Source organism: Artemia sp. Qi Xiang Cuo, chromosome 3 (genome assembly GCF_049724085.1).
Source record: "Artemia sp. Qi Xiang Cuo chromosome 3, ASM4972408v1, whole genome shotgun sequence".
Lineage (NCBI taxonomy): Eukaryota > Metazoa > Arthropoda > Branchiopoda > Anostraca > Artemiidae > Artemia > Artemia sp. Qi Xiang Cuo.
In genome coordinates this window covers 81,585,990-81,713,957 of record NC_142796.1, presented here as the reverse complement: position 1 = coordinate 81,713,957, position 127,968 = coordinate 81,585,990, and the positions used below count along the sequence as shown (strand labels likewise).

General features: G+C 35.4%; 4 protein-coding genes across 5 annotated transcripts; 2 read left to right on the top strand and 2 right to left on the bottom strand.

Moving 5' to 3' along the window:
• Positions 1-7,806: 7,806 nt before the first annotated feature.
• On the bottom strand, positions 7,807-31,946 carry SF2 (splicing factor 2). Of its 2 annotated transcripts, XM_089086646.1 has the most exons (4): positions 31,491-31,946; positions 22,797-22,969; positions 16,905-17,137; positions 7,807-13,571 (listed from the first exon to the last, which is right to left on the bottom strand). In XM_089086646.1, exons 1-3 carry the CDS (start codon positions 31,894-31,896, stop codon positions 16,946-16,948), a joined length of 771 nt encoding a protein of 256 aa, XP_088942772.1. In that variant the 5' UTR covers positions 31,897-31,946; the 3' UTR covers positions 7,807-13,571; positions 16,905-16,945. The 2 variants fall into 2 exon arrangements, with proteins under 2 accessions (XP_088942772.1, XP_088942771.1); XM_089086645.1 differs by having other exon boundaries at positions 7,807-17,137.
• Positions 31,947-35,895: 3,949 nt separating this feature from the next.
• Positions 35,896-62,369, top strand: LOC148954619 (dynein light chain 1, cytoplasmic). Its single transcript, XM_089087174.1, has 3 exons — positions 35,896-36,001; positions 59,313-59,421; positions 61,972-62,369. Exons 2-3 carry the CDS (start codon positions 59,314-59,316, stop codon positions 62,131-62,133), a joined length of 270 nt encoding a protein of 89 aa, XP_088943300.1. The 5' UTR covers positions 35,896-36,001; position 59,313; the 3' UTR covers positions 62,134-62,369.
• A 26,293-nt stretch (positions 62,370-88,662) lies between these two features.
• Positions 88,663-89,418, top strand: LOC148954618 (uncharacterized). The gene has a single exon (XM_089086433.1). The coding sequence runs from the start codon at positions 88,663-88,665 to the stop codon at positions 89,416-89,418; it is 756 nt and encodes a 251-aa protein (XP_088942559.1).
• Positions 89,419-93,252: 3,834 nt separating this feature from the next.
• On the bottom strand, positions 93,253-108,753 carry LOC148954617 (large ribosomal subunit protein uL18m-like). Its single transcript, XM_089087173.1, has 4 exons — positions 108,671-108,753; positions 99,032-99,200; positions 96,406-96,637; positions 93,253-93,435 (listed from the first exon to the last, which is right to left on the bottom strand). Exons 1-4 carry the CDS (start codon positions 108,708-108,710, stop codon positions 93,304-93,306), a joined length of 573 nt encoding a protein of 190 aa, XP_088943299.1. The 5' UTR covers positions 108,711-108,753; the 3' UTR covers positions 93,253-93,303.
• Between the last annotated feature and the right edge of the window lie 19,215 nt (positions 108,754-127,968).

Sequence of the window (127,968 nt, the reverse complement as noted above, 5' to 3'; positions counted from 1 at the left end):
ATTCAGCATATCAGAGAACCATATTATAGAAGTTTCAAGCTTCTATCTGCAAAAATGTGGAATTTTGTAGTTTTTGCCAGAAGAAAGATCACGAATGCGTGTTTATTTGTTTTTTTCCCCAGGGGTGATCGTATCGACCCAGAGGTCCTAGAATATCGCAGGAGGGCAAATTCGAACGGAAAGTAAAAACTGAAATTAGTACCCTTCTTAAGTGACAAAAAAATAGAGGGCAACTAGGCCCCCTCCCACGCTAATTTTTTCCCCTAAGTCACCCGATCAATATTTTGAGATAGCCATTTTGTTCCGCATAGTCGAAAAATACAATATCAGTGTCTGTGAGGATGAATTAATCCCCCAAAGTCCCCTGGGGAAGGTCTGCAAGTTATGAACTTTGCCCAATGTTTACATATAGTATTGGTTGTTGGGAACTATACAGAAGTTTTCAGGGGGGATTTTTTCTAGTCGTTGGGGGGGGGGGGGTGGATCGGGAGTTACGTGAGAGAATATTTCCATAGAGGAAGTTTTCATGGGGGAAGGAACATTCCTATGAAGGGGACACCGGATTTCCCAGCATTATTTAAAAAAACGTTAAGAAATTAAATAAAAAAAACAAGTTTTTTTAACTGAAAGTAAGGAGCGACATTAAAACGAACGGAACTTATTCCGTATTTGAAAGGGGCTGTCACCTCCTCAACGCCTCGCTCTTTACGCTAAGTTTGACTCTGTCTCACTACTTTATTTTTTAAAACAATAAAAACTTTAGCATAAAGAGCGAGGCGCTGAGAAGGGGACAGCCCCTTTCATATACGGAATAATTTCTGTTCGTTTTAAGTTTTAATGTCGCTTCTTACTTTCAGTTAAAAAAAAACTTGTTTTTTTTATTTAATAACTTATTAAACACTGACATGTAAGCAGGAATGAACGAATTGGTGAAACGGTTTGTTCTTAGAGTTGGCAATTGCAGTCTCACTTTATTAGCTGACCTTGTGTTTATTTTATTCCTCATAACTGGTGGTAGAATCTCTATCTTTTTCACTGCTAAGAAGAAATTGGCCAAATTTGCAGATCAAACCCAAACGACGTTCGTGAGTGCACAGTGCCTTTTTTCAGTATTCTTTCTGTTTCAAAGTTTAACACTTTTTGTTCTGTCAATTATCAGTGATATATTAATATGAATACTCGAAGTTCTCCAGGGGCTACATTTAGGCCCTAGGGATCATTGATCAGTCCCTGAAGTTGTGTTTTATTTGTGTGTTTATGTTCAATAAAGTCAAGTTATATATCAACTATGTGATTGTTGGACGGTTCCGATTACAAAAGCAATCTCTTGTCTTAGCTAAAGTTCATCAAATTTAATTTGGTTTATCTCTGCTTAAAAGCTCCTAATTTCAGACATCCTTTAAATAGCGTGAGCCCATTCGGTCAGCCATATATTCAGGACCGCATAAAAGGTGATTGGGCCGGCATTACCGTTAAAATGAACAAAAAGGATCGCAGTTCAAAGGAAATCGCTTTAGTGTGGCCAACCCGCGGCCCGCCGTAAACCTTTTGCGGCCCGCGAGATTCATCACACTTTTATATTTTGCGCCCTCATGATGCGCACACATCTTGGAACATCACAGATTCGATGCTTCATTCTTAACAATATTGTTTATCGATGTATTTAGCCCAAGTATTATATTATGTTGTATAGCCCAAGTATTATCGATGCATCCTGTTATGCAAGTAGCGTTATAAAAACACTGAATTACACTCGATCACATGTACATGCACATCGACAATTTAAGGATTTTCTGAAAGAAAATTAGATCCTGTGTACTTCAGCAGGGTTGCCAACTTGCACACTTTTCGTGTGAAATACACTCGTTTTTTTCCTCAGAGGAGATGCAGAAGAGTGAAAATCACTCTTTTTTTATGTTAGTTTTTATTTGCTTTAAACGTCAGTAGTTGGCAACTTTGTCAGATATGCATCTAAATCACGGAACAGGCTTACCAACTTGCACACTTTTCGCGTGATATACACTCTTTTTTTTATCTCAGAGAGGATTGGGTGCATTTTTTACTTGCACTCTTTATGAGCAAAAATCACTCTTTTTTGGCGTTCATTTGCACTCTATTTAGACGTCGGCTGTTGACAACCCTGTACTTTAGTCGAGCAGATGGTTAAGTCGTGGAAGTGTTTACGGGGATTTTATCAGTTACAAGAAGAGATTGCTTGGTTTGTAAATGACAAACAAAGGTCCTTGCAAAAAATAAGAAATTATGAATGGTTATTGGATTTATGCTTTTTAGTGAGTATTTTCAACAAAGTCCATGCACTAGATATATCATTGCAAGTAAAAGATAACCTTATAGTCGATACATTTAATGACATGAGAAAATTTCAGAAGAAATTGTTGTTAATTGAATCACTATAGAAAATGAATAATGCTCACAACTTTCCATTGTTGAAAGAATTTAAGAAATCAAAATGTAATAATTATATCAAATATGCGAAAGAAATAAGAAAACTTGCAGATGCTTTTAAAGCCGATTCAATAATTAAGAGCTGGAAAAAATACACCAAAATTTTTGAAATATGTTCATCTCCTTTTCATGTTGAAATTGAGTCTGTACCAGAATATCTCCAAATGGATCTGATTGACATACAGTGCAATAGAATTAAGACGCATGTTTGAAAATACAGAATCAAAATTTTTTTTTTTTTAACATTTACGTCACAAAAGAAAAATTATCCAATTACAGAAATTTGGCACAAAAAGTAGTCAGCACTTTTGGTTCAACTCACACCTGCGAGTAATTTTTTTTTTTCTAAAATGAAATCGACCAAACACAAAAGACGCAACAAAACATAATGAAAGCTAACCTTCAACACCAATTACGATGTGCAAATACCCAAATTGAGATCGACTTGCAAAAGTTAAGTAAAAAGTGGAGAGACAAATATCGCACTAGTGAAATAAATATTTGTCTATGATTTTATTTTATTCATTATTTTGAGCATCATATATTTTTTACAATGCTCATTTAGTATCATTATTATTATTATATTATCTATGTTTATATGTAAAAATAATAGTGTACACAATCAATGAAAATTCATTATTTTTCAATTTATAACTAAAAAAAAAATATCTAAAAAAAGGTCTAAATATAATTTGGGTATATATAATTTTATATGCGGCCCGTGGAGTGCATTTCCAAAGTGGTCCACAAGATAATTTGGGTTGGCCACCCCTGCTTTAGACATTAATGGATAGATCATCCAAATAATTAAAAATATATTTATTTCAAACTTTTCGCTTAGGGTTGCCAACCCTAGTGATTTATCATTAGTGACTATCCACCCCTAGTTACTCTTTCTTTAATTGACATAATTGTCTCACTACTTTCCGTTATTTTTGTCTCAAGGATTTATAACCCATGGGAAACCAGAAAGAGATCGTTGAAATACAGACCTTTCTTCCTATGTTAGTAAAAGCATCGTGTTCAGAAGATTATACCATTTTATTAAATGTAATAAGATTCTTTCATAAGTCGTAGTAAGAAATAGTATTTGAACGTGTTTTGTTTGGTTGAATTTGGATAATCGATAGTTAGTTTGGAGTGCTGGACTATATTTTTTTTTGTTTATTTTTAAATGTTTTTCGAGGCGAAAAATTGATGAGCAAAATCGTCCTATAATAAAAAGGGTATATTTTACATGACCATTATAAAATCAAGACATGCCACCTATGCAGAAATTGGGGGGGGGGGGGTCTCATGGCAAATTTGGAGATATTTCCATTACTGGGCTGCAAATTAGGTGAGCATGCCATTTGATACTTTTTATGCTCTTTCTGAATATAATAGTAATTTTACTCGGAAATTAAATTTTAAGCCCTTTATGGACATTTTTCTCTTGATCTTTGGCTATAGGAAAGGTTAAAATATTGGTTAAAAATTTACTAAATGATTATAATTCCATTTTGTTTAAGTTAAACAATCCACAGGCATTGATCAAATAGGGTAAAATATTCTTAACTTCCAGTAAGCGTTGCTTCTGGAGAACAATAATTTTCTAGGCTAGAACTCATAAAAAACTACTTGAGATCGACAATGAGCCAAGATAGATTAAATAATTTAGGAATTATGTCTATTGAAAAGGAAGAGGCAAGGAAATAGACTTTCAAGCAATTTTAGAAGAATTTTCAGAACAAAAACTGAGACAAATGTAAATTTATGTTTATCATAATCGGTTGTCTAAAATTATATTCAATAAAAGTTTTGTGCCATCACTTTTACCCAAGCCGCTCTAAAGTAGGTATAACACCATTTGTGGTTGTAACCTAATATTGTGAATTCATTCATCATCTTGCATACCAAGATGCATTTTTTTTCTCTAACAATTGATATTATTCCAAATATTTGTTTTGCTAATTACAAAAGTGAGTAGATGCAGTAATTTCCTTTAAAATTGCTTCCAGCGCTTTTACAGCTCTCTATGATGTTCCAGTAACAAGCTAACAGCAGAGGGAAAAACGAAAAAAAAAGAGTAAACGTAAGTACTTCCCATTCAAAAAAGAAGCAATTTTGCTTGCTCAAGCCAGGGGACTGTAACTTTTATGCATTGGGTTTATGGCCAAGGCGATTCCTATAGTGTATTTTTTATTTGGATCCGATTGGGTTTTAAAATAATTAATTTTGGGTTACTGTCGGTTACTATTTTAATGCCTCTCTTCACTATCATTTGAAACAACTTCTATTTCTTAGCAAGTCCCAGTAAAAACTGAACCACGTTGTCATCACTTTAATTCAAACCACTCTTTAAAGTAATAGGGGATTTTGGCCTTAGTGTTTCCATTGGTATGTTTATTGTTTTGAGTCGGTGCCATTTATGAGGGGTTAAAGGCTATTATCCAAAATTGCCCCAAATTTACTTTCAAGATAGCGTTTTACTATTAAAACTGATAGAAATAATAGACCCTTTTCTAGCTAGGCATTTTTTTTCCAATTTTTGTAGGCCTTGGCCCAGGAGCTTACGGTATAAGTTTCAAGAAGCTTAGACAAAAGGTTTTTAAACCGTTCTTTGGAAGGAGCCAATCTTTTTCTTTCTTTTTATGCTTTGGGATCGTTTCAACCTAAGGACTTCTAAACATAAAAGTTTTGAGCAAATAAAAAAAGAGAAAAGATTACGACATTTTTGGGTCCCATCTTTCATTTTTTGGAGGGAGGACCATACCACAATATCCATCTCAGAAAGGGGATGAGGAACCCTAATACTTGGGAACAAATACTCATCTAAAAAATGTTGGTTACCTCTGTCAACGTTGATATACTAAACGAAAAAATTATATCTAAATTTTATGTTATGCATAAGCAGATGAAAAACTTCCTCACAACAACTTTTAAGTGATGGATTGGCAAAACTTTTCGCCCCTTATTCATACGAACTCTTTTTGGAATTCAAACGAATGGCACACCTATCCTCTTCTGACAAATTAATTCTCAAATGGCTTTCAAACGCCTTTGTAGCTTCCCTTTCAGACCGCTAGAGTAGAATACAGTGATTTTACATCGAAGTAGGAGGAAGGGGTTAATTTTTTCGCACCATTTACAAGAAATAAATCCCCATTGAACGCATATTCATGAAATTTTGAGCTTCCTGGCTCCTCCCAAAGGCAGGTGTGTGCGTAGAGGGTGACACTGATCTTCTCCAAATTCTTCCCTATCCTACATACGATTTTACTGTCTACTGAAGCCTTAAATCCTCTCCTACCCACTGAAAAAATATTCCACGAGAGCCTGTCTTCAGCTTAGGAAATTACCAGTCAATGCCTCCTCTTCTAAATATGCGACAAAAAAAAAAAAAAAAAAACTTTCGTTGTCACCTCGTGAGGTCTGCGTCAGGCTATTTTGAACTCTTTTGATGCAACGTAATTTGGCTTTTCAGGAAATTTTAGAACAAGGCATGAAGATCTTTTTATGTTCAAAAAAGATTTTATGTTCAACGTAATTTGGCTTTTCAGGAAATTTTAGAACAAGGCATGAAGATCTTTTTATGTTCAGCTGCGTCTTACGAAGATATCAGTGGTTTTGTCGCCGTCAGCACATTTCTTCTTCAAGAGTTGGTCTAAATTTACTCATACCTTCATTCAATAGGAGAAGCAGCACAGGTGAAAATGTCGGACATGACTTTCAGGCGTATCAGCAGATATGCACACAACAGTCGCTAACGTTTTAATGTTAAAATTCCTTGTAGATAATTTTCTCTTAAAAGATTCTCTGATGACATTTTAGGTCTTTCATGATACTAATCAATGCCTCGTTTGTGCATTTATGTCTTAGAATTTGCCTTTAGATACGGGTTCCAATAATTCTAGTTCAGGTCTGTGCAACAATACTTGATCAGCAGGTAATAACCCATTATAAATTGTTCTAGTTGGAATCCTGGAAAATCCTCGAACATCGTACATTACATTATTTTTAGATACGCTTACACTGTACCTTATAAAGACGATATAGAAACTCTTAAAACAGTTAAAAGAAAAATAAAATAAATAAAAATTAGGCGTTAAATCCTAAATTTTTCTCGTCTTTTTTTATTATATAAAACAGTAAATTTTATTCTAGAACACCCGGACTTGATCTTGAAAAATTGCTACGACATACATTAGGTGGATCGATGCAGGACTTTCATTAAATGCAAACACCATAAGTTACGGTTTTTCGGAATACTATTTTTATGTTCTGATTATCCGAAAACTGAGTTAATTAAGATACACCCCTTTTTTTGAAATAGGCCATTTTTTTTTATTAAATTAGCTCCAATGTTGCAAATACACTCAATTTGGCTGAAATAATCTAATTTAATGAAAAGGTGTCTTGAAGATTAGTCTTTGTCAGGATGTGGGGATCTAGGAATCTTGCCCCTGAAATGGCGTTTTCAGAATTGATTTCAGTCATATAAGCTGCAATAGTCAAGAATATATTCCAACTAAATGTTACTCGGATCTACAACATAAAAAAAGAGTTGGGGTGACTTACAAGAGTGGAAATTATTGCTAGTTTCGTCAAAAAAAAAAAAAAAAAAAAAATCACAAATGCCATCAATCATTGGCGTTTCTTGGCAGCTTTTCAGTGTAATAATAAGGTAAAAAAAAAGTTTAATTGGCAAAATTGATGAAGTGAAAAGTATCAAATCTTACGTTTTAAAAGAAAAGAACACGATTTCGAAGCTTGAAAAATGTCGAGCAACGTCAAACCTTAGATAGCGTTGGTTTTTTTTTTTTGTTTTTTTGTTTTTTTTATAGACGCGAGCGCCAGGTTATATCCTTTTATGATGCCAGTACTTTTTGTATTGGACATATGCTCGTTAGAAATTAACGCATAATAAGGCACATATGAATTTGAGAAGCGTTTTGTTTTGAGGTAGACGGTTTTAATCTATCTCTGTATCTTCCGTTAGTAGTATTAATACTGTCGTCAATTAGGGGGGGGGGGAAAGAATGTGCCCTCTCCTGGAATTTAGACGATACCTTGTTTTGGTTAATTTAATTGGAAAATACCTTTTTTAGTACTGTCATTTGAAAAATGATAAATTCCCGCCCTCCTTAATTTTCGTGAATTGACGCCACTGAGTAGCAATGATTAATTTTCAGCAACCAAAAATAAATGCAATCGGTAGACTACCAAAACCACCGCTTGAGAGTACAACGTTTGATAGTACTCTTTACTCGGTGGTAAATGGCCAAATCCAAAATTTGCGACTTACATGGTTCTTACAGTAAACTTATACGTTTTAGTCTAAAGAAAAAAAAAACAGAATGTCGTTGTTCATTTTATTTACACATATAAAAAACACATTTTTTAAGCACTTAATTGACTATTAAGTTAATGCACACGTTCGTCCTTTTCTTCGTTTTTCTTACCCCTTTTTGATAGTTTTTTTCGCTTAATTTCTGTTTCAGCACGTCTCTAACTTTTTTTTTTATTGGGGTTAGCAAGTGTTTTTATTACTGAGATCAAAGCTAGAAAACAGTACATTCTCAACTTTTTTATTTTCTACCCTCCTAAAGTTCTGCAGGTGCGTCAATAAGTAGTTCCTTTCACAAAAACTTTGCCAGGGATGGAAAGTTTATTTACAATTTCTTACCTTCTTAAGGTTATAAAACCTTTACAAAACCAACGTATTCGAAGTTCCTTATTAGTTTGACAATTATTTAAAAATAAAAAATAGAAAAAAGTTCCAAATATTTCAGAAAAATTGGATTTAAAGCCATATTTTATAACGAAGCACAACTCCAACATTGGTCAAAATGAATATTGCAAGGTAAAATTGAAAAAAAAAAATTATATTAGGTGAATGTGTTGCTTTTACAAATGTCACCAATCAAAAACCTGAAACGATAAATACGGCATTGCAAGTTAGAAAATGCACGCTGGTTATTCATAATTGGCCTGAACTAGGTGATCAATTTGTTTGAGAGGGTTCAAAACTAGTGGGGTCCTAACCGCCTCAACTTAAACCGGAGTAATAGATTTCACCAAAGTTCATTCAGACCCTACCCCCATTAGTAGACTGAAACTTTCTAATTGTGATGACCAAAGATTTTATGTGGAATTAAAATATGGAAAATCGTAACCTGAGAGTAAAATTGCCCAATTGCTCGGAAGCTTATTTCGAAAAAAAAAACGTGATTGAAAATTTTTACACTTTCTATTTTGACATTGTCAAGAATCTTAAAGAATAAAAACAGCTAACCTATATTACCACACGAATACAGCACTGCATCCTTACTACTAACATAGAATGTAAGAGTTGTCTCTTAAAATGCCAAAAAATCGTAGCACAATTTTCCTGTTAAATTCACTCACGTAAGTGGAATGGAATAAATTTCCAGAGCAAAAAGATCATTTTTAATGTACTTTTTAATTCAACTTCGACGACACGGTTTCCAATTAACTTAAGATGTATTTAGGATATGAAAAGTAAAAAAAACGGAAGAACGTTATTCTAAGAGGGCAAGACTTACATCAAGTTTTTGGCTGATTATTTCGTTTATTCATATCAATTGTTTATTGATAAGCATCAGAGGGCTCTACCAAGTCCCCACATAGTCCATTAGAACGAACGAAAAAGTCATGTTAGATGGCAAGACTATCTGGGGAATTTTGGTTTTAGCCAAAGGACAATTTCATTCTCACGTCTCACAATGTTAAAATATAAATTACAATCACTTTTGAGTACCAGACCTAAGGCGGTACATGAGGTGAGTAAAGCAGCTTTGGTGTTTGTACCAACAATAATCACTAAAACTACCGTAGGTCAAACTATTTTTTTTGATGTTTCCAAAGGGGTTCTTTTTCGTTGTAACCCCCCTACCTGAACATGGAAATGAAATTTACCAATTTTGGCAAATAACCTTCTGAAAAATACCCTTGAAGTTAATTATAAATATTTGTGACTTCCATAAATAGCCAATCATAATTTTTAACATTAACTATCCATTTCAATTTATACGCCGGTATAATTTAATTTAAAATTCGATTCTTTAAAAGTTAGACCTAAGCCATATTATTATCGTACTTGTCGAAGAAAGAGTTCAGATTTATGAATGTGTTCTCCATTGATTTTAGCGTCATAATCACATCAGATGAAAGTTGAAATAATGTTAACATAGTTTAAAAGTCTATATCAAACATTGATTTGTCCTTGAGCATTGTCTACTGATACTATGCTCGTATTCAATATGCTTATTGAAATTAATTCTAGTAGTTTTTTTTTGGCGTTCAATTGGCAATTACAATTACTGAGTTGCGCTCAATAGCGGTTAATAAAACCTATTAAATTATTTGGTTTTGTGCATCAGAGCTCATAGAGCCGCAGTTCGTTCTTTTCTAGATAGAAAATTCTTTGACTGTTTCTTACAATTTTCACGTAACTCGTATAAAATTAATTTTTTTGTCTGTTGTTAATTTGCTGATTCTTGTCATCACTTGCTTACAAAAGTCAGCAGAAGGCGGGTATAATGGGGTATGCCAGGGTTTGAGATAGGACAAACTTCAATGAACCTAGGGGAATGGGGACGCTATTTCTGCGGTAATTTAGCGTGTAGCCACTTTAAAGTTAAAATCACCAAAGTATTTTCCAAATGACTAGGACAGCTCTTTGGATGAGAAACGACAGATTACCAAAAAATCCTCCTTTCCGGTCAACCATTAAGAAAAAGAAGGTTATCTCCAAAAGGATGGGAGAAGACCGTAAAGAAAGATTAAAGGAGATTGAAACTTCTTGGGAGGGTGTAAAGTTTTTTTTTGGATAGATTGGTATGAAGGATGGGCGTGCGTAGCTGTGTTCGCCACAGGTGGCTCAGTATTACAGCGAGTTCTTAATAGTAGCAGCAGAAATCCAGCTCACAGCGGATTTATTAGTACAATTTTTTTAAAGAAATTTGTAGTCTAGTTAATTGAAGGTCTTAGCTGATTCTTGACATCATTTGCTGGCTGACTTGACAGTCAGTAGAAAGACGGTATTTTTTTTTCTCAAACTCAGCCTAGGTATTAATTAATCTTTATAACATGGGAGACAGACTAAATAAGTTTCAAATAAAAAGATATTCGTTGATCCTAGAAAAGCGAGAAACAGGTTCTTATTCTTATCTGAGCCACGGCCAATTGGAGTCATGTATATTTAGTTTTTTATCAATATTCCCACAATCATTATTCAGAGAAAAAAAAAAGATCGAGAATAGAGTTTCATTTTAAATTTGTAATTCTTTAAATTGTTTTTTTTTTATTTTTCTTCTGTGGCTTTCCACGTTGCTTCGTTTTATCCAAGTTGTTTCGTCCACGTTTCTTGGCACATTCCCCTAATTTCTCTGATAGTAATGAAGAAATGAGGCGGTTGTCCTCCCGAAATATTAACTTTGTTCATCCAGTTTTTTCGCTGCCCTCGAAAAAAAGATATACTCATTCCCGATCTTTTTCTTCAAATGTTTTGTTACGGCAGGCCAATGCGGTTTAAGAAATTACCTTTGTTATTTAGTCAATATCCGACTGACGAATGTTTTTTAAATGATAGAAGTGCGTTAACATAAGTTCAAAATACTCTACCGTTCTATCTAAAGTTGATACTTTAGGTAAGACGTTCTCTGGTCTCTTTCAACCAAACCTTGAAGTTTCTATAGATAACTTTGGCCCTTTCTCTGGCCTTTTGAACCAGGCATGAAAGTTTCTATAGATACCTTTGGCCCGAACCAAACATTGAAGTTTCTATAGAAACCTTTGGGTTGTTTTTGCCCTGTAGTGCTTTCAATCTGATTCGCGAATACCTGAATTAAGTACCTTTTTCTAACCTCCAAGATTACACTTCCAACAAAGATGGAAACTGAGAGTTATAAAGAAGTAAGTTAGCATGCAACAATATTTTGAAGTGGTAACTTAAAAAAAAAAAAATTTTTTTTCTTCTAGTACTGATGAAAAGATTAAGTCCACACTCTATAAGCAAATTTAAGGGCATAAGGACTTCAGATTAAGGACTTGAAGAAAAAATAGTCACATAGCTTTTCTACAGCCTAGTTTGTGGCATTCTCTAAAATTTTTAAAACGCGCCTTTTCTTATAACTATTTTGAGATTCCATACGAGCCACTCAGAAGCCAAATTATTAAGGTCAAATTTGTTCAACAAAAAATTAGTTTTAAAACACCATTCATCTTAAAGTAAAAGTTTCTTTAAAAATCTTGTAAATATTAGGCCTTTCAGTGTGTCCTTTGTCTCTGGAAAAAAGGTGATAATTTTTCCTGTGGGCATATTCGTTGCCCACTGCGTGAATTTTAGAGAATCCCCCCTAACTGTTACCCCCCCTCTCCTGGAAAAATTATACTTATTCTAGTAACTATTTTGAGATTCCATACGAGCCGACCAGAAGCCAAATTAATAAGGTCAACTAATCAACAAACGGATTTTTGAGCGTTTTGTGGCTCATTTCGTATGCTTTATCATTATTGTTGGAATGTTTGTCATATTCCCCACGTCACAATCGTAATTGTGACGTTATGTAATATTTTAACAGACCTGCAAAGAAACAGTTTTTTTCTTCTACAGACTGAAATCAATTTATTTGAACTTAGATCCTCAGTCATCCTAAGAATGTCTTTATTAATAATTGTGCAGCTGCGCCGATTTCAAAGTCAAAGACAAAATACTTCAGACAAAGAAGCAAATCAAAAATTTTAGGACAATTTGTTTGATTTGAGATATTTTCAAAATCACCTAGAATCATTCAAATTTCATTTAATGTGTTTATGTACTACTTAATCAAAAACGACCATGTTCTGCCATTTATTTTTAGTCAGTTAGCTTTATTTGAGTTTGTGACTTTAACCTTCTTCGAGGGTTTAATTTTAGTTCCTTTTGCTACCAATTTTTTGCGGCTGGTTGCCAAATGTGACATCAAACTTTTTCCATTGAAGAAAAAAAAAGCTCTTTCCCGATTTCAAAAAATGCATTTTGAAACTCACTAAATGACCGTAAATTCTCGTACACAAACAACCACCAGCTGAATTTACTAAAGACAGAGGGGTTCTCCAAATACAAATGTAAAAAATGGTTCTGGTGAATCCATAGCTACTTTTAGCTCGAGTTTCAAAGATTTTTAAAAACAATACAGATACATAAAAAAGTGTTTCTCAGTATCTAGGAGGAAAGGGAGGAGGGGCCGCGAAAACAAATTGGCAAATATCTAATGGCAATGGCCATAAAAAATGGTAAATGGCTAACGGTAAAATTTACTTACTAAAGCAGCGTTTAAACGTTTTACAGCCAAGCATGCAAGAACTTATAGTCAAGCATCCAGTTCTACAGTCTACAACTTCAAATTTAAATATCAAGATCCTTTTTTTCGCTATATTTACTATTTGCGCTTAAGAATGGCGTTCAAATGGTTTCTAGCTGAACCCCCGTGTCTCAGCAAGTACATGGTCAGATACACACATATGACTACTTAACCAACTCCGATTCTAATGGGTTTTTCTACATGATTCTAATGGGTTTTTCTACACGTTCTAATTTGTTTGAAGCCAAAATCCACCTTAAAAAATATACAATGCATAATTATTTCAAATTAATATGTGAAAATTGCAATAGAATAGTTTAATCTTGTAACGAAAATCAAGTATTTTATGAAAATGAGATGATCTACTTAATTTTTGTTTAATTTGAAAGAATATTGGATTTTGCTTAGGCATTATGTACTACCTTTTTTCCCTAAGACAATGGCCAAAACGAAAATTCGTTCAATAGCCAACTAAAATAGAGCCAATTATCAAAAGTCCTCACGCCCTTAAGACATTTGCTTTAAAAACGAGACTCTATCTCTTACACCCAAACAATCTTACGTTTATCCTTAAATCCTAAAATCCAGAATCCATCCTTGATAAGATCCTATAAATCCAGTAAAGAAATATCCTTTGATTTCCTTCATCATAACACAATCCCTCCTCTTTTTATCCAAATCCCTTCCAAAATGAAATCCAAATCCTATTCAATCCATTTCCTCCTTTAATCCATTTTTAATCCAAAGGTATCCACTCTATAAAATACAAGTACATTAGTCAAAAAATACAAATACAGCAACCATAATGACAAACACTTGAAAAATGGGCATATTCCTAAGGTGGGAAATCTTTTACAAGTCTGAATTATGACTTTTTTTTGACAAAACTCATCATTTTATCATAACTCGTCAAATTCATTCAATGAGCTTCACAAACAGCGACTTGTCATATAGTTACTTACAAGTAAGTAACTACCAGTTACTTACTTGCATTATTCATTTATAGAATAGAATATACTATAATCATGGCATAGAGTATAATTACAGAAGTATTGAATATAATATAATTACAAGTATAGTTACCTACAGGTGCACACTGGTCTAGTCTAGGGAGGAGACAAAAATACACAAGGTAATTTTTAGGCTTTAGAATTCTCCTTAGCGGATGGGGAATCATTTGGTTTAATTTAAGAAGATTCCCACTCCCCATCTGTGTGTAGCTTTACTTATATTGAGGTGTATACCCACGTTTCATAATTATGTGCGCCCAAATTTGATACTGGAGACTGAACTAAATGTACTCGGTATTAATATTCTAATACCTAATAGAAACAAACTTGACTTCTTCAATTTAAAATTCAAAAAGGGTCAAACACTGGTGGGCTACTTTTTCATTAAGATCAGATTACCCACCTTAGGACCAACAGAATAGCATCACTAAAATAATCATTGCAAAATAAGTAGACCGTAGAAATTTTGCTGGTGTACTGCAATCTAGAACATTGAACTAAGTTTTTTTTTTTTACGACAAAATATGAGGACCAAGCAGTGTTAACAAAAATACCAGAACTGAAAACATAAGTATACACCACTAGCCCTGTGATGATAGGGATGTCAAAAGATAGAAAAGGGGACAGAGTCATAGCATCTTATGTGCGCAAAGGGTGCTTTTGCATGGGAATCGCAAGTCACAAGCACAGATACCCTGCAAATTAGTGTACGCTAAGCCCAGGTAGGTAACCTGACATCAGTTAATAAACTGCCTTCTAACGGGAGCCACAGTGCAATAAAAACGAGAGTGGTTGGGCGATGATCTAACTTTTGAAAAAAAAGCTCCTTTTGGTTGCTAGTGCTAAAGCTAACTCTTGAAAATGCCGCATCAGAATCACTCACTTTTCTTATAGAGACGATACAGTATCCTTCTCACGATGTAGCAGCTGACCTAATCAGTCGATTAACTTGATGAGAAAATGGTGCTGACAATTGCAAGACAGATTAGAAGATGATAACTATTCTATTGCAATTTAAGTTCGTCTTGAGAATTTAAAGCTTTCCTTCTTGGAATAATCCTTATTCAATCCTGTCTTAAAATATTCAATGGAACCTTCACATCCTGACTTTTCTTGTCATGGCTTGGTTGTCAGCCCATACCCAAAACCCTGATTCTGGAAATTAGGTATCTCAATAGGTAATCAGGTGTACTAAATTTGTCTGATTTTTATCAGCTAGTTGAGCTTCTGGTGGCAGCAAATTTTAGAAGCATCGAAATTTCAGCGCTTCTAACCTCCACAGCAGAATTCCCAGCTTGACTAATGAACTTTATTGCTTATCCAAATGATGGCGATACTTTCAAGAATAAAACCTTATGAAAAGAGCTTGAACCATATTTCCAGCCGGTAAAAAAAAGACGCAAAAAAAAAACAGAGATGTCACTAGAGCTCCCATGGACCGCCTTCACTGCAAGAAACCAATAAAAAGAGAGACACGGATAAAACCAAAAAGAAAACCGCACACAAAGAAATCGTAAATGAAACGAACCTAAATAAAAAGAAACAAAACATCCATGAAAAAAAAAAAAAAAAAAAAAAAACAAACAGCGAGTTAAATAAGTTATAGCCTAACTCCAAAACCAACCATGAAAAGCCTAAGATACAAACATTTTTTTTTTGTGAGAAGTTAAATTCTTTAATTTTCAAGTTCATTCTTATCTGTTTTTAAGCTGTTTTTTTTTTCTACGGATGTTTTTTTGTTAGTTTGCTTTTATTTTTAACTGATTTTTTCTCAACGGTTTTCTTTTTAAATTTTCTGCTTCAGACAGTTTTTCATGCCTTTTGTCCTCTCAATTTTTCGGTATTCTTCAGACTTATGCTTGCCCTAAAGATGACTTAGCAAAGGCTTGTCTCTAAATATTGTACGAATCAGAATTTAGCCATATTAAAAATGTCTTGCTGGACAATATCTAGCCAGTGCACTCTGAAAACTTATCACAAGTTGTTGTTGCTACCAGTGATGCCTTTTATCTCTTTCAAAGCTCTTGATTCTCTCTTTCTAAGTTCTAGATTCTCTCTTTCTAGGTCTCTCTAGTATCTTAATTCTCTCTTTCTATATTTTTCCGAAGTTGTTTTAGACACCTTGAACTTAATGATTTGGGATATTCATTTTAAGCTAGTTAATCTTTGGTGTTTCAATAGCTTTGCCAAACTGCCTGGCTTGTATTGAATTTGCTAATATTCTCTAATTATAATATTATTTTTCTCAACATAGGGGCAACTAGAAAACATGTTTGGAAGACAGAGGGCGGGGAAGCCAATGGATGGTACCAACTGTCAAATCATCTTTACAGACTAATGTTTCTATAAATGCCCCTATAAACATCCCCCAACGCCCCATAACGAAGTTCTAGCTTACATTCAAGCACCCACACAACGGTATTCTTGAAAGTGGCGATTTATTAAATGGTGAAAAAGTTCAAGTCACCTGAATATTATTAAAAAAAAATTCCAAGAAGGCAATGCCCAGAGACAGCCCCCAGGTCTTTGGTTTTGCACAATATGATGAATATTTAGGGGGGAAGAGCCATTAAAGTTCATAATTTGAACCTTTGCTTATTAAACAGGGAGTTCTAAAATCATGTCCCACAAGATGAATATTGACAAACCTCAGCATTTCAAAAACCATGAATTTTGTGGGAAATTATCCATGATAGTGTTCATTAGGCTCTCCTGGACAATTAAAAACACTGTCTATGAGACCTGATCCCACTATCACGGGTATCACGGGTGCAGGGGGGGAGGAGCTTCCATAGACTCGATAGGTGATTCTTAAAAGAAAAATTACAAGGAAAGTTAAGCATATTTTGTCTTAATCTATCTGCCAAATTACCCAGCTAAATTTTAAAAACCTAAAAGATTCCTAAACATTTAACTATGTCAAGATTCATGACTTTATGGACACTCTACATGATAATTCAGTCTGAGTTTTTGGAAGTATTAAGAGAAAGAATAAAAATAAATCAACCATAATAAATGACAATACATATGATTTGTGTACATAATTAACTGGTAAGCTACTAAAAACACAAATTCGAACCTTTGGATATTTTAAGCCTTTATTGAGTAGATATTATTTTTTCAAACTCTTACAGCCGATCTTGATCTGGAACGACTAGCAGAGCGTCGGACTGGTGAATATGTTGGTGATCCACGTCCTCTTGCCCTTGGAGAGTATGAACGGGATCTACTTCTAGAGCGATTGTAGCTGCTGCTGGCACCACCACGAGAGTAGTCATCATCTTCTCGGATGCGGACAAATGAAGTTTCACCCTATTCAAGTTGAACGTTTATATTAGGGTAAACCAAGTTAAAACGAGAAAAATTCAAACTTCCAACTCTAAGTAACTTGAATCGAGGGAACTTCTGAGCGAGTTCCAGGAAAATAAAGGTTGATGGTACCAGCGCGATTTTTGAATATTTTTTGCTATCATGGTTTTAACTACAAGCTGTACTGACAGTGTAACATCTAGCAACTTAAAAGAAAAAGCGAAATTGATGTAATTAATGAACAATTTTATAATATGAAGCTAACATTTCTTTGAGAGGTATATGGTTTTAATAAGCAACAATATAACCTTATCAGTAAAATCAAAATTACGCACTACTATGCACCAAATATGTAATCCGTTTCGTAATTTATCGAATTGAAGAATGTTCAGCTTTCGAGCGTAATATTTATGATTAACCCATCGGAATAAAAATATAAGGCATAATTTTTGAAATTAGAAAAGATGGACCATGGAGCAGCAGCTTACTAATTGCTGATCAAAAAGTCAAAGGCACAACCGTTATGTTTCTTCTTTCGCATCGCAGAGCAGAGACATATGAGTTCATAAATAATAATAGTAGGATAAACGTAAGGTAGATAAGATTTATTAATAGAAAAAGACCTATAAAACATAACGTAACTCGTCTCTCTATATAATATTACTCAACAAAAAAGGTGTTCTTCATACCCTTATATATACCAAAGACCAAAAATCAGATTTCAAAGGAAAGCATACAAAAAACAGGGTTTATAACACCTATAATATCTACCCAATACAATGCATTACATATAGCTTTTTGATTATGTGTGTCTGACTGACCCCTTGTCGTAGTTTTAAAATAGTAGTTGCAGTTAGTTATTAATATATTATTTTATGATCTATAGTTTTAATATATTAACCAAAGACAACAAATTTGCTATTATTGTATAGCTGGGATTCATTTCTATCCATTTATCGAATTAAGTTTTAGAACTTGGTGAACACGGTTTTTTAGATTGCAATTCATTGAAAATTGATAATTTGAAATTTTGATCGAAAATGTAATGAAAATCGTTGGTTGAAAAAAAGAAAAAGGGAACACTCAAGATTAGAAAAAATTAAATACAAATAAAATGAAAATAATAATAATAGAAATCATTATATATATAAAAAAAGCCTAAAAATAGCCTTCTCTAAAACCCCTAACATGACCAGATTCACGAAAAATAAAACTTTCAAACAGGATTTTTATTTGCAATGTTACTAGAAAAAAAGTCTGTAGACTATATTTCGGATGAAGACAACCTTCTTTAACGTAGCGGTAAGCTAAATACTACGATTGATTATCAAAGGCTTCACCAAAAATCCTAAATTTTCTTGAATGTGCACTTTTTATCCCAATTAACAAGGTTATTCCTAAATTCTTTGAATTATTGCCCATCCCCCAAGAAAATCCCAGCGTAAGTGCCTGTGGTTAACCTTGTACTTTAACCGTTATAATTACTTCTTCAGAGTGGGAAAATTAGGTTAGATGTCCTGGTACTTGTATGATAAACGCCCTACCGTTAAATTGTACATTAGTTTCTTTCAGCTTAGTGTGAGACAAGACAAATAGAAGTGACAGAATAGATGGAAAATATATAATTTGGACTTTATATTTGCACATTAGGGGGTGGGAGGGAGGTAAAGTAATTAGACAATGTGAACTTAGAAAACAATTCTTACTACATAATATGCAGAATAATCGTACCTAACACATTAGAAATGCAGACCCGCTATACTTTACCCCCCCCCCTAATTTGCAAATATATAGCCTAAATTTGTTTCTTAAGTATTATATTTTTATCTTACTTTGGCACATTTCATTAGGATTGAGCGTGAAAGAAAAATATTAGAAGAACATTGAGTAGGGCGTATATCATACAAGTACTGATGGCCCTTAAGGTACTCAACCTTTGTGTAAAGTTCGAATTTCTAAAAACCTAGTACAAAATCGGGAAACTATTTGTTTTACCCATGAACAAATATACAAGATATAGCTTGTGGTAATTACACTGACCATGAACCATAAAAAAGTGCAAATCGATTAAAAAAGAAAAACAAGGAGCACTCAAAAGTTAGAAAATACATACAAATCAATAAATAAAAAAAAGAGAGAGAGAATTATATAAGGAAAAAAACCTTCTCTTGAAGCTTTTCAGCAAACTTTCCGCAATACAAACGGAATCTGGAAACACATTCTAAAAAAGACTAGTGTCGGGCCTAATCGTTTTTCTTATTTTCTTCAACGAGTATTTTTTCTACAAAACCTACTTTTTTAGTGAATGAGCCATTACTATTTCCACTCCTACACAAACCTTTAATTGTAAACCCTGCGCAATTTTTGTTGTTATTTTTCTGCTTTTACTTTCAACGAAATACAAATATTTTATTATCATTCGAGTACTGAGATTTAGTTCTACCCATTTTCAAAACTGGATCTTAGGAACTTAAAGCACAGCTTTTTTTTAGGCTGGTTGAAAATTGTCACAAAAATTCTTATTTTTAAGCAGGTTTAGATTCTTCTATAAGAATCTAAATAAAGTCGTTTTGGTCGAAATATTTTGTTTAATTTTTGGTATGTTATTTTCTCTCGTATGGTTTTGATATCTCAACGAAATCCAAATATTCTACTATCATTCTAGAGCTGAGATTTAGTTCTACACATCTTTTGAACTAAATCTTAGGAATATAGTGCACAGGTTTTTTAGATTACAAATAAGTTGAGCGTTGGTTGAAAATTGCCAAAAAAAAATCTTATTTTCAAGTAACTTTAGATTCTTCTCATGGACAGTCTAAGAAGCAATATTTATCTTTTAAAACCATGATCACAAGCCCTCCAGGACGAAATTCATATTTTAAACTAAAACAGGACACAAACATCAAAAAGTTTGAACAACAACATGCTTAAAACTTGCTAAATAGACAAAATGAATAATTCTTTCATCATTTTCTTGTGTAAAACTGTGTCATCTTAGTAGGGGAAAACCCCCCACCATAAGGGTTTCCTTCCCCTCCCTATCTCTATTAAAAATACATTTAAGCAAATTCAGCACCTCCCTTCAAACACAAACTCCTCTGAACCTCTTCCCCCTCTAAGGGGAATCGTTTGCTTTATACCACAACACAAATATTAAACAAATGTGGTATAAAGCAATGCATCGACTGGGTACAGCTAGTGAACACCCCGCCCCTCGTCGTTTTGTTGCTACAGTACAGTGGACTATGGACTCTTCTTCGGGACTGAAAGATTTGAATTCAACGCACTCTATGGTAGAGATCGATCTTAATACCGACTAGATCAATTACTCCTCTCGTGATGTCACGAAGTTTATCGACCTAGTCATCATAATAAACCAAACCCAGTAAATGCATTGCTTTACCACAACACATATACAGGCCTCCCGCTAGATTTTTTTTTGAAAAATATGAATTTTTGACCACAAAAACATGAACTATATGAGCTTTTGATTGCAATTTTATGAATCAATTATGAACCTAGATTTACGATATGTGCACCTCAGAAAGTTTCCATGGACTCAAAAAGTGGCAGTTGGTGTCTTCATGACTGGTGCACATATTCTTCTTCTTTTTTTTTTCTTTTTTTTTTTCATGAGTTCAGTTAATTGCTTTTAATTTGTATAAAAGCACAAAATACACCAGTACAAAATAATCCACTCTACTTGTTCCTTTTGGCAAAATATGACGAAATTAAGGACATTCGTTTGTTTACCCTTCTCTGTATCAGGTTAACCTCTCTAGCTGCCTCATCTTCTTCGCGCATCCTCCTGTTCAAAGCTTCGACCATACTTTGTGCGAGACTTATTTCAACAAAGTCTTTGGCATCTATGGCTTTTTTCAGCTTCTCATTAGCTTCTTGGAGAAACATTTCTGCTACTTGTCTCTTCTTCTTTTCAACTGAATTCTTCTCAATAAAATCTTTTCCAGGTGTTCAATGGTCTTCTTATCAGATAACATCCTCTTTTTTCCTCTTCTTCTTCTTTCATATTGAACTCCTCTTCCGGCTGTCAAGATTGCTCAGCTTCCAGGTACAGTTTATACCTCTGGCATGCATTTCGCCCCAAATTCAACAGCTCTCTGTTAATATTCGTCCCCCTTGATTCAGTTACCCCGGCAATTTATAAAAAAAATTATAACTTTACCATACATCCCGAAACTTGGCGATAAGCTTGAAAAAAAAAAAAAAAACATAATCTCTCTGTTTCTTTAAAACTGAACAAAAAGTTGAGCATTTTTTCAACCCACTACAAGATAAAGTCGATCCAGTACTTGGTAGTGTTGTCTGCAGAATTTCTTCTTCTTTTTGAAAATTTTAAATCGGTAGGACCCATCAACAACTCGGTAAGCGTTTGCCTAAACACAACCCTTCAATTGATAAGTCCCTGAGATTAAGAAATAGCAATGACAACTTTGATTCGGCATTGGCTTCGCATATTTTCGTAAATCCGACCCATCTGGTTCTTTTTGGCGAGGCAACCTTAATATCTACTGCAAATGGCCTTCCACAAACTTTTGAAGAGCTAATTGAGATAAAAAAAAATACATGAACCAAAATTTAGCAATAAATAGAGATACTGGAGATATTTCATTAAGCCCAATTTACGACAGTTTAATTTTGAAGGACTCAATCAATATTTTCATCCGGGACAACTTGATAGAACCTATTTGGACATCAAATGATGAACGAATTTGTAAGCTAGCCAGAGCAATAGCAGAACAAAGTATTGTTGCCCAATCATCTTGGTAGTTTTCTTTTTCATTGATTCCAATCGGGTTCTTATTTAGTTTCTGTTCTGTCATTGTCAAGCAAACTTCAAAAGGTTTGATTTCTGTTGGTTTCTTTTTCTTTTCTTTCTTTTTTGTTTAGCACCGAGGACGACTCGGCGGAGGTCCTTGTCGAAATATTTGCTTATTTCTTCTTCTTCATGGTTCGCCACTGGCTGACAAAATCCTCGTTTTATCATCTTTTTTTATTTTATTTTTCATTTTGTTATTTTCTTTCCTTTCTGAGTTTCATTTGTCAAAAACAGAAGAAAAGCTTAAAAGGATTAATAATGAAGATATAGACTTAATATTGTTATGACTGCTTTAACTGATTTGGGAGTGTAGGAACAAAGTTACCTTTTTTTCAAGGTGGGAAGAGTTTCCTTTTCTAGCCTGCTTCAACACAAAAAGTTGCAAATTGAATTTCAGTTAATAATTTCCATGGAAAAAACAACGCACTCTTAAAATACAATGGAAAAAAAAAATGTTGAAAATAAATATAGACAAAAATAAATATTAATAAAGAAGAAGAGAAATGGGGAGGAACACAGAGTACACTTAATGGACAATAAAGCCTAGAAAAATTAGTGTTTCTGCATAGAATGGGACTATTTCAGCCACTAGTCAAGCTTTGATTTAACTTTTAATCAATCAAGTGGAAAGCTTAGTCTGAGATTCAATGTTTAATCACAACATCAGAAGCCTAAATCTTATATATTATGTTTTGTTTAGGGATTTATTCACTTGAAGGCTCCCTTTAATGTTTATATTCACACAATCATTTTACAACCTACTTGAAACACTAATTATCTGGCTTAATTAGCTTCCCAAGAAAAAGAAAAGAAAAAAAGACAGACCTCATGAGAACGAAATCGAGAATCGTCCAGTTTCTTCACTGCATATTTCATATCTTCATAGCGCAAAAATTCACATACACCAGTGCCATCTTTAAACACATCTGCATAGCAAACATCACCCGCTTCTCTCATGTGGTCCTTAAGATCTTGCCAAGAACCAGTTGGGGGTAGGCCTTAAAAATAGATATTAAAAAAAGACACAGTCAGGGCCATATCCAAAAATTTTTGTGGGAGTGGTAGGGGTAAAAAAAAACTTTAAAAACACATTAAAAAATTGCCTATAATAATTTTTGTTACGTTTTTACAGAGTCGGACAAACATTTCAGGGATGGGGGGGGGGGTCAAACCCCCTAAACCACCCTTGGTTACAGTATTGCTTATAGTTGATTACCTTTCTATTCCACAAGTATGTATGTAAGATCCCACAAACAGCTGGTCAAGTAACCAGGACTATAAATAACTAATTCTTCCAATACCCCTAAGAGATCACATTTGTGCAAACATATGCTACCATATAACAATACTTACCCATAGAGGGAAGAATTTCACCACCCAGAAAAAATGAAAAACTTAAGAACTGGCATTATATGTCTTGCTAACTCAGAAAGGAATAATGTACATGCATGGGCGCCCATAGACTGAATTTGGGGGGGGGGCTTACTTGGTCTAATCAGCACTTCCAGTGCTGTATAATTGAAATCTCAAGACGAAATATCATGGGCAGCACAACAGCGCTGCCTAAGTAAAGAGCAATGTGGGCACAATATAAGATTTCTTTTTTAGACCAGGGTACTTCTTACAGAAAGAAATGTCATAGGAACTTCAAAAGAGCTCTTGGAGGGCAGCCAGCTCCCCCCCCCCCCGTCAATCCCCAAACACATCCAATCAAAATTTTGAGATGACCATTTTGTTCAGTGTAGTTTGAACTATCTGTCTTGGCTTTTCTCTGTCTACAATTAGCCATGTCTTGATGCAACCATATGCAACCTACTACAAAATACTTGACAAAATCAATTCAGGTCTGGGATAACTATCTCAGGGATAACTTCAATTCTTCAATTCAAGATCTGGAAATTATGACTTTGAGAATGACACACACCCCCACAATCCTCAGAGCAAAGGTTATAAGTTACGCCCTGTGGTGATATAAGGTTTTTTATAGGAAGGGGGCTCATTCGATTGGTAATCAGAAGTTCTACTGGCCTTTTTAACAGTCAAAAGTGGCTGGAGATCATCCAGTCCCCTCCCCATGCACCAATCATTTCCCCAAACATATTCAACCATAATTTTTGAGATAGCCATTTTGTTCAGTGTAGCTGAAAAGTCCAAAAATTACGTCTTTGAGGGTAACTCCCCCTCCCCCTCCCCCCACATAGCCCTCAGGTCAAGGGTTGTAAGTTACGCCCTGGGGGCATATAAGGTTTTTATAGAAATGGTGGTCATATAAACTTCAAAGAGGGCTCATTGGAATGGTAATCAGAAGTTATAGTGCTCTTTTCAGGAGTCAAAGTGATCAGAAGGCAAATAGCTTCCCCACACACACACACACGTCGTATTTTCCAGAAACGCATCTGATAGAAATTTTAAGATGGCCATTTGTTGTCATAGAAACATCGGAAAGGGCTCAGTCGGTTGGTAATTGAAAGGGCTAGTACCTTCTTTAATAGTCAAAAGTGATTGGAGGGCACTCCCCCCACGCCCATCATTTCCCCAAACACTTTCTGTCAAAATCTCGAGATAGTTATTTTGTTTGATGTAGTTTAAAAGTCCAGAAATTATGTCTTTGACAATGAGAACCCCCTCAAGGTCCTAAGGGTAAAGGTTGTAAGGTATGCCCCGAGGGGATTTAAGGTTCTTATGGAAACGGGGGTTGTATACACTTCGGAGGGGGCTCATTGGATTGGAAATCAAAAGTTGAAGAGTCATTTTTAAGAGTCAAATTTATCGGAGGGCAGCTATACCCCCCACGTCATATTTTCTCCCAATGCATCCGATAGAAAATCTAAGACAGCCATTTGTTCAAAAACCAAAGATCTCATAACACAGCCTTTGGGGCTGACACAACCCCCCAAAGTATGAGGATAAGGGTTTTTATGTTATGCCCAGGGGGAATGTAAGCTTTTTATGAAGAGGTGGTCTTGTGAACTTTGAGAGGAGGCTCATTTGATTGAAAATGCATACTTTTAGTTTCATTTAAGAGTCAAGCGTGATGGAGCAAAAATAGCCCCCCCTCTTCTCCCTGATATCCTCTTTTCCCCCAACACATTTGATCGAAATTGTGAGACAGCCATTTTGTAGCCAATAGTCCAAAGAGAAAATAACAATATCTTCAGTAATCAAATATAAGAAATATTTAGGCAGACGTTGAACTAAATCAAAACGAACTATTAACATGTGAACTTTCAAAAAGGTTACAAAGCAATATCCTGAGAACAATTTATATTATTAAGTTAGATCTTTAAGAGTAAGTTGTGGGGGATTTCAATCAAGCCAGAAAGCACTATGTGTACACTTTTAGTACTACAACTACAGTTACTGTAACTAATGATGCTTAGAGTATTAAGGTGAAACTTCTAGGAAGTGTTTAGGGGGCTTTCCAATTAAACGAAAAAACTGTATACATGCAGGTTTTCAAAAAGGCATATAAGCAATATAGTGTCAGCACCACTCTATAATAGCTAGAAATATCATTGAAACATATAAAGAAGATAATTCGATTCAAAATTGAAAGTTCTAGGGGTCTTTCTAAGAGTAAAAAGAGATTGAGGGATATCAGCCAGTCTCTCAAGCCCATTTATTTCCCCAACACATCTAGTCAACATTTTGTTCAGCATAGTAGAATGGCCCAGCAGCTATGTCTTCAGGAATATTGGGCATGTCAAACCCCCCACAATTATGCCAAACTATGGATTTGTATAGAAAAAAAAAGCCGGAAAGATAAAATATTTTTTTTTTTTCATGAAAATGACTGTCAATAATAAACAAACAGAAATTAATCTAAAAAAACTTTTTCCACCAAACAAGCTTTTCAAAGAAAAGTAAAGAGCTCCATTAAGCCAAAAATGGGCAGAAATGAAGTCAAGTAATCATCCAAGCATAAAACTACCACAAATCACTATCAATAAATAAATGAAACTCAAAATGAGCAGAAATTAGAATATATAGCCGAATAAAACTCGAAACAAGCAAAAATTAGCAATAGTAAGGCTGATAGCCCCCATGCCTTCTCATAATTTCAATATAATTTATGCTTTACTGAAAACAAAATATTTGTTTAAATGTTTTCACTTTTTTTTACTTAAATAATTAAAAAAAAAAAAATTTTCCTCACTTTTTATTTTAAGGAATAAATATCAGTATAGGTAAATTTAACTGAAAATCCACAATCATTTTTTTTTTCAGTAAAACCTAAGTTATGTTCTGGCCTTGAGAAGCCATGGGGGTTATCAGTCCTAGTAAGGTTAATTTTTGCTCATTTGAGTTTGACTTGCCATTTCATTATAATTTCTGTTCATTTTGAGTTTCATTTAATTGTTGATAGCGATTTGTGGTAGTTTTACACTTGGAAGATTATTTGACTTTATTTCTGCCCATTTTTGACTTAATAGAGCTCTTTACTTTTCTTTGAAAACTTATTCTGTGGAAAGTATTTTAAATTAATACAAATATATGACACAGTCATTAGGCCAGGGGGGCAGATGCCCCCCCCCTTATGGGGAGGGGCGTCTATTCCATGTGTACACGAATGTATACCTCTTGATCAGACCTAAAGGCCTAAGTTGTTTTCTACACATACATTATTTTTCATTGACTCTATGATACTTAAATTACTATGAAGCCTACTATGTCAAATGTTTATATAGTAAATTTATTATCACTGAAGCACAAACAACATAAAGGATAAAGTATAAATATTTTTTAAGTTATTTGGAGAGAAAATCCTGCTCCTGGAACTTAATTTTCTGAATTTAGCAAAAAAAATTTAAGTTTCATACAAAAACTGCTGAATACCCAGAAAAAATTGTAATATATCTTAAATCACTATAAAAAATTCCAATTTAGCAAAAAACTGCAAATTTAATACAAAAACTACCAGACACCTAAAACAAATAAACATACTTTAATCACTATGAAAAAAATTATGAAGAAATAATATGAAATGTTCAACAGGCAAAACTTTTTTAACTATTATTAACCTACTAATGAAAGCTTCCAAGAAATTTTACATTGCCTCCCCTATCTTGGAAAACTAAACACCCCTTACACTCTTGCTAACATTGCTGTGGTGATGTATAAATGGATAATATGATCCTAAAATATCACTCCTTGTACCATATTAAACTTATGTTAAAAGGGTCTAGAGGTCCCAGTTTGAAGCTGATTTAAAGAAGAGGTCCCAGCCTGAAGCTGATTTAAAGTAGAGTCCACCTTACTTAATGAAGAACTGGTGTCATTTTCTCAAAATAAAGAATTTCAAATATACAATTGATACAGCCTTATCCTCAAAATCAAGACAAAAAATGAGATGAGGCACAACTCATCATCACTGCCTAGCTTCTAAAAAGTCAATCTTTCTGCTAATACATTGTATTAAATGTGCCACATTCCAGTGCATAAAGGTGCTACTAGCCCTGATAGCATGTCCCTAGAATGAATCTTGGTAGCCAAAATCAGTGTATTTTCTAAAAAACTGGTCTTTAGAAAACACAGAAACCAATAAAATTGTCTTAATCTCTACAACCTAGTAGCTAAACAAGCTTAATCAATTTTGTTTTATTGTGTTCATAGGTGTTTTTAAAGAAAAAAATTCTATCTTAACTATGTTTAAACTTGTCCTGAGTACCATTTATCATTCAAATAACTATATATCTAGATTCATTTGGGAAATATTAGGAAATGTATAATATTTTGTCTCCTATATTTTTTCTTGTTTGCTACCTCATGATATTTTCATAAATATCATGTGATACCCATTACTAGTTATCCAGATTGACTTAAGAAGTATTAGGAAACAGAGGGGGAGGGTTGTACATCCATTATTGAGAACATCATATGCTTAGCTAAACAGCTCATAAAGGCAGCAGAAGCCCTGCAACATTTTTGCTAACTTGATAACAAATTGAATTGGTAAAATCAAAAGAATATAATTAATAAAATAAAAGACAAATGAGAGGAGAAGAAAACATTGACACTGAAATCTTGACTTGCCAAAATCTCATTTTCAGTCAGTAAACACTGTGATTTTACCAATTTGATTTATAAATTAGGCTAAAAAAATTAAATAAATAAAACATTAGGACTAATAGAAACAGATGATGATACTGATGGAATATCTCCAACTATCTTGATAATGTTCTGTAGTCACAGCTGTTCAGCCAGTCATAAACAAATGAAATTAGCTTTATCTTTTCCCCTCATTTCTTGTTGTGCCTTTTACTTTTTCTCTTTTTATTGTTGTTGTTTTTTTGTCTTTTTTTTAATTGATGAAAGCCATGTAAGGCACCCTCACCCTTATGTCTAAATGAGGCAAACTCCTTTTAAGTTTTCCAGTCCCCTAAGGATCTTTATATCATTAATAACAGCTAGTGGGTAGACTATTCTAATTTGTTAAGTATGAAGACATAAAAAGGTATTTATTTTTTTTAAATCTAAGGGGTTGCAATTTTGTTTTTCTGTATTTATCTTAATAAAAAAAAAAGGAAAATTGAAATCTAGAAGAGGGAAGGGGGTAGGGCAAACAATTTAGGAGGACGATTCCCCATTTAACTAGTTGGGCCATTGTGTAAAGTTCGAAATTTTCAGTCACATTTGTATTGGTAACTATATTAATCCAATACTCACCAATTTTTGCAGAGCGCTACTAAAGGAGATCTACTCTCACCATGTCCAGTATTTTAAAGCAAATGAAATTAACCAGAAACGATTTTAAGAAAATCTTGCTTTATTAACCTAAAATTAATAATAGAGGAGTGCAATGGCTTGAAAACAATGGTAAAAAAATACTAAGAGAAAGCAAAATTGGATATTGCCTTTATTAAAGGCATTTGTTGCATGACTTTTTTACAAATAAGATTTAGAGACCATTACTGACATGCTTGAAGCTAGATTAACAAAAATGTATCTTACTTGTTTTGAAGCCAAACTGGTTCCTTTAATCTATTCTTCAAATTTAGAAACAAAACCTTGATATGGCTTAAAATCCCACTGAAATAACAGGAATTGTGTTCTCAAGAATTAAAGCTATGAAAGAGCTTGAAAACTCAAAATGAATGTAAATGTATTTTTTTGCCAGAATTCAAGGTGACCTATCAAGAAAGCTTTCTTCTAAGCCCTATTAAGACATAGAAGAGATTAGACATAGCAAGTTTCCTAGGGTGTACTTTTATTTTATTAGTATGCTTCCTTCTTAAGAGCCCTAGCTATTGGTTAAGAATACCTAGTCTCCACAAGTAAAACACTATAAAATTCCAAAACTTACTTGAGAGAAATTCTTAAATGGTAATTATGTCTTATAATCACCACACTCAAGAAGTGAAGTTAGGTTAATCCTAAGGAAATACATAAATATGGTGAAAATATAATACTAGTGACAAATTATGGAAACTATCACAGAACCATGGAAATCAGGCCACCCAGAATGCATTATATTGAATGGTTTCTAACCTAACCAAAATAGAAACTCTACATAAAAATGTTTAATTAAAATATATCTACATTATCTCTCTCACATTTAGCTGATTACAACCAAGTACATACTGAAATAGAGAAAGAAACTGTTTCTACTCTGACCAAGAACTTGAGTGTGGTGGCTAGAAGACATAAGTACCTCTTAAACACTTAATTGTGTCATTTGTAAGAACCACCAATAAATTTTACTGCCTGACCCCTTAATGGACAAATATATAGTGTAAATTATAGATGTCCAATGAATTTTCTATAGGCCAACTGATTTCTTCATATTAATTCAACAGCAAATAAGCAAGATTAAGGCAACATACAGCAGAAAGAAAAGTCAGCCTATGAAAAATTAAGTATATATTAAATAAAAATTAAGTTAATTTAGGTTATTTTTTTGTCTATTAAAAAAAGAGGGGTTAAATTTTCTTATCAGGTCACTAATGAGATAGCTAAGAAATAGGCATAGCTTTAGAATAAGAATTGCATCCTGAATCCATATATAGCATTCATTTGCATTGGAAATGAACTTTACCTTCACCCCCTAATGTTCAATATACCAAGTTACATATGTGCAATGAAAAAGCAAATTCCCCTAAAGTTTGCCCTCAATAGAGACACAAGAGAAACTTATCTAAGCCCATTTATAATGAGCTTATTAATTCTGATTGTTTTTATATCCTTCTACATAATTATATTTTGCAACCTAATAGGATCTCTGATTATACTGTACCTGGTAAGTGACTGGCCTTTAATAATGCTTTTCATAAAATGAAATTTTTGAAATGTCATTCAGTAGGGCCATTCTTTTGTTCTAAGATCTTACAGTTTCTGCAAAGATTTCTGTTCTGTTGTTCATCTTTGTTCTAAGATCTTACAGCTCACTGATGTTAGCAAAAAGTTTGAAGAATGCCATTTTTCTGCCACATAGAACAAAGATGAGGGAACTTTAATGATGTACTCATCATTTTTCTTACAATGCTGATCAGAGCAGATTGATAAAGGATGTTTGCAAAGAAGTAAGATCTTAGTCCTAAGATTTCACTTTTAAGCATTCTTTGTCAAAAGACATACAACCTTAGCAAAATGATGAGTAAAAGAAGAGCCTTAGTACTGAATTTTTTATTCAGTTACCCTTTCATTGTTGCTCAGAAAGTTTTAATTTAGTTGCAGTGTTTGTTTTGAGGGTTGGCTTTTATTTTGTCCTTTGGACTTTTTCATATCTCCTTCAGAAATAGTCAACCACTAAACCAATAACGACATTTTAGAATATTTCTGTTTTTTAGCAAATCAATTTGTGGTAAAATTCTACCAAATCATATAATTGAGTTAGGAATAAAGTGAATACACCATTCAATGCCTTTTTTTATGCTGATTACAAATATAATAATCATTTCTATCAGAAATGAATTTCAGCCCCCCCCCTATATATACCTAACCCAACCTAACCTAACCCTGAATTGGCATATATAGGGGGGGGGGGGCTGAAATTCATTTCTGATAGAAATGATTATTAGGCCTATATTTGTAATCAGCATAAAAAAAGGCATCAAATGGTGCACTCACTTTAGTCCTAACTCAATAATAAGATTTGGTAGAACTTCACCCAATTTGCAAAGATCTTAGGCCTAGCCTATATCTTTTGACTGAAAACAACAACAAAAACTAAAAACAACTCTTTGTTCATTCTACTCTGATCTTTGCCTAGGCTATAAGGCCATCGAAGATTTCTTATTCTTATTTGGCATTGAACAGCACAACCAAAATGCTTTGGTAGGCCTAGGCTAAGGCAAAAAACAAAAATCTGAATTAAGAATTAATATAATCTGAAATAAATAGGCTAAGACCTTAGTTTAAGATCCTAGCAATTTTATGATTAAAAGGCTAAAATAGGCTACTTAAATAGGCCTATTGAAGTGGTTACTGCCTTTCTACCTATAGGCTATGCCTATCTCATATCTTAACATAGCATGCTAGCTAGAATGAATAAGCCTTCCTTTAAGTATGCTAGGCACTCACCTGTAACTCTGACTCTATATTGAGTCCTCTTAGCAGGAGGGCCTCTTCCTCTTCCACCACCACCACCACCTCTTCCTCTATCTCGAAATCCACCTCCTCTTCCACCCCCAAAACCAAATCCTCCACGGTCACCTCTATCAGAGAAACCACCATCGTTGCCTCTTGGGAATTCTACTCGTAATTTATAGCCATCATAATCATATCCATCCCTTGCATAGACAGCATCTTCTGCATCCCTGGGATCTTCAAATTCAACAAAAGCAAATGGAGGCCCTTTCCTGTTCTTCAAATCTATGAATGTGATCTTCCCAAACTTATAAAAAAGATCTTCAACATCTTTTTCTCTGATATCAGGGGGCAAATTTCCAACATAGATGCGACTTTCGTTGGGATTTCGTCTAGACATGTTTCAGTTTACTTCCTCCTTTATCAAGAACAACAAATATGGTGGTTTTCCTCTTTTCTTAGTTACACTATTGAATAAAATTCCACCAATGAAAACTGACAGAATTCACAGATAAAGAATGCATACTCAAGCGTTAGCAGAAAAATCTAGAAGTGTCATCTATTATTTCTCTTACTTCATGCTTAGTAGATAAATAGATGGTAAAGTTAAAAGCAAATATATCGTCCCCGCGGTCAATAAGCCTATAACATTAATTTTTGGCGTTCATTAGGTGGTTACAATTATTGACTCACTTTCAAAACCCCTTGTTGAAACCTGTTGCAATCAATTTTTACTTACGGTGCTTCAGAGCTATTGGCATAACCTATTAATACTTTTTGTTAGGTTAAGAGGCTCTACAGACTTACCAGATTTCTATTTGATATTTTTCGCAAGATATTCATTTCTATATTTGAAAGGCATTCATAGAGCATAATAACTAAGATAATTCAGTGGGCTATTTTAATCAATATCAATAAGCTGTATTAAAGGTGTGGCGTAACTTAGCCCCACGTTCAACAAGCTTATTGCAATTGATTTTGTAGTTTTTAGCGTTGAATACCCAATCTTAATTATCGCATTGTCTTCCTAAGCACCTGTTGAAACCTGTTGCAATCAATTATTTGCTCATTATGCTTCAGAGCTCAATAATCTACAATTCATTCTTTTATAAATACAAAATTTTGTAACATCTATTTATTGGCATAAACTAACAATGCTTTTTTGTTAGTTTCATGGGTTTGACGGGTTGGCAAGAATTCTTTCTAATTGTTGTTGTATGTAACTCATTTTCATATTCAAAAGGCATTCAGTGAAGCATTATCATTACAATCATTCAGTAGGTTATTTCAAACAATACCAATACTCTTTATCAAACACAGAGCTTAACATAGCCCCGCATTAAATAAACTTATTGTAATTGATTTTGTAGTTTTTAGCGTTCAATAGCAAACTTCAATTATTGAATTACGTTTGAAAGTAACTATTAACACCTATCGCAATCAATTACATGCTTATTGGGCTTCAGAGCTCAATAGGCTACGGGCAATTCCTTCTTTCATAAATCTAAAATTCTTGGAATATTTGTCTATTGGCACAATCTAACAATGCGTTTTGTTAGTTTTGGAGGGTCTTGGATTTGCCAGATCTTTATTTAATTTTTTCGTAAGAAATCCATTTTTATTTTTAAAAGGCATTCAATAGACCATTATAATTACGATTTCTCAGCGAGTTATTTCAATCAATTTCAATAAGCTTTATTGAACGCGTGGTATAACATAGCCACGCGTTAAATATGCATATTGCAATTAATTCGTGGTTGCTAGAATTCAATAGCCAACTTCAATTATTGGGTTTCTTTCAAAAGTGCTTATTGAGTCATATTGCAATCAAGTATTTACTTACTCTGCTTCGGAACCAAATAATCTGCAGCTTGTCCTTCTAAAAATAAATACAAACCTCATAGTTTATCCTTGTTAAGTTTTTTATCCTTGCTAAGTTTTTTGGCATGAGCCACTTGTCGTTAGAGGCGCTGCTGTATCGATGAAAGTGGTGGGAGGCATCAGATCCTGCCTCTTAGTGACACTAATCTTTATACAATGTTTAAATCTTTCTCCAGTGCAACCTTAGGACTCGTTTGACCTAAAATCAGAATTTTTAAAGCCAAACGGACACAAAGTAGTCTTAATATCTATCTAAAACGAAAAGATATTTTAATGGGTTTTAAATTTTATTCCATAGGGTTTAACATTTCACCTCCTTTTAATTTTGACATAATCAGTTTAGTATGTGATGCACATATACATAATTTATTCGAATCCAAATTAACAAAAACAAACGGTACCTCACAGCATAGAAATTGGGAATTCATGTCAACGTTTTTAAGTCAAGATCTTTGTAAAATTCTAGATAGAAGTTAATTGACAAAATATTATTAACTTTTTCTCTATTATAAAGGCTTATGAAACTAAATATTTTCTTTCAAATGAGCTACTTCTCAGATTTTCACGAGAAACCATGTAAAGCCATCCTGCAAGGGGAAAAAAGGGCCGATTACCTGTTACCTCTCAATAAATACGATTGTCGGTCGTGTTTGGCTTTTGGGGTTTTTTTCCAACCCATTTGTCACATTATATACGGCAAAGTCAGCAATCAGTTTTGTTCTAAGTTCCATCCCCATTAGCAGGGATGCTTGATGAGCTAATAATAATCCACCATTCAGAAATAAGCAAACATACTTATGGACTTTGCTTAAATAGGTATGATAGAAAAACCTTAATTAAACTCCTGTATAAGAAAGGTGATAAGAGTGAGTGTGGTAAATATAGAGGTATTAGCCTGGTTTATATAGATAGCAAATTACTTAGTATAATGATATTTTTAGACTGATATATACTGTAAAGTTGTAAGAGTTGAATAGTATGGTTTTAAAAAGGGTAGAGGATGTGTGGACCAAATTTTCACTCATAGGTTAATAATTGCGAAGTACCTAACTTATTACACACCTTAGGTCCTCAGTTTTATAGATTATGAGAAAGTGTTCAATTCTGTTGATAGAAGAGCTTTAAGAAGGGTCTCATCATTTTTGCTATACCAGACAAATACGTTGATTGGTACTATGTATGAAAATTACACTGCTGCGGTTAAAGTAGGAAATGAGGTTAGTTGCTGATTCCGTATTAAATCAGAAGTTAAGCAAGGTTATGTTCTAAACCCATATATATGGATTATTTTGATGGACTTTGCCTTAAGGAGCACAGGTAAGGCGATAGGAGAGCACAGAATCAAAGGAGGTAGAAAATTTTCCAGGACTTGGATTATGCTGATGATTTAAGCATCCAGGAAAAAACTTTGAGCAAATTAATCACCTTTTTGAGGTTTTGTAAGTTCAAGGTGCTAGAAGAAGTTTGAAAATATTTTTAAGAAGAGTAAGTCGCTAAAGCTAGGAATTAGTGAAGATGAAAAGGTGACGTTAGGTAACTAAAAGATCAATCATGTGGATAGATTCACTAACCTTTGTAGCATGATTAGTAAAAACAATGGAAACAGTGAAGATGTTAAAAGTTGAATAGCAAAGGATCAGGGTCTTTTTTCACAGTTGAAAAAAGTTTGAACTTATAGGAAGACAATTCTGCGAACCAAGATTAGTATATTGGAAGCTACAGTGATGAGAACGGTCAAATACGGTTCTGAAGTATGGGCACTCCAAAACACTGAAGAAGATTTGCTAGATATTTTCCAGAGAAATTACCCACGGATTGTTTTGGGCACTCGGCTGACTGAATGTATTTCAAACAGTAGGCTGTACAAAACCTTCTCCCAGCAATGGGAAAATTGCAGGTGATGCAGGACGCCAGAAGGGCGCATTATCGGTAGCAGATATAGCCGGCCCCTGCTAGGGATGGAGAGGAGTGGCTTACCGCCGTCCTGAAATTAGCCAAGAATCCTCTTTTCCTATAAAATATGAAGTGCACATCCACGCCGTTACGAAGAAAGAGGCCCCAAGACGACCTTCACGGACGGATGGGACTTAAATCAAGTAAGTCAAGCTGTACAAAATGAGTGGTTCAATCGTGCTTTCTAGGGTTATAATGAAATAAAGACTGAAATGGCTAGGGAATGTTCTGCGGATAAAGGATGACATATTGTCAACAATTGTCCTTTTCAACCAACTGTCTAGGGTGAAACGGAAAGTAGGTCGTCCGCTTTTGGGACGGGAAGATGTCACAAAGAAAGATTTAAGGGAAATGGAAATTTCTTGGGAGGGCGTAAAGGAAAAGGTTTTGAACAGGTTAGAATGGAGTAGGAGCGTGCGTATCTGTGTTGACCTCAAGCGGTTTGGTGCTGCGGTGAGTCGTTAGTAGTAGTAGTAGTAGTTGTGATAGGCCTACTAAGTGATCTGATTAAGAAAAATTATATAGATGGCGGAAATAAAATATCCAGCGCTGTCACATAATCCATAGTAACTATTCTTCTCTCTTTTATGCTCACTCACCATTGATTAAGCTAGAGTGTAGATTTTTAAAACAAATTTGAATTTTTAGAGGTACTTTTGAAGTTGAACAAAGTAAGAATTCCTTTTCAATGTAAATGCTGTTATAGAAGGCTAGGCCTAATGTTTACAAGCCTGGGGTTGAAATCTGATTGGCTTGGAAAAAAGAAATAGGTCAAGGCTAGGTTATAGCCTACAGCTTAAGCTATAGGCTAATTATATCTCCTAGGTTTGTTAAATATGTGTTGCATCCCCCCTTCTAATGTGGTCAGATATTGAATTAACTGGTTCCTTAATTGCTCTTGTTTCAACCCATGTACCTGTAAATTAGTTAAGCTGTGATGAAACACCCCCCCCCCCATAAAAAAATAACAGGTAGGGTATACAAGAGTAGGCCTATATAACTGAAACCATAGTAGCCAACTATAGTAAGATTGGTAAATATTTACCAAATCATATTATTGAGTTACAACTAAAGTGAATAGCCTATAGGCTACCATTAGATGCCTTTTTTATGTTCTTTATGAATATAATAGGTTAGGCCTAATCATTTTGTTGGAAATGAATTTTAGCCCCCACCCATATATATATACCAGTTCAGGTTATTTTTTTGCCAAATAAGGGGGTGGGGGAAAAGTTTAAACGTACCTCGCATTTACATAATCCAAACAAGTACCCCCCCCCCCCTAATGTGCAAATATATAGGCTACCCTGAATTGGTAGGCTATATATAGGGGTGGGGGCTAAAATTCATTTCTAACGATAATTATTATGTTTGTAGAGCATGAAAAATGGCATCAAGTGGTAGGCTATAGCCTATTCACTTTAGTCATAACTCAATAATATGATTTGGTAAATATTTACTGTAAAATTCTGTTTTAGCTACTTTTGGCTATCTTGGAAAGGGGTTAGGTTAGGAAAATGAAACTTTCAGGGATGGGTCTACAGGCTAAAGTATGGGGAAATTTTTGGCAGCTCATATTAAGCCTATTGAGTTACAAATAAAGTAAACATACCACTTGGTGCCTTTTTTATGCTCTTGCCAAATATAATGATCATTTTTGTCAGAAATGAATTTTACACCCATCCTATAGCCTATATACCAATTCAGGGTATATTTTTGCACATTAGGGGGGGGGGTAAATTTTATTTCTAATATAAATTAAGAGGTAAGTTTAAACTTTAATCTACCCCCCCCTAATGTGCAAATATATACCCTGAATTGGTATAAATAGGGGTAGGGTTAAATTTATTTCCAACATAATTTATTATTATATTTGAAAAGAGCATAAAAAAGGCATCAAGTGGTATGTTTACTTTATTTGTAAGTCATTAATATGAAATGCAAAAAATCTACCAAAAGTATGTTCTGGAAAGGTATTTTGAAGTGCCTTCCTCCACTCCTCTGTCTAGAGGGCCCTGACCTTTGATGACCTTTAAAAATCTGTGTATTTTAAAAGTGAAACTTTGCAAAATAGATCTTCTGTTTAAATAAAGTACAAAATTGTTTTCACCTTCACTTCTTTACTTAATCTGAATAGCCTGTGGAGGCTAAGGTTTTAAAGATTTGCAAATGCATTTCCTAAATTTTGAAAAAAAATTGATATAGCTCAAAGTTCTACTCAAATAAAAGGAATTGGATTTTCAGAACTAAAGCCACAGAAAATAAACTGATAACTGAAAATTAAGGTAAAATGTTGCTTTGTCAAGATTTCAATAGTATAGACCTGTTGTGTAGCCTAGGCAAATTTCTGGGCCCTCTAGAGAGAAAAAGAGTAGTGGTAGGTACTTCAAAATAGCCTACCTTCCTGGGACATACTTTAGCCCATAGACCCATCCCTGAAAGTTTCATTTTCCTAACCTAACCCTTTTCCAAGATAGCCAAATTTAACTAAAGTAGAATTTTACCCCAACTAGTCAGCTAATTAGGTCTTCACATTACATATAGAATTCTAGGTAAATTCATTGTTTTCAACATAATATAGTTAGGGTGAAAGTGAATACATTACTTGATGCCTTTTCCTATGCTCTTTTATAGTTCAATGATCCTTTCTGGAGGAAATTCCTTTTGAGCCCCTGAAAGGTAGAACCATCCACAGGCCAATTAACCAAAAGCCTAAAAAGTATGTTTCTTTAAAAACTGTCTAGTGAGAAAAAAATTCCATTTGCAGCTGATTCTGGAATGGTAATTATCATTTTCCTTTGTCCTAATAGTAATTTGTTGTTTTGAAACAAATTTATAGGAATAAAAAAAAATTCTGAAACCCCTCAAAAATGACATCACAGCAAAGCTGATATCATTTTCCAATGGCTTTCTAGCCTTTTTAGAAATAATTCAGCAAATTTGTTCTCAAAACAACATTTTGTTTCTAAAACTAAGGAAAATAATTAGCATTCCTGAATCAATTACAAATGACATTTTTTTTCTCACTAGCCATTTTTTTTTAGAAAAGAATATTAAATTTTTGGTTACTATAGACTATTTTGAGCCCTTTCAGACCTCAAATGTAATTTACTCCAGAAGGGACTATTGAATTGTAAAAGAGCATAAAAAAGCATTAAGTGATGCATTCACTTTCATCCTAGTTAAATTGTGTTGTGAACTGACTAATTTACCAAATTATATTATTAAGTGACTAGTTTGCTAAAGGTATAAGCTTTAAAATTGGGCCTATTGAGAACAAAACATGTTTAACCCTAGTCATTTGTACAATATAGGTTCAACTAATGCACAACCCTTACCCATTTCAGCTGCAACTGAATATAGAGATCTTGGGCTAATTATTGATAACAAGTTGAAATTCACACCCTATACAGGAATGACTGTTGGTAAAGCATCGCAAAGACTAGGGTTAATAAAACAGACAATCTCCTCCAGAGCTCCACAGACCATGCCGAAGTACAAAGCCCTAGTTTGGCCTGTCATAGAATATGGAATGACTTTTGCCTCCCCTATCAATAAAGATGATGTAGCTGCCCTTGAATCCATTCAACAAAAGGCCACAAAATGTATAGAAGGGTGCAAAGGTCTAGATTACCCAGCAAGATTACAAAACTTGTAAACTTAACTAGTTTATAGAAGATGAAGGGGAGACATGATTATGACTAAGAAATTATAAACCAGCAAAAACCAGAGCACACATATGTACAGCAAACCACTTCTCCAATACAATTGTGTCATTCTGGAATTTTTAAACTGATTAGATGGTAACAGCCTCTACCACCAATGCTTTCAAATCTGTGGTTGATCATGAATGGCTGAAGCAACCATGGAAAACAAAATGGGATGCTGCCAATTGGAATCATTGCTATCATTCACCAGCAACATTACAGGATTTACCTTAGTTGCTGGACAATGTAATTTAAGGTAAGAAAATTGCTGAGTGGAAAATGGTAAGTGGATAGGGAGTGCTCAACAAACCGTGGTGCACCATTTGGGACGCCACAAATGATGACTAACGATCATCACTGAAGCTGGCAGACACAGGATTTGTCCTATCACTAGCAAGTGTGATTTAAGGTAATTTAATGTAATGATTCTTAGTTCATGATATGTAAGAAAATTGTATTTAAAACATTTTGAAGTTGCTTCCACTATACTTTACCCTGCCCCCCACCCCCTAATGTGCAAATATATAGCCAAAATGTTATATTCCAATGTGTTTCTGTTTCTTGATTATTTTTTTTTATACTGATTCAATTTTTGGGTGCACAGGTTGAAACAAGAGTGACACATTCAAAATGCATAAGAAATATATAACTTAGAATATGTATGTGCACATTAAGGGGGCTGGTGGTAAATTATTGTGGAATTGCCTTCAAAATGTGTTAACTATAATTTTTCTGCATATTTTGAAGGGAAAATTGTTTTCTGAATGTGTTTTATTCTCAATAGCCCCAATTCTATGCTTATGCTGTTGGCTAATTAAAGCTCATATATATATATATATATATATATATATATATATATATATATATATATATATATATATATATATATATATATATATATATGTATATATATGTATATATATGTATATATATGTATATATATGTATATATATGTGTATAGTGTGTATATATATATATATATATATATATATATATATATATATATATATATATATATATATATATATATATATATATATATATATATATATATATATATAACATACTGATAATCTGGCCAGTCATTATACTGGCTAATCTAAACACTTTGTAAACATGCTGTCATTAATGTTAGCAACCTAATTGGCTAGAAAAAGAATTTCCATACATAATGTTTAGCAAGGGAATTTTCCTCAAACTATCCTATTTCATATTAGTTTTGTGGTGAATATACTTTTGATTAATATTATAAAATTATTTTGAAAACAAATTTGTAGGGGTTTTTAAAGAGCCTGAATCCCCCTTAAGACAGCATCAAAGCAAATCAAAAAGTACCATTGGAATCACCATTGTTGAAAACCCTAAATAGGAACCTTTCAGCCATGACCATCACATATGAGGGGGAGGAGACCCTCCCCCCCCCAAAAAAATGTTTTTGGTCACATGGTAATCAGTAATTGTAGCACTTTGCACCACAATTTTTCTGATGCAGCTAGAATTCTTTGTTTGGTTCAATAAAGACCACAAAAATACTGACATGTTATCTACAGAAATTTTAAACTTGATCAGTAAACAAAGCAGTTTTTCCAACTCCTGCTGTGATTTTACAGATGGTGCCAAAACTTTCTATTTGGTTAAACAATCAGCATTAAAATAGTGACATGATGTGTAAGAATCTAAATCTTGGTTGGCAAATGCAGCAGTGTTACCAACTTGTGTGGTGATTTTATGTGTTGTATTTGAAAAGGACATTATGTCAATTATATTGACAAAAAATAGTTGGTAAAAATGGCCAGCCAGTCAGTAAAATACCTTGCTCCCCCCCCTAAAAAACCATTTTGGCTAGTAACAACATTGCTCACAGCCCCACCTTGAACAACAAGGTAAATCACAATTTTGTATGGGTAGTACTGAACTCTCTTTGTTGTCTTAATTTGCTTTTTTTTTTTGCTAGAAACATCATAGATTACTTAAGTTCATTTAAAAGCAATTTTTTATACCTAATTGGTTTTTAACAGTTTTCTTAGATTTTCATTATAGTCTAAAAATTATAATGTGTTACCTTTAGGGTCCCATTTAAGGGCTTGAAATGGAATTAGTCTGAAAAGCAATTGTTATATTTAAAAAAAAGTGCATCAAGTGGTGCTTTTCCTTTCTTCTTAGTTAAATGGCATGAAAAAGTATAAATTTATTTGGGGGGGGGGGGTGTAGAGTAAAGTGACTGCTTATAAGAATAATTTAAGTAAGTATTATAGAATTTTTAAAGGTAGGTAGGCTAGTTTTTAGAATTTTACAGTGCTTCCTTCTGAGGAGGGGCAACCAGCCAACCACTGAACTATTACTGTGCATCGTTGGAATTGGTCAACTACTAAAAGTGTTTTATTTCCATTGTTTATAATTAGTAGAAAGTGGAAAAGCTTTAGTTAAGGAGCTTCTTGCTATATTGGATAGTAGTTCAGTGAATGAAACTTAGGAATGAATCTAAGGCCTAAAATGTGTCCTGGGAAGGTGTTATCAAGCTCTAGATGTCCTTTCCTCATTTCAATGGCTTAGAACATGAGTTGGCAACCTGCAGCCCATAAGGATTATTGATTTGGACTGCTAGACCCTTGCTGCAATGCACCTGATACACCATATTACTCACCATCACAATGAACATCTAAATGAAAGAAGGTACCATATAGCATTCTTAAAAAAAACTGTAAGTCTCATCTAGCACAGTTAGTTTTATTTTCAACTATCTAGTCCAGACCAATTTTTTTGGTATGTTACAATTTTTGTTTTTGAGCAAATCTTTCTCAAAGTTTGGGAAACACACCCTGAAAAATACTTTGTCTTTGGATTTTCTTTGTTTATTCTTTTTTAGTTCAGAAAAATTTAGCACTTGAGGTACCAAATGAAAGCCAAATTATCTGGTCATGTTAGGTGGTCATCTTGTAGCAAAACATTCAGAAGAAAAAACAATACTTGATTTTGCTGATGGGTGTCAGCTGGTATATAGTGGGTTGGGAAAATACGGTAAACACCGGGACATTTCCCAGAATGTACCAGATGGAACCCATCTACAAAATTGAGGGTATTTTTTTTTTTTTTTCAAAAGGGTATAAGTACATCCAAGTTGTCAAAGGAGTATAAATACAATATCTAAGGAACAGAATAGGTATTGAGTTTCCACTTTCAGGGAAACTTGTGGGGGAGTAAAACTAAACCAAAAGGTGCAATACATATCCAGATTATCAAAAGGGTGTATGTGCAATATCTCAGAAAAAAAGGGGGTATGTTGGAACTTTCAGACCATATTATTGGGGATGTTGAACAAAATCAAAAGACCATGTCCATCCAAGTTTGTTAAGGGCATATTGCAGCATCTTAGGAACAGATACAGGTATTAAATTGAAGCTTAGGGACCTCTTGAGGGGGATTTATAACTAAATATGGATGTTGAAATGGTCTATGTGGTGGCTAGGGACATTAAGGTGAAACTATCAAGGGATATTGCCAAGTATATTGAACAAAGTCAATATGTACACTATGCATGCAGGTTGTCAAAAGGACATGTAAACAATGTCTGAAAAACAGCTGAAAGCAATAAATTGAACCTTTGAGGGCTGCTACAACTACCACTTATGCAAATAGTACTACTGCTACTGTGACTTTTTCAAACTGTTATTGCTTTTAAGTGTTTGAATTAGTGATAACTTGCAACTGCAGATACTTGTGAATGTGACTAATTGCAATTGCAACTGCTACCCCAATTAATTGTAACTACAACTGCCAGTGCATATGACTTTTACTGCATCAACTACTTTGCTATAGCAAACAACAAGACACTCCCTCAAAACTGGAGTAATTCCAAAAAGACAGGGGTAGACTGGCTGGTGGGTTTTTGAGCTTAAAATACACAACTGTTACTATGCAAGCCTGAACCCACTAGCTTGGGTCATGCAACAAGCTTTAACAGAGTCAACATTGAGCAGTTCTTCTCAAGCCCAAATTCAGTTCTAGAAAAGCTTATTTTTAATGCAAGTGACATTCAACAATTTATGTTCCTCCTTAAGTGTTTAGGGAGAGGGGTCAGATGATATTGTGCAAGGCAACATCATCAGAGAGAGCTGTCCTTGTGACCATGGTTGGGACTGTTTCTGCAAGCATCTAGTATTTATCACCTTAATTAATATTTTCAAGGAAAAATTTTTCAGTGTCACATGCTAACTGGTGCTCCAGCAAACTCAGCAGGTGGAGTCTTACCATCAAATTGGATCAGTCAAGATCTATTTTTGAAATATATTCATCATCTCAAGGATATATTCACATCAGTCATTTTCCAAATTTCAAGAAAGCAGTAGAAGAAGCTGGTATAAATTTTGTTTGATAAAATACTAAAATGAAAAGTGCATTAATACAAGTTAAAACTGAGTTTGAAAACCAGGTTCCTGATTTCACAAAGATGTCATGTAAGATGGATATTTTTGAAATCCCCTTAACAGTGGATATCAGTAATGTACCAAGTGATTTGCAAATCAAAGTGATAGATTTGCAAGTGATACCACATTTAAAAAAGCTTTTAAGGAAAACACCAATTTGGGGGATTCATGTGGTAGTTTGCCTTCTAAAAACTACAAGGAATTAAAAAGGTTTGCTGAGCAATTAATTACTATGTTTGGTTGTACATATATTTGTGAGTAAACTTTTTCAATTCTGATTTATCAAAAACAAACAAACACTGTTCTTGGTTATTGGACATGTATTTAGATGCAATATTTCACATCTCTACTACAAAAATGCCAAATAATGTAAAAAAAAACTTGCAAGTCAAATGCAACAACAAAAATCTCATTGATTGTATTAACTACAGTAAATGTAGTAAAAATATACATAAGCGTTTTATTTTTTAACCTAAAATATATGTATATAAATATTGTAGATGTACTCTACTTATAGTAGCATACCTACAATACTAGACTACAGTGTAATGACCTGTGACCTAAGTGCAGCCTGTATAATATCCCAATATAAACTTTTGGCCCTTTTACTACAAAAGGTTGCCAACCCATGGCTTAAAAGATTGCATAGGATGGATGACGGGTCTGCCTAAATTTTGACAAATGTTTTACCTTAATTTTAGGGTTTCAGTCTCTTTTTTATTTGCTTTAGTTTTTGAGAATGCAAATCACCTTCCCAGGGGATAATTCAGTCTTTCAATTCATTCCTGAGAGTTTTGTTCACATTCCCTAAGTACTTTCCAAGATGGTCAAAAGCCTTCTTCTTCTATTTAAGACCAGGCGGGCTTTTCACTAAAACTATTCAGCGCTTTTTCTTTTGCTTCACTCTGTGGGCTACAGAGCTACTGGCTTGATTGCCTCATATTTATTAGATATATTCAGATATCTTTCAGCAGATCTTTTGACTCTAGGAGTTCAAATATAAGATGATAGATGTCGATTTCTATGCTCTGTGTGCAGGTATAGTTGACTAGGCTCTTGGCTGATAGTGGGATTTTGTGGTGTTTGAAGTATTTTAACAGTTTACAAAGCAAGGTATGTTGTGCAGACGTCAGCATATTACATTCAAATAGGCAATGGTCAATTGTTTCATTATTCATATTACAATGCCTGCAAAGAGGGGACAGGAGAATCGAGCCACTTGAATTAGAAAGCTTATATGAGAATGCAAGGACATTTAGTCCATTTGTTCCAGAACAAATTCTATGATAAATTTTAGAAAGATACTTATTGGGAAAGGGGGAAAGGATAGGATTAATCTTATTAAAATTAATATCTGATAGCCTCCATCGGTAAATATCTCTAATTGGGATTGGTCTCCCACTTGGCTGGTCAATATTTATAGCATTTTTTGCTATTTCATCAACCTGATGATTACCACTTATGCCAGAGTGGCTAGGAATGTACTGAAAGTAAGTTTTTATGCCACTTGAAGCAAGATTATCAATAATACTGAGACAATGATAAGTGTCAATGTCCAACTTATATTGAGGAGCTGAGGCCAGCAACTCAAGGCTTGATAAAGAGTCGGAATAGATGATAATATTTTTCGAATTTTCAATCAAAGGTTGGTTTTGCTTAAGGTGTTCTAATGCCATGATTATGGCATTTAACTCAACAGACATTATAGATAAATTATTAAATAATCTCTCGCCCATTGCAATTTTCAGGTGAGGAAGGAAAACACAACTTGCAACCTTCTCATCCATTTTTGACCCGTCAACAAATATTTGGAAGTGATTTTTATAGGTAATTGTATTAAGTTCTGCAAATTTTTTCTGGACAAAAGCAATGGGGGTTAAATCTTTATTCCATTTTGAAAATTCAGTATTTATTATGGGACATGACCAATTCCATGGAGGGGAGTGGGGGAAAGTAGGTGCAATAGACTTTGCTGGTACAGGGAACTTCTTTTGAATATTGGCATACTCATCTGCAATACCTCTATACATGGCTGGATTTCTTAACCAATTATGTAATGTGTGTGAGCTATTTGATTCAATTTTTGTAAGATGTTTTATCAAGAGAAAGCTACGTCTCTCCCTTATTGTTGTTAATCCACTCTCCATAAGCAGAGACTTGGTGCTTGTGGGTTTCCTAAGACCAAATATGAGACGTATTATATCATTTTGTGTTGTTTCAATTTTTTGCATCTGGGTCTTTGCACATGCACCATAGACAATGAGCCCATAGTCAATATGGGGTCTTATATGTGATTTATAAAACTGGAGTAAGGTTTTCTCCTTACAACCCCAGGGTGTGGAAAGAAGTCTTTTTAGTATATTTGCTTTTCTATAACATTTTTTTATTGTGTTTGAAATGTGGAGGTGGAAATTAAGTTTTTGGTCAAGCATGAGACCTAGGTAATTAATATTATTATCTTCTGGAATAGTTGTTTTATTTAGAGTTAGTTTTGCATTAACATGGTTTCGCTTCCGGTGAAATTGAATTATTTTTGACTTGGTGGGTGCAATGGGTAAATCTGAATGTTGAGAGAATTTTTCAAACTGGAAAAGTGACTTTTGCAGATTTGACTGTGCTATCTGAAAGGTGTTGCCAGATGACCATAGCACCAGATCATCAGCATATTGTAGATTCGTGTGGGGTCGGTTCATGTCCCAGAGATATAGGGCAAAAAGGAGGCAACTGAGGACTGCTCCCTGAGGTAGGCCTTTGGATATTGTCTTTTGGGGTGAAGAGGCTGAACCAACACAAACAATGAAACTTCGCACTTCTATGAAGGATTTAATAAAGGATACTAGCTTAGGAGGTACTACAAGGTTTGTAAGTTTATATAAAAGGATTTGGTGGTTCACATTGTCATAAGCTCCTTCAAAATCTAGGAAAGCTGCCACTAGGATATTATTTTTTGAGAAAGATTCATTTATTGCATTTGTTAGCAAAATGAAAGCATCTGTTGAGGAGTGGTATTTCCTGAATCCAGTTTGAGTGTGTGGGATCATGTTATTTTTCTCAACAAACCAGAGGAGTCTGTGATAAATCCTTTTCTCCATTATTTTCCCCATCACAGGTGTAATCATTATGGGCCTATAAGACACAGGGTTATCTTTTGGTTTATTTTTCTTTAGGATTGGTAGGAGGGACGAACATTTCCATATATTGGGGAACCTAGAAGATGCCCAAGCGTGATTATAACAATTTAGCAGTTCTTGTTTGTATGAAGGTGTGAGATTCTTTATCCATGTAGGGTGTATATTAATAATAATAATAATAATATATTGCGAAAACAGGCTTGCGCCTCTATCTACAAAAATTTAAATAATCAAATGCTTTATCACTATAATGTTTGTCAATTTTGTTCTTAAATGCATTGACTGAATCTGAGTTAACAGTGTCTGAGGGTAGTGCATTCCACTCGGAGACAATACGGTTGCTGAATGCCCATCTCCCAACATCTCTTCTGAAACGTTCTTCAGTTAGCTTAAACTCGTGACCTCTCAGGTTATTATTCTTGAATGTTATTATCTCTTCTGGTGGGATGTTGTCGTAGTATCTGTTGCATATTTTGTACACTTCAATAAGATCTCCTCTCAAAAATCGGTCTGAGAGGCTTGGGAGCGACATTTTTTTCAAACGGTCTTGGTATGATAAGTCTCTAAGTGATGGAACAAATTTAGTAGCCCTCCTTTGGATTTTTTCTATTGCATTGCTGTCTTTTTGAAAAAAATGGTCTGGTTGTTGTATGACCGTGTTCGATCATTGGTCTCACTAACGATTTGAAGAGTATAGAAAACAGTGTTGAGTCAGTAAGAGAGAAATTTCTTCGAATAATTCCCAAGACTTGTGATGACTTAGAGATGATTGACTCGTAGTGCTTGGTGAAAGTCATGTCACTGTCTATTGTCACTCCCAAGTCTAGAGCTTCTTCTTGTATAGGTATCTGTTGTCCTTCAAAGCAGTAGTGCCGAGAAATGTGTTTTGGGCCTAGCCGAATATGATTATTTTTTTCTGTATTCACTTCCATGCTCCATTTTTTTATTCATTCTGCTGTTTTGTTTAAGTGTTGATGTAGTATTTCTGTATCTTCAAAGCTTGTTATTGCGCGAAAGATTTTTGTGTCATCTACATAAAGCAGTATCTCTGAATCCATGTTATTTGGGAGATCATTTATGTAAATATTGAAGAGTAAAGGCCCCAGAACACTACCTTGAACCACTCCACTTGTGACTTTTGTCTCATTGCTGCTAAGATATCCCTCCAGTCTCACTCGCTGAGATCTTCCTTTCAGAAAGTTGAGAACCCACTTTAGAATAGCATCGCCAACACCGATAGACTGTAGTTTTCAAAGAAGTTGACTTTGTGAGACTTTATCAAAAGCTTTTCTGAGATCTAAATATAAAATGTCTATCTGCATCCCACTATCCATATATTTTCTCCAGGTGTTTGTAGCAACAAGTAGCTGGCTTTCTGCTGATCTTTTCTTGAGGAATCCAAACTGTGCGAGTGAAATGAGGCTCCTTTCGAGTAGGTACTGTAATATATTATCGTGAAGTAAAGATTCTAGTATTTTGCATGTGATACAGGTTAAACTGATAGGTCTGTAATTACTTGGATCTGACTTGCTTCCTTTTTTGAAGAGGGGTATCACTGTTGCTTGCTTCCATGCATCAGACAGGTTCCCTGTTTGTAGCAACTTGACAAAAATGTAGTGCAATGGCGCTGCAATTTCTTGTGCCAGCTCTTTGAGCACTCTAGGATGTAGGCCATCTGGACCTTCTGATTTGTAAGGGTTTAGATTTTTCAGTTTTTTGTAGACCATTTGTATTGTCAGTTCTATTTCTTCAAATTTGCCTGCGTCTAGTGGCTGACATTCCACTTGACTTTCATCTTTGTCCCTCTCTGTTGTGAAAACTGTGGAAAACTGCTGAGTTAGTAGGTTGGCTTTAGCTATTGGGTCACTGATTGTTAAATTTGTTGCTGAGTTTCTAAGATCGGGAAATAACCGGTTGTTCTTTTCTTTTTGAGTTAACGAAGTTCCAAAACGCCTTGGGGTTGATCTTTGAGTTTTCAGCTACTTTCCTCTCATTTTCGCTTGCTTCTTGTCTAGTGGCTATCTTGACTTTGTTGGCGATTCTGCGATAATTTCTATGATTACTTTCGGTATCAGTCTGCTTGAGCGTCTCCCAGGCTTGCCGCTTGGTTTTTATTAGGTCAAGGTCTCGTTTTAGAGGCGGTCGTTTTAATATTTTTACTATTTGTAAATAATTATTTGTGTGGTATATTATTAAGGATAAAAACTTTATGTAAATGCCATCTACTAGATATGTGTTATTTAGTATTTCAGTCCAGTTTAAAACTTCTAGCTCCGTTCGCATGGTATTGTAATCACCTTTTGAATACATCCACCTCTCTTTTTTCTCATAGTTTCGCAACTTATAATCACCTCTAAGTAAATTGTAGCGTGGTCCGATTTTCCAACAGGAGGACCTATAGTAAGTTCTTTTATTAGTTCCGTATTACTGCATAGGACTAGGTCCAGTAGCGTTGGCTTGTCGCTTCCTCGGATTCTTGTTGGTTTTTTAATAAGCTGTTCTAGGTAATTATTGTTCACTGTCTTCAGAAATTCCCTCTGTGAGGGTGACCCGCTATGCTCTAGGACGTGTGGCAGGTCCCAATCTATGTTAGGGTAATTGAAATCTCCAATGATGAGAGTTGGTTCTGTTAATCTTTGACATATAGCGTGAATATCTTTAAAGAGTACTTTGTCATTCACGGCTGTGCTATTTGGACTTCTATATATTACAGCCAAATTTAGAGTTGCTTGGTTTGTGTTTGATATCTGAAGCAAAATAATTTCCTGTCCATTTGTTTTTGATGACACTTTCTGGATTGATAAATTGTCTAAGACGTAGCAAATAATTTCCCGACCTTCTTCTTGATCTATGTTCAAGGTGTAGCTTTTGTAGCCGTTGATGGCCAACTCTGGTAAAGTTGGGAGATATCGACAGTGTTTAGGCTTAGCTTCGACCGCTGCTACTATGTCTGGGTTCTTTGCTGCCATTTCTACTTTTAATTCTGATAATTTGTTTGGTAGTGAATCAGCATTTAAATATAATATCTTGAGTGTTTTTACTTTAGTAGCTTTTTTGTTAAGCTTGAAGGATGGTGGCATTTGTTTGGCTTTGGTTATTCTACTTCATATTTGTCGTTGCTCTTCGTTGGAGTCTTTACCTCGCTTCCAATGGCTCTGCATCTCCATTTGACGATCGCACTGGGTGCGGGTATTCCTCTTCTGTTGTCGCTTCATGGCGAGCATTTGTCTCTGCATGGGCGTGAGATATGGGTTTATATATACTTTGGTACGAGTTTCTTCATTTGATGATTTTCTTGGATTTGGAGCTGTCCTCAGGATTGTTTGCCTTTTCATCTCAAGCTCTTGTGATTTTTTTAGCTTAACTAACAAAGTGCGTGGACTACCATCTTCTTTTCGTCTTCCAATCCGGGCAGTTTCTAGTATTTCGCCTTCAGTGATATTTGCCCCGAGCTCGTTTACTTGAGTCAATTTGACAACCTGTGTAATGTCATTGACAGTAGTGGATTCAGGCAGCCCCATGACTACAAAATTCATCTTTTTCTGTTCTCTTAATTCCTTTTCTACTTCTACCTGAATAATTGCATTTATTGTCGGCTGGATGTCATGAGGTGAGGGTTTTTCACTATACTTCGAAGGTGTTGCCTCATGAGGTCTGTGAGGTTGAGCTTCTGTTAGCTCTCGCACTTGAAGCTGTAAAAGTGCTACTTTTCGTTTGGAGCAGGAGAGGCATTCGTATTTAAACAGGAGACACACGCTGTCTTCTCTCTTCATGACCAGCACGAGATCTGCATTTATACCTCGGCAAGCGGCATGTTCCCACTCGTTGCAGAAAAAACAGAGGAAAGAGGTGGTAGTGTCAACATCTTTGTGACAGTAGCTGCATTCTGTGTTGTTATCTGGGAAACTAGTGACCAAAGGAATCTCTTTGGGCTCCGTAGGCTGGCTTACCGAGGGACCTTGACTTTTGGTGGATTCTTCTCTCGGAGTCCCTCTAGTATTTTGTGCTTTTGGCGGAGGAGTTGCTTTATATTGGTCGTTGCTAGAAGATTTGCAACTATAGCATTGCCATTGTCCTTGGAGTTTGTCAGCAGCTTCCTTATTATACGCAAGACCTGCGCAACCAAAGTGGAGCCATTTTAAGCAGTCTCGGCACTGAATTCCTCCTTGAGCTCTTGTTACATTTTTCTTGCACCGTGGGCAGAGTTCTCCCATATCTATGTTATTTATTTTGGCAAAGATTTTGTCAGCAAAACCTTCAGTTCAATTTGGCAACACCGGCGTTTCAAGCTTTAAAGATTTAGCGGTAGATAAGACCTGTGGGAGGTGCAACACACGAATCACCTTGTTCCAGCAGTTTAAGGATAAAAAATCCCGCTAGCACTGTATGGCCTCTTGAATGTTCGTTGTTGCTCACTTCTGCACAGGCTATCTCCGAAAAATGCAGCCCGAATTTTATCGCCGAAAATGGCAAAATATACTGTCTAAATTTGGCAGCTATGCAATATTTGGCAACTGTGTAACTTCACTTATTCAGAAGAAACAGTGATGGCAACAGAGATGGCGCTATACGAAAATAGCAGAATAGATGGCGTGCCAGTCTATATAAGAAAAAGAAGATGGTGCTGTTGAGAATACCCAGAGAGAAATACCTATACTAAGAATTATAGAAGGTCCCTCAAATACTACTCAACTAAAAATCTAGAATTAGAGTGTAGAAATCAGTATGGAAATAACCTTAAAGTAATGCAGAAGCTTTATCCCATTAAGGGCAAAGATGCAAACTCAGCTACAATAACTCTGTATATAACATAGATGGCATCTAGACCATTTTATATTGTCATAGCTACTGCTAGTTTTGGACCTAATATGATGTATTGCATTATTCAATTCCTGGATTGAAAATGGATTAGTTATGTACTCGGATCCTGGGCGTCGTTGGTAACTAGGGTTCATAGGAATTGTGGACAGCTTGCTTTGATTATTTGATGTTAGCTTATTAACAAAAAGAGTTGCAAATAGGTTAGCCTTTTCATTATCATTGTCATAATGGGTATTATTATGTATAAGCTCATACAGGAGTGGGTTGGGAGAAGTCTTTCCCACATATGTGGCTTATGACTTTATGTATAATTGGCTCATTTGTTTCTCTGGAGAGATTATTTGCAAAATTATTCCAGTATTTATATTTAGCATCTATTATAGTCCTTTTTAGATTAGATTCTGCTTGTAATTTTTTTAAATATGTAGTAGGTGTTGGTTTTTTTATGAATTCTGTCCTAGCTGCCTTTTTTATCCTCCATTTATTTAGTCACTCATTTGTCCACCATGTTTTAGTAATTTGTTTAGGGAATGTTTTCTTAGGTATTGTCTTAGGGATAGCATGATTAGCTGTATTTATTAGTAAAGATGTCAATGCTTCAGCATGTGTGTCAACTGTTGTGTTAGAAATGCATGAACTTTGGGTGAAACTTGTAATTTCATCATTTAGCTTATTTTGGAAAATAGACCAATTTGCTTTAGTGTTGATATATTTGGATGTATAAGATAAAGTTTCAGAAGGTTCATTTAGGGAGCGAACTATAGCAAAGTGGTCTGTACATAGACTATCAATTTTATTTATGTAAATTTTGTTCAAAAAATTTAAAGACACAATTTGTAGGTCAATTGTGGAGAAATTGCCACTTTTGGGGTTGAAATAAGTATTCAGGTTTGGAGGGGTAGCAACAACTAATTCATTATTATTTGAAGTCATATGCTCAATAAATTTACCAGCTTTATTTGCTGGTTTATTCCCCCACAAAAGGCTGTGGGCATTGAAATCTCCACAAATAATGATTTTTTTTAACATATTAGAATTATTTATATAATTAAAGAAATCCTTGGCATCTGTAGTTTGGCCAGTAGGGTTATAAAAGATTATTATTTATTTTTTTAAATTATTCATACAAACACTTATACCAATTACATCAACATCATTTTCAAAATCTGGAAAATTGATGCAACAACATTTTATATTATTATTAGCTAATAAAGATACACCACCTCCTTTTCTCTCTGAAGATCTATCCTTTCTCAGGATAGTATATCCCAGAGACTTAATTTGTTGATTTTGGGTTAAATGAGTTTCTTGGAGGCAAGCAATATTAATTGAATTATTATTCATAAATGATGTTAGTTCATTTAGCTTATTTTCTGTGATTGATCTTACATTCCATTGGAGTATTGATAAATGTTGTGTTGTTGATTTATTTTTCATATGAATGTGTATCAATGTTCAGCTTTGTTAAGAGTAAAGCAAGATCTTTTTTTGCTTGAATGAGCATATCATCTGGGATGTAAATTTTTGCCAATTCTGCAATAATTTTTGTATTCTGTAGTTGATGTATGTTCATGGCCTGAACTGCATTACAGTTTAGAATGAATAAGCATATATTTGGGGATTGCATTTTTGGTAGAGCATCCTGTTTGTTGTTTAAGGGATTAATTCCTGGTAGTGTTTCTGGTTTGTTTCTTCTTGGGAGGGAGGGCCAGGCTGGCCTCATCTCACCGGACAAGGAGGCTTGTTGGCTTGGTGATTGCTTCTGATAGGGATTTGAGCTAGGGGGCTTAGAAGATGGTGTTGTATCTGGGGTGCTTGATGCAGTGGGGGCATTTGACTTGGGGGTTTTGGTTGGTTTCATTACAGGCTTTATTTGGTATTGTTGGGCAGCATTTGCTTCCATTGCTGCAAAGGGGTATGGGATTGCCTTCTCTGTTGATATTTGGAGTGTTAGAGCTCTTTTCTTGTATGCAGGGCATAATGATTTATTTGTAGATTCATGTGGGCCTTTGCAATTGATGCATGTAGGCTGAGTGTTGTTGCAAGTTGTCAGCTCTTTAGGATGGAAAGATTTACAATTACTACACTCTTGGAGAATTTCATTGCATTTGTTTGTTGTGTGTCCCAGTTTGAAACACTTCTGACACTGAATAGGCTTAGGTTTGTATTCCTTGTGTGGTTTGATTTGCCCAAATAGGAATAATTTTTCTGGGATATCAATTTTATCCTTCAGTGTGAATAAGAAGGATCTACTAGTTTTTAGGCCATTAGAGTTGGGTTTTCCAAGTTGGGTAACATCCTCAACTGGGATTGTGTTTCCAGCCCTATCTGAAAGGCCTTCTTTTAACTCCTGAGTAGATATCTCTGGGGGAACATTATAAACTACTATTTTTGTTGGTGATTTATTTATTTATTTATTTATTTCCCTCAAAAACGAGGAGTATAAAAGATAATTAAATAAATCTTCAAAAATCCAAATAACACACCATCAAACATATTGTTTTGATTGTTTTGGGTTCCAATTAGATGCAATAATTGGGGTATTCAGAAGGGATTTAAGGTTAATTATTGTATCTGCTGATTTCTGATCTTCTACAGCTATTAGCAGAGATCCATCACGGTTAATGTTAAGAGAGAACATTGATTTTAGCAGTTTAAAAATTGCAACTCTTATTGCAGTGATCATTTTTATTTCAAAGGGAGTAGTGGGAGTAATTTTAAGGTAAATTCCTAAGTTTTTGGAGGGAGGATCTTGGGCAGGGAGAGGAGAAATGCTTTTAATTGGGGAGATTTTTTTCCTTTTTTTAGAGCTTCTAGAGAGCCCCTTAACTAGAATTTTAGAGCCCCTTAACTAGAATTTTACCAAGTTCCTAGCTAAAAAGATGAACTGGTAAAACTAGCTTATATGTTAGGGTTTTTGTCATCTTAGAAATAAGTTGAGCTCACTGAATGAAAATTTCAACCTTTTCAAGTATCTATCTCTATTCCTTCCCCTTCTAATGGTCATCAATCCTTAATGACCTGGGATGAACTTTGTTATTGAAAGGAAAATTCTTAAGAAATAGATTTATGTTACCCTATTTATGTTAATGATGTGAATTATATTATGTTTATGTGAATGACATGGCTTTTGTCAACATTAAATTTAAGAAGCCAAGCCTCAGCTCAGGGTATGACCTTTGCAGGACAAGGCTTCAGGTTGTCAGTGTAGAGTATTAGTTTACTGCTGATAGTGGAAGGAGCATCATTGATGAAGATATTAGAGAGCATAAAATCCAAAGCACTTTCCTGAGGAACTCCACTCAAAACATGTTTAGAGGGAGAAAGAACATGGTTACCAGAGTCATCAAATACCTGATCAAAATGAGATCACAGATAAAGAAAATCAAGAATCCAGAGCAGGGACTTCTCTTCAAGCTTAACTGCATGTAATTTAATTGCAAATTACTTGTAACAAACTTTGTTAAAGGCTTTGGAAAAGTTAAGCAGAATCATGTCATCAGGCAATCCAGTATCAAGCAATTTAGTGAGATGGTCATATGATTCAGGGAGATTGGTATCAACAGATCTTCCAGAACAAAAGCCATGCTCTGAGCTGTGCAAGAGTGTCATGCTAATAGGTCAGTAATTTTCAGCAAGGTTCTTTCTACCTTTCTTAAATATTGGAATACTATGGGCTGTTTCCCCAGCCAGAGGTAGTCTGGAAAGATTTAATGATAGATTGAACAGCAAGGAAAGAGGTTGACACAAGACTGTTCAACATTCATGGAGGGCACAAGGATGAATTCAGTCTGAACCAGCAGATTTTTAATTTTGAGGGATATGAGTTCTTTAGAACTATTGCATTGGTAATCAGAATATGTTTCATATTATGTGATACATCATATATAGGAAGTGGGGAAAGAACGGTATTGGAATTGGAGGAAAAAACAGATGAGAATTGTTGGTTGAAAATTTCAACTTTCAGCTCAGGATCAGCAACTGGTTAAGTATTGTGCAGGATATCATGGACTGTGCATCTGCTGCAACATTTTTGAGAGGCATAATACCAGAAAGATTTAGGATTATCCCTAACATCCTCAGCCAATTTTTCCTCAAACCTTCTCTTCAACTGCTTGATTTGGTTGATTGTCTGATTACAAAAATTTTTTAAGATTCAATAATTTTCTGAGGTTTTCTTTTTTCTGTAACCATTTCAGGCTCAATGATTTTTTTTTTTTTTTTTTTTTAGTTTACTTATTTTGGTTTTTAAAAAAGGTAGACTTTTGGCTTGTTTAGCCCAAAAAATTATGGTGCAAGCCTTTTCAGCATGCAAAATTTCGGTTTTTACATTAGACCAACTCTCTTTAGTATCATCAGTAATAAGCCATTTCCAAGTGACATTGACAAATCTTTTGGTGACTAGTTTATAATTGACATATTTTTGTTGCTAAAATGGTAAATATAACTCCAAAATAATTACAACATGGTCCATATTACCAACAGATCTGGATATTACATTCTTTATGAGAAGATCTGGATTGCTGAGAATAACCAGATAAAGAGTGTTAGAAGCTAGACCCTCTCTGCAATGAGTTGGTTGAGGTATTGTTTGACAGAGAATTACCAAAGAGGGCAGACAGAAAAGGAGATTCCCTAGTGCAAAACCCAGATCCATCAATCCATTGGATTTCAGGAAGATTAAAGTCCCCCAGAAGGACAAGGTCATAATTAGCAGCCAAATTAGATTCAGAGTCCAAAACATGGGGAGCACTGGGGCTTCTATATACAACAGCCACTACATGTGGGGATGTTGGGTTATGTAGTTTTATCCAAAGGGATTCAATTCCCTCAGTATTCAGAGAATTAAGATGAATGAGACTAACCTTTAGTCCATCTCTTACATATAAGCACACTAGTCTGTGGCAAAGTGGGGAATTCAAGTTTGAAAAAAGTTGGTAACCATTGATTTGGATTTCATCTGGTTACATAAGGCTGACAGCATGTTTTTTGGTGCAACTTCTGTAAATGCTGTAACACCCACCTCTGCCAATTTAATATACAAAAGAAAAGTTCTGAAAGTTTATTAGGGAGGCTATCAACATTGGGACTAAGCAAATTCAATTCTTGAGAGGTAGGAATCTGAAAGTATGCAGGACTAGAATAAGCAAGAACCAAAGGACTAAGAAAATTATTGGATACTGTGCTGTGAAACAACAAGGAAGAAACTGTAGGTGAACAATTTATTGCAGATGAAAAACAATTTACAGGGGTAGAAGGAGGCAGAGTCATCAGTGGGACATTAGAGCAGTCAAGGGGATTGCTCCAGCTGGCAATTTTTTTTTTTGTACAGTGGCACCCTTATGAATGATCTAGTCCACAACTCAACTAGACATGGTATTTCAACTCCTCAACTAGAGTGTTTTGTGCTTTGTTTGATCTTCCTTTGGACTTTCACCATAGAAACAGATTGTTCCTTTTGTTTCAAAGGATTAATGTATTGTTTGTTTGTTCAATTCAGTTGATGGCACAGAGAAAATTGCATGTCTTTTTACATTTACTGGGTGGGCACCAATATTAACTCTAAAATGGTGCAGGCTAGTGCACTTATAATATACTGTACTTAATACAATATATAATATACTATATACTATACTATAATTTACTATAATATAATATATATAATATACTTAATATAATATACTGTACTGTACTATAATATACTATAATATACTGTGCTAGTGAATATTATATACTGTAGTTGCCAATAAAATTCATATCTGACTGCTTTACCTCATTATATTCCAAGTATTAGATTTTGATAGGGCTTTTATGTATGTATGTGTATGATTGTAATCCTTAAAAATAAAAACAGTTGCAGGATTTTTTTTTGTATCACAAAACATGGTCATAATAATCATAGTCAGAGATTTTTTATTTTAATTATTTATCAATGGGCTATTTTAAAACTTGCCTGATTATTCAAATATTATAGCAACTATGCACAATTTATTTGAGGTATTTCCAATCAATGGTTCAGATTTAATGTCGATTTTGGGGGGATTTTGAGCAGGTTTTGGTTGTTTTTCTTGGTAACCTAAGCTCTATTCTGGAGACCATAAAAACTATATGGCAACATTGCTTATTTAGAAGTCATAATTTTAAAATTTGTGTTTTGTAATTGTATATATTTTTTGAATTTTAGTAAGCTGTAACTCAAGCTATTGTTTTTAAATATCAAAACTATGTTGTTTTTTTCATCAGCCAGCAATGTAATGTTTTCTTTTGTCATACAAAATGATCATAATAAGTATTGTCAGGATTTTTCCTATACACTTCTCCCAGAAAAATAATCAACTCCTTTAACAAACCCAATGACTCAATTTGAAGTCAACTACTCCCCAAACATTTGAAAATAAAAATGACAATGATTGCTTCACAATACTCTGGAAGTCTGATGTCTCAGCATTATCACAAGAAAACTACAGGTCTGGGGGACTTTGAAGCGCTTAAGATGGATTATCTATCCTTCAACCAGCATGAGATCAGAACAGTAAGGATTTTTGGGACATTTGTCTCAACCTCCAGACATCAGACCTCGGAAAAAAGTGCTTTTTTACATGGTTCATATACTGCTTTTCAGACATAGGAACTACAGTTTCTTAATTTGTACTCCTTCACAACTGTAAAATGACAAGTAAGGTCAGAATCTTTCTATGAACCATCTCTGTAGATCTAACCAACTCTGTCAATTCACAAAAATGTAGGGAGGGGACAATCTTGTTGTGTGTGTGTGTTTTTTATCTTTTCTCTAAAAACACCAAAAAAGAGCATTTTTCAATTAATATATCCCCCATAAAGATACTTTTCAACATATAGCTATAGCAACAAATTTTAATTCTTTATTTTTAAATATTAGAAATCTGCTGGTAAATTAATGTTAAGTATCAAGTTCACTGTTTTATCCCCACCTCTTTAATTACCTTAATTTTCAGCTTGGAGCAACTTAAGGATTTCTCCTTGTGGAGCTCCAGAGTTGATGATTCAAATTGTTTTCACTATCATTTAGTGACCTCCAGTCAAGTTTACACTCCTTCAAGGACCACTCAGCATCCAGCCTTTATTTGAAAATGTCAAAAGATTCAACAATAACTGTGTCTAGAGAGTTTGTTCCAATTGTTGTGGAAAAGAATTGAGTGTAGACTCTGGCTAGGGTAGACTGCTTAATAAGTTTCAGCCAATGGCCTCTGGTTCTCAAATTAGGACCAACAATTGGAAATAATGCTAGGAGAGTGTTAGCCTGCTGAAAAGGAAGCTTGAACTTGGAATATAAAAGGAATATAATATAAAACAGTATACTTTCGAAGTAAGACCTCCACTAAAATATTGAGGGAGTTGAGGATGCCATGCCCTCCTGAGGTTAATCAAAAGACCCCTCCCTCTTGCCAAGAAAATTAGAAAATAGTGGCCTCAAGGTTGAATTTTTGGGGTTTGCTGCTCCTCCTCCTCTCCTGGGAAAATTCTTCAACACCCCTCCCCTGGAAAAGGACTTGAGCTTTGTGGATCCATGCAAGTAAATTTGACTAATCTCTTTGTTTCAAGGCATCAATATGCTAGAAAGCTTCCTTCTCCTTCCAAAATGAAACCCTGGACATAGCTAGGTTATTCTGCTTGAAGAAAAATGCAAGTGCATCACACTCTCATCTGTCCCACTCAAAGGATAAACATGTACAACTGTCTATAAGGCTAGTTATTGGGTATGTAAATGTATTCTTTTTCTGTTGGATCTCTCCAGATGGGTGCTCCTTGAAATCCCTGGGAAACATGACAATCCTTGCTGAGTGCAGCTATGACCTATACCTGTTGGCTGCATAGTCTTTCATTATTTAATAATCAACTTTGGTAACATTTTCTTTGCAGAATGACTGACAGAAAAGCTGTTATCAAGAATGCGGATATGTCTGAAGAAATGCAACAAGATGCAGTTGACTGTGCAACTCAGGCCCTAGAAAAGTACAATATTGAAAAGGTATTGCTGAAATTTATTGATAATAGAATTTTTTGGTTATTTAATTCTTCAGCAGCTTTTTTCAAAAATATGTTATGCTACATATCCCATTTCATAACCAGTCATGGTAGAGATGGTAGAATACTTGAGCAGAAAGGCAAACATAACTAATTTTGCATCTTAAATGAAAAATGATATCCAAGGGTTCCCGAACCTTCTGATTACAAATCTGAGGCTAATGTTGAAATATAGATTTCCAAAATGAAACTTCATTAAGTTCATATTTTGAAAAGGGTGGACATGAACATATCATACCTTGTTGAAATCAGTCTCAGGGATTTTCAATGTAATGGAAGCCCCATAGCAATGTCCCTGATTTTGACCCCCCCCCCAAGCCCCCTCCTGCTGCACTCCAACATTGCGCATGTGGAAGTATTGTACCTCTTGACTTTTGATCATTGAAAAATCATTTAGGTAATTGTCCTAAATCCTCAAATGTTTATTCTTGATAATCCTCAAGATAGCTGTATGGTTGTCCCAATTAAAAACACAGTGATTATATATTTCAGAAAAAAAAAAATTGATTTCTACCCTAACCTTTAGAGCTTGCTGATAAGGGATCTGAGGCTAATTTTGCAATGATGACTTCCAGAATCAAAAGATGTACAAATTATAGGACGTACCACAACCTTTTGAAATTGAAGTAATTCAAAGATTTTTTCCATTTAATTGATTGAAGACCCAGAAGTGGACCTATACCTCCTCCAAATTTTCACATACAGATGTGCTGTGCTTCTCTTGATTCATGATTTTTCAGAGAATATCTAGACAATGGTCCTGGATGATTATGTGATAAATATTAAAGCTCCATTTCTGCCTATTGTTATCAGGGGAACCACAAAAATGTTGTCACCAATTTTCTCCCACAGGGGGACTCATCAAACTTTAGTCGCCCTAGCCAAGTGTATGGCACGCTGGATTTGGAATCCTTTGCCTGAAGGGCAAGTGTTTGATTCCTAGTGTGGCCAGTTATTTGGTTTGCAATGGGGGTTAATGGTGTGACTCTAAGCTCAGCTGGAGTCGACCAAGCTCTAAATGGGTACCTGGAGAAATCTGGGGAAGGTAAGCAGGAAGGGTATGCGAAAGCACAGGATGGCTGGTCCCCATCCCCCCATTGCACTTCCTGGCTGAAGGGCCTTGAGATGGAGATCAGCACCGCCTGTTTGGACTTTAAGGGTCTAGTGCCATATCCTTTACCTTACCTTTTTATTTTACTCATCAAACTGATTTCAGGATCAGGCTATAAAAGGTGATTCCCTGTATGTTTCAGAGATGGTTTTGATCGTCACCTAAGGTCCTATTCAGAGGATCTCTAGCTGTTAAATTTCAGTTGTGGCTGTTTAGAAAAACAAAATAAAAGCGGAGGAAGGATGTATTATGCAAATAGTGTTTGGATTCCACAAAAGCTGGGAATTAAGGGTAGTCAGGTTGCTGATCTGGGCCTGGTTTTACTTCATGTTGAAACCAGCTCTTCAAAGATTTTAAATATGTATGGCTTGAGAGTCCAAAGTGCTGGCCTTGGGCCCAGGTTACTTCAACACCCTTCTTCCAAGCCCCTCCCCCCTTTACTTATATAACCTTATATGTGATGATACATTTGAAGCTACAAACCGTTCCACATATCCTACAGTGAGAAATAGAGATAAATTGTTTTACCTCCACCCCCCCTCTCCTGCAACAAAGACTCGATAGGCTTTGCTGCTAGTAATAAAAAATGCATATAAGTATGGATTTTCAAGAATGATTTTGTGAGTGACTCAGTCTATAAGCATAACACAGAGTGGGATTTCAGTTTCTTATAAAAGAGGCCAATTTATAACTAGAATAGACAGGACAGAGAAAAAATCGACATTTTCAAAAGGGGAGAGATATAAGAGAATTTAGTCCAGGAATAAGACTAGCTCACGAAAAAGAAAATCAAAATCAAAAAATCTTAGGACTCTGAACCTATGCTGCATATTTGATTTTTTGTCCATTATTTAAAAACTAAGAACTACCAACTTTGTTCTGGCTCTGCTGGGTATTATTGCAGTGGAAGTGGTCCTTGTACTAGCTGCTTTTAAACCCTATTAAACTAATATATATATATATATATATATATATATATATATATATATATATATATATATATATATATATGAATGTGTGTGTATATATATGTACAGAATACAAAATAATTTTCATGTTTTATTCCTGCATTGGAAGTACCCCTGCTGCCCAATATACTATATACATGTATAATTCTTTTTTTGGGAAGAGGCTTAAACTTTAAGGAGTGTTTGTTTTTGTTAAATAGTCTGGGAGGCTAAGGGATTGGCCAAGAACAGATTGAGGGTTCAGTAACTCCTTGTAGTTGACATTAAAAAGTACCACGAAACAACACAAAAATTCGTACTTCGATATGTTGATGGGCAAAGGAAAAATAAAAGTCATCAAAATTATAAAAACCAAGTAAAAAATCGATTGTTGTATGTGTTATAGGGTACAACTCCTGATAATGTTTTTTTTCAGGACATTGCAGCATATATCAAGAAGGAATTTGACAAAAAGTACAACCCAACCTGGCACTGTATTGTAGGAAGAAACTTTGGAAGTTATGTGACACATGAGACACGTCATTTTATATACTTTTACTTAGGACAAGTGGCTATTTTGTTGTTTAAAAGCGGTTGATAATGGCAGCTATTTTGTGTTTTTGTTAATTATTCAGTTGGTCATACATGATTTACCTGCTATTTTGGTCACAATTTCGTTAATTTAACTGAGACTTAGAAAATGAGACCTGCTAAGATCTAACCTAGCTGCCATCAATTTTTCTTCTTTTTTTGAAAATACATATTTACAAATAAATGTACCGAATAATATATTTTGTTTTCTGGTTCGTTTCAGAATAAATGTCCACCCATTTAGTTTAATGTGAGATTAGCTTTTTTGCCTGAGAAAAGATACGAGTACATTTTTAAAACGAATATCTATCTATGTGGTTTAGTGTTAAACAGAGTTTGGACTTCAAAACTTGAAAAAAAGCTAGAAGTTTATTTGTGCAATTTATTAGTTGTAGCATAACTGACGTATATTGTCGATGAAAGAAAAGCTAAAAGACTTTTTTTTTCTTTCATCTCTTCATCTGCACAGACAAGATTGTTGTTAGTGTAAAGAGTGAGAATTTATGTAGAGGATACAAAAACTGCTCGAAAACATTCCCATTTCAGTTCAGCATTGAGCATACTTGGACAATTTTATAGCTTAACTAAGGGGGAAGGTATGTTGGGCCAAAACCTCGAATCTTTTGCTATTGTAATGAAATTCTACAATTGCTTCCTTGTACGTACGTAGCTTCTTTTCTAGGGGGGGGGAGGGGCTGAAGTTACATTGGCAGTTCACAAAACCTTATATTGCCAATAAGTTCTATCATACCTATGAAATATTTATTAATAAGTAATCACCAAAAATCGTAAATCATCAATAAGCTTTGGCATTAATCTTCTTGGATTAGAGCTAAATCTTTCCAAGACATTATGGATGATTGCTTCTTGTTTTACTTTTATTCTGTCATTCCAGTTGTTTATTTCCAGCTTTTATCAACTGCTTTTTCAGTCATATCTGGTGTAAATGTTAATTTCTAAGGGGAGGGGGAAAGCTGCCCCCTTCCATTTGCCCTTGCTCACTTCCAAAAATGTTTGTTTACATTTCTTGAAATTACTTTAATGTATGGGAAGTGTATACAAAAGCAAAGTTTATTGTCGTTAAATAAATGTATTGGTTTCTTAAATGCACTGATAGAATTAGTTCTAGTGTAAGAGAGCCTGTAGGTCAAGACCAAGTAACTGAATAGGATTTGCAATCATATGGGCATATCAGGGACTCCTGTACCAAGGCATATCTAGGGTTTGATCTGAAAAGTTAATTGTAATCAAGGTTTCTTCACTTATATCTTCAAATTGTAAGATCTAATAATTAAATTTAACATTTTGAAGTAACCAATGTAAAAAAAAATCTTTATTGCTTGAATATGTAAATTGGAGTTCTGGGACATTATAAATTAAAGTATTTCCATTGAACTGCAATTGCTTTACCATTTTATTATAGCCTTTATCATGCTGACAAAAATCGCCTGCATCTTTAAAGTTTTGATCTTATCGATATTATGCTATAAAAATGTATGTTATGTCTATAAAGAGAATGGGGACTTTTCAGGAATAGAAAAAAATGGATTCATTATTTCGCAGAAATTCAGTCTGCTAGGCAACTCTGATGTGAATTCGGGTACAGATGCATAAAAAAAGTGTTTTTGCTTTGCGCCTCTATTGACTGAGTTAAGTAGTTCACTGTTTTATATTTTGAAAAATTTTCCCCAAATTTACCTACATACTTGGCAATACTGGAAGAAATTTAACAATTAAAGGACCGGACACGTAGATGTTTTCGGCACCGATTTTCCAAATCAGCACCGAATTGTAAAGAAAACGGCAGCGATTCAAGCTTGAGAAATTTTCTAGATTTCGGTGCGGATTTACAAAAATGGCACCGAATTTCATCATGATCATAAAAAAGTTGTTCCCTGCGGTGTTTCAATCCTCAATCTTTTCCTTCTCTTCAGCAGGAAAATCAAAAGAAATAATTTGAGATCAAACAATCACCAATTAATAAACCGCAGTTGACTGTTGGTGTCCATGATATTTAGTTCTGAAAATCTTGCGCAAATCTTTTTGTACCGCTATCGTTTGCCCACTTAGCTGCCTAAACCGATGCCAAAAAAATTACGTGTGTCCAGCCCTCAAAGCCCTTTTTATACACAAAGCCTTATTCCACTTCATTCCTCACTTTTTATGTATTATCAGGGGATAGGGGGAACTTTAGTTTCCTAAAAAGTAATAGATCAACTTTCATGTTTTATTAAAGAATGATTCCTTCTCTGTTGACAGTTGAACTAAGATAACGAATGATGAAACTGTATCAACTTCTTATCATTCATTAACCTAGTTAGTCAGGGAAGGAATCATATCCTAATAGGAATTAGAAAAAACGTCACAAAAAAGTTTTTTGAAGAAAAATAAAGGCCATACTAAGCTTAAGATCAGCAGAAATAAAAACCTATAAAAGTTAATATTTAAAACGACCAGGAATTACTATTAAAGAATAAATGAAACCAAAAACGAACATAAATTAAATAAACATTCATAGTAAACAAACGTACAACGGGTACTAATATAAATGAATAAATAGATCTTGAAACGAGTAAAACTTGAATTGAATTTGCAAATCAAGTTTAACCCTTTCCGGCACGAACTAAAAAAGATGAAAGACTAAAACAACGCGGATATTTCGCCTGTATGTAAACTAGACGTCTCCAGCACAAAAGAAACAAAGATAAAAATAAACTAAAAACAAATAAAATCACCAATATTAACAAAATATAATTGTCGCAACTGATCCACGCGGGGAAAAGAAGCTATTAGAGTTACTTCGATGAGAACACCAAAGCAACTGAGCAAAAAAGTATAAAAATCGAAATGAAGTTAATTATTCTGTTGCGAAATAATCCTCTTGTTAGCTAGTCTTCAAGTAATTCTTTCTAGTCTAGTAGGTAATCTCGTCCCCTGATGATTATGTAAATTCCCTTATTGACTATTGGTTCATTTTTCAATGAAAATAAAACCATCACCAATATTAATAATCATCTAAACCAGAAAGAATTACTTCAGTAATAGCTAACAAGTGGATTATTCAACAGAATAATTAACTTCATTTCCCTGTTCCCTCTGTTCCCTACAGCTTCTAATAGCTAATAGCTAATAGCTTCTAATTCTCTGTTCCCTAATAGCTTCTGTTCCCTACGTGGATCGGTTGCGACAATTGTATTTTATCAATATTGGTGGTGGTTTTATTTGTTTTTAGTTTATTTTTATCTTTGTTTCTTTTGTGCTGGAGACGTCTAGTTTACATACAGGCGAAATATCCGCGTTGTTTTAGTCTTTCATCTTTTCACCCTACTGGCCGCAGTCTCGTTTGTCGTTTTTTCGTTATCTCTCTTTGTTGTTTTTCTGTCATCGCTGGCCAATCCGGCTTAAGATCTTTCGTCTGCTGATCTTAAGTTTAATACAGCATTTACTTTTCTTTGTAAAAACTTCTTTTCCTGAAATTTCTTTTTTTTTTTAATTAATTTTTGTTCCTTGGGATCGCCAAAGTTTCAAGTTTTTCAACATTAAAATTTCATCGAAGTATCAAAGTAAGTATCGAAATGAAGAAAGTATCAAAGTAAACCAAATAACAATCAAATTGGATAACTTACAGTCCTTGTCCCGTAAATCAAAGTTGCCTCGCAAATCAGTAAATCAAAGTAGCAAAAAGCAACTTGCAAAACGTAAGAGCCCTTGCCCCGGCTGCTGGGGGGGGGGGGGGGGCAAGGATTATTTTGAACAAAATGGCTATCTCAAAATTTTGACCTGCTGCATTTGGGGAAAAGGGATGGGGTAATGGACTAGATGCCCTTTGATAACTTATGACTCTTAAAATAAGAACTAGAACTATCAATTTACAATCGAACGAGCCCCCTTCCAAGTTAATAGGACCACCCCTTCCGCAAAAATCTTATATGTTAACAATGTGCGACTTGCATAAGTTACAGCTCTTATACTGGGGCTATGGGGGATTTTTTTTCAGGCTTTGGGTTTTAGTTTTTTTTACTTTTGGAGTATTTTGAAGAAAATGGCTATTTTAAAATTTTGATTGGATACACTTGGGACTGGTTACCCTCCGATCATTTTCGACTCTTAAAAAGGGAACTAGAACGTTGAATTTTTAATTAAGTGAGCCTCCTTAAAATTTTATGCGACCACCCCTTCTATAAAAACTATATATGCCCCGGGCCTTAACTTACAACCCTTTTCCCGGTCTCCGGAGGGCAGTGTCAACCCTGGAGCCATTGTTGTGTGGTCTTCGGAGTATTTTCAACAAAATGGCTATCTCAAAATTTTGATCACATGTATTTAGGGAAAAAGGGCGTGGAGGGAGAGCTAGTAGTCATCCGGTCACACTTGATTCTTGAAAAGCGAACTAGAACTTTCAGTTTCCAATTTAATGAGCCTCCCCCAAAGTTTATCCGACCATCTTCTATAAAAACCTTATTTGCTCCTGAGACATAACTTACAACCCTTGCACTGGGGATCTGGGGGGTGTAAACCCCCGGGGGGTTATAGCAATATGAACATAAAAACCTTATTGCAATAAAAACCTTATTTGCTCTTGTGACATAACTTACAACCCTTGCACTGGGTATCTGGGGGTGTAAACCCTGGGGGTATTGCAATATGAACTTCGGACTATTTTGAACAAAGTAACTGCCCAAAATTTTGATCGGATGCATTTTGGGAAACGAGGGCGTAGAGGAGCTCGTTGCCCTCTGATCGCTTTTGACTCTTAAAAAAAGGAGCTAGAACTTTTAATTTCCAATCTAATGAGCCTCCTCCAAGATTTATACGGCCATCTTGTCATAAAAACCATATATGCCCAAAGCCCATTACTTACAGCCCTTGTCCCCGCATGTAGGAGGTTCTGGAGCCATTGTTATGTGATCTTTGGACTATTTTGAACAAATTGGACATCTCAAAATTTCGATCGGAGACATTTGGAGAGAAGAGGGGGAGGGGGCTGCTTGCCCACCGATCGCTTTTGACTCTTAAAAAGGGAACTAGAACATTTGAATTTCCAATCAAATGAGTCTGCTAAGTCTATAGGCCTACGCCTATCCGTTCCATAAATGTTATATGCCCTAGGACTATGCGAGGCTGTGTCAGCCTTGGAGGCATTGATATACGATTTTTGGATAATTTTGAGAAAAATGGCTATCTCAAAATTTCGATCGGATACATTTGGAGAAAAGAGGGCGTGTGTGTGGGGGGGCTGCTTGCCTTCTGATCGCTTTTGACTCTTAAAAAGAGAGCTAGAACTTCCAATTTTAATCAAATGAGCGTCCTCCAAAGTTAATACGACAACCCCTTCCATAAAAACTTTATATGTCCCTCCTCCCCCCGAGCGTGACTCATAACCTGTGCCCCTGGTCTCTGGAGGTGACCCAGGGGCATTGCTATATGATTTTTTGACAATTTTGAACAAAATAGCTGTCTCAAAATTCCAATCAGATGCATTTGGGAAAAAGAGGGAGTGGGTGGGGGGGGGCTGATGGCCCTCTGGCTGGTCACTTTTGACTCTTAAAAAGGGAACTAGAATTTTCAATTTCCAAATTAGCCTTTACGGTCACCCTTTCCATAAAAACCTTATGCCCCTGGGGTATAACTCACAACCCTTGTCCCCGGGCTCTGGAGGGTTTTGTCAGCCCTGGAGCCATTGCTTATGTAATCTTTGAACTATTTTAAACTGATTGGCCAACTCAAGATTTCAATCGGTTGCATTTGGGGGAGGGAGCTAGTTGCCCTCCAACCCATTTTGACTCTTAAAACGTGAGCTAGAACTTCTAATTTCCAAACAAATAAGCCTCCTTCAGTATTTATACGACCATCTCTTCCATAAAACGTCATATGCCCCCGGGCTCTCGGGGCTGTGTCAACCTTGGAGGCATTGTTGTACGATTTTTGGACAATTGGTTATCAATTGCTAAACTAAATGGTTATCTTAAAATTTCGACCGGATGTATTTTGGGAAAGAGGTTGTGGGGGAGGGCTACTTGCCCTCTGATCACTTTTGACTCTTAAAAAGAGAAGTAGAACTTTCAGTTTCCAATCGAATGGGTCTCCTCCAAAGTTTATACAACTCCTGCTTCCATAAAAACCTTAAATGCCCCTGGGGCATAACTTACAACCCTTGCCTCCGTTTCCCATGGGTTGTATTAACTCCGGATGTATTGCTATATGATCTTCAGACTATTTTGAAGGAAATGACTCTCAAAACGTTGATCGGATGCATTTGGTGATAAAAGGGCCTGGGGGGAGCTAGTTGCCTCCAATCACTTTTGACTATTCTAAAAAGGAAACTAGAACTTTCAATTTATTGTCAAATGAGCCTCCTCTAAAGTTCATACGGCCACTCATTCCACAAAAAAACCTCAAATGCACCGGGGTACAACTTTTAGCCCTCGTTCCCGGGCCCTGGGTAGTTTTTGTCAACCCCGAAGTCATCGTTATATGATCTTCGTACTATTTCAACAGATTGGCCATGTCAAAACTTTGCTTGGATGCATTTGGGGAAAAGAGGGCGTGAGGAGGGGGCTAGTTGCCGATCTCTTTTGACTCTTAAAAAGCGAGCCAGAACTTTTAATTTCCAATCAAATGAGCCTCCTCCAAAGTTTATGTGACTATCCCTTCCGTAAAACGTTATATACCCCCGGGTTATAGCTTATAACCCTTGCCTCCGGGCTCTCTGGAGGGTTGTATCAACCCCAAAGGCATTGTTATATGATTTTTGGACAATTTTGAACAAAATGGCTTCCCCTACAGTTTCGATCGGATGCATTTGGGGTAAAGATGGTGTGGGGAGGGTGCTTGCCCTTTGATCACTTTTGACTCTTAAAAAGAGAACTAAAACTTCCAATTTTCAATCAAATGAGCCTCCTCCAAAGTTAATACGACCACCCCATCCATAAAAAACCTTCTTTGTCTCCCGGGAATGACTTACAACCATTGCACCTGGGTTTTGAGGGCTGTGTTCGACCCCGTAGGAATTGTTATATGATTTTTTGACAATTTGAACAAAATAGCTTTCTGAAAATTTAAATCAGAAGAATTTGGGGAAAAGAGGGCGTAGGGGGGGGGGGGCTAGCTGCCCTCTGGTCACTTTTGAATCTTAAAAAGGGAACTAGAATTTTCAATTTCCAATCAAATGAGCCTCCTGCAAAGTCTATACGACCATCCCTTCCATAAAAAACCTTATATGTTCCCAGGGCATAACCTAAAATCGTTACCCCTGGGCTCTGGGGGGGGGGGGTGTGTCAATGCCAGAGGTATTGTTATGTGATTTTTGGACTATTTTGAACAAAATGGTAATCTCAAAATTTTGATCGAATGCATTTGAAAAAAAGAGGACGGTTGTTGCCCTCCGATCGCTTTTGATTCTTAAAAAAGGAACAAGAACTTTCAATTTCCAATCAAATAATCCCTCTCCAAAGTCTGTTCTACCATCCCTGCCATAAAAACCTTATAACTTAAAACACTTGCCCCCGGGCTCTGGGGGATTGTGTCGACCCTAGTGTTCTTGTTATCTCATCTTTTGACTATTTTGAATAGAATGGCTATGTAAAATTTGTATCAGATTCATTCGGGTAAAAGACGGCGTGGGGGGACTAGTTACCCCCCGAACACTTTTGACTCTTAAAAAGTGCGCTAGAACTTCTGACGTCTAAATGAATGAGCCCCCTCCGAAGTTTATACGACCACCCCTTCCATAGAAAGTGCCTCTAGGGAAAAAAATAATAAAACATTGAAGTCTTGTAGTCTTTACTATAGGCAACGCTATAGCGTTGCCTCTACTCATACCTCACATCTCAGCAAGACGTGATCACACCACAACCCATCACCTTTACACAAAGATTCTGTATGCCAAAGCGCTGAAATATACTATTGAAGGATCATGTCATCGACGATGTTGATCAGCAGGCTCTTACTGATATAGAATGTTGAGCTTGACAGACATAAGCAGTTTCGACAATTGAAGAGGGAGAGCATTGGCCCACTCAAGCAAGGTTAGCCCACTAGATTTTAGAAAGTACCTTTTTCGGTATTTTAATTAGAAATAGCTCTCTTTGGCATTTTAATCGACAAAACATTGCCCTCACCTCTACATATTGAAAGATACAACCCCCCTCTAATTTCCGTGAATTGATGCCACTGGACAAGAGTTGAACTTTATGGACTTGTTTCCCTTTTATTAATCGATACATCAGGTAGAAGGTCGTAAGTAGCAAAAGTATGTAAACCGTCGATAATAGATTTTCTAATGACGACAATGTGTAAGTTTCCAATTTCTTTTCTTTGTACGAATCAGAGGCAACGCTATAGCGTTGCCTATAATAAAGGCCATACGGCTCCAATGTTTTATTATTTATTTATTTTTCCCAGAGGCACTTCATATGGAAGGGTTCGTCGTAGAAACTTCAAAAGGGGCTCATTCGATTGGAAATCGAGATTTCTAGTGCCTTTTTAAGGGTCAAAGTGATTGGAAGGCAACTAACATCCCTTCCACGCCCACCATTTCCTCAAACACATCCAGACAAAATTTTGAGATAGCCATTTTGTTCAACATATTTGATTTCCAGATAGAGATTATGTTGTTGAGGAGGAGAGTCCCTCCACAGCCCTCAGGGTAAAGATCGTAAGCTATACGTTGGGAGAACTTAATGTTTTCATTGATAACGTTATTTCCGAGGATTCAAAAAGGACTCAATCGATTGGAAGTTGAAAGGGCTTGTGTCCTTTTCAATAGTCGAAACTGGTAGGAGGCCAACTAGCTCCTCTTTTGTGCTCACCCTTTCCCAAATCACATCCAATCAAAATTTTGCGATAGCCATTTTGTTCAACGTAGTTGAAAATTCAGGGAATTAGGTCTCTGAGGATAACACCCCCCCCCGCCGCCCTTAGGGCAAGGGTTGTAAGTTATGCCCTGGGGGTATATAAGGTTTTTATAGAAAACGCTGTCGTAGAAACTTCAGAAAGGGTTCATTTGATTGGAAATTTAAATGGCTAGTTCCCTTTTTAATAGTCGAAAGTGATCGGAAGGCAACTAACACTCCTTCCACGCCCACCATTTATCCAAACACATCCAATCAAAATTTTGAGATAGCCATTTTGTTCAACGAAGTTAAAAGTCCAGAAAATTATATGTTTGAGCAGGACACTCCCCCCACAGTCTTCAGGGCAAGGGTTATAAGTTATGCCCTGGGGGCATATATGGTTCTTGAGGACGGAATGCACGTTTAAACTTCAAAGAGGGCTCATTTGATTGGAAATTGAAAGTTCTAGTTCACTTTTTAAGCGTCAAAAGATATCGGAGGGTAACAGTCCCCCCCCCCAAACCCTTTTTTCCCAAATGCATCCGATTAAAATTTTGAGATAGCTATTTTGTTAAAAATAGTTCAAAGATCATATAACAAAAAGTCCGGTGTAGACAAAACCCCCCCCGGGCCCGGGGGCAGACGTTGTAAGTTATGCCTAGGGCATATATGGGTCTTATGGAAGGGATGCTCGTATTAACTTCAAAGAGGACTCATTTGATTGGAAATTGAAAGTTCTGGTTCACTTTTTAAGAGTGAAAAGAGATTGGAGGGCAACTAGCCCCCACCATGCCCCTTTTTCTCCAAATGCATCCAATAAAAATTGTGAGATAGCCATTAAGTTAAAAATTTCTCAAAAGTCAGATAAAAAAACTCAGGTGTTGTCACAACCCCTCAGGGTCCGGGGGCAGGCGTTGTAAATTTTGCCCTGGGGTATATATTGTTCTTATGAAAGGGATGCTCGTAAAAACTTCAGAGAGGGCTCAATTGATTGGAAATTGAAAGTTTGAGCTTACTTTTTAATATTCAAAAGAGATCCGAGGGCAACTAGCCCCCCCCACGCCTTCTTTTTCCGAACCCATCTGATGAAAATTTTGAGATAGACAGTTTGTTCAAAATAGTTCAAAGGTCAGATAAGAAAGACTCCGGTGTCAATACAACCCCCCAGGGCCCAGGGGAAGGCGTTCCAAGTTATGCCCTAAGGGCATGTATGTTCTTATGAAAGGGATACTGTATAAACTTCACAGAGGGCTCATTTGATTAAACATTGAAAGTTCTAGTTCACTTTTTAAGAGTCAAGAGAGTTAAGGGCAACTAGCGCCCCATGCCCTTTTCCCCCCGAACCCATTCGCTACAAATTTTGGGATAGTCGGTTTTTTGGAAATTGTTCAAAAATTAGATAAAAAAACTCCCCCCATGGCCCGGGGGATATTTATTCCCTGGGGGTATATAAGGTTTTTATAGAAAACGCTGTCGTAGAAACTTCAGAAAGGGTTCATTCGATTGGAAATTTAAATGACTAGCGCCCTTTTTAATAGTCGAAAGTGATCGAAAGGCAACTAACACTCCTTCCACGCCCACCATTTTCCCAAAACAGATTCAATCAAAATTTTGAGATAGCCATTTTGTTCAACGAAGTTAAAAGTTCAGGAACTTATATCTTTGAGCAGGACACTCCCCCCTCAGTCTTCAGGGCAAGGGTTATAAGTTATGCCCTGGGGACCTATAAAGTTCTTGTGGAGGGACTACTCGTATAAACTTCGGAGAGGGATTATTTGATTGGAACTTGAAAGTTCTAGTTCACTTTTTAAGCGTCAAAAGATATCGGAGGGTAACAGCTCCCCCCGAACGCTTTTTTCCCAAATGCATCCGATTAAAATTTTGAGATAGCTATTTTGGTAAAAATAGTTCAACGATCATGTAACAACAAGTCTGGTGTTGACAAAACCCCCCAGGGCCCGGGGGCAGACGTTGTAAGTTATGCCCTGGGGGCACATATGGGTCTTATGAAGGGGATGCTCGTATTAACTTCAAAGAGGACTCATTTGATTGGAAATTGAAAGTTCTGGTTGACTTTTTAAGAGTCAAAAGAGATTGGAGGGCAACTAGCCCCCACCACACCCCCTTTTCTCCAAATGCATCCAATAAAAATTTTGATATAGCCATTAAGTTAAAAATTTCTCAAAAGTTAGATAAAAAAACTCAGGTGTCGACACAACCCCCCAGGGCCCGGGGGAAGGTGTTGTAAATTATGCCCTGGGGCATATATGGTTCTTATAAAAGGGATGCCCGTATAAACTTCAGAGAGAGCTCATTTGATTGGAAATTGAAAGCTTGAGCTCACTTTTACTATTCAAAAGAGATCCGAGGACAGCTATCCCTCCCCCATGCCTTCTTTTTCCGAACCCTTCTGATAAAATTTTGAGCCAAACATTTAGTTCAAAATAGTTAAAAGGTCGGATAAGAAAAACTCCGGTGTCAATGAAACCCCCCAGGGACCAGGGGAAGGCGTTCTAAGTTATGCTCTTAGGGAATGCATGTTATTATGAAAGGAATGCTCGCATAAACCTCATAGAGGGCTCATTTGATCAGAAATTGAAAGTTCTAGTTCAGATTTTAAGAGTTAAGACAGTTAAGGGCAACTAGCGCCCCACGCCCTTTTCCCCCCGAACCCATTCGCTACAAATTTTGGGATAGTCGGTTTTTTGGAAATTGTTCAAAAATTAGATAACAAAAACTCCTCCCATGGCCCGGGGGATAGGCGTTGTAAGTGTTCTCCTGGGGGCGTATATGGTTCTTATGAAAGGGATGTTCGTATAAACTTCAGAGATGGCTTATTTGATTGGATATTAAAAGTTCTAGTTCATTTTTAAGAGTAAAAAAATATCCGAGGGCAACTAGCCCCCCCCCCACACACACAATTTTTTCCCCAAGCCCATCCGATGAAAATTTTATAATAGCCATTTCATTAAAAATAGTTGAAGGGTCATATAAGAAAAATTCCTGTGTCAACGCAACTCCCCAGGGCCCGGAGGCAGGCGTTATGAGTAATGCTCTAGGCGCATATATACTTCTTATGGATGGAATGCTTGTATAAACTTCGGAGAGGGCTCGTTTGATTGGAAATTGAAAGTTCTTGTTCACTTTTTAAGAGTCAAAAGAGATCAGAAGGCAACTACCCCCCCCTTTCCACGTCCTAAATGCATCAGATTAAAATTTCGAGATAGACATTTTGTTAAAAATAGTTCATAGTTCAGAATTAATAGATTAGAAATCGAGAGTTATATTGCCCTTTTTAAGAGTCAAAATTGATCGGAGGGTAACTAGCCCACCCCCCTCAAGCCCTTTTTCCCCAAATACATCTGATAAAAATTTGAGGTAGCCATTTTGTTAAAAATAGTTCAAAGATCATAAAACAGAAACTCCTTTACGTATGGCGATTTCCTTAAAAATAGTTCAAAGGTCAGATAAGAAAAATTCCTGTTTCGACACCCCCCCCCCCCAGGGCCCGGTGCAGGCGTTGTAAGCATTGATCTGGGGGCATATATGGTTTTATGAAAGGTATGCTCGTATAAACTTCGGAGAGGGCTTAAACGATTGAAAATTGTTATCTCTAGTTCAATTTTTAAGAGTCAATGTAGATTCGAGGGCAACTAGCCCCCCTCTCCATGCCCTACTTTCCTCAGACCAATCCGATAAGAACTTTGAGAGAGCCATTTTTTCAAAATAGTTCAAAGGTCAGATAACATCATCATCAATCATCAATCAATCATTTTATTAATACTAAACTATATTACAAACGTTAAGAAAAATTATTTAGCCCATGAAGCTTGGCTTGTTGTGGGCCTTACAATACAATAATAAAGTACTAAGACAACCATAAATATTACTCTAAATCAAACAATATATATGAAATAAAGATTAAAGAGAATAAACAATACCATACAATAAAAAAAAAAAAAAAAAAAAAAAAAAAAAAAAAAAAAAAAAAAAGAATAACGATATATAAGGGAAAAATACAAAAGGATAAACACTAGGAAAAGAGAAAACAGGGAAAATAAACGAAGGAGAGAGAAATTACTAAACTGGAAATACACGACGAATAACTGCCTTTGCAGACAGAAATAACGGGACATCCGGTGAGATTGAATTCCATAATTGAATTGATTTATAAACAGGAGACCTCTGGGCTGCTGTAGATGAACGTTTGGGCAAAATAAATCTACGAGAAGAACTACGTAGAAAAGTAGAGTACCTACCTGAGCCTGTCCGTGAAAAAAATTGCTGTAGAGGCGGTGGAAGTGTACCTAGAAAAGCAGAATGCGCTAAATAAAGATTACTTTTACTCACAATACGATCCAGCGGAGCTATTCGAGTATCATTATAAAGATCAGAGGAAGGGTAAAGCCGAGGGAGAAGAAAAGTAGCCTTCACTGCCCTATTTTGGGCTCTTTGAAGTGAGCAGAGAAGAGATTTATTAGTATTACCCCAGACAGAGCAGCAATAAGAAAGGTAAGGATATATAAAAGCATAATAAAGAGAAAGCATAACATCTGGAGGAAGAAATGAGTTAACCCGGTTCAACATTGAAGACTGGCGGAAGATGAGGGAACGGGTGTGAGTTATATGAGGCTTAAAAGAGAGAAAACAGTCAAGATACACACCAAGAAATTTCACCAGAGCAGCTTGCGGTATAACATCATTCCCATAAGTCAGGATGATTGGCTCCCTTACATCTCTCATGCGATAAGGGGTCCTGAAGTGTACAATGGCACTTTTTTGGCTGTTGAGAGTCATACCATTTGACCAGCACCAATCTTTTACTTTATCAAGAAGACCTTGAGCTAGGAAAGTGGCAGATGGCAAGTCCACTGCAGCAATGAAAAAGTTACTGTCATCAGCAAAAAGAATAGGGTGCACAAGGGGATGAAGACCATCAACGAGATCATTAATATAAATTAAAAACAAAAGTGGTCCAAGCACAGAGCCCTGTGGGACACCCTTCAATATAGGCAAAGTAGTGGAAGAATTACCATTAACTGAAACATACTGAGATCTTCCCGACAGATAAGACCTTAACCATTCTAGTGGGACTCCATGCACTCCAAATGAAGATAGTTTAGACAAAAGAACAGAGTGGTCAACCATATCAAAGGCCTTTGAAAAGTTAAGAAATAGACCCAAAACACACAAGCCCTTGTCCAGATTAACACGCACAAACTCTGTTGCATCTGAAAGTGCATACGAGGTAGAGAAAGTGGGACGAAAACCATACTGATGGTTAGTTATGAGAGAATTTCCTGCAGTCGTATTAGTACTAAAAACAAATGAAGAGAGTCTACGATACACTACTCTTTCAACAACCTTGGAGATGACAGGAAGAAGAGAAATGGGTCTATAATTTGAAATTAGAGATGAATCACCTTTTTTATGTAAAGGTAAAACATTTGCAACTTTAAATAAATGAGGGAAAACACCAGAAGAAAGAGAGGTTAGTTATGTGTGAGATGGGGTTAGAAACAAACTGACCAATTTTTTTAAGAACATTATTACTCAAACCAAAACCATCAACTGAACGGCTACTTGGAAGCTGGGAAATAATACTATAAATCTCAATATCACTGCATGGGGAAAAGAAAAATGACTTTTCTGCTATGGGAAAACTACTTACTCTACTCGTGGGTTGAATGGGAACTGAAGGAAGAGTGGTGAAATACAAATTGAAGGCATTTGCTGAAGAATTTTTATCCACAATAGATCCATCAGCATTCCTGTAATGACATGGGGGGGACTGTTTGAGTTTCTTGCGAGAAATAGCTTCATTAACTACATTCCAAACCTTACGCAAGTTCCCCTTACACTCATCAATTCGACGCGAAAAATAAAGCTTTTTGGCTGCACGTACTGAAGTTGTAAGTACATTTTTGTAATGTTTATACTTCAAAAGATCATCCTGTGTTTTACTTTAACATACAACCTTGAACAGAGACGCCTTCATATGTGTAGCATTAATCCGACCTATGGACATCCATGGGCATTTGGGTGTAGAATTCCTTGGTCTCTTCCTAAGAGGAAAATGCTTATCCAATAGAGCGCCCATACGACACACAAATAAACTTGTTGCACATTCAACATCATTAGCTTCAAGAACACTAGACCAATCATTACTCTGAAGACTAAGAATTAAATTAGAAATTTCATTATCTGTAAAAGTTCTAAAAGAAGATTCACCTTGCTTATTCACAGCAATCTCAGTATTAGGTAAAAAAAGTGATAGATAAATAGGGAAGTGATCAGACAGATCAGTGAAAACAAGACCAGAAGTAAACTTCAATTTTGGAGAATGAAAAATGAAAATATTATCTATCAAAGTGGCAGAATTTCTTGTAGGATCAACACGAGAAGGAGAAAAATTGAAGGAAGTAGCCCAGAAGAAGAAAGCACATCAAACAGATGGTCACATTCATCACTTGATCCAACATTTAACATATTACAATTAAAATCTCCCAAAACACAAATACGTTTTTTAGAGAAAGTCACTGCACCAGAAAGCTGATCAAGCAAATCACAGAACAGATGTGTTGGAAAAGGAGGGGGCTTATAAAACAAACAAACAGTATCACATGCAAACTGGCTTTTCAGATCAATGACAAAAGAATAAACAGTCCTACTATTGGACACTACTGAATTAAACAAGGATTCAAGGTCATACCGTCTACTGAATTTAATATCAGATTTTATAAATAAAGAAATGCCCCCGGAGCACTTTATTACCACTCTAGGGACATGAATAGCAATATAACCATGCATATCATAAGCTGTTAAATTATCACTATCAGATAACCATGTTTCAGTTAAACTAATTACATCAAAAGGGCAAGAATTATCAGACCACAAATATGATTTCAGACTATCCCACTTATCTCGTACCCCACGTACATTCAAACAAAATACATTAACGCAACTATTTGAAGAGAGAGAAGGCATGATTTTATCACAAAAATCAATAGTAGTTTGATAATTGCAACTAGAATTAACCATAGATCCAAGAAGAGGGTCAAGTGTGTGGGCCTCTTGTTTGCCAGCACTACTTGGTTGCTCAAAGATAATTGATTTAAGAATAGAAGAATTCAAAAGAAAAGAAAAATCAGCCTGATTTACCACACATAACAAATGCACACAATATCTTCACAAATGAACAAAATATCAAACAAACAGGCTAAAATAGCAGAGGGTAAATTGAAACTAAAAAAGTGAAACTTGTAGGCAACAAAGAAAAGAAAGAGAAGAAAAAAAAAAAGCCTGCAAGACAAAGAAAACTCAACAGCTTCGACGCTCAAAAAGATTAAAAAATAACAAACAATTAAAATGATAAAGGCAAAAACAAAGTAAAGAAAAAGGCAAAACACTAAACAAGCAACCAGATGACAGAGTTATCAATGATTTATGTAAATCATTTAAAAAAATAATGTAAAACAAAATAAATGAAAGAATAATTAAAAAAATTAGATAATAAAGGTCTAAAAAAAAAAAAAAAAAAAAAAAAACAACAGAGCTAAAAGGGGAAAAATGGTTTATTTCATTAATGGGCGGGGGTTGGTTGGGGTGTAGTTGAATGTTGGAGAACATCAACTTGAGATGCCTCTTTAACAGTGATCACTTTACCATCAGAAAGCTTGGTAAGTATTTCTCCTCCACTGGACCATGTAGACCTCTTCCCAAGCTTTGATTTAGCATAGTTAAGTAGCTGAAGTCTAGGCTTTGTCAATAACTCAGAAATGAAGACACCACTACCTTGTAAACTTTTCTTTTCTCTAAGAATAAACTGCTGCATTCTTGGACTACAAAATTCCACAACAAGTAGGCGAGATTTCAAACCTGAGCCTTGTTTTCCAATCCTTCTAACAGAAACTATGTCTTAGTCAAAGAAATACCAGGAAACCTAGTACTGCAAAATCCAAGAAATTTGCTTTCAGAAGCTTCTGGATAGAGGTTTTCTTTGAAACCAAATAGGATCAGCTGATTTGAAATTTTCATTTGGTCAAACTGATCGCTCAGACGATCCACATTGAGTTGAATTGGTTTCAGAGATCTCTGCAGCTCTGACAAACCTGAGTCAAGCAAATGAAGAGATGATTCAAGCTTTGACATCCTCAAATCATATTGTTTTAGTGATTTTTCCACAAGCACATCAAAATCCATTTTAAGACTATTATATACCTCTTGTTTAATAATTTCCATGTTATTAGCATCAAAAGCAGGAGGTAGGTGACTAGAGGCAAGTTTTTTAACAGAGGCCTCAACCAAAGAACCAACCTCATTAGACAGTGCCTCACTGACAACTTCTGCCATAGTAGATTTAAGGTTTTGGTCATTAATTGAATCTGCAATTAGCTTCTGCTTGTTCTTAAGGGTGTTAATGTGTGAGGTGAGCATAGTAATCTGCTCATTGATAGATTCAGCTCCACTGTATTAGATGGAGCAGTCTGATCTCATCTCTCTGTGACTAGGTGGTCTATAGCTCCTTTTAGAGTTGTCACCCATGATGTAGGCTAAAGTGAACACCAAACTAAGCTAATCAAGCTACAAGCCAACAGCAAAACCCCCCAGGGCCCGGGCGGCAGGCATTGTAAACTATGTCCTGAGGCCGTATGTTGGGGCCGTAGGGATGCTCGTATAAACTTCAGAGAGGGTTCATTTGGATGGAAATTAAAAGTTGTAGTTCATTTTCTCAGAGTGAAAAAAGATCGGAGGGCAACTAGCCCTCTCGCCCTCCACGCCTTTGGGTTTATCGGATGGATAAACCCATCCGATAAAATTTGAGGTGACCATTTTGTCAAAAATAATTCAAGCATCAGATATTAAAACTCCAGGATCGACAAAACCCCCAAGGGCCCAGAGACAGGCGCTGTAAGTTATACTCTGGGGATATATATATGGTTCTTATAGAAGGGATACTCATACAAACTTCAGAGAGGGCTCATTTGATTGAAAATAGAAAGTTCTAGTTCACTTTCAAAGATTCCAAAGAGACCGAAGGTTAATTAGGTTAACTAGCAAGGATTGCACGCTATGCCCCGGGGGCATATAAGGTTGCTATGAAAGGGGGGGGGCTCGTAAATACTTCGGAGGAGGCTCATTTGATTGAAAGTTCTAGTACCTTTTTTAGGAGCTAATAGTGATCGAAGGGAAACTAGCCCCCCCCACGTTCTCGTTTCCCCAAATGAATTCAATCGAAATTTTCAGATAGCCATTTTGTTCAAAAGAGTCCGAAAATCAAACGATAAGATGAGGGAGGCTTAAGCCCCCTATGCCTTCTGTAGACACTGCAGGGCCAACACAAGGACTTTAATAGCCAAGAAGCGTCGTTAATCCGATTACTTTATTTACTATATACCCCAAAAAGGGTAAACATCCTTCGGAATAACGATTTTTCTTATTGCTAAGACGTTTCCCAAAGTGTATCAAGTGATGATACTGATGACGTGACGAGTCATGATATCTAAGTTTCAAAAATCTATGGGGGGGGGGGGACAGAATCGTTTTTTTAATTTAAAATGCCTAAAAATGCCTGTATTTTTCGGTAACAATTACCCCAAAAGGTAAAGGTTTTTTGAAACAACCATTTCCCTTATTACTTAGACGTTTTTCAAAGTATCTCAACTGATAATACTGGCGACGTGATGAGCCATAATATCCAGATTTTAAAAACATAGGAGAGGGGTGGGATGGGAGGATAATTTTTTCAATGAAAAAACCTAAATAAAGAATTTTTTCGGTGTAGATGCCCACAAAAAGGTGAAGAATTTATGGAATAAATTTTTTACCTATTACTTTCAGACATTTTTCAGAGTACTCTCTATTTATGATACTGTTGAGTGACAACCTGATGAGTCATGATATCTAGATTTTTCTAAGTATAGGGGTGGGGGTGGGTAGACAATTCTTTCAATAAAAACCCCTAAACAAGGAATTTTTCCGTGAAAATACCCCAACAAATTTATTCTTGGTGAAGGAAGGTGTTTTGTATTTATTATTTTTATTGTTTTGTCAATGCTTAGATAAGATCTTTCTACATTCCCTGCTCACTGTTACCTCATAATTGATATTTTTAAGTTGATATTGTCTCAAATGGCCGTGTGTTGGCAGTAGGTCGGGGTGGCATGTCAGTGTTATTTCTTTAATAAAAAAACAACGCAAGAATAGTTTTGTTTGTTACAGAATTAGCTATTTTTACCTTATAAACGAGGCTTGGGTGAGAAGCTTAAACGCACTTAATTGAAATATCGGACAACTTTTTTTTTTAAATCGGCTGGACTTATGGGTATATGCCTATATTCTGGGAGGGATGAAACTTGTGGTGGTTCTAAAGAGTGGAATGTTTAGCGTTCCGTTCTGTTGTGGCAAGTTGTACATTTGCCGAACTCACCAGTAATTAGTGGAACGATGTATTGAGTACCGCAATTCAATAAATAAAGCTCTCAGCTTTGGGAAGCCTCCTGGAACTTTTGTTTCTGCTTTTACGGCGCAGATTTTTGTTCGCCTGAGGAAAACAACAGATTAACTTCAATTAAGGAATTGATTCAATGAAGTTAATTGAAGTCCGATAATTTTAACTTTTTTTTTCCTTTTGTCCCCTGTGGGGTTCTTTACCATGTTGGACCTGTCGTCTGTGCGAAAATGAAAAAAAAGAAAAAGAAAAAAACAAAACAAACAGGAAATCAAAACTACAGAATCTCGGAAAATAGAAAAAAGGGATATCTTTAAGAATTACTATTCTACTTTTTACGTCTTCACTAGATTTTGAAAATTACATTTTGCTTTCATATTTTAATTGAAAAAAACTATAAAATTCCCTCGCCCGCTTTGTTTTGAAAAATAACTTGAAGTTGCATCGCCGTTACAAAGAAATATATCTTTTAAATTAGTTTTAGGGCTACACAATTTTATACATGGGTAGAATTTTTTGTGGGAGGGAGGAGAGGAGGGGGGAAATTTCCACCGATGGAAATTCTCCTGGAGGAATACGCTTAGCGCTGAGGGTAACACGCCCCTTGGCATCGTTATTTGACAAAAATTCAAAAAATTATTACAAAAATCGTTACGCTAAATTCACGTTGCCACAGAGTAGGAATACACCTAGCACCGAGGACAACGTACCCCTTTGCCACCGTTATACTACAGAATTGCAAAAAAATGTTTGAGTAGCATAAGTTTAAATAAAAAAAGAATAACATTTTTTGATCTTCAACGTTGTATTAATTTAAAAATGGTTTACCAGAAAGTCTAAAGAGCACATGCAAATCCTTATGTTACTACAGAGTAGGATGAACTCGAATCATTGATATCCAAACGAGAGTCCTTTCACCACTGTATTGTAGCGATTGTCTAGATCAAATATCCATTCAGTTTGTGATGTCTAAGACGTAATATTAGGTCGCCCTAACGAACTGCGAATAAGGGGAGACTCGGGCCAATAGTAGCCAAAAGTCTAAAAAAAAATTAATTTTCATAACAATTAATATGATGTAATGATAGCAATAAATCAGAGGAATTGTCTTTCTGTTCTAATTTCAGACATTTAAAATCCATTACTAATTTTAATGTTCCACACGAAAAAGCCTCGAGCCTGAGAAAATTTGCCTGACTTCCGAAAAAGGGGAGAAACACTAAAAATTTGAATGATCTTAATGAAAACAAGGAAATTAGTTTTTTTTTAACAGGAGGCAGTGATCAGGGGCGCCCCGAGGGGGGAGGGCCACGCCCCCTCCAAATTTTTTGGCATTCGGTAAAATTTTCGCCGAAGGCAAAAATTTCGGCAAAAATTTCGCAAAATCGGCCAAAATTTAGCGAAATTCTTGATTTCTGAAGAAAATTCGGCGTAAATCAGGTAGCGATTCGGTAAAATTTAGGAAGATCCCCCCCCGATAAAATGAGCCTCAGGACGCCCCTGGCAGTGGTGTCTTTTTTTCATTTTCTCCTCTCTTCTCCTCCTCTTTGTTTTTCTATCGCCATTAATGGAGTACTGAAACATTATAGATAGATATTTAAGGGCTCATTTGAAGGAAATCATTTGACCAGCATTTTGTAGGCAATACAATTTAGGTAATCTAAAACGTTGAACAAGTGCGTACTTTTACCGAAAGTTACCTTCCTCTGATAATTTCACTGAAAAATTGCCCTCCCAGTCCCGTTAGATTTTTTAAATCTAGATACAATGACTCATTGCGTCATCAGCATCATCATTTGAGATTACTTTGAAAAACTAAGTAATCAGAAAAATCTTTTTCCCATAAAATATTCATGTTTTTGGAGTATTTTCACCTGAAAAATACCTCGTTTAGGTATTTAGTTGAACAAATTATCCAAACAGCCACCTGCCCCCCCCCCCTAGATTTTGAAATTATTGATATCATGGCAAATCGTGTTATCGGTGTCGTCACTTGATATTGCTTTGAAAAAAGTTTAAGCAGTAAGAAAAATCTTTATTTCATAAACAAAATTACCATTTTAGGGGTATTCCCACGAAAAATGCCTTGTTAAGGTATTTTCACTAGTTAAATTATCCTCCCCCCCCCCCTACTAGAGCTTTCAAAACTTGATATCGTCACTTATCTTGTCATCAGTATCATCACTTGACATTACTTTGAAAAATGTCTAAGTAATAATAAAATCGTGTTTCCATAAAATATTTACTTTTTTGGGATTATTTTCACCGAAAAACACCCTGAAAAATACATTGAAAGATAACTTGCAGTTGGGTACATTATGAAAACATCGTTCTTTACAGCGCAGGGGAGTCTTGAAATGATAATTTTAATCATGAAGAATTCATGATTAAGGACCTTGCAGTCGTATGGTCTGTCTTTCCGCTCTCTTTTGATCTTGTTTAAAAGCTCGTACGGGAGGTACAGCCTCTCTTTTCGGATTTTTCTTTCTACACAGGCGTGCATGGAACCAAATTTCATCAGTGTGTATCCCATAATCAAATGCTTTTGGATAATAGCAACTTTATATTTGGCAGTAGGCATGGCCAAGGCGCTAGAGAGAGGGCAGCTCTTATCTTGGTAACCACAGCTATTGGACCACAAAATAAGAACCTTCGTTCCAGTCTGAATTTCGTCCTATGAAATCCACAATAATACTCGTAAACTCAGAGCTATTTATTTCACCTTGAGTTTCATCCGAGATGTAACAACAGCCGCTTCGTGAGCCTAGATCATAGAATGTAAAGTTGTGCACGTTGAGTTTACTCTTGTAGTACATCATTCCAGCATTGTTGCTCGGAAGCTGTAGCAAAGTCTGTTGGTCTTGCGTATAGACGCCAATAACATCACTAGCTGAAGGCTTGTTTGCATTTTTTACATCACTTGCTTTGTTTTTCACTGCAACATTTTCCTTCCCTACTTCGTCAGTGACGTTTCCGTTTTCGTGTGCAACACAAGTATAATAGCAATCCTTCTTGGATGAAGAAATCGAGATATTTTTCTGATAAAAGGTGTCATCGAACAGCCTTACACTTAGTGGTTTATGCTTCCCTTTGACGCAACTTTCCCTATAGAATACATGAACTTCCAATTTGGACTTAAAGAAGGGTTCGAGATACAGTCTCGAAGTATTTGCCTGTAGTTATGGCTTGGCAGCTTCGAAAAGCTGTCAAGGAATGTGCCAATGACCTCTTTTTCAGAACTTCTGAGCTTCTCATTTCCACTATTCCATCCCCGAACTGTCGCATAAAGATGCGGGGATCTCTAGGTGCCATGATCTGTCTGTCCCTTTTTCGGCCAGTTGCAGACTTATTTCAGTCTGAGCAAATACGTATTTAGAAAATTTTTCTTACAAACACAGAAAGTTGCATCAGACTAGTCTTCCAAAAAGCGCTCAGAAGTGAGACTTCTTCTTAAACTGTCTTCCTGGCTTCGATCACGTTTTGCGCTAATCACAACGACAAGGCCGGCCGCGTAAATTTTTTCCTGGCCGTCATTCATCACCAAACATCCACTATGCATTTATTGTCTCTCTTCTTCCTTAAATCTGCTACAGTTAAGTTTAGCAGTCTTCAGGCATTTAGTCAAACGACATACCGGCTTCAGTTTAGCTTCTTCACGCTCAGTCAGTTTCCACTTGCCACCTTTCTTCTTGTAAGACGCACAGGGCTTTCTTTTTGTTTAAAGTCGCTTATTCTTGTTTTGAATCCATGTTGAGCGGTCCAGGTGTCCTAGGAGTCACAGGGAAAGTATGATCGGTGGTTGGAGCTCAGAAGTGTTTTTCAGTGAAATTCGAACAAGCTATGGTTGGAGCTTCTATTTTGTCTGCAACAGAATTCGGACAGCCTGCGCTGGCCAAGCAGAGTCTTTTGAACAGGACAGCCTGTGCAGAACTCAAACAGCCTTCGTTGTGCTGTTCGAAAATCCTGTAATACTTCTTAGGAGAGCTAAGCTCGTACAATGTTTGGCTACTAGCGTGAACTTATAAAGGTATAAATAACCTTTAATAGTGTACCTCATCCTTTGAAAAAAATAACTGCACAAATAAACTAGATAAAGTTATATTCATTCAAGATGCCGCTGTAGGTATGGTGACTGCGTGCTTAATTTCGCTCCATATTTTAAGTTTGAAATAGGTAAATACCAACATCTAAGATCGTTAGTGCTGAATACTTTTCCTGTCCAATTTGTCACTTGAACGAAGGAGTACAAAGCTGCTAACAAAATGTGTATAGAACACCAACCTTTAGGGATTAAATCACGAGCTACAGCTAAAAAATAGTCAAAGTGATATCGACTCAAAAAAAGAAATGTTTGAAATGATTTTTACCCTTCAAAAAGACCTATTTCTAGATACAACTTTCTGAATCGTGTCCAAATGATTAACTTAGACACGTCGTCCTGATTTCAGTCACTAGGTGACTCTTCGAGTCAGGCTAGAATTTTCTTATGAAACTGACTTACGCCCTTTTGAACGAAGAAGCTGGTGGGCAGACTAACACGTTTTACCAAAGAATGAAGATGCGACCTTCTGATACCTAACTGACGATTTACAGTAAATTTTTAGGTTAAGCTAAAAAAGTATGGCTAGCTTTAGGAGTGCAAACTGGCATTAACATCAAAGAAAGACCACCAATGCCGTCTAGCGTTTCTTGGATTGTTTTTTCAAAATTTCACAACTGTGTTTTCTCATAAACTGAGACCGGATACTTACTACTTTAATATAGGCAATTTCAAAGGCCACACTGCCATTCCATGACGATAAATAACAGTTCGAATATCTTACCAGTTCAAACTTTGAAGTTCGAAAAAGATGATGTAGGCTCCATATACTGCCTTTCGCCAAAAAAAGAAACAAAACCACTAACTGAATTTAAGGCCTAAAAACTAGAAATTTATCACAGTAGAGCAGTTCCAACCAATCCTTAGGAGGGGGGGGGGCTCTCACCACCTTAGATTTTTAAACAGGAACTAAAAAGATGGAGCAAATTTCCTCATTAAATACCTTTTCAGATTACATTTCCTCTGGCCCAAAATCTGAATGTAAATCCACTAAGCCCATCATGAGCAGACTTTTCCAGTAGCCAGACTTTTCCAATGGTTTCCGCGGCAAGAAGCCTTTATTGGGAAGATCCTTCTTTTGATGATGCTTGAGCAACAATCTTTCTATTATTATTCTAAACATAAGCAATAAAATAACGACTAGACTCTGTCACAAAAATCCTAAAATAAGAATTAAAAATAATACAAATTAAAGAATTCGAAACTAGTGAAATTGAAATTTCGTTTATGAATTAATTTAGCAAGAGTTTAATTAAATCAAATTGAAAACATTTAGTTGTTATCTCGATTAGTCTTCATAGTAAGATATTATTTTGAAAATAAACTTACGGCAATTTCTGAAAATGGCCTTAAACACCTCGTGAATAGCGTTGGATTGAAATAAGAAGTGCACCATTGGAATTGCCATCGCCGAAAACCCTAGAAAGGAAACTTACGGTCCCCTATCTTGAACAACAACAAGGAAAATCACTTTTTTGCATAGGTAGCACTGATGTGTCTTCTATGTTATACTTCTTCACTGTTAGTGGGGCAATAGAACAACAGAGAGAAAGCTGTTTAAGGGTTCATTTACCAGAAAATTCTTATACGCCCTTTTGTAAATGCCAAAACATAATATTAAAGATAAAACTCAATTTTATACAAAAGACTGCATCCTCATGCACAAAATGATGAATGACGTTATAATCCTAGGTTACAACCATAAACGACTTTACAGTAAACTATATGATGACGTCAGTTCCAATGACGTTAGTATAAATATAAAAGGCTGACAGATCAATTAAGTAATCAAAACTACCAAGAATTCCTAAACATTAAAAAAGATATGAAAATTGACCTAAAAATGAAGCTAGCTTATTTCCGTTGGAGCATACATCACTAGTTGCCACAGGCTGCCACATAGAGGACGAACTCGAATCCTTGAGATTCAAAGGAGAGTTGAATACTAAACTGGAGAGTTTAAAATTTGACAAGGTAGCAGATCGATGGAAAAATTTTTAGGAAAATAATTTGTGAAGTTGCTGATGGTGACTTAGGGAAGAAAGCTAAGACGCTGCTAGGCATATTAGTGAAAATGCTTTATGTTTAATGGAAAGGAGAAAAGGCTCATACAAGAATTACCTGAGTGATAGATTATAAAATAAGAGGAATGTAAAGAATGTGGAGCATTAAAATCCAACCTAAAGAAGTGTAAATTAGAGACCCTGAACGTTACCACAAAGTAGGACGAACTCGAATCCTTATGATCCAAAGGAGAGTCATTTCACCACTGTACTGTGACAACTGTTTAGGTAAAAGAACCATTCAATTTGTGATGTATAAGACGTAGTATTTGATCGCGGTATCGAACTGTAATTGTCTTTTTGTACTGATTCTGAATATTTAAAATTCATTATTAAGTTTATTATTACTCATCAAAAAGCCTCGAACCTGAGAAAATTTACATTACTTTAAAAAAAGGGGAGAAACACTCCGAAAATTCGAGTGATCTTACTTTTATAGTAAAATCCTTTTATAAGTAAACATTTAATGCGTAAAAGCACTTCAGGGTCATTTGCTTGTGGCTCATCAATTTCCAAATTCTAAGCCACAGTTTTGCACGTTTTTTCTGTATTTCTTAAACCTGGGTCAGATTTCCACATTGAACTTTTAGTCAAGCTTAAAACAAAAGAATATGGGTAAGCGAGTAGAGAGTGGCACTAGTGTAAACCAAAAAACATAACAACTATCAACATAGTCTAGCGTTCGGCGCACTTGACATTTTATTCAGAATAATAATAAGAATTATCAATTTAATTAGTGTAAAAGGTAAAATTTGGAAAATAATAAGAGTCTGATCTAAGTTCCTAACGGAAAAACGATTACAAAAGCGTCAGATATCGCCAAAAGCTAGATGACGTTGATAGTTTTCTCCAAGGCAGCTTTGTCTGATTTTTGTCATTCTGTCAATAACTTTGGCCATCGGGATTACCTACTTAATGAAAGTACCCGAACTAAGGTTTTGCAGCAAGCAAAAGATGAAGAGAATAACGGTAAACCTTAGAAAATTTTCTGGACGTTGCATGGACACTAGCGAGATAGGATATTGCCTTTAAGAGAACTGAAGAATAAAATGGCAACTTCGTTCAAATTGTTCAACTTCTAAAGAAATATATGGCTGCTCTAGATACCCGATATAGACCATACCAATTTACTTATTTACGCACAATTTTTCAGAACGAGTTAATTTACTTGCTTTCAGCAAAAGTAAAGGAAAAGATCCTTGACAAAGTCTTGGATTCAAAATTTTATTTTGCGATGACGGATACGACACCCGATGCTTCACATTCTTATAAGCTTGCAGTCGCAATCCATACTATAAGCTCGAAAGGGACACCTAAAGAGAGACTATTACATGTTAGCGAGGCCAATGACAAAACTGGGCAGGGTATGTCAGAAAGTATAATAGGAACATTGTCAAGGAGAGGAATTACTCTGGATAAACTAGCTTTCCAGACTTATGACTATGCAAGTGCAATGTCTTATCAATTTAACGGAGCCCAGCAGAAAGTATCTAAACTTATTGACTGCTGTGTGCCTTATATTCGCTACCAGGCCAGAAGACTAAACAGTGTTATAAAGTATAGTGCAATTTATATCTCGGATTCTCGGTGGACTGCAAGGGCTGAAACCATACAAGCAGTAGTTACTTTGTTTGAAGCAATCGTTTTAGCCATTGACAAATTTAAACAGAATAAGAACACCGATGCGAAAACGAAGGCACAAGCAAGCGGCCTTCTGAAAAGGATTCTAACCTTAGACTTTAAACTTAGACATGCACAAGATCAGGATATCAATAGAAAACTTGAAAAAGAGGAGATCAAGATCAAAACCAAGATCTCAATGCATCATTTCTATAAACTGGTTTAATAGAGTTCTTTACTTTTCGTTGAAAAACTTATTTTGTGGAAAAAGTTTTTTTGAACTTGGCGTTGCATATTTTTAGACTAAGTTATGCTTATAAAAGGCTATAGCAATTATAGCAATTCCTAAGTATTAAAATAATAGATATAGCAAATCCCTTCTAAATGAACCCTTGAATATCTCTCTATGATGTTTCAGCGCCCTACTAGCAGCGACAGAAAAAAGAAAGCAAGAATTAAAAAAAGACACATCACTGCTTCCAATGTGAAAAAGTGATTTCCCTTCTTTGACAAGATGGGGCACATACTTATCTTTAGAAATGATAGTATAACGCAAATTTATTTTAATTATGTCCCTTAAGAAATTTTATAATAAAGAACAAACTCTTGCCTATACTAACATGAATAGACAACTTAACCATAGTTGTAATAAAGAACTGTTGGCCTTGGCATACTAGTTTATGGTAAAGAACCAAACTCTAGCCCATAATAATAAATTTGATATTGAAAAGAAGGAATTACGGCAGAAACCTACATGGTAGTATAAGTAAGCTACACATCACAAAAAGCCCCCACCAAGATTTGAACTGAGATCACAGGATTCAAAGTCCTAACTGCTAACCATAAAACCATGAAATGTTCATATGGCAAGGAATTCTAAGAGTAGGTGATAAACATATTTAATAGGACTTATCCCTGAGGCCCGAGAACTTCATCCGGGTTGCAGCGGTAGCTAGAAACCTAGTAAGAGACGATCACGCCCCATAGTAAAAAAAATGAAATGTCATGGCTCCTAAAACTAGAATGAGATGAAAACAAAAAGTACACTATTAGAACCGCCTTGTCCGAAACCCCTATATAGGAAACTTATAGTCCCTTGGCTTGAACATAATAATCTGAAACTGATTTAGCCGATGGTCCGTTTCTGGCAGAATATATTTTTACACATTGGATAATAATGTTAGGCTGATACAGGATATGTTCTGTTTTTGGCTGAATCTGAATATACCTTCCGTACACCAGGTAATAATTCAAAGCTATTAAAGTTATCCAGTCTGTTTTTGACTGAAGCCAATTGTACTTTAAATACAATGCACAATAATCTGAAGCTGATGGCCTTTTTTTCACTGAAGCTGTATTTATTTTTATCTACTAGGTAATAATGCAAAACTGATTCAGCTGATGGTTCATTTTTAGATAAAGTTGAATATACTTTTAATACACCGGATGATAATCCAGGGAAAATTATCCAAAGCTGATTCAGTTGAACTAGTCTGTTTTGACTGAAGAAGAATGCACTTTCAATAGATTAGATAATAATCTGAAGATGATTCAGCTTATAGTCAGTTTATGGCTGAGGCTGAATATGCTTTCAACGCACCGGATAGTAATCTAAAGCTGATTCAGCCGAACTAGTCTGTTTTTGGCTGAAGCTGAAAACACTTTTCATACGTTGAATAATAATCTAAGAAAAATAACACAAGGCTGAAATAATCTAGGAAATTAACCTCAAGCTGAAATAATCTGTTATAGGATGAAGCTGAACATACTTTTGATACACCAGATAAGATAGAAAAAAAAAGCCGAAGCTGATTAAGCTGAAGTAATCAGCTTTTGCTGAAGCTGAATACCCTTTTGATGCAATGGATAAAACGACTTTGCGAGCTTTTATGTTTGTATCAATGTCTCGATTAATATAAATTTGGAATGTATTTGTTATTCAGATTACAATAAATGTGTCCAGATGATATTCAAGACACATTAAACATAATGACGGATTAAATAAAATACCATTCACCATAATGACCATTAAACAAGCCTACTGGTTTCTTAGTGCAGAAATAGATTATTTTAAATAATGGCAAAAATAATCATTTAATACATAACATATACTGAAACAATCTATGCATAGGAGAAAAAGAAATCAAATTGTACAGTTGTATGGTACGGTACTAGTTTTCCAAAATTACCGTAAAATAATTTTGCAACACATCATGGTATAAAGACCATGAAAACCGGTTATTGTCTCATGTTCGCGATACAAGATCTTGAGTATGGTGGCTATAAGACAGAAGTACCAAATTTTTTAATGATTCTGATTTCATGGGCTTACAAAAGATAATGCCCCTTCATCTAGAGGTTCATTAATTTAATTAACTGTCTAGTTTATCCCTTTGGTAATCTTGTGCCTAGATATATATAGGTAATCTGATGCATATATATATATATATATATATATATATATATATATATATATATATATATATATATATATATATATATATATACTGGGTAATAATAGCTGAACATTCAGTCGCTTTCACAGTCATTAAGACTGTCTTCAATAGGATTTGCTTGCAAATCTAACTCCTTTCCTTCAGACCTAGATTCTGGTTCAGGTGACCGTAACTTAAACAGGAGAGTAGAATTTTCAATTTCCCTTCTAATGAAAATCTGGAATTATCCAAGGGGAAGATAGGGAGGAATTTTCCGTGGGGGGGGGGGGGGGGAATCCCGCGGGTGTATTTCCGGGGGGAGCGTAAACGCCGGCTCCCAAAGGAAAGACGGCATGAATACAAGATTTCTCGGAGATGTAAAACTTAAAATAAAAATGAGGATTTTGAATCTGCTTTGGCCCTCCACATTGTTGAAAATCCAGAACATGTAGTTCTTTTTGATGAGGCAACTTTAATATTTGAAGCAAATGGCTTCCCACATTCTTTTAGGAAGGCAATTAAAATTTAAAATGTCTATACATATAGAGACCTAGCTTTAAATAGAGATACTGGAGATATTCCTATAAACCCAATTTACTATAACTTAAAATTAAATGATTCAAATAACATTTTTCTTCAGTTTAAATTGATATTTTCTGACCACACTTTAAATCAAAATTAGGCCAGTAGATAAGCTAAGTCAATCACTAAGCAGAGAATTCTTGTCCAATCTTGTTGGTGAATAATCTGTTATTTATTCTTGTTTGGTTTTTTGATTTGTTTAATTCAGTCTTTCTTCTGCTCAATCAGAGCTAAATCAAAGGGTTATTTTCCTTCTTTTTTTGACCGTTGAAGACAGCTTGGCGGAAATCCCTTAAGAAGTATCTGCCTCTATAATTTTCGCTTCTATTTTGTCCGCTGGCTGACATTACCCTCATCTTTCTCGGCTATTTAATTTTTTTTTCTTGTTTGTTATATGTCAATCCAGCTTGTAGCCCTTTCTGTCTTTAACAGTTCACAGAACTAATGTAATTTTATTTCCAGTAGTATTTCACCATTATAAAATTATAATGATAAATAAAAGTTCAAATACGGATAAAATCCTTTTAATAGACAGCGTTTCACAAACAGTGATAGGAATTCACAAAAAAATACCAGATATTCCGGTCACATACGCAGTGACCGTCATCAACAGTTTTACTACTGAGGACGGTCACTGCATATGCGACCGAAATATCTGGTATTTTTTGTAAATTTCTATCACTGTTTGTGAAACACTGCCTATTAAAAGGATTTCATCTCTATTTGAACTTTTATTTATCGTCACGGAAAGGCTTCTGATAACAGGAAAGAGGTTCTGACAACAGGATACCTAAATCAGACCTTTTAAACCGCGGAACACAGCTATACACGAAACAAAACCATAATCAATCCTTTTTCTCAATGCTTCTTCGCGCTTTTGTACTCTAAAAATTGCAAGGCGACGTAAAATATGTCAGTAAAAGATGTAAAATACCGGTAAAATAAGTAAAATACCCAATTTTACCGTGACCAATTTTATCAGTTACAACACTATACGGTACGTATATCGTATGGTACAAACCCAAAATATGCGGGATAATGAGCATATATTAAGTTTCATTTAATAAAAAACAACAACTAGGAAACAAAAAAGCTTAGCTATCTGAAACCATATCCCATGGTTTTTCATCAGCAGGCTTTCCTCTGTGCTGGGCTGGAGGCATATATCGTTCAGGCTCTTTCAAGGAGATTCCACTTTCTTCTAAAGCCTTCAATACCTTTTTTACCTAAAAAAGAGAGAAAAATTGAAATTAATACTTCTGCTGATGATAAGTATAGATTTTACCGAATAACGATTGACCTTATTAAATAGAAGTTTTCCAAGCAATCTAAGCAATAATACTCATGACGTGATGAGTCATTACATTTCGAATTTAAAAATCTAGGAAAGAAGGTAGGATGTCAGTTTTTTTATTAGAAATATCTAAAAAGGATAGTTTTTTCAATGAAAATACTTAAAAAGGTATTCTTCGGTGAAAATACCCCAAAAAGGTAAACATCTCATGGAACGACGATTTTATCCTATTACTTAGATGTTTTTCAAAGTGTCTCAAGTGATGATACTTACGACATGATGAGTCATGATATCTAGATTTCAAAAATCGATGTGGGGGGGGGGGGGCTGTGAGGAAACATTTTTCAATGAAAATGCCTAAACAAGATATTTTCGGTAAAAATATCACCAAAAAGGTAAAGATTTTATGAAACAAGGATGTTCCTTATTACTTAGACGCTTTACAAAGTATCTCAAGTGATGATACTGATGACATGATGAGTCAGGATATCTAGATTTAAAATACCAAGGGGGGGGGGGGGAGTCTGGGAGGACAATTTTTCACTGAAATGCCCAATTAAGGTATTTTTCAGTGAAAATATGCAATTCTGTGTACAAGAAACCTCATTTAACCAGCTATTTTAAGGTTATTTTAATTAAGTCTACAAGAAGCATAAGCTACTTTGGACAGGAGCGCCTATTCACGATTATGTGGGAGAGGTTGAAGGTTCTTTTTTTAGCATGAGAAAATTTCACTAATTTTCGAAAAAGGGCAAAACATCCCCTAAAATTCAAAGAATCTTAATGAAACTCACACCATCATATTCAGCGTATCAGAGAATTTTACATTATGCTTTTAAACCTGCATTCTTATTCGTTCCACTTTTTTTTGGCTGAGATGGACTATTAGCAATATAGGTAATATCTAGTTTGTCTTACCAGTCAAAGTTGCAAAGAAATTTTATTTCTACGGAAATTACTTCGAGTTTTTATAGATTCAAAAATTCCCTATTTTTTAAATTCCTTCGTCTGCTATTATTAATGGGCCATACAGTTTTATCATTGTCTCAGCAAAACAAAAGGTCATTTTAGCCTTTTTTTCTGTTATTTTTTCCAGCCTTTTCCCCTTATTTTACTACCAGCGTTTTTTTTTTTTTTTTTGACGTAATACCCTAAATAAGGTTTCTTTCCAAGGCCACACTGCCTTTCTATGACGAACAAGTAAACATTCAAATGGGGATACGTCCACTTATTAGACAGTGAAAACAGATACAAAAGTCTGGATATTTCGACCAGATATACAGCAATCGTCATCAGCAGAAATACTAAGGCATTAAAATTATAACTAACGTATCTATAAAGAATTCAGAAAGGATTTCTATATAAAAAAAAGATACCTAGAGTAAGATATCCAGTAGTTGGACAGCCAATCTCCACCTCAAAAGTTAAATCACCATATAAAATGTATTATATAACACAGAAATTTAACTATTTCAACATTGGATATATTAGCCATATACAGAACAAAATAATGACTTTCGGTTCATTCATTAGATTTGTCTGAGAGAGTTCAATGAGAGAGATGAACCCAGTTAATCAACTCTCTCAGACAAATCTAGTGAATGAACCGTTTTCAAATTTTGACAAATACTTAATTATAATCGGCTACTGAAAAATCATTATCAAGAAATGATAAATTCCCTTCCTACCAGTAACATGATCCTTCATTTGTATATGCACATACAGGAAGCCAAAAAAGGACAAAGTTATTTTATGTGAAACTCTATGAATGGGTATGCATCCTTGAAGTTATAAAACAATATTTCTCAACTGAAAGTAAGGAGCAACAATAAAACTTAAAACGAACAAAAATTATTCGGTGTATGAAAGGGTTCTCCCCCTCCTCAATACCCCGCTCTTCATGTCAGGGGCAGATGTAGAGCAAAATCTTGGGGGAGCCCCAATGTGACAAGAGTGCCAATGAGCAAACTCTTGGGGGAGGGGGGGCAATGAGACAAAGGTGCCAATAATTGACCAAACTGTTAAATTTATACTTAAAGAAACTAAAAAAAAAACAGGATAAGAGGGCATCAGACAAAATCTTGGGGGACAAAGACTACTGCTAACAAAACGTGTATAGAACACCAGCCTTTAGGGATCGAATCACGAGCTCCAGCTAGAAAAAAAAGTCAAAGTAATATCGGCTCAAAAAGCCATAATGTATGGAATGATTTTAACCGTTCAAAAAGACCTCCAGATACAACTTTTTGAATCGTATTCAAATGACAGACTTAGATACGTCGTTCTGATTTCGATCACTAGGTGACTCTTCGAGTCAATATAGAATTTTCCTTATGAGACTGACTCACACCTTTTTGAACGGAGAATCTGGTGGGCAGACTTGCTCGTTTTACCAAAAAATGGAGATAAGACCTTTTGATACCCAACTGACGATGTACTGCAAATTTTTAGGTGAAGCTAAAAAAGTATGGGTAGCTTTAAGAGAGGAAACTGACGTTAATATCGAAGAAAGATCACAAATGCCATATAGTGTTTCTCGGAGTTTTTTTCGAAGCTTCACAGCTGTGTTTTCTTAGAAACTGAGACCGAATACTAACTAATTCAATAGTTAATTTTGAAGACCACACTGCCTTTCCATGACAGTAAATAACAGTTTGATTATCTTAACAGTTCAAGTTTCGAAGTTCGACAGAGATATTAGAGCTTCCTCAGACAGATATATTACGGCTCTATATACTGCCTTTCGTAAAAAAAAAAACCGCTAACTGAATTTAAGTCATAAAAACTAGAAATTTATCATAGTAGAGCAGTTCCGACCAATTCTTAGGGGGGTTTACCCTCTCACCACCTTAGATTTTTAAGCGTGAACTAAAAACTTGGAGCAAATTTCCTCACTAAATACCTTTTCAGATTGCATTTCATCTGGCCCAAAATCTGAATGTACCTCCGCCAAGCCCATCATGAGGAGCCTCTGAGCCAGTACTTTTCCAACGGTTTCCGCGGCAATAGAATCTTTCAAGGAGAGAAGCCTTTTTTGGAAGGATCCTTCTTTTGATGATGCTTGGGCAACAATCCTTCCATTATTGTGCTCAACATAAGCAGTAAAATAACGACTAGACTCTGTCACAAAAATCCTAAAATGAGAATTAAAAATAATACAAATTAGAAAATTCAAAATTAATTAAATTAAAGTTTTGTTTATGAATTAATTTAACAAGAATTAAATTAAATCAAATTGAAAATATTTAACTATTATCTCGATTAGTCTTAATAGTAAAATATTGTTTTGAAAACAAATTAATGGGAATGTCTGAAAATACCCTTAAATACCTCATGAACAGCGTTGGATTGAAACAAAAAGTTCATCATTGGAATCGCCATGGCCGAAAACCTTAGAAAGGATACTTACAGTCCCCTGTCTTGAACAGCAACAAGGAAAATCACTTTTTTTGCAAGGATAGCACTTGGTCAGATTTCCAGATTGAACTCTTAGTCTTAAGCTTAAAACCAAAGAGTATGGGTAAATAAGAGTGAAGACTGGCGCTAGTATTGACAAAAAACCAACAACTATTAACACCATCTAGCATTTGGCAACACTTGAAATTTTATTCAAAGTAATAATGAGAATAATTAATTTCATTTTTGTAAATGGTAAAATTAGGCAAATAATACGAGTCTAATCTTAGTTTCTAACAAAAAAACATAAATGTCAGGGGTTGCCAAAAGCTAGATGGCATTGATATTTTTTTTTTTTTTTTTTGTCGATAGTAGCCCAAGTTCCAAATCTTATAAGTTACCCATTCTCTTTAACCCATACGTCGAAGATCTAAAAAAGTTATTCAGGCAGGAAGGATGGGGTGCATAGACAGGGAGTAGGGCTCATGATGAATAAAAAGCTGTTAAGTCTTGTTTAGGCCTAGAAGGTATTAATCATAGAATACTAATCGCTTATTTTATGACTAACAAGTGCGGGGTATCAGCCATATTAGAACATGCCCCTGTAAAACCGACTGACAGAAGTAGTAGTGACTCAGATGAATTTCAATTATAGTTACAGGAACAAATAGACAGGGTTCCAGGTAGAAATTTAGTTTTTATTAGGAGATTTTAACGCCCAGATCGGCAGAAATAGGGATAGATGGCATCGTAGCCTAGATAAATTTGGTGTAGGAAAAGAAAATAGTAATGGCTACAGACTTCTGCAATTTTGTAGGTATAACAACTTAGTTATATTCAATACAGTATTTAGACATGAAATGGCCCATAAGTTAACATGGTATCCACATGATGGTAAGACAGCTAACCTAATTGATTATATTATTGTAAACCAAAGACTGGCAAGATCAATCGAAGATACTAGGGTATATAGGAGTACTGCTAGTGATGTTAAAAATTAAAATTCACCATCTAATAGTGACTAAGGAAGCATTGACGTTGGTAGATACCAGGATGAGAATTGGAGAGAAAATTTCCAGGAACAATTGAATACTAAACTGGAGAGTTTAAATTTTGACAATGTAGATGGATTGAATAATTTTAGGAAAATAATTTGTGAAGTTGCTGATGGTGTCTTAGGGACGGAAGTTAGGAACGCAGCTAGGAATATTAGTGAAAATGCTTTATGTTTAATGAAGAAGAGAAGGGGCTTGTATAAGAATTATCTGAGTGACAGATCATATGAAAATAAGAGTGATGTAAAGAAAGTATTAAAATATGAACTAAAGAGGTGTGAAGTGGATACCATGGACAAAATTACCAAGGATCTGGAAGATGAAGCTAGACGATATATAATTCAAGTATTGTCCTGGCATGTGAATAAATTGAGAGGGAGTAGTCAATCTGGACTTGTCCCAGTTAAAGATAGGACGGGGCCACAATTAGTGATGAGGAAAAAGCTAAAGAGAGATGGACAGAACATTTTGAGAATGTGCTAAACAGGGATAGAGTTACAGGAAAAGATATAGAGGCAAATAAAAAGTTTGTGACACCCTGGATGTGATGGAAGATTTATTTTGTGAGGAAGAATTAGTGATAGGGATTAGAAAATAACAAGGACCCAGTTGCTGATAACGTAGTAAATGAGTTTCTTAAATATGGTGGCTCTGAGGCCAGGGCATATAAGGTTTTTATGGAAAGGGTGGTCGTATGAACTTGGGAGGAGGCTCATTTGATTGCAAATTGAAAGTTCTAGTTCCCTTTTTAGAGTCGAAAGTAATCAGAGGGCAACTAGCCACCACACACCCTCTTTTCCCCAAAAGAATCCGATCGAAATTTTCAGATAGGCGTTTTGTTCAAAATTGACACAGTCCACTGGACCCTGTGGGGCTGTCTCGATTAAAAGGCATGTTGCCTTTTGGTTGGTTGAACACATCAACCACATGCAATTGCAGTTGAAAGTTGAATTTACCCAACTACCCCAGCATGTGCAGGACACAATACTGGCACTGTAATTGTACAGAATTTTGCTTTTATCAACAAGTGTGGTTGTGGTATGATTTAGGCATAATGGAAACAAGAACCCAACTTACTTGTGCCAGTAAGCTCTAGATGGTGTATCTAGAGGCCATCCTTCAGGCTTTCTGTCAATTCGTAATTTTTCAAGATTTCTAGGATTTCGATTGGTAAGCTGGTCAGGGTAGGCATTTACAGTTGATTGTTGCTGGATATGGCATGATTTTCCAAAATGCCTTATCTGATCTGAAAAAAATAATACATAAACATTTGTCAATTGCCAGTAGAATGAGGAGATATCTTTAGTAGAGGAAGGAGGATGTGCCCTCCTTGGTTTTTACCCTCCCCTGGATTTTCGAAAATACCTCTGTTGAAATATTTTCATTGCAAAACGGTTTTTTTTTCTATTTAAAAAATGACAAATTCCCCCCACCCCTAATAACTGACAAAAACATTCCCCCTCCCAAACCCACTAAATTTTAATGAAATGATACAACTAGTCAGTCTATTTGTTTACAATACCTTAAGACAACTAGGATAATAGGAGCACACATTGAAAATGCAACACCGGAAAGGTTCAGAAGATTTATTCAAAGACAAGATATGTTATATGGTCAGAAAACTAAATGCTTTAATGCAAACCGCTGTAGAGATATGCCTATGAATGATATTTTACATATGTATTTTTCAGGTTCTCTTTTGAGTCAACATGAAAGGAAAAACTTCAGTTTCATCTAAGTTCATATGTGTCTTTTTCAAGTTCCCTTTTGAGTCAAAATGAAAGGAAAAACTTCAGTTTCACGTAAGTGAGAATAAATTAATTGAAAGAAAAACGTCTTCAGTTTCAGGTAAGTAAGTTTTAAATTATTTGAAAAAAAATTATGCTTTAGTATATGACTCGTATTCAATGTCTTTTACAGTTTCCCTTTTGAGTCAAAATGGAAGAAAAAAAACTTAAGTTTCACGTAAGTAAGTTATAAATTAATTTAAAAAAAAATTGCTTTAGCATATAGCTAATATCTAATATTGGTCTTTTTAAGGTCCCCTTTTGGGTCAACATGGAAAGAAAAATTTTAATTTCACATAAAAAAGTTATAGATTATTAACTTTGTTTTAGCATATGACTAAAATTTGGTATTTTTCTTTTTCAGGTTCCCTTTTGAGTCAATATGGAAGGAAAAATTTCAGCTTCAAGTACTTAAGTTACAAATTATTTGGAAAAAAACTTTGCTTTAGCATATGACTAATATTTGATATTTGTCTTTTTCAGGTTCCCTTTTGAGTCAACATGGAAAGAAAAACTTTAGTTTCATGTAAGACAGTTATAAATTATTTGAAAAAAAAACACTGCTTTAGCCTATGACTAATGTTTGATATTTGTATTTTTCAGGTTCCCCTTTGAGTCAATATGAAAACCAAAAACTTCAGCTTCACACAAGTAGGTTACACATTATTTGAAAAAAAAATTGCTTTAGCATAAGACTAAAATTTGATAACTTAATATTAGCTACTTAAATAAAGAATTATAACAAACAAACATTCAGCACATACTAATATAAATGAATAAATCAATCTTAAAACCAGTAAAACATAAATTGAATGTGCAAATCAAACTTAAAACGAACAAAATCACTACAAGAGTTTGTCTACTGCCCCCTTCCCTAACTGTAAAAGTCTAAAGCCTACTGCGTCATTGTCGCTTTACTGAAAACGAATTGTATCACAAACATTTCCTTCTGTACTTGTTACAAATAACAAAATTGAAAATCAAATAAAAATTACAGTGAAATAAGACTTCGAACTGATGAGTTTTCAGCCATTAATGTGATTATATATCAAATATTAAATTCAATTTTATTAGTTCTTTCTAGGACTGTTCAAGACACATGTAGTTTTCACTACAAACAAGAGTTTGGCTACTGCCCCCTTCCCTAATTGTAAAAACCTAAAGCCTACTGCATCATTGGCACTTTACTCAAATTGGATTAGATTCCAAATAATTTCTTTTGTACTTATTACAACATTAAAAATAAAAACAAAAATTACAGTGAAATAAAATCTTGAATTGATGAGCTATCAGCAAACAATATTGTTGCATATCAAATGTTCAGATTAATTTATTTGATTGAATGTTAATATTATTTGATTTATTAAAGTTATAAAAGTAAGAACATTTATATTTTTTGCGTCCTGCTCATAGGTATAATTTACTGAACTTTGAACATTGTGGGACAAATTGGCTGTCTTAAAATTTTTATTGGATGCGTTTGGAGAAATGGTGGGCGTGGAAGGGGTGTTAGCTGCCTTCCAATCACTTTTGACTATTAAAAAGTGCACTAGCCATTTCAATTTCCAATTGAATGAGCCTTATTTGAAGTTTCTACAACAACGCGTTCTATATAAACCTTATATGCCCCCAGGGCATAACTTACAACCCTTGCCCTGAGGGTTGTGGGGGAGTGTCCTCCTCAAAAACATATTTTCCATCTGGCAATCAACTACGCTGAACAAAATGGTTAACTCAAAATTTTGATTGGATGTGTTTGGGGGAATGATGGGCATGGGGGGGGGGGGCTAGTTGCCCTCTGATCAATTTCGACTATTAAAAAGGGCACTAGCACTATGAATTTCCTATCAAATAAGCCTTTTTTGAAGGTTCTACAACAACACCTTCTATAAAAACCTTATCTGCCCCCAGGGCATAACTTACAACCCTTGCCCCGAGGGTTGTGGGGGAGTGTCCTCCTCAAAAACATATTTTCCATCTGGAAATCAACTATGCTGAACAAAATGGCTATCTCAAAATTTTGATTGGATATGTGTGGGGGAATGATGAGCATGGGGGGGGGGCTAGTTGCCCGCCAATCACTTTCAACTATTAAAAAGGGCACTAGCTCTTTGAATTTCCAATCGAATGAGCCTTTTTTGAAGTTTCTATGACAACGCCTTCTATAAAAACCTTATATGCCCCCAGGGCACAACTTACAACCCTTGCCCTGAAGGCTGTGGGGGAGTATCCTCCTCAAAAACATAATTTCTATATGGAAATCAACTATGCTGAACAAAATGGCTATCTCAAGATTTTGATTGGGTGTGTTTCCGGAAATGGTGGGCGTGGAAGGGGTGCTAGTTGCCTTCCAATCACTTTCGACTATTAAAAAAGGGCACAAGCCACTCCAATTTCCAATTGAATGAGCTCTTTTCAAAGTTTCTATGACATTGCCTTTGATACGAAGTGCCCTGCTCTACAGGAAAAAAATAATCAATGATACATTATGCCAACATTGTTCTTATATGCCCTCAGGGCATAACTTAAAACCCTTGCCCCAAGTGTGGTAAAGCTTTCTAATATTAGTTAATTATTAATTTAGTAAAAATATATATGATGCAAATATGAAGTTTGATATACCACTTTTTTATTAAGATAAGAAACATATCCTGCTAAGCTCTGTTTAACGGGAAATTAAGAAATTACCACTTTCTAGCATTTTATGGGAAGGTGTGGTTGATAAAAATGTATAAAAGATACATTTTATTGGAAGGAAAAATCTCTTATTAACTATATGCCGGACTGACCTCTGGTCCGTTATTTTAGCAATACTTTGGGACCTTGCCTTATAATCGTGAGTGTCTAAGTATCTTATTTATATTTTATTGTTGTTTTATTGAGACTTGTGGGCTACTTGGGACAGCCAGTTCCAGTAGCCAGAATATATCCGATTTTATTATAGGGTAAATGAATAAAAGTATTGTATTTTAGACAAACTCTCTACGATCTATTTTTAGCCTCTCGAACATACTCAGTCGGTACGCCTCATTAGTTCAGTCATAGCCTAAGGCACGCTACCAAAGTTCAATTACCTTAGGGCCAGAGTTTATCTCCCCTATAAAGGGAGAATAAAGGCATCTAAGACTACAACCCTCAATTACCATAAAAATATACTTCACAACACAAGGGTTGTGGGGAAGTGTCATCCTCAAAAACATATTTTCTATCTGGAAATCAACTATGCTGAACAAGATGGCTATCTCAAAATTTTGATTGGATGTGTTTGGGGGGACGAAGGGACATGGGGGGGGGCTATTTGCCCACCATTTACTTTCGAAAATTAAAAAGGGCACTAGCCACTCCAATTTCCAATCGAATGAGCCCTTTTCGAAGTTTTTACGACAACTCCTTTGATACGAAGTGCCTGGGTATGGAGAAAAAAGAAAAAAAAATAATACATTTTGCCCCCATCATTCTTTACTTAGGCAGCGCTATTGCGCTGCCTATGATTTTTGGTCATTTTGGTTTTTGGCTTAATATAGCCTTTACTTTTCTTTGAATAATTTGTTTATTGGACTTTTTTTCATTAATTCCTGGTTATTGTTGATTGCCAAAGTTTCAAGTTTTTTACATTCTCAATTTAAAATCGAATTGTTTTTTTCAACATTAAAGTTGCAATGAAGTATCAAAACTAGCATCAAAGTAACACTATCAAAGTAACAATAAGCAACTTGCATAATTTACAGATTTCCCCCCATAAATCAGTAAATCAAAGTAACAATAAGCAACTTAAATACCTTACAGCCCTTGCCCAGGTGCTTCAACCCTGGAAACATAGTTATTTGACCTTTGGACTATTGTGAACAAAAATACTATCTAAGGAATGAGAACTTCAAATTTTTTCATTGAATGACCCCTCCTCCAAAATTAATACAACCACCCCTCCTACAAAACCTTACAAGTTAACAATGCATAACTTGCATATGCTACAACCCTTGCCCAAGGGGATCTGTGTGATTTGTCAATCACTTAGTAATAGTTGTTTAAGTTTCGAACTATTTTGAACCAAATGGCTATTTCAAAATTTAGATCAAATGCATCTAGGGAAAAAAGGACATAAGAGGGGTGGTGTGAAGGGGATGGATATCCTCCAATCCCTTTTGACTCTAAAAATGGCACTAGAATTTTCTATTTCCAATTGAATTTTTTAACTTTGGAGCCATCTCCAAAGTTAATATGACCATCCTTTCCCCAAAAACATGATAAGATAACAATGAGCAACTTGCATAAGTTATAGCCTTTGCCCTGGAGGCTCTGGGGGATTGGCCAACTGTTTAGTTATAGCTGTTTAAGTTTTGGTCTATTTGAACAACATAGCTATCTCAAAATTTTAATTGAAAGTATTAGGGGGAAATAGGGCTTGGGAGGGGATGGTTCCCTTTCAATCACACTTGACTCTTCAAAAGGCAACTAGAACTTTCAATTTAAAATCTTATGAGACTTCTCTGAAGTCTATGACACCCCTTCCAAAAAGCTTATATGTTAACAATGGGCAGCTTTTATAACTAACAGTCCTTGCCCTGGGAGCTGTAGGGGGTTTTATTAACCCCATAGGCATAGTTATTTGACCTTTGGACTTTTTTAAACAAAACGGCTATCTCAAAATTTTGATCAGATCCATTTGGGGAAAAGAGGGTGTAAATGGGGGGGGGGGCTAGTAGCTTTCCAATCACTTTTTACTCTTAAAAAAAGACTAAAACTTCTGAAATACAATCAAATGAGCCCCCTCCAAAGTTTATACAACCCCCCTCTATATGAAGTGTCTGTGGAAAAAAATAATAATTATTTACTTTTCAAACCCTATATTTAAATAATAACCATGATTACTTGAAATATGTTCCATTTCACACATAAATTGTGAACATGCAGTACATAACTTGCAAGTTTTACTTATCCATTAAATAGCTGTTTTTAATCAACTTAACAGCTTTATTTGGAAATAAAAATTATCTTTAGAATCCTGAAGTTCTTGTAGTTTCATAAATTACATAAAACTGCTAAGCTTCTTAGATATTAAGTTACAGCTGAGCAAAATATTGTGAGTACACAGAATAGTATAAAAGATCAGAGACCAGAATTCTAAATGGAAGATTTTTACCTTATTTTACATCACTATCAAAAAGTTTGTGGTAACAAACTGTAAGTAAGGAGCAACCCAGCTCAATAGTAACCAAAACTCTAAAAAACGAAATTTTGATACTAATAGATACATCAAAAGAATTAGATTTTAATGCTGATTTCAAATATATAAGTTTCATCAAGATTAATTCTACCCATCAAAAGTTACATGCCTGAGCAAATTGGCTTGATTTTTGAAAAAAGGGGAAAACACCCCCTAAAAGTTATAGAACCTTAATGAAAATCACATCATCAGATTCAGCGTATCAGAGAACCCTACTGTAGATGTTTCAAGCTCCTAACTGCAAAAATGTGAAATTTTGTACTTTTTGCTAGAAGAAAGATCATGGATGCATGTTTATTTATTTTTTTTTTTTTCCACAGATGATCATATTGACCCAGTGGTCCTAGAATATCGTGGGAGGGCTCATTTGAATGGAAATTAAAGGTTCCAGTGCCCTTTTTAAGTGACCAAAAAAAAATGGAGGGCAACTAGGCCCCCTCCTATGCTCATTTTTCCCCAAAGTCACCAGATCAAAATTTTGAGATGGCCGTTTTGTTCAGCATTGTCAAAAATATAATAACTATGCCTTTTAAGATGACTTAATCCCCCAAAGTCCCTGGGGGAAGGGCTGAAAGTTATGAACTCTACCCAATGTTTACATATAGTATTGGTTATTGAGAAGTACACAGATGTTTTCAGGGGGGATTTTTTCTGGTTGTGGGGGGTGGGTCAGGGGTTATGTGGAAGGATCTTTCCATGGAGGAAGTTTTCAGGGGGGAGGCTTATTGCTATGAAAGGGGCACTGGATTTCCCAGCATTATTTAAAAAACGTTCAGAATTTAAATAAAATAAAAAAAGTTTTTCAACTGAAAGTAAGGAGCAACATCAAAACTTAAAACAAACAGAAATTATTACATATACGATTGGGTCCACCCCCAAGTCAATACCTTGCTCTTTAAGCCAAAGAGTTTTTAGTAATTTCATAACGCAATGAGTACTTTCATTTTTTAATACCCAAGTCAATACCTTGCTCTTTAAGCCAAAGATTTTTTAGTACTTTCATAAGAGCTATTTATTTTAATTATCAGCCATTGTGATTAAATGGTCATTTTTAAAGAATTGGAACAAAATTTGAACTTTAGCATAAAGAAAAAGATATTGACTAGGGGGTGAACCCCCTAATTTATGTATTAAAAATATATGAATATAGAAGTTCATTATGTAAGTTAATTTGTAAGTTATGGATATTTATTACTAATAAAAATGTTTGTAAATAAAATTAAACAACTTTCAAGAAAGCCATTTAACCAAATAAAAATAAAGTGAATATGCACATTTTGTTTTAATTATTCATGTACAGTGAGTCAAAATAAAAACCTGCATTTATTAAAAAACATTCAAGAATGAAAAAAACAGGTTTTTTTTAATTGAAAGTAAGGAGCAACATTAAAACTTCAAACAAACAGAAATTATCCTGTATATGAAAGGGGCTGTCCTCTCCTCAAGGCCTTGCTCTTTATGCTAAAGTGTTTTATTGTTTAAAAAAAAGTTGTGAGAAAGAATCTAACTTTAGCATAAAGAGTGAGGCATTGAGAAGGGGACAGTCCCTTTCATATACAGAATAATTTCTGTTTGTTTTAAGTTTTAATGTTGCTCCTTGCTTTCAGTTAAAAAGCTTGTTTTTTTATTTTATCTTCACTTAAGGTTAGTGTAAAAGAATAAGGTGAGTGCTATAGCATATAACAGTAGCCTACTTCAGAAACCTCCCTATTCTTTCAATTTACTAACTGTCAGGTTACTGCAAATAAAACACAACATGTTCTGTAGATGTCAGTAAAATGTTTGTTATTTTAGATTAACATTTATAAATACAAATTTTGGCAGAATTAAATTGCTATAAATCAGTGCCTGTGTAACATGCTATGTCTATATTAATTTTGCATTATCTATTTATAAACAAACAATAGACTCTGTTTTAAACTGCTTTTTAAACCCATTTCTAGTGATGATTACTTTTTGTGTAGTGACAAAAATAGGTTATTTTTGCAGGCTTCTTTAAGGGCAGATAATGGAATTTAGCCTGGAAGTATTTATTATATTTGGAAAGAACATAAAGAAAGGCATCCAGTGATATATTAGCCTAATTCAATTCATGTACAAATGACTACTGTCAAGAAACCTGGCAGATCAGGCACATCAATTAGCAGATATTCAACTGTTATGAACAAGCAGTAAAAGAGTCTAGTTCAACCAAGACTAAAGTTTAGAATGTGTATTGTATGACCAAACAGTAAAACTGACCAAGCAGGTCTAGAATCAGTCTAGAAGAGGACAACAAAATGTATTAAAGACACCCCTTATCTATCCTATCAATGTGAGCTTAGATTATCATCTCTGACATATCATCACAAATAGGTGACATGATAACAGTATACAAACTTCTTAATGCAAAGGATACCATTCCTGGTCTTTTACAACCACACAATTCAAAGAGAACTTGTGGTTATCCTCAAAAGCCTTTCTGGAAACAAGCAAACACCAGAATAAGGACAAAGTTCTTCTAAAAAATAGAGTTGTCAGCTTTTGGAACTCCCTCAATGAAAAAATAGTGACCTTTACTAGTCAACCTATGCATTCAAGTCATCTATGCATCTATCTATGACCTCTACCTCTATGCATTCAAGTCATCAGTGGACAGGAAGTGACCCAACAAACCATAATGCATCTTTTGGGATGCCACAGATAATTAGACATCATCACTGAAGCTGATGGACACAGTAGGCTATTTGTTCTATCACTAGGCTAGCAAGTGTGATTTAAGGTAGACTAATTTAAGGTAAGGTAGGCCTAACTCAACTAATTTCCAAGATAGACAAAAGTCCCTAATCTATTATTTTACCTTTATAGGCTACATATATGAAGGTAAATTTTTACTAAATCATGTTATTGACTTACAAATAAAGTAAACATAGCACTTGATGCCTTTTTATGCTCTTTCCAAATATAATAATCATTTTTGTTGGAAATGAATTTTACCCCTACCCCTAGGCTATAAACCAATTCAGAGTATATATTTGCACATTAGGGGGGTGGGGTAAATTTTATTTCTCATGCAAATGGTAGGTAAGCTTAAACTTTACCCCCCACCCCTCTAATGTGCAAATATATACCCTGAATTGGTATATAGTCTATAGGGGTGGGGGTATATATATATATATATATATATATATATATATATATATATATATATATATATATATATATATATATATATATATATATATATATATATATATATATATATATATATATATATATATATATATATATATATATATATATATATATATAGGCTATATCATTTTGTTATATCTAGGAACATCAGAGGGAGGGGGGGCATTGGGTAAAGTTCTATGAAATCAAATTATTGAGTTAGGACTAAAGTGAATACACCATTTGATGCCTTTTTATGCTGATTACAAATATAATGAGCATTTCTATTGGAAATGAATTTCAGCCCCCCCCCCCTATATAGGCTATACCTAACCCAACCTAACCCTGAACTGGCCTATATAGGGGGGATGAAATTCATTTCCGATAGAAATGCTTATTATATTCGTAATCAGCATAAAAAAGGCATCGAATGGTGTATTCACTTTAGTCCTAACTCAATAATATGATTTCGTAGAACTTTACCGGGCATTGTAGTATAGTCTAGCCTAAAATGAGGAATTAATTTTAGAATATGCAAGGTAATTAGCCTACTCTGAATTCCAGCAGGTGTACGCGATTTCATTGTTGCCATAATAATCTAATGCGCAGAAAACACATGGATTTTAATTTTAAAAACTTTGCTAAAAGTCAGACAAATGAAATAGCATCTGATAACTAAAGACAGGTCGGTTGCGGAATAGCAACACTCCTGTTAAAACCACTTTACCGTACCCATAAATTGAATTGACAATAACAAAATCAAGAATCAGTAATGCATGAAAAATATATAATATTGGCTATATATTTGGATAAGGTAAGAAAAATTAGGATTATTTTCCAGAGAGCATATAAAGCCGGCAAAGTTTGAATGTCATGCCATGTGCTAGGCTTGAAATTAATTTTAAAATGAATTGACTTGTTTGTTAAGGCAAGTGACCTTATTGGCTACCAAAAGCTCGAACAGGCTTTAGACGGGGTTAAAGCTCTCTATATGATTACCACAGGTATTCAACATAGCCTAGTGAAATTAAAATGTTTGCAGATGATGTAAAGCTTTAGGTAGGCCTAGCCTAAATTTGCAGTGGGCCTTATAATTTAGCTGAGATGATATTGAAAACGTCATTTGGTGCCTTTTTGGTAAATTTTTGGCAGTTCATATTATTGACTTATGAATAAAGTGAACATACTACTTGATGCCTTTTTTAGGCTCTTTATGAATAGGCTATAATAATCATTTTTGTCAGAAATGAATTTTAACCCCCACCCCAAGCCTATATATAAACCCAATCCAGGGTATATATTTTAACATTAGGGGGTGATGGTGAGGGTAAAGTTTAAACTTACCTCTCATTTGCATCAAAATAAACGTTACCCCCACCCCCTAGTGTGCAAATAGCCTTTAATAGTTATATATAGGGGTGGGGGTAAAATTCATTTCTGACAAAAATGATTGTTATATTCAGAAAGAGCATTAAAAAAGGCATTGATTAGTATGTTTACTTTATTTTTAAGTCAATATATGAACTGCCAAAAACTTAGGCCTACCACATTTTTATAGGCTACTCTTTCATAATCAAATAATCTATTCTGGGTCTAATTGCATCTTGATCCCTTAAAGGGGCCCCAAAGGCATTTATATGAATAATGAAAGAGCATAAAAAAGTATTGTAAAATTCTAGGTAAATTTTTCACTGTTTGTATTATTAACTTACAAATTAAGTGAACATACCACTCAATGTCTTTTTTATGCTCTTTCCAAATATAATAATTCTTCTTGCTGCAAAAGGATTTTACCCCCACCCCTATATATAGCCTACCAATTTAGGGTAGGCTATATATTTGAAAATTAGGGAGGGGGTGGTGGTAAAGTTTATTTCTGATGCAAAAGAGGTAAGTTTAAACTTTACACCCACCCCTCCCCTCAAATGTGCAAATATATACCTTGAATTAGTAGGCTAGGGTAAAAGACCTCTTTTTGGGAAAGACCACTTTTCTTTGGCATTCTGGAAAAATAGCAATGACTTTTTGGATCACCCCTATTTTACTATAGCATGATGCAATGTGAGGGCAGTAACAAGAACTTTGCCTCCTGAGACAAATTTTCACCAATAATTTGTCAGCATCAATTAAAAATGTAGTATCTGTTTTGACATGCAATTTAAAAGAAAAAAAAAGCATGTTTAATATTTGTGATTTAAAGAATAAATATCAAGCAATAAAAGTTACATTTTTAGAATCAGAAGAAAGTCAGCTTTCTGTTAATATGTGAATAAAACTGAAACACTAAAAGGATATATACATCAAAATAGAATAATTGGTATTTCTAAAAAGAGGTCCTTGTTGGTAAGTCAATAAAGTAATAATTTCAAGTGTTTGATCTTAAATCATTATGAAAATAACCATATTGATGCATAGTTTAGATTTATAGATTTTTTTTTATATGTAACATTTTTCCCAATTCCTCTTTGGTAACAAGATGTAAAGGTTTTAGTTTTACATAACTTTGCTCCATTAGATACTGTTTTTCTACCCTGTATATAGGGGTGGGGGCAAAATTCATTTGTGGCAAAAATTATTATTATATTTGGAAAGACCATAAAAAAAGACATCAAGTGGTATGTTTACTTTATTTGTTAGTCAATAATATGAACTGTAAAAATTTTACCAAATTCTACTTTAGCTACTTGTGGCTATCTTGGAAAAAGGTTAGGTTAGGAAAATGAAACTTTCAGGGATGGGTCTACAGGCTAAAGTATGTTCTGGGAAGGTATTTTGAAGCACCCATCTCCACACCTTCTCCCTCTAGAGAGTCCTGGTGTTTGCCTACATGACCTACATACCTATTGAAATTTTGACAAAACAACATTTTACCATAATTTTCAGTTATCAGTTTCTTTTTCTCTGGCTTTAGTTCTGAAAATGCAATTCCTGTCATTTGGGTAGGATTTTAAGCCATGTTAATGTTTTTTTCAAAATATAGGAAATCCTTAAAACCTTATCATTTAAAACCTATATCTTAAAAACCTTATATATTGGGATTGAGCAAAGTTGCAAGGTTTCACTTTTATAACACTCAGATTTTTAAAGGTCATCAAAGGTCAAGACCCTCTAGAGAGAGAAGGAGTAGAGGTAAGTACTTCAAAATATCTTCCTGGGCATACTGTAGACCCATCCCCAAAAGTTTTATCTTCCTAATCTAACCACTTTCCAAGATAGCCAAAAGTAGCTAAAGTAGAATATTACCAAAGCATCAAATAATGTTTTCACATTCATCCTGGTTAAATCATATGGCCAACTGCAAATTTACCATGAAATTTACCCACCCCCACTCCCCCTAATGTGCAAATATATACCCTGAATTGTTGACAGCAAAGTTTTGAATCACAAAATTCAGTGCTATTTTTGTTGACAGCATACAAAAAACTTGAAACAGTGAGAAAATGGTTTATAGTTGAGTTGCCTAATAAATGAGGTTTGAATTGTTATAAATAAGTATTTTTGGAATATGTTACTCTTGAACAACTTATTAATGAACTAGTGATGTTTTTAACCACTTTTCAATAACTTAACTAGTGTTGATAACTTCTTTGTGTGGTTACAAAAATGAAATATCTTTGGGGCCCCTTTAAAGGCTGAAGATGCAACTAGCCCCAGAAGCAATTCTTAATTATGAAAGAGCATAAAAAAAGGCATCAAATGATGTTTTCACTTTCATCTTAGCTAAATTATAGTGCCCACTGCAAATTTACAAAGCTTTAAAGGGGCATATCTTCCCCAGTTGATGTGGCTCTTCTACAGGATACTTCAAATGAATTAGTTAATTGGTGCAATTTAAATTCAGTGATTATCAATCAGGGAAAATGCCAGGTGGTGAATTATCTAGTGAATGCAGTTGCATTCACTAGACCTCAAACCTCAATTGAGGTTTGATAAACAGGTATTAGCTGTATCACATAAAGAAAACTACAGTTTGTTTTGTATCAAAGAATGTTTAGAAGGTTTAACCTGCAAGGCTTTACTATGCTGTATAAGACAATGACAAGACCAATAGTTGAATACTGCACATCTGTGTAGTATTCAGCAAGAAAATCTTATTCACAGCTTATTGAAAAAGTGCAAAAAAAGTATCAAAATTTGTTTCTTATTTGAACTATTTGCCTTATGAGTGTAGGCTAAGATGCTTGAGCCTACTATCTCTGCAATTCAGGAGGTATAGATTAGACTTAGCTAATACATTTTGAATTATTAAAGGTGTTGTTAATTTATCTTTTAGTGATTTCTGTCAGTTTAGCCATTATTCACCCAAACAGCAGAATTCATTCTGCTGGGAACACTATTCCCAGAAGGCTTAGGAACACTATTCAGTTGCTTTTTGAAGTGTCTTGCATTTATAATTCTGTTAGGCCTGTAGATTTAGTGGTTTGCCTCTCAAGGAGGAACCACTATAAAATTCTGAAAATTATTTAAGAAACTCCCTGATTCTTATTTAGGCCTAGATCATCCCTAAAAGCATATAACTTTACTTTACCCCCACCACTTCACCAAATTTTCCTGTAGGGGGGGGGTGTAAAGTAAAGTCAAATTCTCACAGAAATGGTAAAGATAAGTAGGTCCATATAACTTATTATTTTTACCTTAATTGGAACTTTGGAACAAAATTAAGGTCCATACTCTGGAGCTACACAAAGATTGCCTTAGATTGCTTCTTATAATGTCAATCCACCAGGACAATTGAGGAAATTTGTGTGGGGACTGAAAGTTCAGTTATTCTACAGTAGTTCATTCAGTCACTTCTAGAAATTTACTTCTTTCACAAGTGGTTCACCCTTCTGCCAATCTTTGGGAATTATCTCAGTTTGCCAGATTAGAAAGAACAGGGTGCCAAACAGGAGCATTGTAGGACCTGCATATGTAGTAGGTTTGAGCTTAGGCTGCAGAAACCTGCTATTTTATTATTCCTTAGCTGTTTCCTGCATTCCTAATTTCTGAGGTGCTGAAAGTCTTATCTGGAGGGGTAGTGTATTATTTTCCAGGATGATTATTTATTAAGCCAACCAACCTGCAACAAAAACACATAATAAAGCAAAAGCAAGCACTACATAAGCAAATAGCAAGCACAAGCACAAAACACTATATCTCCTTTCTTTCACAGGCAATAATAACTGTTTCACACTAACAATAACAAAAAAAAACATTAACAATGTAATATAAATGTCCATTATCTTCCTTGGTTTAACCACTCTGCCAATTTTTGTCACATATGGTTGTAGAGAAACATCTCCATTTCGGTTATTACTGTCAGTTGGGGGAGGGGGAGTTGGAGCTCTTGGGGTTCTGTAAGGGCTGTCTTGGAAAATTTTTCCCAGTACTACAGTTCATTGGAGTCTTTGGGACAGCATTTCTTGTAGAAGATGGTTCAATTTCTGGTGGCAGCTCCATATCACCTGTGCATGCTGAAGACTGTTGAGAGCAGTCTCCAGCACAGGACCATGGTTTCAAATGTGCCTGATTCCTGTGCTAAAGTCTACCATTTTCAGACTGGATTAGATAAGATCTTGGGGCCACACAAAATATTACTGCACCTTTTGTCCAATGTATAGCTTTCTTTGACAGCATGACCCAGATGGGTTGGTTGTCTTTCAACTCCATTAGGTTCTTAGATGCCTTGTCATATTTCTGCTTCTGTATTTGTTGTTGTCTGGCTCTGGCTGTGCTGAACTTTTTCTTTGGAATAGTCTTTGGCTGCAATTGCTGCTGAGTGCAGGGAAGGATGGACCTTAAGCTTCTACTCATAAGGAGCTGTGCAGGAGATGCAACTCCATCTATAGGAGTATTCTGGTATTCCAATAGACCAAGGTAGGTGTCTGTGTTGGACTCTATTGGTTTTAACATGATCCTGCCGGCTATATCCACAGCCTTCTCAGCATGGCCATTGGACTGTGGAAAATTCAGACTTGAAGTCAGATGCTGGATATCCTATTTCTTCAAAAAGGACTGGAATTCTTTTGATGTAAACCATGGTCCATTGTCAGATCATATTTTTTCTGGAATGCTATTTCTGGGGAAATGAGCCTTGAGCTTCTTTATTGCTTCTGTAGATGTCAGCGGTTTGACTTGATCAATTTCTGTAAAACAACTATAATAGCAACTGGTTACCAAGTAGTCTCTTCCTATGATCTGGCAAAAATCAAGACCCACATATTCCCAAAGATTATTTGGGATTGGCGTCATTATCAGGGGTTCTTTCTGATTGTCTCTGAAAACTTCCCACAAGTTTCACAGTTCCAGATCAGATCTTCAATAGCCAAATTGATATTTGGCCAGTAAACAGCACTTCTGGCTCTTTGCTTGCTTTTCTCCATCCCTAGGTGTGCTATGTGCAATTGCTGTAGTATGTCCCTTTGCAATGCTCCAGTGATGACAACTCTACTTCCTTTCAAAATGATACAATTAAGGCTGGACAACTCATCCCTAACATTCCAGTAAGGTTGTATGGCACTGGAACACTGGTGCCACTGATTTGGCCATCCTTTTTGTATGACTGAGCTAAGTTTTATCATAACTGGGTCCCTTCTATTCTCTTCACAGATAATCCTCATTTTCTTATCACTGACAGGGATACTTCTCACAACAGAGTAGACATGGAATTTTAATATCCATTGAGCATCCTTCATCAAAGTGTGTGGATGCAGTCCTGATAGCATGTCAGCAACAGGCAAATCCTTCACCCTAGCATAGACCTACTGAACTGCAATGTTGTATGGTTGTAACTGTAGCATCATCCTTTGGAGGCTAGGAGGGGCTTGGCATAGTGGTTTTGACAATGTGGCCTCTAATGGCTTATGATCTGTATGTGCAATGATTCTCGTCCCATAGACAAATTAGTGGAATTTTCTACAGCCATGTCGAATGGCATGAAGCTCTTTCTCAATCTGGGAATAATTTTGTTCTTTTGATGTTAGAGCTCTTGATCCAATAGCAACAATTCTCCCACCAATGCTTAATTCTGCACCAAGGGCATGCTTGGAGGCATCAGCTTTCAGCTGAACAGATTTTGCCTTAGTATCAAAAGTTTCCAGGCTACTACAAATCAAGGTTTTGGTCTTATCCATTGCTGCTGTATGCTCATTGATCCACTCAAAGGTGTTTTGTTTTCCTAACTCTCTGAGTGGAAAGTTTAAGGATGACAAGTTTAAAATGTATTTTGACAGAAAGTTGGCCATTCCGAGGAATGCAGCCAGTTTGTCTTTGTTTGCTGGTTGTGGCATCTCACTTATGGCTTCAGATTTGGAAGGATCTGGTTTGATGCCATCTGCAGTAACCAAATGTCCAAAGTATGGTATGCTTGTAGATCCAAATATGCATTTTTCTGGATTAAACTTGACCCCAACTTCTCTGGATTAAACTTGACCCCAACTTCTCTGGCCTTCTGTAGGACTTTTTTAAATTCTCATCATGTTCTTCATTCTTTCCAGATAAAAGGATATCGTCTACAATGATGCCAACACCTTTCAGTTCACCAAAGGTCTCTTCCATGTTTTGCTGGAATTTGTCTTGTGCACATATTATACCAAATGGCATTCTTTTGTATCTGTGCCCATCAATTGGAGTGTTGAAGTGATGATTTTTTAATTAATACCAACATCCAATACCCAGATGTTGTGTCAAGTTTTGAGAACTTATTGTGGTTATGCGTTTTGGCAGCAATATCTTCAAAAGTTGGCATTGGGTAGTAGGGCCTTTGTATTGATTTGTTAAGCTCTCTGGGGCACAAACATAATCATAATGATCCATCTGACTTTTCCACTGCTACAATTGAATTAACCCACTCGGTTGGAGCTACCACTTTTTCAATGATATCTAAGCTTTCCAGGCGGTCAAGTTCACTTTTAACCCTGTCATGTAAGGAAAAAGGGATTCTGCACAGAGGATTTACAGAAGGAATTGCATTCCCCTTAACATGGATTTCTACTTTACCTGGAAGTTTACCTATTCCAGTAAAGACATCAAATTTTTGTCTCCTGATTACTCTTCTTAGTGGATAAGGTTGAGATAGAGCTGGCAACTTTCACAAGTCCCATTTCTACACAGGCTTGGTACCCTAGTATTTGGTTTGATTGTGTATCTACTACAAAGAAGCTGTACTTTTTGTTGGCGTTTCCATTCTGTCTGTAATTTAGAGAGCAGACTCCAGCAATCAGAATACATGTTCCTCCATAAGCTACAAGGATCTGTTTTGTCTTGTTCTGTTGTGGTCTGGGTTTAAGCCTCTCATAGACAGATTTTGATGTGACGTTTGCTTCAGCTCCCGTGTCGATTTTGAATCAAGTTTCCAATGCTAAATTGTTCAGTTTAATGGCCACAGTTGGTTGGCTTGATTTCTCAGCTATGGCTCCAATAAATAGTGTATCAATATATGTTTCTTGTTCTTGATTCCCATCGTTTCCTTCCATATTAAGAGTGTCTAAATGTTTGGTACCTTTAGACAGATTTGACAGAGACAAGCAAAGTGATTTGTCTTTCCACACTTGGAGCAAAATTTGCTTCTGGCTGGACATTTGTGGCTTGGGTCATATATCCCACTGCAGAAGTAACACTTCTTACTTGATGTGGGCTGGTCAAACATCCTTTGTTTCCTTACAAAATCTATTTTGTAAGGAAACAACTACAAATTCTATGTAGTTTCAGCCCATGATCTTTTTCTCACCATCTCTTTCTCAAAGTCACTTGTAAACTCACAGTCTTTGACCAGCACCTTGAGAGCTGTAATATAATGTTCAATTGACTCCTGCTCCAACTGGTCACGTTTATGGAAGTTGTAACAAGCAAATATAGGATTACCCACAGGAGCTATGTGCTCTCTGAATTTCTTGAGAAACACATCAGGTTTGTATTTTTCTTCTGAAGTTAATGTCCAAGTACTAAATATATCTTGTCCTTTTTCTCCTAACCAGAGAAGAACGTAAGCGCATTGTTGTTTGGCATCCTTCCCACTCAATGATCTGCCGAATATAAGGTTTATATGCTATTCAAACTTCATCCATGCTTTTATACTGGCTGATTCCCAATTGAATGTTGGGCATGGTAGTAGATTGTCCATTTCTGACTTCTGACACCATGTATTATTTTCTGTGATGATTATTTATTAAGTCAACTGACCTGCAACAAAAACACATAATAAAGCAAGCAGAACATATGCAAATAGCAATTACAAGCACAAAACACTACAGGTAGCATCTACCTCTGGGCTTTTTACTGCTTGGTTGGCTGTTGGCTGGGACTTACCAGGATTGTGACAGAGACAGGATACTATTGCTTAGGAGCAAGCAGACATGGTCCCTCTGCTGCTCAAGACAAGAAGCTTCATCAGAAAGAAATGTCCCATGCCTGGATAGGACAGGTTCCAATACGGGAGCTTTATTTTCAGTAAGATCTCAAGATGCCTGAACAGGCTACCCATATTTTTCTTTTTTTTTGTTGCTCGTTTTATTTCATTGGCTTTTCTTGCAACAAACTAGGTTCAGTCCTGGTGAACAAGTTTTTTCTTGCACTCCATTGTGCTTTTGAGAAGCAGCCATGTCCCCAAGAAGTCTTGCACTCCATCCTTGCTCTACAGCCTGCAGTGTTTCTTCAGGTAACTCCTCTTACCTAGCACAAGGTGTTCTGCCTTGCTGGTCTATGATTTAAAATCCTTCCATGCATCTTCATTTCTGCTAAGTGGGCCAAGCAATTCAATAAGTGTGGAGCTTGAAGTAATTTAATATCTCAACACTGTACTTCTGGTGAGTGTCTGATTCCTTTGTTTTCCCAACATCTGAAACAATAGGTTTTCTTTCCAATTATTGGGTTTGGAGACAAGTTTGACATTGATGTTGCTGAAATTTGATGACAGAGATATGCTTGAACCTGCCTGGTTGTCAAGCTGTTCTGAGGTCATTCAGCAAAGCTGTTCTGCAAGCATCCCAAGACAAGAAAAAGAAACAGTTTCTTCTACAATCAAATTTGTAGGTTTGTGGAGTGGCCTAAGAGGATGGTGGGATCTACAACTGTTGATAGCTTCAAATCTTGACAAGGACTGGGCAACACAACCAATGGGATGCAGCAGATGTCCCATGGCCCCATCATCACTAACTGGTGTACACTGGATTCATACATAGGTCTATTACTAGCAAGTGCAATATAAGGTAATTGATGTTGGCACACACAAGCCTGTGATCAGGATTTCCAATCTCTGTTGATTTTTAAGTTCAGAAGCTCTTCATTGAGGATATTCAACATTTGGAAAAAATAGGGCCATTCTTTTACTCTTAAGATCTCACATCTTTCTGCAAACATTCCCATTCGTTTGTTCATCTTTGTTCTAAGATCGTACAGCTCGCTGAAGTTAGCAAAAAGTGTGAAGGACGCCATCTTTATGCCACATAGAACAAGGATGAGAGATATTTGATGATATACTCATCATTGTTCTTAGACTGCTGATTAGAGGAGAATGGTGAAAGACGTTTGCAAAAGAATGCATTAAGATGTAAGATCTTAGTGCTAAGATTTCACTTTTAAGCATTCTTTGTCAAAAGATGTAAGATCTTAGCACAAAGATGAGTAAAAGAACAGGCCTAATGACATTATCAATCATCTTCTTGGTGTGACTGTTGTTACTATTCCATATGCACTGGTGGATAGTTTTACACTGGGAGTAGGTGTTTGCAATGACAAAGTCATATCATCAGCCAAGTTTAAATAGGCAAAGACCATTATCACTAAGTCGGTCAGAAGGTACAGGACCAATGGTGTTGCAGCAAACACCATTTTGTTGTGCTCTGTCACATTGAAATCAGCAAGAAGAACAGCTGGGGAGACTTCTCATTCATGAGCTCCAGACCAGAGTAACAAGTGATTGTTGCCTATTTACTTTTCTCTGCTTCCAGTAAGACAAGGTTCAGCAAGACCTGCAATTTCCATTTTGTTCCTACACATTCCTTTGTAAAGTAGGTTCTTTGGTGCAGGTTTATTCAGCATCAAAACATTCCAGGTGGCTATGTAAAGCCTACTTCGATCCAAAAGGTTTATTTTTTCTGTCTTTCTGATGTTGTCAGCATGTCTGTTGGAGTGCAATGGTTGAGATCTTAAGGGGGAGTCTGGACCCAAGGCTATATTGTTTTGCATAGTACAAATTTTCAAGTGGAATGTAACTAGCCCAACTGACTCTGGGCCTGGAATCTGAAAATATCTTGGTTAAACCTAGATAATGTGATTGTTTGGGTTCGGCTCCATCTGCCACATGAGATTGTGGCCATCCTGACCAGAGTGTTTAGTTATTTGGGGGAGGGGGTTATCCAGAGGCATGTGGTCAGCAGAAAGGGTCTGTCTCCTTGCAGACAAATTCCATTCACTCACGAATGGGACAAACTCCATTCCATTCAGGATGTCAAAAAGGGCTCCAATAAAATAAAATAAAACGTTAAGGTTTTCTGATGGAGCAAAGAGTGAAATTGAAACTTGAAATGAACAAAATTATTGGTTTAGACTGTATGCATCATATATCTGTAAAACTAATTCAAACAAAACATGATGCAGCTTTATGTTTATAGAATTGAATTGTCACAATTCAGTTTAGATATCTGAGCTAGTTTTGTAGACAAATGCTGCATAAACTGTAAAGCAATAGATTTTTCTTATTTTCAATTTTTAATTTTGCTGTTCACTTTTATCAGAAAAACATTTTTTAAATCAATTTTGGTTGTTGATAGGTTTTAAAATTTACACAATAAACCTTAGAAAAGTTCTTTGTCTGGTTTGGCAATGAACCTAACAAAGTCAACCATTCTGACACTCAACTTACAGCCTGGAATCAGAGTAAAGAAAAAGACTGAGAAATAAACAAAAAGAAAAAAAAGGTAGATAAGACAGAAGAGTAAAATACATTAACAACCTACAAAAAACTGTATTGCAATGAGTGAGTAGAGCCTTCCAATTTTTTATTTTTTAAATTTGAGAAGAGAAAATATTATGTTGATACAATTTGTCTTCCAAAAACCAACCTAAATACTTTCAAAAATTTCACCTATCTGGTTCTAGTGAGGGTTGGCAATTCGGAATTTGAAAACCCTAGATTTTGGAAAATAGCTTTTTTCATATTTATATTACAAAAGTCGTATTGATCCATATTTGTGTTACCTTAAGTAAAGTATCTGAAACAATGCTCTCCACCAGGGGAGAACAGTTTGGTCTATGAAATTTCCAAAGGGGCTGTTTGCATGATAATATTATCCATCTAAAAATGGATGTTAAAAAGGCTTCCCATTAGCATATCTATTGATGGCTGTATTATTTCACTGGTCAGAAGACATATCTTTGCTTTGCTGCTTCTCTAAAGCAGTTGGCCTGCCAATTTTTGGTTTCACTTTGTAAATCAATAACTTTCAGCAAAAATGAGAAAATTAGTTTAACTTCAATCTAAATTGGGTCTGAATCTATTTCAAATGAACCATCAGTTAAATTTATGGGGCTTGTTATTGACTCTATTTGGCCTGACCATAGTGGTGAGTTATACATTCTTAGACAATAAATGATATAACATAATTTATTTGTCCATGTCTTTATTTGATTAAGCTTGGTTTGTATGGAAGGCTGTATCCAGGGGGAGGGTTTCAGTATTATCTCCCCCCCCCCTCGAAATTTTTATCTGACTTGTAAAACTATAACGAAAATGTATATAAGCAAATTTTTATGCGTTTTTAAAGTTGCTTTGTGTATCCCCTTCCCAAACAAAAATCCTGAATATGCCCTTGCTTGTATGGTTTTTTTTATCAGCAGCATCAAATAACTTTTGTTTTCAGTTTACACTTAGCTGGTTATTTACTTCTGTTTTTAAAATATTAATATACTTAATACCTGATTAAATTATAAGGAGTAAAGTAGGGTAAAGGACAGTTTCTTGGGAGATATAGCACAAAACTTGACAATATGTTAAAAAGACCTTTTAAGACCACAGATTAGTGTTGTTGTCCTTCGGACAATGCACATCATAATTATTCAGGCAGCATATTTTCAAGTTTCTCGGCCGCTTTAATTTAAATATTTATGTTGATATTGTAACCTCCAAATTGCACCTCACCTGTTAGCCTAATGCCCCTTTCTAAAGAAATGTGTACATATACTTATTTATGTTTAACATTATTTGAAAGCTTATATTATTGTACTCTTTAGATGTTGGTGGTGTTGAGAATGTATACACAATTGTTCAGACATTTCTTCAAGATAGAAATAAGCTACTGCAAATGGAACTCCACAAATTTTGGTAAAGGATTTACTGGCGATTTACTTGAAACTGAAAACCAAGTCACCTTTTCCAAAAAGAAAAAGTCAAAACTGGACAAAGTCCAAGAAAATGCAGAATATATCTATGGAATCCATCCAATACTTTGTGCTCTTAAATATAGGAAAAGGAAATTTCATGCAGTTTACTATAAAAATGCAACAAAAAATGTTTCTGACATTCTTGAAAAATGCCATTCCTTTGGTATTCAAACGATTGAAACATCACCAAAAGCTATGTCCAAGCTTCTCCCCCCAGATCGTGCTCATCAGGGTATTATAGCTGAAGTTGACAAGATGAATATCCCAGAAATAAATGATTATATTCAGTTTTGTGAATTTGTTACCCTGAGTGATGACAGCAGATGGATTATTCCCTGGGAAATTCAGGATCCAATGAATCTAGGAAATATTTTGAGAACTGCAGCTTTTTTTGGTCTGAATGGATGTTTGCTCCCTAGTAAAAAAAGGTAATTTATAAGCACTTTCTGATTGAGTTCTCTATTTAATAATTCTTTCTTTTACAATCAAGATGAAATAAGATTTGTTTTATAAAGATAGTAAAGCTATTGGAACTACCTATATTTGGTAAAAGAAAATTGAATACTAACTGAATATTAAAATAACCAAATATTTAGGAAAAATGGAAATAAAGTCCATGATAAAAGGAAGGTAAGATATTGGAATAAGGGTTTAGATACAACAACAGTGAAAGTTGAAAAGAAATATAAAAGAGATATACAAGAAAATAGACAAGAAGAGAGAAAAACTAGCTAATTAGAAAAAGAATCTGCACAGCAAAAAATAAGAGAACCAAAATAAGGAGAGAGTCACTTGTTTGACAGTATTTAAAACATGATAGAAAACATTATGATAGTATATTCTGAGGCAAGAAAACCCATAGGAAGCCTAGATGTTTATATTTTTAGAACAGGGCTTATCTTAAGCAGATTTGAACAGAATAATGGGTGGAAACAAGGTTTGATATACTGAAGCTTTTCAGAAAACATATATTACCTGGCACTTCTGCCAGAGATTATTTTGGGGAGGAGGGGTGATTTGAAAACAAGTGGAACACATTAAAACGCGGGAAACTAGCAAGAAAATTATGAGAAATCAGGGGCTCCTGGGTCCAAAGATGTTAAATTAAGTAAATTTAACATTATTTCTCCAATAAAGACCTTTATTGGGAAACTGAACAGGTAGCCTACCATAGTGAAGATTATAGAGGGAAATTGTTCACTGGCTGCACTATTCAAAGTAGGAATGTTTTTCTTCTGCAACAATATATTTTTCGGATTTGGCAAAGCTTTATTAATGATTGTTCCTTCTGTGTTTTGGGATAGCTGCGACATTATAGTTTGTACAAATAGAGAACAATTGGTTTGTTTATAAACAGTTTTGAGGCCAATCATTGGTATAGTGAGCAGAAATCAATATTAAAATTGATTTTTACTAAATATAATCATTTTCAATGGCATAAGTTCAGAAAAATTCGTGGTTGTAAGAGGGAGGGGGGGGGCACATTCAACGTCTCAATAGCCAGCCAGAACTTAGATGAATTAGGGCAAATCCTAGAAAGGGGGCAGTTAAGCCAAATTGAACAGTAGGCAACTTATGGTTTATGAATAATTACATGTGTAGCACAATCAGGTATTGACCAGTTAAAATACTTAAATATAGTAAGTAAAAAAGTTAATAAATTTGTTTGCACTATGACTCAAGTGTAAGTGAATAACCACTATTCTAATGGGAAATGCCATTGCTTAAGGGCAGCAAACTTATCAACAGTAGTATTATAGTCAGTATTTTGGACTTTTTCTGACTGGTTTTCATTGAGTAATGAATCTCAAAGTCAATCATGAGTCATAGGTTGTTTGGAGATATGTAGTAATCTCTCAAGCATTGAGAAAGTCATTTATTTTAGGCAACGGGGATTGTTATTGCAATTTCAAAGGCCTCCAAGATGGTAGCAAAGGCTCAAAGGTCAACTTGTTGACTGGAAGTGCAGAAAATTCAGGCATAAAATCTTGTACTAGATATTTATCCTGGAACTTTGGGGAACTTAGTTCAAAGGCTTCTAAGCCTTGAATCCCCAAGAAATGTTCTCTTTGTCTTTGTCTCAGCTCCGAAAATTACTCAGTTGACTGTGAAGTATGGAATATCTGACTTATAATTTTAAAAAATGTTGTGATTCTCATCTGTTAGATTTCTTGCTCTGGCAATGACAGTAGTTTCAACATGAAAACGTCTTGGCTATTTGGTTATTTGGATTGAATGCTGCCCGCATAAGTGTTTTGTTGCTTCAGTTGTCTTAATTCAGCGCTCTTCAAATCAGAGCTCTAAAACCTGCTTTTCAACTCCCTGAAGCAGAGAGTGAACGCCTGAAAGCACTGAGATCTTTGGCTGTAATTGCTTTGATGCAATATGTATAGGACCAAGGATGCTGATCATTACTTCAAAAATAAGCGAGAATTGGACATCAGTCGTTGCCAGCAACCGAGAAGGTTCAGATTGGCTCTCTGTTGAATTGCTTTCATCTGATGAGACGAAAACCAGTAGAACCATCGTGTGTCAGTTAGCTGTTGAAGCTCAATCCTTTCTTCATCGCCTTCCAAGGCCGTATCCAGGGGGGGGGGGCTACCCGGTTTGACCCCCCTCCCCCGAAATTGTTGACCGATTCGAAAATAAGTCGAAAATTAGTAAAACCTAGGTAAAAATCAGTAAAATTAGTCGAAAACTGAGTCAAAAATTAGTAACCCCCCCCCCCTGAAAAATTCAAAAATTAGTAACCCCCCCCCCCCACCCCCGGAAAAAAATCCTGGATCCGCCCTTGTCGCCTTCAAATTGGATTCTAAGGAAAAGTTGATGATGTTTTGCACTTCGACTAAGAAACGCTTCTGTTACTTTTTTTTTTACCAATTATATAAATGACTGGTGATTAAATAGTATAAGATTCAGAAATCTTTCATCCTTCATCCATAGAAAGTGGGATGAAACCACGTTTTTGTTGTACTGCTAATTGTTTGACATACGGCCAGTTAAACAAGCACCTAGAATTATCTTTAGACAAATCATCTGGAAAATATTTTCCGAATCTTCCTGGGCCTTTCCAAATACCCAGGTTTAAGAGCCAAACTTGATCACTATTATTATCGAGGATTCCAATATTCTAATCTTGGTTTAGATATTTTTTCTTCTTATTTTTCTAAACTTCTTTCAACTGTGAAAAAACACCCTGTGTCTTGGTTATTCTACCTTTACATCTTAACTAATAATGGTGCCCAGGTAAGTAGCAATATTATTACTTGATTGATTTTCTTGTTACCTAACATCACCTCTTTGCCACCAACTTGATGTTCCTAGCACCAACTTTAAAACCTATTCTTGAGCCCTAAACTCTCAGAGCCTCCAAAAAATTGTTCATTTGGATAGCATTTTTATCTTAGGTACTTAATTATTCTACATAATCTATTTCTAGGAGCGTCTACCTTCCCATTTGATACCGTGCTGTCCCATAGTCTTTGTTGTATTCCTTAGGACCAAGTATGTCAAAATAATTCGTATAACAGGGATAGGACAACATCATACTTAGCTCCTGATTCCACAGAAAACCAACTACTAACCTCACTTCCTACCTTAACCACATCACTATTATTCTTGTATGTATCACTCGTCAATTTCAAGCCCTTGTCTGGTACCACAAAAGGATACGGCTGTTACTAAAGCTTTTCTATCAACTGAATCAAAAGGCGGTTTATAATCAATAAAACTGAGAACCACAGGAGTCTAATGATTCAGATGCTTCTCAACTATCAATCTAAAAGTGAAAACTTGGTTGACTTGTTAACTAAACCTTAACCCCATCATTATTATTCTTGTATATAGCACTCGTCAATTTCAAGCCCTTGTCTGGTACCACAAAAGGATACGGTTGTTACTAAAGCTTTTCTATCAACTGAATCAAAAGGCGGTTTTTAATCAATAAAACTGAGAACCAAAGCAGTCTAATGATTCAGCTGCTTCTCAACTATCAATCTAAAAGTGGAAACTTGGTTGACTTGTTAACTACACCTTAAACCCATCATTATTATTCTTGTATGTAGCACTCGTCAATTTCAAGCCCTTGTCTGGTACCACAAAAGGATACGGCTGTTACTAAAGATTTTCTATCAACTGAATCAAAAGGCGGTTTATAATCAATAAAACTGAGAACCACAGGAGTCTAATGATTCAGATGCTTCTCAACTATCAATCTAAAAGTGAAAACTTGGTTGACTTGTTAACTACACCTTAACCCCATCATTATTATTCTTGTATGTAGCACTCGTCAATTTCAAGCCCTTGTCTGGTACCACTAAAGGATACGGCTGTTACTAAAGCTTTTCTATCAACTGAATCAAAAGGAGGTTTATAATCAATAAAACTGAGAACCAAAGGAGTCTACTGATTCAGATGCTTCTCAACTATCAATCTAAAAGTGAAAACTTGGTTGACTTGTTAACTACACCTTAAACCCATCATTATTATTATTGTATGTAGCACTCGTCAATTTCAAGCCCTTCTCTGGTACCACAAAAGGATACGGCTGTTACTAAAGCTTTTCTATCAACTGAATCAAAAGGTGGTTTATAATCAATAAAACTGAGAACCAAAGGAGTCTAATGATTCAGATGCTTCTCAACTCTCAATCTAAAAGTGAAAACTTGTTTGACTTGTTAACTACACCTTAACCCCATCATTATTATTCTTGTATGTAGCACTCGTCAATTTCAAGCCCTTGTTTGGTACCACAAAAGGATACGGCTGTTACTAAAGCTTTTCTATCAACTGAATCAAAAGGCGGTTTATAATCAATAAAACTGAGAACCAAAGTAGTCTAATGATTCAGATGCTTCTCAACTATCAATCTAAAAGTGAAAACTTGGTTGACTTGTTAACTACACCTTAACTCCATCATTATTATTCTTGTATGTAGCACTCGTAAATTTCAAGCCCTTGTCTGGTACCACAAAAGGATACGGCTGTTACTAAAGCTTTTCTATCAACTGAATCAAAAGGCGGTTTATAATCAATAAAACTGAGAACCAAAGGAGTCTAATGATTCAGATGCTGCTCAACTATCAATCTAAAAGTGAAAACTTGGTTGACATGTTAAATACACCTTAACCCCATCATTATTATTCTTGTATGTAGCACTCGTCAATTTCAAGCCCTTGTCTGGTACCACAAAAGGATACGGCTGTTACTAAAGCTTTTCTATCAACTGAATCAAAAGGCGGTTTATAATAAATAAAACTGAGAACCAAAGGAGTCTAATGATTCAGATGCTTCTCAACTATCAATCTAAATGTGAAAACTTGGTTGACTTTGTTAACTACACCTTAACCCCATCATTATTATTCTTGTATGTAGCACTCGTCAATTTCAAGCCCTTGTCTGGTACCACAAAAGGATACGGCTGTTACTAAAGCTTTTCTATCAACTGAATCAAAAGGCGGTTTATAATTAATAAAACTGAGAGCCAAAGGAGTCTTCTGATTCAGATGCTTCTCAACTATCAATCTAAAAGTGAAAACTTGGTTGACTTGTTAACTACACCTTAACCCCATCATTATTATTCTTGTATGTAGCACTCGTCAATTTCAAGCCCTTCTCTGGTACCACAAAAGGATACGGCTGTTACTAAAGCTTTTCTATCAACTGAATCAAAAGGCGGTTTATAATCAATAAAACTGAGACCCAAAGGAGTCTAATGATTCAGATGCTTCTCAACTATCAATCTAAAAGTGAAAACTTGGTTGACTTGTTAACTACACCTTAACCCCATCATTATTATTCTTGTATGTAGCACTCGTCAATTTCAAGCCCTTCTCTGGTACCACAAAAGGATACGGCTGTTACTAAAGCTTTTCTATCAACTGAATCAAAAGGCGGTTTATGATCAATAAAACTGAGAACCAAAGGAGTCTAATGATTCAGATGCTTCTCAACTATCAATCTAAAAGTGAAAACTTGGTTGACTTGTTAACTACACCTTAACCCCATCATTATTATTATTGTATGTAGCACTCGTCAATTTCAAGCCCTTGTCTGGTACCACAAAAGGATACGGCTGTTACTAAAGCTTTTCTATCAACTGAATCAAAAGGCGGTTTATAATCAATAAAACTGAGAACCAAAGGAGTCTAATGATTCGGATGCTTCTCAACTATCAATCTAAAAGTGAAAACTTGGGGGACTTGTTAACTACACCTTAACCCCATCATTATTATTCTTGTATGTAGCACTCGTCAATTTCAAGCCCTTGTCTGGTACCACAAAAGGATACGGCTGTTACTAAAGCTTTTCTATCAACTGAATGAAAAGGCGGTTTATAATTAATAAAACTGAGAACCCAAGGAGTCTAATGATTCAGATGCTTCTCAACTATCGATCTAAAAGTGAAAACTTGGTTGACTTGCTAACTACACCTTAACCCCATCATTATTATTCTTGTATGTAGCACTCGTCAATTTCAAGCCCTTGTCTGGTAC

Bases quoted from the DNA above. Each gene is read 5' to 3' on its own strand.
- LOC148954619 (XM_089087174.1), top strand. From the start codon at position 59,314: ATGACTGACAGAAAAGCTGTTATCAAGAATGCGGATATGTCTGAAGAA. The intron at 59,422-61,971 runs GTATTGCTGAAA...GTTTTTTTTCAG, and splicing joins AAAAGTACAATATTGAAAAG to GACATTGCAGCATATATCAA.
- LOC148954618 (XM_089086433.1), top strand. From the start codon at position 88,663: ATGGCTGCTCTAGATACCCGATATAGACCATACCAATTTACTTATTTA.
- LOC148954617 (XM_089087173.1), bottom strand. From the start codon at position 108,710: ATGGCAACAATGAAATCGCGTACACCTGCTGGAATTCAGA. The intron at 99,201-108,670 runs GTAGGCTAATTA...TATTTTTTTCAG, and splicing joins TACACCTGCTGGAATTCAGA to ATCAGATAAGGCATTTTGGA. The intron at 96,638-99,031 runs GTAAGTTGGGTT...TTCTCATTTTAG, and splicing joins TCTAGAGCTTACTGGCACAA to GATTTTTGTGACAGAGTCTA.
- SF2 (XM_089086645.1), bottom strand. From the start codon at position 31,896: ATGTCTAGACGAAATCCCAACGAAAGTCGCATCTATGTTGGAAATTTG. The intron at 22,970-31,490 runs GTGAGTGCCTAG...TCTATTTTTAAG, and splicing joins ATATAGAGTCAGAGTTACAG to GCCTACCCCCAACTGGTTCT. The intron at 17,138-22,796 runs GTCTGTCTTTTT...CAACTTGAATAG, and splicing joins CTCGATTTCGTTCTCATGAG to GGTGAAACTTCATTTGTCCG.